General features: G+C 49.6%; 3 protein-coding genes, 1 long non-coding RNA gene, 1 other non-coding gene and 1 pseudogene across 8 annotated transcripts; 3 read left to right on the top strand and 3 right to left on the bottom strand.

Moving 5' to 3' along the window:
• Positions 1-14,072: 14,072 nt before the first annotated feature.
• Positions 14,073-17,146, bottom strand: LOC147646334 (uncharacterized; annotated as a pseudogene).
• LOC147646335 (U2 spliceosomal RNA) lies at positions 16,681-16,871 on the top strand. The gene has a single exon (XR_015281910.1). It is a non-coding gene; the product is annotated as a U2 spliceosomal RNA (small nuclear RNA).
• A 1,485-nt stretch (positions 17,147-18,631) lies between the features above and the next one.
• Positions 18,632-32,757, top strand: LOC147646333 (uncharacterized). 2 transcript variants are annotated; one of them, XM_086873605.1, is made up of 4 exons: positions 18,632-18,729; positions 27,221-27,346; positions 30,621-30,699; positions 30,886-32,757. In XM_086873605.1, the coding sequence occupies exons 3-4, from the start codon at positions 30,648-30,650 to the stop codon at positions 31,890-31,892; spliced, it is 1,059 nt and encodes a 352-aa protein (XP_086729731.1). In that variant the 5' UTR covers positions 18,632-18,729; positions 27,221-27,346; positions 30,621-30,647; the 3' UTR covers positions 31,893-32,757. The 2 variants fall into 2 exon arrangements, with proteins under 2 accessions (XP_086729731.1, XP_086729732.1); XM_086873606.1 differs by lacking the exon at positions 18,632-18,729 and adding an exon at positions 19,022-25,694.
• Positions 32,758-42,336: 9,579 nt separating this feature from the next.
• LOC147646332 (uncharacterized) lies at positions 42,337-50,950 on the bottom strand. Its single transcript, XR_015281906.1, has 2 exons — positions 50,490-50,950; positions 42,337-48,399 (listed from the first exon to the last, which is right to left on the bottom strand). It is a non-coding gene; the product is annotated as an uncharacterized LOC147646332 (long non-coding RNA).
• Positions 50,951-51,089: 139 nt separating this feature from the next.
• On the top strand, positions 51,090-55,756 carry LOC111945738 (uncharacterized). The gene is made up of 4 exons (XM_086873604.1): positions 51,090-51,187; positions 51,985-52,092; positions 52,722-52,896; positions 53,411-55,756. Exons 2-4 carry the CDS (start codon positions 51,996-51,998, stop codon positions 53,652-53,654), a joined length of 516 nt encoding a protein of 171 aa, XP_086729730.1. The 5' UTR covers positions 51,090-51,187; positions 51,985-51,995; the 3' UTR covers positions 53,655-55,756.
• A 4,267-nt stretch (positions 55,757-60,023) lies between these two features.
• LOC147646331 (uncharacterized) lies at positions 60,024-63,159 on the bottom strand. Of its 3 annotated transcripts, none has more exons than XM_086873601.1 (3): positions 63,078-63,159; positions 62,241-62,319; positions 60,024-62,054 (listed from the first exon to the last, which is right to left on the bottom strand). In XM_086873601.1, exons 2-3 carry the CDS (start codon positions 62,290-62,292, stop codon positions 60,880-60,882), a joined length of 1,227 nt encoding a protein of 408 aa, XP_086729727.1. In that variant the 5' UTR covers positions 62,293-62,319; positions 63,078-63,159; the 3' UTR covers positions 60,024-60,879. The 3 variants fall into 3 exon arrangements, with proteins under 3 accessions (XP_086729727.1, XP_086729729.1, XP_086729728.1); XM_086873603.1 differs by having other exon boundaries at positions 62,986-63,131; XM_086873602.1 differs by lacking the exon at positions 63,078-63,159 and adding an exon at positions 62,769-62,926.
• Positions 63,160-101,749: the final 38,590 nt, after the last annotated feature.

Genomic DNA, 101,749 nt, shown 5'->3' with positions numbered 1-101,749 from the left:
TGGGGCAGGCTGGAGTGTGTGGAGCTTTCTGCAGCCACCGTTAGGGGTGTGTGTCTCCCTTTTCCCAGCAATTTCCCTCTGTCTTCCCATTACCGACGTTTCTCCTCTCCACCTCTTCCAGCTCCATGCCATGTTGACAGGAGCTCAGAAAGAGCAGGAAAACAGAAACAAGCTCCACAGTGAATTCCTGGAAGAAAATCCATCGATGGCCAGGAGGCTGCTGTGGCTCCTTCCTGAAAATCGGGGCTGTTGGGAGTAGGGCACAGGGTGTCCCAGGACTTAGAGCTGGACACTGAACCCTCCTGGATCTCCTTGGCACCTGTCCCAGGCAGGGATGGTCCTGGATATCCTCCTGGATCTGCCCCAGGAAGGTCCCTGCTCCCTGGGGCGGGATGGGACAAGTAGAGGACAAGGAATCAAGGTCAGGAGAAGAGTACAGAGATGCTTCATTCCACTTCAGCAAGAAATCTGGTGCACTGAAAGCTCAGCTGGAGATGAAGGTGGCCAAAAATGTGAGGCACAATAAAAATTGACTTGCTAAATACATGAATAAAAAAAAGTTAAAAAACAGAAATTACATCATCCCCTTCCAGGATGTGGATGGTCACCTGACAAACATGGACACAGACACAGTGCAGGTTTTCTAATGCATTTATTGCCTCTGTCTTCAACACTCACCCCTCCCTTCCCAGAGGAAAACACGCATTGTACCAAGGGACACTGCAAAGTCCTTGAAGAGGGCAAGCCCTGCTCAGCAGAAACCAAACCACTCCTGACCGAACCACAGCACTCCCATCTTGAATCCAAACGCAGCATGTGCCAGCTATTGGGAAGAAAGGAACCCTATGGCAGTCAAAACCAGAGCAGTGGGACAAGAATGAGTGCTCTTTGGAATATCCTGATTGATTTACAACAGAGGCTCTGCAGAAGTTGGTGAGCTGCTAAGAAAAAACTCTTGCAGTCCTCGCCAGCCATTTCAGGAGAGCTCCCCAGAGACAGAAGAACTTCTCATCCCTTTGTCTCTGGGGGATCTTCTCTGGCACAGGGTAGTGGTTGTTTGAAGTTGGTGCCACTGCAGCGTCCTGGGAGCTGGGGCTTGACACAGGTGGCAGCAGCACTCTTCCTGATGTGCTGCAACTTGCTACAGGGAAGGATTCATTGCAAGGGGCTGAGCTCCAGTTCTTATTTCCAGGCCTTTCCAGGCCATGTTCATGTTCAGGGATGAACCGGGGCTGTGATCCCTGAATTGGGTGGGGCTGTGATGTCACAAAGGAGCTGAGCGCTGGGGTGATGCAGGACCGTGATGTCACACAGCTGTCCTGGCCACAGCACTGTGACATCACCGCGCCAGCCCTATATAAATCGGGCCAGCCCCCGCAGCTGCCAGTGCAGTCGCCATGGGACGTGTCGTAGCCATGTGTGGCGGTGGCATCCTGATGCCTGCCCTTGTCCTGCTGCTCGCTGTGGCTGGTGGGCCACTGGCCACTGGCAACCACGGAGGTGGCAGACGAGGAAGCGCCCCAGGGTTAGGCCCAGAGGCCCATGGAGGAACCGAGCAGCCCCTGCAGCTCCCAGGTTCTCCAGGCTTCTGGCGACCCCTCGCCAGCGGCCAGGTGCTCCCGCAAGCCCTCTGGAGAGCTCCTGCAGCTGCAGTCCCTGCATGGCAGTGGCCCTAGAGCTGGCAGGAAGCGATGATTCGGCGCTGGGCACACAATGGGACATCTGTGCCGCTCTTCTTTAGGATGTGGCTGGCATTGTGGAAAGAACTGGAGAAGCTGATGAGGTGAGACCACGTGCCCTGCTGTGGCTCGCCCAGCTTCTCCAGAAGCCGCCATCCCTTCAGGAGGCTGCTCCCAGCAAGATTGGCCATCCTTGGGAGAGCCTCAAGCTATGCAAGGATGGCACAGCAGAAAAGACCTGCCATCCATGCAAGAAGCTCAGGCTGTCAGAGAATGTCCATGGTGCCAGGAGCCTCCGCTATCTCTGACAGCCTCCATCCCTCGAAGAGGCCCAGCCAGACCTGTCAGCCTGCAGAAGGTGCAGAACCCAGGGACAGGTGTCCCAGCTTCCTTGGACCCTTGGACTTCAACAACATGGGTGCATCCCTGAGCACTGACATGGCCAGGGAAAGCCCCCAGGTCCAAGTGGGAGCCCAGCCTGATTCAGGGGAGCCATCTCAGGAGCAGGTGGAGGAGCAGCAAGTGTCCTGGAGCCAGCAGCTGCCGGACCACAGCTCCCAGGACACGGTGCTGGACGTGCCAGCTGGCAACAGCCTGTGCCTGGTGGAGGAGACAATTCTTGAGGGGCCAGGGAGTTTCCTCCATCTCTAGGAAGCTGCTCCCATACAGCCACCAAATACCAACAAGGCTTCTGTACCAGCAGGTGAGAACTGAGGAGCTGTCTGAGACTCCCATGGGGCTCTGGAGGGACATTCCCAGGCCAGGCCAGGGCCTCTGAGAGCAACCTAGAAGCAGGTCAAAGCAAGGTGGCTGGCGCTGGCTGTGGCCGCTGCACTGGTGGACACTCGGGGGGTTCCTGGCAGCATCAGGCCCTGTGATGGAGGCACTGTCTTCTCCTCACAGCCCGACGGCACCTGTGTTCCAAAGGAGATCGTTCTGATGGAGAAGGTGGGCTTTGGCTGCCGCAGAATCATCCAGTTCCTTGACTGGTTCCAGCTGCCTGACAGCTTCGTGCTGGTGATGGAGCATCCGGAGCAATCTCAGGATCTCTTGCACATCTTGCTGGAGCAAGAGTTCCTGAGTGAGGAGGCGGCGCGCTGGCTTTTCTGGCAGGTGCTGGAGGATGTGTGGCACTGCACCGCCTGCAGCGTCCTGCATCGGGACATCAAGCCAGAGAACCTCCTCGTCAACCCAGAGACTGGGTTCAATCAGCTTCAGCTGAAGCTGATTGACTTCGGTTGCGGCACCTTCCTCCAGGAGTGGGCCTTCACACAGTGTGCCGGTGAGCCCAGAGCGCGGGCCCTGCTCCCAGTGCCGGGCACTGCACGGCCCCATTCCCTCCTGGGCCGCGGGGTGCGGCATTCAGCCGGCTGCCGGCTGCCCTGTGGCACAGGGCAGGTGCTGTGCCCCAGGAGCTGGATGCCAGCGCTGCCGACAGCAAGGGGCTGCAAAAGCCAGGCATGGCTCCTTGGCTTGGCAGGCCCACAAGGCCTTGGGCTGCTCCGCTGGTGTTCTCAGCCTTGCAGAATGGTTCCTTGGCTTTGACCCATTGTCAGGGGGAGGCAGGCAGGCCTTGGGGGGAAGTTGTGGCCACGGCTGCAGCCCCTGCCTCTGGCAGGAGGCTGGCGCCAGGTTCTGGAAGCCAGCAGCCTGCGCCTGAGCAGCGCCATCCGTCTCCCCTAGGAACACGCACGTACTGCCCGCCCAAGTGGATCGGCCTGCGCTGCTACCACGGCGATGGGGCGACCATCTGGTCCCTGGGCGTGCTGCTGTCTGAGATGGTGTGCGGGTTCCTGCCCTTTGAGAACGAGCGTGACACCGTGTTGGGGCAGCTCTACTTCCCACAGGAGGTCTCTCCAGGTGGGTATTTGGCCTTAAGAAGGAAGGCTTTGGCAGGTGGCACCGCGCAGCCCAGCCCGGCCCTCCCGCAGCTGCGCGGGACGTCCATGTGCCCTCAAGGGCCGGCTGCAGCAGGTGGCCCATGGCAGGCTGGGTGTGGCACGCTTGGCTGAAGGAGGGGACGCTTGTCCTGCCGTGCTGCTCTCCTGCCCAGGGCAGCTCCGAGCACACGCAGCATGGCCTGGCTTCTGCAGGCACCGGGAGTAGCTGGGCAGGAGCCTTCTGCAAGTGAGCGCTGCTTTCTGCCTTCTCTCCCCAGAGTGCCAACATCTGATCCGCTGGTGTTTGTCCAAGCACCCCATGGATCGGCCAGTGCTGGAGCAGATCTTCTACCACCCTTGGATGTTGAGCGGGCATTTATGATGCCTTGCTGCAGCCTCTGCAGCACCCAGTTCCCGTGTCCCATGCAGGACTGAGGGCCCAGGAAATAAAACAACCCAAAACCCACTGTAGGCTGGCGAGTCTGGTCCTTGTTAGCAACTTCAGCTAAGGGAACCTCTTGGCAAATGGGGTAATCAGAGCGTTCCCTTCAGACTTTGTCAAGCTTTTGGTGCCTTTCCTCCAGATTGTCCCTGGCAAAGGGCAAAGAGCGGCCGGGGGCTGCCGGGATGGTGACAACACTGGCACCCCCTAAATCAGAGAGGGACAAAGAGCCCGCACAGGCTTCCCAGAAGCAGAAAGGGGGCAGCAAATATCCCCTGTCCCCATAAGTTGGAGGGGCACAGACACAAAAGGCCCCACAAAAAGAGCATGAGGAACCAAGAGGACTGCTGGCCCCCCAAGGGATAGGAGGATGGAGAAACTCCCCATCTGTCTTTGTTTTGGAAGACAGGTGTCTGCTAGGGAGGACAGGGGCCTCCCCTGGAATGAAAATGTAGACCCCCTCCCTCTGAACTACTATAATTTTGAAATCAAGGGACTTTCAGGCAGAGATCTGGGGATAGGAATAACAGTTCTTTATTAGTATTTATAACCAGGCAAACAAACAACAATAACCACAGCATTAGCAACAAAACAGAACCAGGGACCCCGTGACAGCTTTCTTGGCTGAGATGGGAAGGGATGGAGGAGAGGCATTGTTTCACAAACCCCCTCGGGCGGGCAGTCCCGGTGCTCCTGCAGGGCTCTGAGGAACACTCAGCTGGAACAGCAGGGATGAGCTGAGATCCTGGGCCAGTGGCTGAGGTGGATCAGCAGCTCCGCGGCGGTGCCTGGCACTGCCACACGTCCTGGCAGGACAGGGGGTGGAAGGCCACCAACAAAGAGGGAAGAAGGAGAAAAAGCAGCATCTCCGTGTGGGTGATGGTGAAATTCTCTTGTGCCCACCGCAGCATCTCTGCACCCAACGTGTCCTTCTCCGAAGCTGAAGAAAGCCCCCCAAACTGTCCCCGCTCTCCTCTTTTCCTGCCCCCCTTCCCTCCCTGGGCCCGGCCAAACTCTTTGTCTTTTGTCAATCACCCACCAAGTACCCACAGTTAGGCTGTCCCCACAACTAATGGGTAAAAATTCCACAGGCAATCCAGAATTAAAAAAAAAAAAAGACACCTAACCCCCAACACCTGCCCCTGGCAATGACCTGAGATGGGATTGAATATAACAAAAGGGCCATGGCCAGACCCTCACGTTCTTTGATCCCACATCATGTCATTGCCATAGGCAGGAAAAGGTACAGGTGTCTCCCCAGCATGGATCACAGGGAACATGGATCACCAGGTCTCTGCCAAACTTGAATTTTCCAAGGGGGGATAAATCTGGAGCAGTGCACAAAGCTCTTCCTGTACTTTGGGGCATTTGCAGAGCTTCCCTTACTGGTGCTGCCGTTGGTGTTGGGTCAAGCTAGATCTCCAGGTGAAGCTCTTCCCACACAGGGGACACTCGTAGGGTGTCTCCCCAGTGTGGATGCGTTTGTGAGTGTTGAGGCTGGAGCAGTGCACAAAGCTCTTCCCACATTCCACACACTCGTAGGGCCTCTCCCCAGTGTGGATGCGCCGGTGCCTGATGAGGTTGGAGTTGTCCTTGAAGCCCTTCCTGCAATCAGGGCAGCGGAAGGGCCTCTCATCCGTGTGAATCCGCTGGTGCCTGAGTAGAGTGGAGCTCCTCTGAAACCTCTTCCCACACTCGGGACACCCGTAGGGCCTCTCCCCAGTGTGGATCATCTGGTGGATGGTCAGATGGGACCTCCGGCTGAAGGTCATCCCACATTCCCCACACTCGTAGGGCTGTTCCCCAGTGTGGATCCTCTGGTGGCAGATCAGGCTGGAGCTCTAGCTGAAGCTCTTCCCACATTCCCCACACTTGTAGGGCCTCTCCCCAGTGTGGATGCGCCGGTGGGTGATGAGGGTGGAGTTCTGCTTGAAGCCCTCCCCACAGTCAGGGCAGCAGAAGGGCCTCTCATCCGTGTGAATCCGCTGGTGCCTGAGTAGAGTGGAGCTCCTCTGAAACCTCTTCCCACACTCGGGACACTCGTAGGGCCTCTCCCCAGTGTGGATGCGCTGGTGAATGATGAGGTGGGAGCTCCAGCTGAAGCCCTTCCCACATTCACCACACTCGTAGGGCCATTCCCCACTGTGGATCATCTGGTGGCAGATCAGGCGGTTGCTCTGGTTGAAGCTCTTCCCACACTCCAAGCACTTGTAGGGCTTCTCCCCATCCTGAAGCTGCTCATGGACCGCCAGCTCAGAGCCCTGACTGGATCTCCGGCCGCCTTCCCGGCACAGGGTGGGTCTTTCCTCCTCAGAGCACCCTAGGCAGCGTTTGGAGCCCCTCCTCCTGCGGGATCTCCAAAGCTTTTCCTCCCCATTGGATTCCTGTGCCGTGGAGCTGCTCAAAACGGCCTATTCCACAAGGTTCTGCCGTGGGGATTTGTCCTCCCTGGTCTCCATCCTCAGCTTCTTGTCTGGGGGAGGAAGGACAAGGAGAGGATGGGATTTGCCTCCGTGCCAGAGGGAAGGGGAAGGAGATCCCCCCAGTGCGTCCCTGACAGGACGGCGTCGGCAGTGGGGTTGTCCTGCAGCCGGGAGCCAGGCTGGGCTGGGAGATGGAGCAGGAGAGAGGGGTAAAGGGGCACTGACTTCCTCCTCACCTGCCTGGGTGTCCTGGGGCATCTTCCTCTTCCTCGTAGCCTCCTTCTCCATCCAGCCAAGGTTTGGGAATGGGAAATCCTGGTTTGGGGAAATACAAGGGATGAGGACATTGAGTTTGCAGGTCCCTCTGTCCAAGCTCATCTCTAGAAGTCACCGGACATCTGGGGTCCATAAAACCTCCAAAAACCACCAAGAGTCAGCCCTGAAAATGCCTCCCAGGAGTTCCCCATCTCTAGTCTCTCCTGTCTTCAAGGAGAGAAGGTTCAAGGGTTCCCCCCTGTCCCAGCTTCTGGGAGTCAAGCTTGTACTGGGGACAACCTGTCTGCTCAGTCCCTACCATCCCCAGGCTGCTGGGAGTGCCAGGAATCCGAAAAGTTCCCCCTGTTTCCATTTCCCCACTTAGGGATGGTGAGACCCCCCAGTGTCCCTCCAAGTAGGATTTTCCGCTCAGCTTTGGAGTTCCACATTCTCCAAACATCACCCCCTGCAAAATAAACCCAACCCAGGGACCCCCGAGGATATCCGGGCAAAGCTCCCACTCCCCCATCACCTGTGGGATGGTGGGTGGTGATCCCACAGGAGAGGGCTATGAATTCAAGGAGTGCTCGACCTTGTGGTTCCTTCTCCTTTCCCTGATCCTCCTTTGTCCCTCCTCTTCCTCCCTCTCCTCCCCTTCCATCCTTCCTCCTCCTCTTCCTCCCTAACCCCACCTCCTTCTCCTACTACCATCCCTTCTCTCTCTCCTTCTTCCTCCCTCCTCCTCCTCCCCCAGGAGCAGTGACACCCTTGGTGCCCCATTCCCAAACCCCTCACAGCCCACGGCAGGAGCAGGGATGGAGCCGGGACAGGTCGGGATGGGCAGCACGGGGCTCTCCGCTGCTCCCACCCGCTGGGGACGGGGGGAACCCGGCCCGGGGAAAAGGAGAGGGAAACTGGGAAAATTGGGGGCTGCAGATCCAACCTGGGGCTGGCTGGGGACCCTGGCTGGGGACTGCCAGCCCTTGGGGCTCCTCTGGGGAGATGCGGGAGGGGGGAACACAGAGAGGGCTGGGGGATCCCAGGAGTGGCAGCATTGACAGGGACTGGTTTGTACTTGGATCATCCTGGCAGTGCCTGAGACTGCACTGGCTGTGTACTGATATCATACTGGGATCATACTGGCAGTCAGTAGGAGCCTGCAGGGGGCAATTGAGACCAGGTTGTGAGGAACTGGGAATATGCCCTGCGCTCCCCAGAACCCCGGGATTGCCCCCCATATGTCCCATAAGTGACCCCCAGACCCTTCAGGATCCCAGAGTGCCCCCTCAGTGCCCGTCCGGGACCCCCGAAAGCGTCCCTGGATCCCTGAATGCTCCCAATCCCACAGATGCCCCTTCCAGCCACTCCTGGGAATTCATCTCCCATCATCCCACAACACAGTTCCGTGCCCAAACCTCCCACCGTGCCCCGCGCCCTAAAGAGCACCGGATAGAGCTCCCCAGGTTCCCCCCAAGTGCTCCCGAGCCGTATACATTTACCCCAAGCACCTGCAGCCACGACTCGGACACAAAAATATTCTCCAAGGGCTTCCCCACACCGCCGAACGCGTTTTCCGATACACTTCCGGGACTACAGCTCCCATCATGCCCCGCGGCGCCCTTAGAGCGCAATTCCAGCCGGGACTGCATCTCCCGTCATGCCCCGCGCCTCACCGGAATCCAGTGGCGCTGTGCATACAGCTCCCGTGATGCTCCGCGGTTCCATTAAATCGTATTATACCGGTGCCTACAACTCCCATCATCCCCCGCGGCCTGTAGATTCCCCGTTACAGCCCCCCAAGTGCCCGCCCGGACCCCGAAGGGCCCCCAGATTCCCCTCCCTGACCTCCAAGTGCCCCCCTGGACCCCCAGGTGTTCCCCCTGACCCCGAACTGTCCCACAGAATCCCCAAGTCCCCCTCCAAGTGCCCACCTGGCTCTCCCAAGTGTCCTCCAGACCCCCAGGTTGTCTCTAAATTCCCTCCCCAGACCCAAAACTGCCCCAAATGTTCCTCAGAAAAATCTCCATGGACCCCAAACTTGCTCCTTTTACCCTGTCTGAGAATAATTTAAAAATTATGACCAAAGGACTAAAAATAGGTGTAATTAGCATAAAGAGGGAGCAATAGTGGTCAATTAATTAAAGAAGGGGATTGTGGTACTTAGTACCAAAGACCAATAATGTTTTCAGTTGCGCAAAATGTATCAATTCGTTCATATAAGTATAAAAATTACGTTATAAAAATACAGAATAATATTATAAAAATAAAATTTTAGTTTTTATTAATTAATTAGATTTTAATGATAAAGAAAAGTTGATAAAGGTTCTCAATGCTTTGGGATGTCAGTCCCAGGTGGGCGATGTCAGACATGCTGAGGCTCGGGGTGAGGAGCAGGTTGTCCAAGCAGGGGCAGCCTGCATGGGGCTCATTCTTCTCTGTGACCAGACCTCCTAAGGAGACATTCAGCATCAAGATCACTTGGGGAATGCTTCTGTCACCTCTTCTCTCAACTAGAAAATAAAAAAATACACCCTTGATTTAAAAAAAAAAAACAAAAAAAAAAAAAACAAAGTGGTGGATTTTCAAATCTTCCTCCTCAACAGAACTCCAAATTGACCCCAAGCAGCTGCACAAGCCTTGGACTTGAAGACAGTGGAAGGAAGAGAAAGAGTTCCCGAGGCTTTCTGTATTTTAATGAAGCCCCGGGTGCATTTGGGGCTGAGTCCAGGACCCTCAGGCACTGAGAGAAGGTTGAAGAAGCTGCTCAAGGAGTCAGAAGCAAAACTCCAAGTCCCTTGGAGCATCCCTGGGCCCCACTGACTGCCGGCTCCTGGCACACTCAGCCATGGCATGGTCCAGGCTCACGCTGGGACACCTCCTGCACCAAAATTCTACCCTGGCAGGGACTTTTCTTTCTCCTCCCCTCCAGGCTGAACCTGCCAAGCCGCACTTTGGGGAGGTTTCCTTCTCTTGCCACTGCCAAGGAAAGCTGTGTCTCCTGCTGTTCACAAACAGAGAAGGGCTGCTGGGGGATGTGGTGGTTGGAGGCTGCCTGGGGTACAGTGGCCATGAAATCATCGAGTTTTGAAATATTCTGTGAAAGAAGGAGGGGCATCAACAAAACTCCTACACTGGACTTACGAAGAACAGACTTCAGCTGATTAAGGATACAGATTTGGGGAGTACCAAATCAGGTACTGAGTTTTTTAAGGGAAACAGCCTTTTAAATCAAAACATTCTGGGAAGGATGGACACACTTCAAGAAAAAAGTCTTGAAGGAGCAGGAACAGCCGGTCCCTCTGTGACAAAGAAAGAGCCAGTGAGGAAAATGACTGGCCTGGGTGTGCAGGGAGCTTTTGGAGGAACTCAAGGAAAAGATGAGGGTACATCACCTTTGAACAGAGGGGCAGGCAACTCAGGAAATGTTTAAGGATGTCATTAGGTCATGCAGAAAGAAAAGTAGAGGTGAAAGTTCAATTAGAACTTAACCTGGCTGCTTCTGTGAAGGATAATAAATATGTGTTTATAAATACATTAATGGCAAAAGGAAGGCTATGGACAACCTCCTTATTGGGGGGGATATGGTTACCAAAGATGAGGAAAAGGCTGAGGTACTTAACCCCTTCTTTGCCTCAATTTTCAACATTAAGACAGGTTTTCCTCAGGACAAGTGTTCTCCTGAGCTGGTAGATGGGGACAGGGAGCAGAAGAGCCCCCTGTAATCCAGGAGGAAGCAGTCAGAGACCTGCTGAGCCACTCAGATGCTCACAGGTGGATGGGATCGGATGGGATCCATGCTAGGGGGATGAGGGAGCTGGTGGATGAGCTCCCCAAGCTGCTCTCCATCATTTCTCCTCATCAGTCCTGCCTCACTGGGGAGGTCCCAGAGGACTGGAGGTGCCAGTGTGAGCCCGTCCCCCAGAAGGGCTGGCAGGAGGCTCTGGGGAACTGCAGGCCTGTCAGCCTGAGCTCGGTGCCTGGTGAGGTTTTGGAACAGATCCCCTTGAGTGCCATCACACGGCACCTCCAGGATGGCCCAGGGCTCAGACCCAGCCAGCGTGGCTTTAGGAGGGACAGGTCCTGCCTGACCACCCTGATCTCCTTTTATAACCAGCTGACCCGCCTGGTGGGTGCGGGAAAGGCTCTGGATGTGTCGAGCTGGACTTCAGCAAGGCCTTGGACACGGAGAGCCACAGCATTCCCTGGAAAAGCTGCAGCCCACGGCTTGGACAGGAGCACTCTTTGCTGGCTGCAGAACTGGCTGGAGGCCGGGCCCAGAGAGTGGTGGGGATGGTGCTGCATCCAGCTGGTGTCCGGTCCCTGGTGGTGTCCCCAGGGATCTGTGCTGGGCCCAGGCCTGGTTAATATCTTCACTGAGGGTCTGGCTGAGGGGGTCGAGTCCAGCACTCACAAATGGCAGATGACACCAAGCTGTCTGCGAGTGGGGATCTGCTGGAGGGCAGGACAAGGAGACACAGCCTTAAGCTGCACCAGGGCAGGTTTAGGCTGGACAATAGGAAGGAGTTCTTCCCAGAAAGGCTGATTGGGAATTGGAATGGGCTGGCCAGAGGGGAAGTGGAGGGGTCACTGTCCCTCTCCAGTGGCACTTAGTGGCATGGTCTGGGTGACAGGGTGGTATGAAGGCATTGCTAGGACTTGATGATCTCAAAGGTCTTTTCCAACCAATTGGATTCTGCCATTCCATGATGATTGGGATATTCTGGGGAAGCAAGGGGCCCTTGTGACACCGAGGGGCCTCACAGAACTGAGAGGACCACAGTGACCTTGTGCAGCCCCACAGAACCAGGGGTCCATTGTGGTGCTGTGGGGCCAAATGGAACCAAGGGACCTTTGTGATACCAGGGTCTCATGGAACCAAGGGCCCATTGTGACACTGCAGGACCTGGTGTGACCAGGGCTCCATGGTGACTCTGCACAACCAAGGAGAACATTGTGGCACTCTGCACCACACAGCAGCCTCATGCAGCCAAGGGGCCACGGTGACACTACTGGGCCTCAAGGAATCCAGAAGCACACTGTGACACTGTGTGGCCTGGCTCTGAGCCTGAAACCAGTGGCTGGGACAGAACTTGCTGCTGAATGGCTTCACATTGCCAAAGCTAGTGTCAAATATCAAGGAACAGCCTGAGGTTATGGAAGTCCCATCACTCACATTTCATTCCCTCATTTCAAGCTGAAAGTGGAGCTCCACTTGTGACTCTGCTTTTAAATAATGAATGTAAAAATTCAACAAAATTCCCTTAGAAAGACCCCACAAAGGTTCACATTGTGAGAGCTCACTCGAGGTAGTCCCAACTCCTGCCCTGGTTCAGTCCCTGTCAAGCCCACTGTGCTTTCCAGCTGCTTTGCTCCAGCTCCCCCAAAATCACCATGAATTCCACTGAACTGAAACAAATCCAAGTCCTCTTGGACTGTGACAAGGGCAGGGAGAGGTCACTCAGGGATCACCATCACAGGCACAACAGCCCAACATGGGAAAATGAATTGAACTTAGGACTGAGCAAATCAGAACAGGTGAATGAGAATTAAAATCAATCTTGAGAAACACCTCCTTCTGCTCCTGAACTTTTCTGGCTGGGCCGCTGCTCGCGGGGCAGAGAGACGGGCCCAGCCCTGTCCCTTAAACCTCCCTGGGAATCACCCCAGAGCCCTCAGCCTTCCTTGTGTCCATGCCCGGGGCCTCTTGTCTGTCCCTCCCAGGGGCTCCCGTGGCTCTCCCAGTCGTCCCAGTCTCTCTGAGTCCATCCCAGTTATTCCTAGTGCCCCCGCCTGTCCATCTCGACCCCTGCGTGGATTTGACACCCATCAGCCAATCAGAGCGCGGGTCACGGATGACTCATCAGTTGCCAGGCAGATCCACAGAGCCGAGTGCCCGCGCTGGACTCGGCCTCCCAGCGCCGCGCGCTTCATTCCCAGTCCCTCCCAGTGCCACCACAGTCCTGTCCAGAGGCCCCAGAGTCCCTCCCAATGCCACCACAGCCCCTCCCAGTGCCACCACAGCCCCTCACACTCCTTCTTAGCCCATTCCCATTCCACTTCCAGTCTACTCCCAGTTCATTCTCACTTCACTCCCAGACCTCCACCCTCTTATCCAGTGGCCCCGTATCCACTCCCATCTCTTTCAGCGCCACCCCAGTCCCTGCCAGTCCATTCCCACTCCCTGCCAGTCCATTCCCAGTCCCTCTCAATACCAAACCACTCTTCTCCTCTCTCTCCCAGTGCCCCCCCAGCTGACCCCAGTGTGTCCCCGTTCTTTCCCAGTGCCCCCAGCGTTCCCATCTCGCTGGAGCCCTTTAATTCCCAGCCCGGCCCCGGCCGCCTGCTCTGCTCCGGGATGGATTTCTACCCTGCCCACATCCAGCTGAGCTGGTCCCAGGGCCAGCAGCAGCTCTCGGGCCACGTAGTGGCCACGGCTGTGACCCCAGCGGGGACTGGAGCCAGCAGCTCCTCGTGCTGCTGGGAAACCCGCCCCGGCAATGCGGGCTCAGCTCCAGCTGCCAGGTGGAGCACGTCAGCCTGGAGCACCCCCTGAGCCGGCACTGGGGCACGGCCCGGCCCCCACAGCGCCGGGGGAAGCGGGGGAGGCACCGGGGGGGCTGGGAGGGGGATTGGGGTGTGCTGGGATTAACTGGGAGTGAGTTTGAGAGAGACTGATTTAAACTGGGAGAGGGAGTCAGGTGCCTAGGATGGCTGAGAAGGGGTTTGAAGGATGTTGAGGGTGGGATGGGGTTCCGGGGATCCTGGTGGAAACCTGGAGGGATTTTGGGGGTGCTGGATGTAACTGTGAAGGATCTGAGTGAGTCAGGAGGGGCTGGAAAAGCAAGGGCTTGGATGAGGTTCTTTGTGCTTGGAAGAGTCTGGGAGGGGTCTTGGTGAGTCCTGGTGGGACTGGGAAGGGACTGGGAGGGGGTTTGGGGGTCCTGGGGCAGTGAGGGGCAACTGGGAGGGGGCTGTGGGATCCTGAGAGGAAGAGGAGGGATTTTTGGTGGATCCTGAGGAGGCTGGGAAAGGATTGGGAGGAGGTTACAGGGATCCTGGGTGGGTTGGGGCAACTGGGAGGGTGCTTGAAGTGTCTCTGAGGGGTTTGGGGGGTTCCTGACCCCTGCAGACCCCCCTAGAGCCCTCTAAACACGCCAAAGCCGCTTCCCGAGCCCCATTGTGTTGTGGAAGACCCCAGTGGTGAACTCGGTGAAGCCCTGGGCCACCAGCTCCTCCGTGCTCCGCGCTGACACCTCCTTTAATTTGGGAGGGCATCGGGGGGCTCCCCAAGGGGTCTGGGGAGGGGGCTTGAAGGCACCAGGAGGCAACCAGACGATGGTGGGAACAGCCCAGGGGGGCTCGGGAGCAATTTCTGGGTGGATTGGGGGGGGGCTCAGGGGGGTTTGGGGCGGGGGGGGGGTTTCTCAAGGTGTTTTGGAGGCTGGGGCTTTTGGGGGAGGTCTCGGGGTAGTTTGGGAGGGGGGTCTCTAGGGACTTTAGGGAGTCTCTGGGTGTTTTGGGAACTCTCTGGGAGTTTTGGGGCTCTCAGAGTGTTTTTGGGTCCCTGGGGGTATTTTTGGGGTCCCTGGGGTGTTTCTGGAGGTATCTGGGAGTATTTTTGGGGGTCTCTGGGAGTATTTTGGGGATCTCCGGGGCTGTTTTTGGGAGGTCTCTGGGGGTGTTTCTTCGGGGTCCCTGGGGGTCCGCACCGCTGCAGGTCTTGCCTGTCCCCCAGCAGTGCCTTCAGGTGCAGTAGAAGCAGTTCCCGTCCAGCCGCCTCTTGCAGATGTAGGAATATTTCTGCAGCGGATCCTGGGGGTGGCAGGGTCCGTGGGGACACCGGGGGGGGCACGGGGACAGCCCCAGGACAACCCCAGTACAGGCCCAAGACAGCCCCAGGACAGCCCAGCTACAACCAGCCCTGGCCTGGTGTCCCAGTGCCTCCCAGTCCAATACTGGTGCTGTTCCCAGCACCTCCCAGTATCCCTGGGCTGTGTCCATCCCCGTCCCAGGTTCCAAAGCAGCTCCCAGTCCCACCCTGGTGCTGTTCCCAGTATGTCCCAGTGCCACCACCAGTTCCACAGTGTGTGTCCCAGCTCCTCTCAGGCCCACCCCAGTGTCCCAGAGCAGCTCCGAATCTGACCCCAGTGCTGTTCCCAGTATGTCCCAGTGCTTCCCAGTATCTCCCAGTGTGTCTCAGTGCCTCGCCTCGCCCCAGTGTCCCAGTGCAGCTCCCAGTCCCCTACTGCTATCCCAGTGTCCCCCCAGTATGTTCTGGTGCCCCCCAGTGCCACCTTGATCTTCTCTTGGTACACGTGGTCATCCTCGGCGTACTCCCTGTAGAGCTCGGACAGCTCCAGGCACTCCGACACCAGCGGGTTCTGCACCGCGACCTGGGGTGGAGGGGGAAACCAGGGGGGGTCACGGCCTCGGGGGGCTCCGGAACCCCCGCGGGGCGCGGCCGGAGGGGCTCCAGGGGAGGATTTGGGGCGGGGGTTTCCCCACCTCCTGCTGGATCCAGTCCTGCTGCGCCATGGTCACTCGTCGTAGGCCAGGCAGTTCACGTCTGGGGGGACACCGGGGGTCACCGGGGGCGTCCCAAGCGGCTCCCCGGCCCACCGGGGTCCCCCCGAGAGGGTCCTGAGGGGGGAGGGCGGGGAAGGCGCGGAGGGATCGGGGCGGTTTTGGGGGATTCTGGCGGTGGGTCCGGGGAACTGGGGTCGGTCCAGGCGCTGCCGGGATGATCGAGGCCCTCCCGGGAGGAGCGAGGCCGCGGCGCGTGGGAGAACCGGGGGACCGCATCCCGAGGGTGGCGGGATGGAGACGTGTGAGGGGGCTCCGTCGGTACCGTCCAGCCGAGCGGCTCCGGCTGCGGAGGCTCCTCCGCCGCCATCCCCGCGCCGCTGCCGGGGGCGGGACCTGCCCCGCCCACAATGGGCGTGGTTACCGATACCGCCCCCGCCCTCCCCTCATGGCGGCACCTCCCTCAGGGAGCGATGGCGGCCCCGGTGAGGGCGGCGGGCACGGTCCGGGAGCTCCGCGATCCCCGGCGGGGTCCCTGCCAGGGCCGGTGCCTCTATCAGCCCTCCCGGCCCCGCGCCTTTCTGTTCTTTGAAGCGAAAATGAAGGGAAATGGTGTTTTCCCGTTAATCGGAGAAGTAATGAAAAAGGCGCGATTGAAGCTCTGAGAATCGCCCGTGAAGGGGGTTCCTCCTCCATTTAAACAGGCACTTATGGAAGGAAGGTTTCTGCCTGTGTTCAAACTCTTTCTCCTCTCACTGCCCGCTCTTTCTGCCGGCGTCACAAGGATATATCAGGGAGGCACTTGGGAAGAACCGGGATGGAACTGAGGGTACCGGGAACATGAAATTGGGTAGAAAAGGATCGCACCCACTCCGCTGCTGCTTCAGCACAAGGCTTTGCTCCCTCAGCGCCTCCTTCAGCAGCGCCGCGTGCCCAGGAGCCTCCAGGTGCCTCCGGGTACCTCCGGGAGCCTCCAGGTACCTGCAGGAGCCTCCGGGTACCTCCAGGAGTCTCCAGGTGCTCCCCCAGCTCCCACCCAGCCCCTCCTCTCCTCCAGGAGACACCCGCGCAGGTGTGCCGAGGTAACACCTCCCAAAGCGACCCCCGGCAGGACCCGCCGCCTCCTCATCCTCGCTGGTCTCACCAGGGGTAGCCAAGACTCCCAAAATTCCGAATTTTCCCCAATTCTCCCAGGCTTCCGCTGTCCCGTTTGAAACTTCCCGCGCTGCCGGGGTGAGGGGCGGGGTTATGCAGATTTATCGAGAAAAAGTGTGCGAAAGGCACGCTGGGAGAATGTTTTCTGGGGGGTTTCGGGGTTCAGTGGGGCCGGATCGGGCGGGACGCGAGAGGGAAATGCGGGAGGAGGCGCGGAAAGAGGCCGGGAACGGCCCGGAGCAGCTGCGGGGGCGGCGCGGGGGTGGCCGTGAGGTGGTAAAAGGCAGATCCGGGTGGGATCGGTGCGGGGCGGGAACTCCCGCATCGCTTCTCGGCCTTTTGGCTAAGATCAAGTGTAGTATCTGTTCTTATCAGTTTAATATCTGATAGGTCCTCGATGAGAGGACTTCATGTTAAACAGATTTTTGGGTTCGGGAGTTGGACCCGGAGCTTGCTTCCTCCACTCCGCGCATCGTCCCGGTATTGCAGAGCCTCCGGGAGCGGTGCACCCCGCTCGGGGTCACCTAATGGGTTAAAAATAGAGTGAGCTTTTCTTTCGAGTCGAGACCGCCCGGTTTCAATCGCGACATCCCCGCGCTGCGACTCAGCCCCGGACCCTTCTCTATCGCGATATCACCACGCTGCGGCTCAGCCCCGGACCCTTCTCTATCGCGATATCCCCGCTACCGCCAGCGCGGCCCCCCACCGCACCCGCCGCGCTCACAAAGGGCTCCGAGCGATCGCCCGTGGCCATCGAGTGCCGTTCATCGAGCGCGGCTCTATCGCCATTCTATCGCGGCTCTATCGCGCTCACAGCCCTGCCATCGGCACTCAGCCTCGCTCCTGCATTCTCCTGCCAAACAAGAACTTTGCTCTCTAACTTAACTTCTCTTCTTAACCTCTTAGGCTCTCTTACCCCCTCTTGCCCCTCTTTCTCTACCCATTTAATTACCTTCTGCCCTTATGCTCTCAGCCTCCCCTTTCCGCTTTCTCTCTCCCTCTTTGAGCACGTTTATGCTGTGGCTGGCAGCGTAAATGGATCTCTTCCACCCTCTACCTAAATAATAAACTGCTTATCCCAAGCTCAGCCTGGCTTGGAGAAGTATCTCACCGCAAACCCGTTTTTACTCCTACACCTGGGGCCGCATTTCTGGGCACACCTGAGCCCCTGCACATCTGGATACCCATTTTGGGGTGCACCTGAGCTGCTGGCTATCCGTGTCCCTACTGTTTGGGCTGTATTAGGTTTGCACAGCCTGCTTTTGATAGCTCGGCTTTCTACAGGGCTGGGTTCTGAGAGAAGGTTCTGGAAGTTTCCTCTGTGTTCAGCAGATCCAATCCCTGGATGGATCCAAAGATGGAGGTATCAGATGCAGAGGGCCACGAGGATGCAGAGATCCACCCGTAGCCCCTGGAGAAGCCCATGCCGGAGCAGGGCAATGCCTGAGATGAGGCTGTGGCCCCGGGGGACACCTGCGGACAGAGGGGCCCTCACTGGAGCCGCCTGTCCTGGAAGGACTGACCCCATGGCAGAGTGACCCACACTGCAGCACTGTGAGGGGCTGTTCCCCATGGGATGGACTCAGCTTGGAGAAGTTCCTGGAGAAGTCTCCGGTGGGAGAGAGCCCAGGGTGCAGCAGGGGAACGACTCCTGTCCTTGAGCAGCGGGAAAAGCCCCGGGGGATGGAGTGACCATGGCCCCATTCCCTGTGTCCCTGCACTGCCGGGGGAGGAGGCGCAGTTGGGAGGAGGAAGGGGTGGGGGGAAGCTGGTTTTAAGGGTCTTCCTTTACTTCTCATGATCCTGCTCTGAGTTTGTGGAGTTTTCTGCCAGAAATCTCTCTCCTCCCCCACTCATCCACAGGGGTTTGGAGCAGTTTACCTTTTTAGGGGGAAATCCGAGCGATGCACTTATGCTCCTAATTAGAGGTGGGAGAAGTGAGGCTCCAGGGCTTCCCGCTGAGCCGGAGCCACCGAACACCCAGGGCAGGGAAAGGCGGACCGGGAGCTGCGGAGAACTTTGTTTGTGTTGGGAGCTCAATGGCGGCTCGGGCCGGGCCCGTTCCAGGGCTGTTCCTCATCTCCGCCCTTCCCCTCACACAGCCCGGGGGCCTGAGAGCGCGGGGCGGGACTGTGCCGTGTGCAGAGAGCCCGCCGCTGGCTGCGATTGGCTGCTGCTGCCGTCACTCGTGGTTCTGGCGCGCGCTGATTGGGCAGAGCGGGGACAAGCCCGGCCCCGCTGGCGCCCCCAGGGCGGCCGCGGGGCAGGAGAGCCGCCATTGCCGGAGCGTCTGTGCGGGCCCGGGAGCGGCGGCAGCGGCCGGAGCCCGGTGAGGCGGCGGCGGAGCTCGGAGGCGGCCCCAGCCATCGCAGGTGGGAGCCGCGCTCGGTTCTGCGGGGGCTCGGGGCTCGCTGCGGGCCCGGGAGGGGGCGGCAGGGGGCTGTGGCGGGTTATTTGTGCCGTGGCCGGCCCGTGTTGGCCCTGGCGTGAGGGCGCTGCGGGAGCGGCTGCCCGCGGTCTCCTTCCCGCTGGGGCCTCGGCAGGAGCCGGTGCCGGAGCAGCGCTGGCTCGTCCCGGTTCGTGTCGGTAGTCCGGAGGTGGCTGCGCTGTGCCCGGGGCTGGGCGGGAAAATTCCCGGCGCCAGAGGTTTGTGTGGCCAAAGGAGCCCGAGGAGCGGTGTGAGAGTGACTTTATTGCTGCCCAAAGGGAGAGGCCATGGGGCATTTGCCATGTGCTCTCTCCAGTTGCTGGAGGACGCGGCCTCGTTTTTGTCCTGGTTTTCCCGGCCGCGTGTCCCTGTCCCTTTCCCCACTGGCGGAGGTGCTTGGAAGGTTCAGACTTCCCGATCTGCCTCCTGCATGTCCCGGTTAATATGTACCCACCACTTTTGTGTAACATCCGATATTGATGGCTCTGTTAAGTCTTTGTTCTTCCGGAAGTTCAGGAATTTAGCGGGACTTTGTCTGAGGAGCAGTCCTTGTCAATTAGTAACATTTTCTGAAACTGATGCTTTCTCACATTGCTTCCTTCTGTGCAAGTCACGGCCCTATCTGCAAGCAAATTCACTCACAGACTCCGTTTTTTCTTCCTGGATGTTCTTTGATTTTGGGATTGCTCTCAGTGCCCTCATTCGCTGTCCTTTTGTAGCTGTTTGTGGCTCAGGAGGCCTGGCTGCTCCCTGCATCCCCTTGCTCAGCTGCTGAATGAGCTGCACTCAGCAAGGTGTCCTGCATGGTGAAAAGATGAGAGTTGCTGTAGCACATAAGAGGAGAAACTGCATTCGTTTAACTCATGGTCTGCCAGGGAACCACAAAAAAGTTGCCCATTCCCATCCTTTCCATGTTTGGACCGGTACATGAGCTCTATTCTTATATCCTTTGTTATCTGTTTCTCCACTTTTCCTTTGTGATCTATTTGCCAACAGCAGTTTGAGTCATTTAATTTTCCACAAACTCTGCCTCCTTTTCCTGCTAAAAAATAATGTGACTCCATCCCATGGTGAAATGTTGTGTTCCTCATCTGGGCGGATTGGTTGGGAAGAAAGTCAGAAGCTTGAGCTGTCTGGTTGGGTATTATTTTGAGGACATCCTGTAATCTAATTATGCCATGGAAATGATAAATAGTTTTTCTGGCTCCTGATATGAATTTGTTACGGTTCCCAGGGTCTGGTCCATGGTGTTGCAGGATTTGTTCTGGTGGCCGTTCATCTTTTCCCCATTTTCTGGGTGCTCCTTCCAGCCAGGGCTGCATCAATTTTTGGCTTTTCTCTAATTAAATCAGCACATACTTGGATTCCCAACTGATTTCCCTTAACTTGGGGTACCAAAAAAAACCCCAGTGCTCTAATTCACCCTAGGTAACATAGAAAGTGAGAGCACAAGTTAAGGTGGGGACTGGGATGATTTCCGCCCATTTTTATAGTGAAATTTTCACAACAATCTCCATTTGCTGTTTTCCTTTTCAGCTTAACCAATTTCTGCTGCAGTCAGATATCCTCACCATGGGCTCTGCCTTTAGCTGTGCAAATTCCATCTGTGCCCCCAGGCAGAGCTTGGGCTAAGGGGCAGAGGAATTCAGGCCAATTCCTCCCCCAGGCAGGAAGACCCTGGTACATTGTCCAGGCTTTGCCCCAGAGGTGTTAATTTGCATTTCTAAAGCTCCTCTCCTGGCTGCCTGGAATGAAGCTTCTCTTCCTGGGGAGCCATGGGATGACTCACATGGAGGGCTCCCTCCCCCATCTGCTGGTTTGTTGGTTTTTTTTAACAATTTTCTATTAACTGTTAACCTTTTAAAGGGTCTCCTTTCAAACTCTTCTACTTTTCAAAATGCAGCTTAAAGGTGAACATGGAAAAACCCATGCCATAATGTTGCCATCACTACGAGCCACACACAAACATAAAAACAAAAATTAGAAAGAAATCAAGTATTTTCTTTTTCTTCTCTTCTGACTAAAGACTGACTCTCACACCCCTGGCCCAAACAGAACTGCCAACAGAAAAGTAGAGTTATTATGAAAAATTCTTTTAATCGTGTAATCCTTTCACTGAAACTCTGAAAAGCAAAAACTCTCCAACAATGTCTTTAGAAAAATAAGGCATTACTTGATTCTGAACAGAATCATTTCAACCACACCATAGTCTGCATGTGCAGAGAAAATCATTCCATGATATGTGAGTTTTACTAGATGTTTCCTAAACTTTATCCAGTCTGAACCCATAGAAATCCATTGGTTTAATGTTCATTGTTTCCAAGTTGTGGAGTTCTCAGTGTTTGGTTTCCTGTTGCATCCAGATTTCTGTGCCTCTGATGTGAATGAGGTCTGCACTCCTGGATTTCCTGCTCAGCCTTTTCCAGACCAGGTGTCTCCAGCTGTGCCAGGGCAGAGTCTGGGGTAGATGTTGGTTGATGTTTGCTGCTGGGCCTTGATGTTTTGTTGATGGTCGTTGTCTTTGTGGGAATCTTTTGGGCTATTCCCAGTCTATTGAGATGTTAAGCTCATCTCTGCTGAGTGGTGGAACATCCCTTAAAAAAACCCTTTAAAATTCCTTTCCCCAAGGAAAATGCAAACCAAGCCTGACTGGAGAAATCAGATAAAAAATAATTTTACACTTGGTATATTTTCCTAGAATCTAATCCCAGCCAGCCCAGAGTTTGAGTGTAATTGAGATCCAGAGTGGAATTCTCACGGTGCCTTCCCCAGCAGCTGTGGCGAGGGCAGGCACAGAAAGCCCTGAAGCTCCAGCAGTGCCAGCCAGGATTGTCCCGCAGGGGCTGGAGATGCCAAAGGAGGGTGCCCAGGCCGAGGATTTCAGCAGAGGATCTGTGTGCAGGCCCAGGGGCTTCCCCTGCTGGGGAGCCCTGGCTGCTGCTGCCTTGCCTTCAGTGCAGGCTCAGGGGCGGCCTCCCATCCTCCTGCTGCAGCCGGGAAATCCAAATCTCCGGGGCTTCAGAGCCCTTGAGCCGAGGCTGAGGGGTCCCCCCGTGTTCAGCTGTGCTGGGGCTGTTTCTGTGCTCAGGGACACTTGGAATGGGCCGTGTCACTTGGCCACCAGAGCTGCTTCTTTCCACTGCTTCGGCAGGACCTGATGTCCTGGTTGGGTGTGTCGTAGTAGAGATGGACAATGACGCCTGTTTCTTCTTCCACCACAGCCAAAGCTTTACTGCACACAGCTTATATTTACATGGTTATCAGAAGGCACCGTGCTTAATTCCAGTTGGTTAGGAACTCAGTTCACTGGTTGGTAATGGTGAGTGTACACGTCAGTCCAAACTTTTCTCTCTAACAATGTTTACATACTTTTTCTACTGATTCCCATGGGACAGATCCCTTGTTACTACAGGTGCACTTGTTTTTCTCCCCAAGAATAGTTTGTTATGTTAACAAACTTTTCATCCTCAAGATGTTTTTGCCTGGGAACTTACCAGGCTAGCTGCTAGCTACACTAAGCCCATGTATCAAGTCCTAAACCATGATTTTACAAGTTCTTTCTTTTGTAAGGTTTTACCTTTATGTGACAGGGTGTTGTGGACAGCAAAGTCCAAAGGTGGGTGTGTCTCAAATCTCTCCCAGCCCGGGTCTGGATCTCTCTCAATTCAATGCAGGCATGGGTTTCTTCCCAGCCCCCTCTCCAGGCTGTTCAAACAGGAGGCTGGGTTAAACCCTTCCCCTGTCCTCAATTCTAAATCCTCCTGTGCCACTGAACAAGTTTCATACTGCAGTCACCGAGCTCTGCTCATCCATTTAGGGGCTCTGTTGGGGTACGTGGGAGAAGGTGAGGAGGGGTCCCCGGGGGTCGTGTCCCCCCCCAGGAGCGCCTGTGACTCCCCCATGTCCCCCCCATGCCGGGCTCACCCCCTTTTGTCTCTGCCAGAGCTCCTGACCCAGCTCCTGCTGTGCCCTGGGAGGGGCTCTGGGGAGCCCCTCTGGGACCCCCTTGGATCCCCATTCCTGGGCCCTGGGACCCCCCCGCATCTCCTTCCCCAGCTCCGGGACCCCCTGCACCCCCTTCTCCTGCACCAACAGCGCCCTGCACCCCCTTTCCCGGGGATCCTCCCCTGCCAGCCCCTGGATCCCCCGGTTCCGTCAGCCCGGGGACCCCCGGAGCCCCATTCCCGGCCATCCCGGGGCACCGCACCCCCAGGCCTCCCTTTCCAGAGAAAGCCGAGCTGGGCACGGGGCTCTCCAGCCGCTCTGGGATTTCTGATCACCCAAAGGAGAGGGAGAGAGCAGCAGAGAGAGAGAGAGAAGGAGATTGGGAATCGGGGCTCGGGCTCCCAGCGCCCGCTCCTGCTCCGCCGGGGCTGGGGAGCCGCAGCCGCAGGAAAAATGGGATCCGCGGATCCCGGGGTTTCCCTCGCTTTGGGCCGAAGCCGGCGGGTTCCAGGCAGAGTTTGAGCGCAGGGCCCGGGAGTTCAGCCCAGTTTGTCCCGGGGGTCCCGCAGTGCGCGGCCGAGGAGGGTCCCGGGGGATCCCGGGAGGGGATCCAGGGGAATTCCCTGGAATTGCCCCGTCCCCTCCCCCCGCGCTCCCTCGGGCACTTTCGCTTCCGCCTTGCCCGCCCTGCGCCGCCGGGATCTGCCCGGCGACCGGTGACGTCACTGCAGCATCGGGCTGCCACTGGCGGGCAGCAAAGAGCGGCGCCAATGGCGGGGCCAGCGGGGAGCTGCAGATGCTGCAGCAGCGGCACAGCCAGAGCGGGGCTGAGCGGGGGGAGCCGGGGCTGGGGGATCTGTGGGGCTGCGATGGCAACTGTGGCACCGCCATGGGGATCCCTGAGATCCAGGCTGAGGGATTAATGAATTCCCTGGCTCACAGCTGCAGGGAATGTCTCCGGAAATATGTCAGATATGGGCGGGAGGCGCTGGAGTGTAAAGGTGGGGAGGGCAGAATTCCCAGGGAATATGGGAATGGGAATGCGGGATTTGGGAGGGCAAAATTTGGGAACGTGTGAATTCCCACGGAAATTCCATGGATGGATCTCCGACATCGCATTCCCATGAGATCTCCATGAATGGATCCTGTCCCACTCCCATGGGAATTCTGTAGATGGATCTCACTGCCATGTCATTCCCATGGAATTCCATGGGGAGATCTTCCCATTTCACTGCCATGAGAGCCCCAATCCAGTTCCCCTCCAAACCCATCCTGGGGGTTGCCCTGTTCCTTGCCCTCCCCACCTCCCCTAAGACTCCTGAGGGTCCCCCCATGACACAACCAGCCCCCCCAACTCTTCCTGGGTCCCCCCTCATCCCCCTATAATGGGAATTCCTGGAGTCCCCCCGTGTCCCCTCCCCCAGGACTTTGGGGGTCCCACCCAACCTGTCCGTGCACCCCCAGATTTCTTCCACAGCCCCCCTGTGATGGTGGAGGGTGGGGGCCGAGTGCTGGTGCCCCCCTGCCTGCAGCAGATCCAGCGGTGAGGGCAGTTCGGAGGGTCCCTCAGCATTTGGGGTCCCTGGGATTTGGGGTGACCCCCTGGCCCCCCAGGATCTCCCTGAACACGCTGACGCTGCCCGTGCGCGGTGAGAAGGTTCAAACCCAGCACGGGGTCCCCAGCACTGCCACCTGCATTGCCCAGGTACCCCCAAACCTGCCGAGAACCCCCAAACCCCCCGGGACACCCCAGCCTCCCCTGATCCCAAACACATCCCTGGATGCTCCAAAAACTCCCCAAAACCGCAAAACGCGATACAGACGTTGAGAAGGTTCATACCTGGCATGGGCTCCCCATCTCCATCACCAGCAGGTTCCCCAAAACAGCCTTGGGACCCCCAATTCCACCCCTGGTATTGCCCAAATTCCCCCATCTGGACCCCTGTAAACCCCCTTGAGAACTCCCAAAAAACCACCATGGCCCCAAAAACACCCAGAACTTCTGAAAATCCCCAGGAACCCCTCACAAAGGTTTATACCCAGCATGGAGACCCCATCGCCTTCATTGGCATCACCGAGGTACCCCAAACCCCTCCCGGGACCCCCAACCCCTCCCGGGCTCCACTGCCGGGACCAACGGGAGTGGTGTTGCCCTTTTAAGAGGAGTTAGAGTGGGACCCGACAATACCGGGGACCCTTAAAGCGGCCATGGTAGAGAGAACCCCCAAAATCCACCCTGGGGGACAAAACATCCCCTACAGGGGCTTGGGGTGGGGACACCCCTAAAAATGTCACTTAAAGCCGTCATGATCCCCCTTCAAAAGGGACTTGTGGGGCTGCGGCCGCACAAACACCCTAAAATGGGGAGAAAAAAACATCCCTGTAGTGGTGGGATCCCCCCCAAAAAAACCTGAAAAAGAGAAAAACTCCTCTTCAGAGGGGCCTGAAGACCCTGGAAGGCTCTCGAAGAGGGACAAGATCCCCTCCTCTGCTGGGGCCTCCCCGAGCCGGGAACACTCCCGTTCCTGCACTCGGGGGAGCCCCGAACGACGGCGGCTCCTGGGCTGAGCCCCCCTCAGCCGGGGCTGCGGGGGGAACTGGGGGGGCTGGGACGGGGCTTGGGGGTCCTGGGGTGAACTGGGGGACCCTCAGTGCTCCCACCTCCCCCTGTTCCCCTGTCCCGCCCCGTTCCCATTGTTCCCCCAAACCTCCGCTGCCCCCAGCTCGGTTTGCGGGGGACCCAGCCCTTTCCCATCGTGTCCCGGCCCGGCCCCGCTCACCCGAGGGCTCCGAACCACGCACAGGGACAGGGGAGGGACAGAGGAGGAGGAAGAGGAGGGACAGAGGAGGAGGAAGAGGAGCAGCAGGAGGAGGAAGAGCTGGAGCAGGCAGAGGAGGCTCCACCTGCGCTCCCTGCTCTCTGCATCTGCAGCTCCTTCGGGACCATCGCCCCCCATCCCGCAGGTGCTCGGGGAGGGGGAGCTCGCCCCAAATACCCCGGGGCTCCCTGGGTTTGGGGTTTTTGGGGGGGATGTTTGGGGATGGCAGGGCTCCAGAGCCGAGCCGCAGATGCCCCTCGGGGGCACCCCGGGGGTCCCCGGGAGGTGTTTCTGGGGGTTCCCTGTGGCGGCAGAGCCCCGGCAAAGGGGCCGGGGGGATGCGGGTCCCCCCGCGGTGCGGGTTGGGCTTCCCGGCCCGGGCCCCCCGAGCTTTGCCGGTGCCAGATGGGGACCGGGCGGGAGCGGGGGGACCCCGGTTTTAGGGAACCGCGGGAGAGCCGCGGCTTCCCTGAGCGGGACCTCAGAGAGAGGAGAACCCCAGAGCCGCAAACCGGGGACCCCGAGATGGGGGGGACCTCTGGGATTGCCGGGACCCCGGCGGGGGGTGCTGGGGCTGGAGTGGCGGCATGGCCGGGAAAGGGGTTCGGGGCTCCCGGTGCCGGCAGTGGCTGCTCCCAGCATGAGCCCAGTTGCTCCCCCCATGTGGCTCCAGTTTCCTCGGCACCAGGATGAGCCAAATCACTCCCAATCATTCTCTATTACAGTACAATTTATCTCCATTTTCCCCAAATATTATCTCCATTTTTCCCCCCATTTTTGCTCCATTTTCTAGCAATTTTATCCAATTTTCCCACATTTTTATCCATTTTATCCTAAATTTTCCTTATTTTTATCCCAATTTTTCCCCATTTTTGCTCCATTTTTCCTTATTTTTATCTTATTTTCATATCATTTTTCCCCATTTTTTCTATTTTTTTCCTGCATTTTCCCCTTATTTTATCTTATTTCTCCTCAAATTTTCCCCAATTTTTTCTGATTTTTTTCTAATTTTTCCTCCATTTTTACTCAAATTTCCCGTCATGTTTTCCTATTTTTTCCAAATTTTTTCCCATTTTTAATCTGTATTTATCCATTTCCCCATTTTACCCTGTTTTTGATCCATTTTACATTTTTTTCCCCATGTTCTCTCCTATTATCCCCGTTTTCTTCCATTTTTCTCCCATTTTTGCTTTATTTTTACCATTTTTATTCCCATTTCCCTCCATTTTTCTCCTAGTTTCCCACAATTTTTTCTCTGTTTTTATCCCAGTTTTATCTCATTTTTCCACAATTTTATCCTTATTTTCGTGTATTTTTTTCTCCCATTTTTCCCCATTTCCATCCCATTTTACCCTATTTTTATCCCATTTTTCCTCAATTTTTTTTGCCATTTTCACTTTGTTTTCCTCCATATTTTCGCAGTTTTTCCTCCCATTTTTCTCTCTTTTCCCCCATTTTTTTCTAGTTTTCCCCAACTTTTTTGCCATTTTTCCTCCATTTCCATCCTATTTTTCCCTATTTCCCCTTAATCTTCCTCATTTAATTATCCCAAAAATTAATATTTTGGTGGGGGAAAAAAATAGAAATTTTGGTAGGAAAAAAAGGTGCTTTGGGGGCAAAACTCCATGAATTTGTATCACAGCTTTCCCGTGATTTTTCCATGATTTCCAGCCAGCAGGAGGCGTGGGATTCAGCCGAACATTCTGGAAGCTGGAAGAAGACCAGGCTATCAACCTTCCCAAAAATCTGGACCAGCTCATCTGCAATTCCACCTTTCCCCACTCCCTGGATTCCCAGGTCTGGAAATTCTTCTACAACCTCCCACGTAGGCAATTCCCAAAATTCCATGGAAAAATGGGATAGGGGGAATTAATTCTGGTTTTTTCCTGATTTTTCCCAATTTTTTTCTCTCTTTTTTTTTTTTTTTTATTTTTTCCTGATATTTCCCTCATTTTTCCCTGAATTTTTCCCAGTTTTTTCCTCATTTTTTTCCTGATTTTTCCATTTTTCCTGATTTTTTCCTCTTCTTTTCCCAAAATTTTCTGTCTTTTTCCCAACTTTTTCTCCAATTTTTCCATAATTTTTCGTTTTTTCCCATTTTTTTCCTGATTTTTTTCTCTCTGATTTGTCCCAATATTTCTCCTTTTTTTCCTAATTTTTCCTGATTTTTCCTGTTTGTTTCCTTGATATTTCCTGGTTTTTTCTCAATTTTTTCCCATTTTTCCAAGGTTTTATTTCTCACTTTCCTTTCCTCATTTTTTCCTTGATTTTTTTCCTTGATTTTTCCCATTTTTTTCCCAGTCTTCTTCCTCTTTCTTTTCCTGATTTTTTCCCTGTTTTTTCCCAATTTTTCCTAAATTTTTTTCTTGATTTTCCCCCATTTTTTCCTGATTTTCCCTCTTCTTTTCGCAATTTATTCCTGGTTGTTCCCCATTTTTTTTCACAATTTGTCCCTGATTTTTCCCTGTATTTCCTAATTTTTTTACTGATTTTTCCTGATTTTTTCCATGTTTCTTCCCTCTCTTTTCTTGACTTTACCCAATTTTTTTCAATATTTTTCCTGATTTTCCCCTTTTTTTCATGATTTTTTTTATTTTCCTGATTTTTTTTCTGATTTTTTCCCATTTTTTTCTCAAACTTCTCCTTGATTTTTGTGGTTTTTCCTTTTTTTCCCATTTTTTTCCAGATTTTTCCATTATCCTTTCCCTGATTTTTCTGGTTTTCCTCAATTCTTTGCTGATTTTTTTTTCATTATTTTTTTTCTGATTTTTCCAGATATTTATATCCTTTTCCGGTTCACTTCCCTGATTTTCATGTGATTTTCCTTTTTTTCCACATTTTTTCTCTGATTTTTTCCGAATTATTTTCCAGATTTTTTTGCAAGTTTTTCTCTCAAATATTTTTGGGTTTTCCTTCATTTTTCCAATATTTTTCCCAATTTTTTCGTGATTTTTCCTGATTTTTCCCAGGGTCTTTTTGGCCTTCTTTTCCTGATATTTTCCCTGATTTCTCACAATTTTTCACAATTTTTTTCATGTATTTCCCATTTTTTCCTGATTCTTTTCTTTTCCTTTCCCAATTTGTTTCTAGCTTTTTCCCAATTTCTTCTCAAATTTTCCTAGGTTTTACCTGATTTTTCCTGGGATTTTTCCTATTCCTTTCCAGATTTTATTCCTCTTTCTTTTATGGATTTTCCCCAATTTTTCCAAGTTCTTTCCCAGTTTTTTTTTCTGATTTCCCTAATATTCTTTCCAATTTTCCCTGGTTTTTCATGATTTTTCCTTCTTTTCCTATTTTTTCCTTATTTTTCCCCCATTTTTTCTGATTTTTCCCAGATTTTTTTCCACTGTCTTTTCCTGATTTTTTCCCCAATTTTTTCCCATTTTTTCCTTGAGTGTTCTCTTTTTTCCCCAAAATTTTCCCTGGTTTTCCCCAAATTTTTTCAAATTTTCCCATTTTTCCCAAATTTTTCCCAATTTTTTCCTGATTTTTCCCTGATGTTTTTTTATTTCACCCTGGTATTTTTCTGGTTTTTCCCTGATTTTTCCCTTCCATTTTCCTTGAATTTATCCTTGTTTTTTTTCCAATTTTTCCCGAATTTTCCAGCTTCTTGCACACTCACAGTCTGATCCCAGTAACTCCCAGTCTGATCCCAGTCACTCCCAGTATGAGGCCAGTGGCCCCCAGTTGCTCCCTGTCAGTTCCAGTATGACCCCAGTAGCCTCCAGTGTGATCCCTGGGACTCCCTGTCTCTCCCAGTATATCCCTGTCAGCCCCAGCACGCTCCCAGTCATTCCCAGCTCCTCCCAGTTGCTCTCAGCATGATTCCAGTTGTTCCCAGCCACTCCCAGTCAATCCCAGTATGACTCCAGTCACCCTCTGTGGGATCCCAGTCTCAGCCAGCATGGACCCAGCTGCTCCCACTCTGATCCCAGTATGATCCCAGAATAGTTGCAATTGTTCCCAGTTCCTACCAGTATGATCCCAGTTGTCCCTGGAATAGTCCCAGTCCATCTCAGCACAGTCCCACTCACTCCCAGTTTCTTCCACTGTGGTTCCAGCTGTTCCCAGTATGGTCACAGTCACTCCCAGTATATCCCAGCTGCCCTCAGCATGCTTGTGCTCATTCCCAGTCATTCCCAGTTACCCCAGTAAGGTTCCAGTTACCCCAGTACAAACCAGTCCCTGCCAGTGCTGCCACTCCTGGGATCCCCCAGCCCTCTCTGTGTTCCCCCCTCCCACATCTCCCCAGAGGAGCCCCAGTTGCTGGCAGTCCCCAGCCAGGGTCCCCAGCCAGCCCCAGGTTGGATCTGCAGCCCCCAATTTTCCCAGTTTCCCTCTCCTTTTCCCTGGGCCGGGTTCCCCCCGTCCCCAGCGGGTGGGAGCAGCGGAGAGCCCCGTGCTGCCCATCCCGATCTGTCCCGGCTCCATCCCCGCTCCTCCCGTGGGCTGTGAGGGGTTCGGGGCACCGAGGGTGTCACTGCTCCTGGGGGAGGAGGACTAGGAAGAGGAGGAACAAAGCAAGATCAGGGAAGGGAGAAGTAACCACAAGGTCGAGCACTCCCTGAATTCATAGCCCCCCACCTGTGGGGTCATTATCCACCATCCCACAGGTGACCGGGGAGGGGGAGCTCAGCCCAGATATCCTCGGGGGTCCCTGGGTTGGGTTTTTTGGGGGAGATGTTTGGAGAATGAAGAACTCCAAAGCTGAGCAGCAAATTCCCCTTGGGGGAACCATGGGGAGTCCCAGCATCCCTTATTGAGGAGATGGAACTGGGGGGAACTTTTCAGATTCCTGGCACTCCCAGTAGCCTGAGGAGGGCAGGGACTGAGCAGACAGAGGACCCCCAGTACAAGTGTGACCCCCAGCAGCTGGGACAGGGGGAACCCCTGAACACCAAAGGGGAGAGACCAGAGTTGGGGAACTCCTGGGAGGCATTTTCAGGGCTGAAACTTGGTGTTTGGGGAATTTATATGGGCACCAGTTGCCCAGTGACTTCTAAAGGTGGACTTGGAGAGAGGAAACCCCCTAATTCAGTGTGCTCATGTGTTGTGTTTTTCCCCAAACCAGGATCTCCCATTCCCAAACCTTGGCCAGATGGAGAAGGCGGCTGTGAGGAAGAGGAAGATGCCCCAGGACACCCAGGCAGGTGAGGAGGAAGTCAGTGCCCCTTTCCCCCTCTCTCCTGCTCCATCTTCCAGCCCAGCATGGCCCCCGGCTGCAGGACAACCCCGCTGCCGATGCCGTCCTGCCGGGGATGCACTGGGGGGATCTCCTTCCCCTTCCCTCTGGCACGGAGGCAAATCCCATCCTCTCCTTGTCCTTCCTCCCCCAGACCAGGAGCTGAGGATGGAGACCAGGGAGGACAAATCCCCACGGCAGAACCTTGTGGAAGGGGCCATTTTGAGCGGTACCACAGCACAGGAATCCAATGGGGAGGAAAAGCTCCAGAGATCCCGCAGGAGGAGGGGCTCCAAACCCATCCCAGGGTGCTCTGAGGAGGAAAGACCCACCCTGTGCCGGGAAGGTGGCCGGAGATCCAGCCGAGGCTCTGAGCTGGTGGTCCATGAGCAGCTTCAGGATGGGGAGAAGCGCTACAAGTGCTTGGAGTGTGGGAAGAGCTTCAGCCGGAGCAACAGCCTGATCCGCCACCAGATGATCCACACTGGGGAATGGGCCTATGAGTGTGAGGAATGTGGGAAGGGCTTCAGCTGGAGCTCCCACCTCATCATCCACCAGCGCATCCACACTGGGGAGAGGCCCTATGAGTGTTCCGAGTGTGGGAAGAGGTTTCAGAGGAGCTCCCATCTCCTCAGGCACCAGCGGATTCACACGGATGAGAGGCCCTTTCACTGCCCTGACTGTGGGGAGGGCTTCAAGCAAAACTCCACCCTTGTCAGGCACCAGCGCATCCACACTGGGGAGAGGCCCTACGAGTGTGGGGAATGTGGGAAGAGCTTCAGTCAGAGCTCCAGCCTGACCATCCACCAGAGGACCCACACTGGGGAACATCCCTATGAGTGTGAGGAATGTGGGATGACCTACAGCCGGAGGTCCAAACTGACCATCCACCAGATGATCCACACTGGGGAGAGGCCCTATGAGTGTCTCCAGTGTGGCAAGAGGTTTCAGACCAGCTCCAGCCTCCTCAAGCACCAGCGGATTCACACAGATGAGAGGCCCTTCCGCTGCCCTGAGTGCAGGAAGGGCTTCAAGGACAACTCCAACCTCATCAGGCACCGGCGCATCCACACTGGGGAGAGGCCCTACGAGTGTCCCCAGTGTGGGAAGAGCTTCACCCAGAGCTCTCACTTGACCCAACACCAACGGAGGCACCGGTAAGGGAAGCCCTGCGAGTGCCCCAAGTGCAGGAAGGTGTCCATGTGCTGCTCCAGCTCCATCCCCCATCAGAGGATCCACGTTGGGCAGGACCTGATGACCCATGTACCCAGTGGTCTGTGTTGGGAAGACACTGAGCTGGTGGTCATTTTGATTTGGCCCTAATTTCCTTTTGATTCATCTTCATCCCTTTAAAACAGACAAAATTGGCTAAAAGTCTACAGATTCATCAAAGGCATCTAAAATCTCTCTTTTACTAGTGCTTGAAGGGAATCTGGTATTCAGGGAGGTAATGGGGAGGGTTTGGGGGGTATTTGGTATATTTGTCTCCATTTCTTGGCATTCAAGGAGATGAGCGAGTTCTATCTGTCACCTCAAAACCACTCAGTGCCATTGAAATCTACTCAATCCCACCCAGAATTCCTGGATTCCACAGCCCCTCAGGGTGTGATGTCTTAAGTTTTAGCTTTCATATTTTTCATATTCTGCACTCTCTTCATTTGTAGTTTTGAACTTCCTATTAAGTGTTAGTGAGCTCTCTTCACAGAGTAGGTAGACAAAACAATTCCTTTTCTAGCTTGATACCAAGGACAATTGTTACAAGTTCCATGCCCAAAAGCATGAACAAGGGTGGACTGAAGAGAGAAAACAAGAAGGATGGGACTTCATCATCTGAAGCTGTAATTGGACAATGAATCCAAATATGCAGATGGACCTAAACTTCTGAAAATGTGAGACCTCATGATCACTTGTCCATTTTTGTGACCATTTTTGGTCTTTCATGGGTGTAGCCCTGGCCAGGTTCTTGTACTGCCCAAGGCAGTATCCTTTAAGGCCTTTTAATAAACTTTATTCTTAACTCTGTCCAGCCCCTGTTCTAGGTCAGCCTTCCTCGAGGCATCATGTGGATTGGGTTGGAAGGGGACTGGGTGAAGTGGGATGCAAATCAGGAGGGGTGAGATGGGCACTGGGTGGGGCAGGATAGGTGGGATGGAGTTTGGGAGGTGTGAAATGAGGGAAATTGGGCTTGGGAAGGGGGTCTTGATGTCCAGCAGGAGTGGGATGGGTTGGGGTTTGGATTGGGGAGGTGGGTTGGGGTCTGCAATGAGACCCCAAATTTTGGGGATGATGAAGGGAGGGGGAGCCCATTATTGAGTGAGGTTTTGGATATTCCACGTTCCTGAAGAGATTTTGGGGTATCTCACATTTCTGAGGTGCTTTTGGGGCACTTCCCAACTTTTGGGGTGTTCCTGAGAGCAGCTCCATGGAGCCCCATTGCCAGGGCTGGTTGCCATGGGCACAATCTCAAAGCTGGAGCCAGAGTGCGTTGCCTCGGTGCTGGAGAGCAGAGAAATGATGAATGGCCCCAGACATCACCAGGGCGTGTTTGGGGGCAGAGCAAGTTCTGCCTGTATGGGGTGGTCACTGCCCCATCCCAGCCACTGCAGCCTCTGCTCCAGCCCCAAAGTGGCTGCCAAGCCCCTGGCACCCCGAAAACCCCAGCTGGGAGAGGGAGCAGAGCAGGTGAGGCTGTGACACGGGTGTGACACTGACATGTGCCACGGCCCTGGAGCTCACAGCAGCTGAGATGGCGCTGGATCCAAGGCTGGCTGTGGATGTCTGTCCCTCTCTCGCTTCTACTGACTTCAGTTTTCAAAATCTGGATAGCTTGAAGTTGGATGGGTTGGACGAGTTGGCTCAGTCAGTGCTTAATGAAGTGATTTCCTCTAATTGCATGCAGCTTTATGATTTCCCGAGTACCTCACTCTCTAAAGTTTGCAACTAAAAGTTTGTTCCCCATCCTCCTGAGAAGTTTGTTGTTTTCTCCCATGCACTGCCCGAGAGGATCGAGGTACCTCAGGTCCCTTTCCAGCAGGGCCTGAGTGAGCTTGGGGCACAGCATAGGGAACTGCAATGCTGAGCCAGGCCTGGCTGGGTTGGAGGAAGCAGAAAGGCCAAGCCCTGAGCCCAGGCCTGGCCCAGCAGGGCCTGTCCCTCACGGGTGGCTCGGGGCTCTTTGTGGGGCAGTGGGATGTGAGGGGCAGCAAGGACAAATGCCATAAACCTGCCAGCCCTGCCAGCCTCCTCGGGGAGGGCCGAGGGAGGAGCAAAGACCTTCCTGGCGCTGTGCCCTGGGCCAGGAGGGATTGTGCCAGTGGAGTTGACCCTAAATTTCTTCTCCCAGGCAGCTTTAGGACATGGAGCATAAAGAAGCCAGAGCCAACTCTCAGCTTTCCCCAGTCCTCCAGTAGAATCCTGTGTGGGGAGCAGCCTGGGAGCAGGGTTTGTGTGTCAGGGGAGGGGAATTCAGGGCCCTTTTCTCCCCCATGGCCTGAGGGTCTGCATTTTCAATGGCCCTGCAGCTGCCAAAGGGGCCTTTTTCACCCAGCTGAGAACAGTTCTGCTGATAGCCTGTCCTAAACCTGTTTTTCCTGCAAATGTGCCTATGAAGCCTCATTTTTTGTAGCCCCAGGTTTTGTGTGCATGCAGGTGTCTCAACTGAAGGGTGGAACAGCTCTGCCAGGTAGGAGTTCTCTTTCTCGTGGTGGTTTTTTTGTTGGTTTATTTTTTAAATTATCTCCCCCTGTGAGCTCTGGGCAGAGCTGTGTAACTGTATGTGACACTTGTCTGTGGCACTGTGGGGTGCCCAAGGGCACCTTCCCCGAGCTGTGTGCAGAGGAATCCACAGCAGCCCAGGCCGGGGGTGCTCAGTGGCCGCTCAGTTCCGCTGACTGGACGCGGCTCTGGCCGCTTCCCTTGGAGCGTCTCCAGGGAGGGAACGCTGGGGCTGCTGGCCCGGCTGTGCTGTCACTGCCAGGGGAACGCTGGGGCTGCTGGCCCGGCTGTGCTGTCACTGCCAGGGGAACGCTGGGGCTGCTGGCCCGGCTGTGCTGTCACTGCCAGGGGAACGCTGGGGCTGCTGGCCCGGCTGTGCTGTCACTGCCAGGGGAACGCTGGGGCTGCTGGCCCGGCTGTGCTGTCACTGCCAGGGGAACGCTGGGGCTGCTGGCCCGGCTGTGGTGTCACTGCCACGGGAACGCTGGGGCTGCCCCGCTCCTGCCCCACCCCATCAGCTCTGCCAGCGCCTCCAGGGGACACAAAGGCTGAGCCAAAGGGTGAGAGTTGCACAAGGGGCTGAGCTGGGATCTGGGACCCATTGGGATCATGGAGTGCAGCCCCCGGCCCTGCACAGACACCCCAACAATCGCAGCCTGTGCATCCCTGGCAGCGCTGGCCAAAGGCTCCTGGAGCTGCGGCAGCCTCGGGGCCGTGCCCATTCCCTGGGGAGCCTGGGCACTGCCCCAGCCCCCTGGGGGGGAAGAAGCTTTTGCTCATCTCCAGCCCAGCCCTGCCCTGGCCCAGCTCCAGCCGTTCCCTCGGCTCCTGTCCCTGCTCATCTGGGCAGAGATCAGAGCTTGCCCAGAGAAGCTGTGGCTGTCCCTGGATCCCTGGAAGTGTCCAAGGCCAGGTTGGACAGGGCTTGGAGCAGCCTGGGATAGTGGAAGGTGTCCCTGCCATGGCAGGGGGTGGAATGAGATGAACTTTAAGGTCTCTTCCAAGCCAAGGCATTCTGTGATTCTGTGATTTTGGGGGAGATGCTGAAGCTCTGGCTCAGCTTTATCTCAGCAAATGTCTGGAGCCAGCAGCAGCCATGTGTGGAATCATCTCCTCCTCCCTCTCACTGTGGTAGTAACTCACCCAAGGACAGTGTTATAAATGAAATTGAAATTTGGACGATAGGGCTATTGTGTTAACAGCAGTTTAATAACAAGAAAAAAAATGATACAATTTAGTGAATTGAATACAAGAATCCAATTTAATAAAAGAATACAATTTAGTGGATTTAATAGCAATTTGATATAGAAGGAATACAATTTAGTAAAGGGTATAATTTAGTGACTACATTCATATTCAATAAATTCACTATTCATATGTATGAATATATATATGAATATAGCTTACCAGTAAATATGATTAAAGCATAAGCAAAACTGACCGGGGTACAGAGAGGGCTTCTCAACCCCCTTACATATGAAATAAAGCAATTCAAACTAAACTTATATACTGTATACTTATACATATTCATTCATGTTTCCAGTAAGTCTCATCTTATTTCTGATTCTTTAATTTTACATCACTATTCTTCATGGTGCATGCTTCACTTGTTGCTAGGGGGTCTTCAGTCTTCTTTTGGCGGTCTTTTGACAAAGGCTTACACTCATCCTCATTGTCCTCTGGATAGCCTTACAGGCTGTGCATGGTCCTAAGCCTTGTGTTATGTAAGTAAGCATTGTGCTCCACTAATTAGTCTTATATTTTATAATTTTTAGGCCTTATGCCTAAAGTCATTCCAACTTTATCCATCTCAAGGTTGATTTTGTCTTAGGACATTTCTTATCTCAAAACTACATCCTCTATCTTAATTTTAACATGTAACATCTGTAGAGGGGGTACATCTGCCTTGTAACACCAATTCCCTTGATTGCTCCTAATAATAACTTTCCAAATAGTTACAATTTAGTTAGCACGAATAATTTCCATTTATTACAGGAGGGTGTGAAAACAGGAGCGTTGTTTGGTGTGGCCTCCTCTCTGCCTTTCACACCTTTCAGTTCTTTAACCCAGCCAAGAGCTTTCTCCAGGATTTAATGAAGCAGCTGTTCCTGCTCCCAGCTCTGGCTCTTCCCAGTCTCTGACCCTGCCTGGTTTTGTCCCTCTTGCTGTGCCCTCTGTTCCCCCAGGGGGCTGCCCCAGACTGAGGGATCAGATGCAGGCACTGCTGCTGCTCCCTCAGGACCAGCCCCAGTTTGGTTGTTGCTGTCAGTGCCAGCAGAAGCCGTGGCTGGAGCAGCGGGTGCTGACAGTGCCCCAAGGCCCGGGGCTGGAGGGGTCCCTGGGCTGGGGCTGGGAGGGAGCTGCCCCTTGTTCTCCCTCTGCCTCCCGCAGAGCTGGGCCGGGCACAAGTGGGGCAGCAGAGCCAACAGGGAGCCTGCGAGTCTCTTGCAGCCGTGCCTGCTCAGAGTTTGGCCTTGGAGCTTCAGGTGGGCAAAGGCAGCTGCTCTGCTCCCTCTGCGTGTGCCCGTGTTCAGCACTGCTGCTCCATCAGTCTGTGCCCAGCAACGGGGAAAAGCCTCAGCCCTGCAGGGCCAGGAGCTGCCGGGCTCTGCCTGAGCAGCTCAGCCAGCGGGAAGGGAGCTGCTCCACACGGGAACCAGAAGCAAAGGACATGCCTTTTCTAGGACATGTTTTCTGTAAAAAAAACCAACAAAAACATCAAAAGCAAACAAAAAAAACCCCCCCAAAAATATGAAAGATAAAAATTACCCCCAAATGTGTAGTGAAAAATCTTCTATAACACTGGAGTAAGAAAGAGGTAACTGATCTTTTGAAAAAGAGAACTCAGCTTTGATTTTAGTTCCTTAGTTTGTTCACGTGCTAGTGAAAAGGATCCATTAGCTGCCTTCCTTGAGAGATTTTATGGATGTTTTCCAATATTAAGGTATTTTACACTGCAGTTAAAGGAATAGGAAATTGAAATACATGTTCTTCATGACTGTGTCTTGAGTGTAAAAATTTGCAGTTTGAAACTTGGACCTAAATGATGAGTTCGGCGGGAGAAATGCAGCACTCAATATGAATGATCAGCAAGTCTCATTTATTGGTAACTCTAAAACCACTTATATAGCATCAATAATTAGGCTCATACATAGTGCAAAAGCAAGCTCATTCTTGGATATTTTTATTTAAGGTCAACTCCACCTAATTCCACATTCCTGTGATCGCTCATCTATGCTGAATTCACATTCTTCTGATCACAGCGTCCTGTTCTCAGTTAACAGATATCACTAAGGCCTTCCTGACCTTGCAACATCTCACACCAACTGTACTCTATTGTCTCATTCTTTCCCAGCTAACTGCTGCATGGGAACATGACCTTTGCTCTCTAGCCATTCCTCTGTAATTCCCCTGTTTTCTTTTTGTACTAAGAAAACTGTAGAAGTAGCCCTTTTCATCATGTTTTGTAAGCATTGCAGTATGCAAGGAATAAACAGTAGCACAATCACAATGATCAATATAACAATTGCCATTTGTGCCAAATATTTTAACCATCCTGTGAGACCTAGGGATTGAAACCATTCCTCTAATGGATTTGTTTCCATGGTTAATATTTTCATATTGTTCTGTAGTTGTCAGAGATGAGCATGAATAGACACTGAATGGTCAGAAAGATTCATGCAACACATCCCATCAAAGTCTTCACAGCCGTGGCCCTGTGCTAATAGCAAAAAATCAATAGCAGCTGTATTCTGCAATACAGCATGCCTAACACTCTTCCTATCCAAAAGCAAATCAGACAAAACCTTTGATGTAATATTAAACTGTTTTCCTGTCTAACATGCCAGTCGTTGTAACTGTGTTAAGGCTTGAGCACTAGATACTCCAGGTGTAAAAACAGCTGACACAATCACTGTAGGACGTTCCCAAAGTTCAACCTGATCCTTGCATTCTGGCCCCAATTGGAACACACTTCTCTTTGTTCGTAACCTGGTTCTATTGGCTCCTAATAGTTGCTGTATAGTGGGTGCAAACAATGTCAATTTCCCAAAATAAAAAGGCCCTCCATAAATGTTTGCTGGCAGTCCTTGCCATGCACGATCTCCACAGATTAGAAAAATACCAGGTGGTAATTGTAGAGGTGAACTGCTAGAATTTACCTTGTGAGACCAGTTGCCACAGTATGCATCATTATTTTGCAAATACAGCAAATTTTGTGGAGAAACATTTGTACCATTTGGCCCATGAGACCTTTTTGCATGATTGTTCCTAGCCCAATTGACAAAAGTTAAACAATAATTGCTAGGGGCTGAGCCTAACAGTCTTAACTCTTGTGGTTCTGACCCGGTAAGATTTAAACCTGTAGCAATGTACCAAATTTGAGCACCAATGGGATTTGCTGGGATTAAACCTGTGTCACAGATATTGATCCTGAATTTACCTGATGGAATTTCACATAATGTTTTGTTTGCTTCCTTGGGTGTTTTCCAATTCTTTGTCCAGTTTTTAGACATTGTGGCATTGAGAGAATCATCTAAAGGTGCGCCCACTAAACAAGTTCGAAAAGGATCTGAAGGGGTGGCCATTGAAAGGCAAAAATTATCCTGTCTAGTTTGATTAGCCCACGTTACCCACGTATTTTGTTTCTCTTCCATGTCAATCAAAAACCCTTCATTTCCCTTTATCATGGTAAACCACCATAACAACCTGATCATTGGTAGTCCTTTAAGAACCTTACAAAGATTGTGGCAGTTCAGCCAGCATCTTGGCTGGATCCCATGGGAGATCTTGCTTCTCTTTTCTTTTACCCCTCTGCCTCGCGCGTCGATTCAGTTGCTTCAAACCACGGGCTGTTCCATCTTCTCAGCAGCAGGGATAACTTTCAGGGAAAGACCCTTTCTCTCAAGACTGCCGTTTTAAGAATTGCTCCCAATTTTTATTTTTTACCCCTGGAATATCACACCTGACCTGTGTAAGTGTTTTATGACAGCGTATTGTGGTTATTTCAATAATATACGGCAAAGGGGTATTAGGATGATAACAATAATTTTCTGGATTAATCCCAAAAGCAAAAATCTCTCACCATCTATCAGATCCTTTTTCAAATTGTCCTGTTTGCACACCTTCCTGTAATGCAACCTCAGTGAAATTTCTTTCAAAGTTGTAACACTCTGTACAAATTCCTCTTGGGGATCGACCCCACTTAGAATGTGTCCAGCACTTTTATTTACACACTTTACAAATGTAACATACAAAAGGAAAACATTCACACTCTGGTACTGTATACAAGATTTGCATGTGAGAGTTCATCAGATCCCGTCTCTATGTTGCTGGCAGAGAGCGAGAAGTATCTGCAGAATTTTCTGGATCAGCTGAAGGTAAATCCCTGGGATCAGCAGGTTTAGTCCATCGGCTCGGCACCCAGACAGGCCCTGTGGGGGTAGACACACAAAGATAACCACGTCCCCAATACAGTACCTTGCTGGGACCTCCCCACAGTCCTGTTTTTGGATCCTTATAGCGAACCCATATTGGACTTTGAGTTTTCTCTGCTTCAGGTGCACTATGACGTATTGCTGCAGGCAAATCACTGTTTCCGAAAATACACAGAAAATTTTAAACAAACAATGCAATAATCATTCTTGTGGATCTTTGATCTCTCTAAATTTGTTCAGATATTGCTTTAAAGTACCATTAGCTCGTTCTACTATTGCCTGACTTGTGGGGGAATGAGGAATCCCTGTTATGTGTCTGATTCCCCATGATTGCATCACCTGCTTAATTCTACTACTACAATAAGCAGGCCCATTGTCTGTTTTGATAGAACGTGGAACTCCCATGACTGCAAAACAACTTACTAAATGTCGCTCAACATTCCGTGCTTTCTCACCAGATTGAGCTGTGGCCCAGATGTAATGACTGTAAGTATCAATGGTGACATGTACATACTTAACTCTCCCAAATTCTGCAACATGAGTAATATCCATTTGCCACAACTCATTAGCCTGTAATCCTCTAGGGTTTACCCCAAGACCTAATCCACTACCTTGATTATGAAAACTACAAATAGGACATGCTTTGACAATAGCCTGAGCCTCCTCCAAAGGTATCTGAAACTCCCGATGGAGACCTTTTGCATTTTGATGAAAGATGGCATGAGCTTCTCTAGCTAATGTCTGTGGTGGGACAGGACTATTTTGTGTCGAAGAAACCAATTGATCTGCCCTAGCATTTCTTTCTCCTAAACCCACATCCCATTTCTGGCTATGAATATGGATAATAGCAAAGGCAGCAGTCCTCAACTTTACTGCTCTTTGAAGCTGCAAAAACAGTTCATATAAATGAGGGTTTCTTACTTCCTTAATGTCTGCATTTTCAATACGTTCACTCACTCCTGCAACATATAAAGAATCAGTTACCACATTAACAGGACCCTTAAACTGCACCAAAACCCAAACAACAGCGACTAATTCCAGAGTTTGTAATGTGTCCTCCTTTTGAGCTGGAATAATATGATGATTCCATTGTCCTTGTGAATTTTGCCATGTAGCAGCAGCTGTGCGAGATTTCTTTCCAGCATCAGTGAACACCGTTGATGCCCCTGGTAACGGCACAAATGATCGTTTGGGCTTTTCAATCCAATTCTGCTGGCCTATCCATCGTAGTGGTATTCGAGGCACCTCCTCAGTACTGACCACACTGCTGTTGTCAAGCAATGCTTCTTGCAGTATGGAGCTGTGAATTAAATACCAATCTAAAGTGTCTTTTTTTTTTTTTTATTGGTATCTGAATTACAGCTGGATCTGCATCCATAATTTGTCACAATCGCTTCTACCTTTGTTTTATTAAATTTGCTAAAATTTCAATTTTTTGAATTAAGGTATGTCTCTGTTGTAGTGGTGGCAACAACCACTCTAATACCCATATCTCCCCTGTTTTCTTTTGTTGTTACATTCAGGCACCGATGAGATGTTGATGTCCAAACCATACAGAAAGGTTAATGTCCAAGTCTGGATCTCGCCTACGAACAACACCTGTCTGGACACAGTCCATTATTTTATTGAGAGCTTCTTGTTGTTCACTGGTGACCTGTATAGGTGCTGTAGGATCAGTACCTTTCAACAAAGGTCATAAGGGTTGTAAAAGTTCATTAGGAATACCCACACCAGGTTTAAGCCATTGCAAATCCCCCAGCAATCACTGAGCATCATGAACAGTATGAAGTGACATGTTCAATGACAGTTTCTTAGGGGCAACATACTGCTCAGTTAAAGTCCCCCCGAGATATTTCCATGGGGATGACTGCTGTATTTTCTCAGGTGCAACAACCAGTCCATTCTGAAGTAGTTGTGTTTCAATGTCCTTAACTTGTTTATCTGCAAAAGGTTGTGACTGAGCAAAAAGAACGTCATCCATATAGTGATAAATAATGGCTGTAGGCCATCGAACACGTAGTGGCTGCAAAGCATTATCAACATAAAGCTGGCACAAGGTAGGAGAATTACACATACCCTGTGGTAAAACTGTCCATTCAAATCTCTTGTCTGGTTCTGCTCGATTTAATGAGGGCAAGGTAAAAGCAAATCTGCAAGTATCCTGTTCATGCAGTGAGATAGTCAAAAACAGTCCTCTAAATCAATTATTAACAAGGGCCAATCTCTTGGCAACATTGCAGGATTGGGCAAAACAGATTGCAGTGCCCCCATTGGCTCCATTTGTTCATTTACTGCACGTAAGTCGTGCAGCAATCGATATTTTCCAGATTTCTTTTTAATAACAAAAATAGGGGCATTCCAAGGACTTGTTGACAACTTTAAATGTCCTTGTTGATATTGTATTGGAGATGCAAAAACACTCGCTCGCGGTGAGAGACTTCTCCAGGGTCAAGCTGTTCAAGTATAAGCGATTTATTATAAGAGTAAAAGGAGGGGAGACCCGTGTCCGCCACCAGCCTTGGCGTCCACGTGGTCCGGGGGAGGGGAGACAGAACAGGTAGAGCAGGGAAGGTGAGGTTGGATGGGGGAGGGAGGGAGTAAGAGAGCAACAGAGGGAAAGAGCAGGGAAGGCGAGAGGGGTAGGAGCAGGGAGAGGGGGCTGAGAGTTAAGAGGGGGGAGAGGGGAGAGGGGTAAAGGGAGGAGGGAAGAGAGAAGAGTAAAGAGGCAAGAGGTAAGAGTAAAGAGTAAAGAGAAAGAGAGCGAAGTTCTTGTTACAATCCAATATATCTTTTTCTATCGTGAATATTCTAATTACCAGAAACCAATCACCATGAGACACAGCCACTAAAGAATTTACATACAACCTATGGGCTTCCCTATATTAACATACAGTGTTGCATTTTATACTCTACAGAGCTTTACAAGTTCTATCCTCGTTTCTTTACCTCTGGACTTTCCTATCAACAGGACATTGGTTTGTCAGCAGGGATTCTCCTTCTACTGGCTAGGCTATTTTCCTTTGGTCATATAGTAACTCAGTATCTTATGATTCAAAGCAGGCTTTCATTTCTATCTCAATTCTAGGCCTCATACCTTCAGAATCTTTTGTTAAACAAACACATTCAGGTTTCCCTGCTTCATCCTCCCCAACATCTCCTCTGTCTCGATGAACTAATAAAATGCTAGAAACTGTCTTATTCGTTAATTTTTGCACACACTGAAGTATACAGGGTACTGCTGCTAAAACTACAATTATTACTATTAAAATAACTAAGCCTATTTTACAGAGTTGCTTTAGCCAGGGTACAAAGCTTAAACCATCAAACAAATTGTCTAGCCATGATGGGTCATCCGTTGTTGATTTGGTTTGCTAGATCTCTTAAATTCTGCAGCTGTTTATGGATAGAAACAGAATGATCAGACAAATTCATACAGCATAGCCCTTCAAAATCTTCACAGCCGTGTCCATGTGCTAATAAAAGATAATCAATGGCGGCTCTATTTTGTAAAGAGGCATGTCTAACTGCTCCTTCATCTGTCAGTAGTTCACTGATCATGGCAGAGGTGGCATTTACTTCTTTGCTGAGCCAGCATCCCAGCTCATTTAGCTGTCTTAAGGCTACTGAGGAAGTTAACTGAGGTAGGAAAATACTTGTAGCAACTGAACGGCCAGAGCTCCAGGGGTGAAAATCACTATCACAATTACTATCATAGTGATGTCCCCAGGAGGATCTTATTCTCCTGTTTTTCTTTTTGATTACCTCTTTGACACTGGGAGCAATTATTGTAAGTTGTCCCATGGCACAAGGGCCACCAGTTATTTTTGAGGGTATACCTTGCCAGGCCCTGTCTCCACAGATGAGCCAAATTCCTTTGGGGAATCGAATAGGAAGTTTGTTAAAACGGTCTGCATGAGGTTCTTCATATGTAAGAAGCTTAGTTTGCTGGCACCATGAGGTCATATTGTTATAAACGGGGTGGTACGGGGTGACATTTAAATTAGGGCTGCTCCTTCCTAGGAGATGGAACAGGTAACAGGTGTTCATAGTTAATGAACCCAGGATTTCTAATTCTTGAAGATCAGATTGATCCACTTTAGAATTATCAATATAATCTTGGTGTCTTGCACTGGGAGTTGGAGAAATGTGGTGATCATCATATGGCCAATACTTTTCAAGAGTAACATTGTCAAAACCCTTTGGGAGAGGTACTCCAACTAGACAGGTTGAAAAGGGTTTGTCAGGGCTTGTGTCTGATAGGCAGATGGTGTCAGAGCCTGCAGACTTGGCTAAGGCAACCCAGACATTTGTCTTAGGTTGATTTACAGGTAAAGCTTCACTACAAAAACTATAGCAAAAGGTTAAAAACAATATGCATTTACACAAATACTGAAGTTTCATTTTCTGAAACAGTCTTAAGCAGGTCATCTTCGCCTGGTGATTCTGCGCAGTTCAGGTCTGGGGGCTTGCTTCTTTGCTTTTGTTTGCAGAGTTGTCAGCTGATGCGAGGGTGTCTGTGGGTTTTGATGTGTGGTATGGCTTCACGTTTTTTGCAGGGATCCACTTGAGTCCTCCACCTGTAGAAACACACGCAAACCCTTTCCCCCATGTTACAAGGTTATACGGTCCTTCTATCTGTCCTGACTCCAAATTTTTAATTAAAACTGGGGGGTGATCTTTCAGTTTTGCCTTTTTGTTGTTTAAGAAATGTCTGTAAATGGGGGGGTCTGGCTCTTCTGCAGAGCTATTCAAGAAATTGTAAACATACAAGGCCTTACTCAGCCTCCTTTGAGGTGTAGCCTGGGCTTCTCCCCCTTTCTGATGATCTAAAATACGTTTTAGAGTTTGATGTGTTCTTTCTATCATTCCTTGACTCGTGGGGGAGTAGGGAATGCCAAAGGTGTGACGAACACCCCAGTCATTTAGAAATGCAGCTAATTTTTGTGAAACATATGAAGGACCATTATCTGTCTTAATTTCTCTGGGGACACCTAAATAGGAAAACGCTTGTGAGAAATGTTGGCAAACATCTTTTGTTGTTTCCCCTGTATGTACAGAAGCAAAAATTGCATTTGAAAATGTATCAATGGAGACATGAAGATTTTTAAGTTTTCCAAAAGAGGGGTATTTAGTAACATCAGTTTGCCGTTTTTGCAAGCTTTCCAACCCTCGTGGGTTGGTGGCTCCTGTAGAGGGGATTGGTTGAACAAGCTGACAGGCAGGGCAGGCCCGTACAATACTCTTTGCTTGTTCGAGGGTAATGCAAAAGTCTCGTTTGAGTGCTTGCGCATTTTGGTGGAAAAATGCATGACTCAATTTGGCCTGTTCAACAGTGTTAGGCAGTGTAGTTGCAGGAAGCACTAAAGCAGAGCTTTCAATGCTTGCTGCAACTTCTTCTTCAGATGCTGCTGATGCCAGTGCATCAGCTCGTGCATTTCCCTCTGCAATAGATCCTGGGAGACCAGAGTGGGCTCTAAGGTGGGAAACAAAATAAGGATTACTCCTGTGTGACATAATTTGGTAGAGGCAGGTGAGACAAAGACACAGTTTGTCGTTATTCACATCTTTTAAAACAGATCTCTCAATCCTCTGAATAATATTGGCGACGTATGCTGAATCAGTGATTAGGTTGAAGGGTTCTGGGAAGAGCTGAAATGCTCTTACAACTGCTGCCAATTCAACAATTTGGGGAGAGCCTTCAACTTTTTGAACATCTTGTTTCCAGGTTTTAGTTTCTTTACTCTGCCATGTTATGACTGAGTTGTGTGTTTGTCCTGACCCATCAGTGAAGAGAGTAATGGCATCTAAGGGTTCTTCACTGAGCAGGGGTTTTTCTCTGTAGCATAATTTAGCTTTGATTAGTTTGTGCGCTGGATAGTGGATAGAACAAACACCTGGAAAATCTAGTAAGGCATAGAGCAGGTCTTCAGATTTTTGCATTGCCCAATCAAAATAAGTTTTTATCAGGGGTAAGTAAATGGTTGTGAACTCACAACCAGATATTGAAAGAAGTCTTGCTCTGCCTTTGATGATAATTTGGGATATCATTTCTAAAGATGTGAATATTGTCTTTGGCGACCTGTAGGGAAGAAAAACCCATTCAATTATTAGCAAAGGATCTTTTTGAGATGGGTCCCACTGAAAAATGAGACCATGCAATCTCAGTTTTTCTCCCAACACTGCAAGGAAAAAGGGTTTATCTGGAACATAGCGGTGCGCTTGTCTGTTTTGCAAAGCATCTGTAATTTTTTCTAGAGCTTTGTAGGCCTCAGGGGTGAGAAATCTAGGGGATTTGATGTCACTGTCTCCCCTTAGCAAGTCAAAGAGTGGGGCTAGTTCATCAGCTGTGATTCCCAACACAGGCCTGACCCAATTAATTTCTCCCAAGAGCTGCTGTAAATCCTGTAAGGTACGAATGTTAGTCCGCAGTTGTATCTTTTGTGGTGTGATGGATTGTTCTGTTAGCTTCCATCCCAAGTACTTCCAAGGAGCAGCTTCTTGTATTTTTGATTCAGAGATTACCAGTCCAGCTTTTTTTATTTCTGTGACTACTCTGTTGCGGGTTCCTTCCATCTGTTTTTGTGTTGGCGCTGCGACGAGGAGATCATCCATGTAATGAAGGATAACTGATTGTGGGAATTGCTTACGAACCGGAGACAACACATGGGCTACAAAATATTGACAGATAGTAGGTGAATTTCGCATGCCTTGAGGTAGAACAAGCCAATGATACCTCTGGAGGGGTTCTTGTAGGTTTGTACTTGGCACTGAGAAAGCAAAGCGGGGTGCATCATCTGGATGCAGGGGGATGTTGAAGAAGCAGTCTTTTAGGTCAATAATAACAAGTGGCCACTCTCTTGGGATCATGGAGAGGTTAGGCAGTCCAGGTTGGAGTGGTCCCATGCTTTCAATTACTGCATTGATTTTCCTAAGATCTTGTAGCAATCGCCAGGTGTCAGAGGCTTTCTTGTGGATAACAAACACAGGTGAATTCCAGGGACTGTTAGTGGGTTTAATGTGACCTTTTTGTAATTGTTCAGTTACCAGTCTTTTGAGGGCACTCAGCTTATTATCCGGCAAGGGCCACTGGTCGACCCAGACAGGGGTGTCAGTTTTCCAGGTCAGTTTTAAAGTACTGAGTGCTTCAGTGGCCCCTACAAAAAACCCACTTCAATTTTTGCTCCCCACTGTGAAAGTAAATCTCTTCCCCATACTGTGATGGGTTTTTGCACCACATAGGGACGGATCAATCCTTTTTTTCTTTCTGGTCCTGTAATGCTGATTACAGACTCACTTTGTAAACACGGAGTGGCACCTCCAATGTCTGTGATAGTACCTGAGGGATTTATCAGCTTCCAATCTGCTGACCAGTGATCATTAGAGATTATAGAGACATCTGCACCCGTATCAATCATCCCTCTGATATTAACCTGAACCCCACAACTAGACAATTGGCAAGTTATCATTGGCCGGTCACAGCTTATGTGTTGAATCCAACATACCTCAGGATTTTCAGGAGCAGCTGGGAAACAGCGTGGTGGTATCTGATCTATAGTCTCCAGGGGCAGTGCTATAGCAATAGCTATAGGGGTGTTAGGCCGGATGTGTAGTGGGGGGTCATAGGCTTTGGCTAACACCAGTAGTTCTTCTTTGCAGTTGACTGACATTACACAAGGCAGAACAACCAGTCCCAGGATGCTATTCCTTTCTTTGCCTACCACTAAAAAGTCTTGTCTTTTTTGTGAAGTTCCAGTGGTGCTTGTTGATATATAGTCATAGCCGTTCTCTTTCAAAAAGGTTGTTGGTTTGGAGGCTGCCAGAGTGCACCAAGACCCTGGGGGTAGCAGGTCTGTGTCATTGCTTGGGATTCTGCTGGCGACGAAGCGAAGTGCATCGTTGCTGGGGTATGGACAAATTTTCCCTTGGGTGCTTGGGATGCCACTACTTGTTTCGTCACGCGATGGCATTGCGCGTTCGCTTTCGGGTTTTTTGGAATATGATTTTTAGCATTGTTGTGTTTGGCATACCACTGCGAATTAGGATGTTTGTCCCTGTCATAGGTAGGGTACTGATTTGGTGCTTCTGCAGTCCCTTTAGCTGCTGGGCAGTACCTCATAATGTGCCCAGGTTTTTTGCAAAAATAGCAAGGTCCTGTGGTTACTGCAGTTTGCATAACAGTCATGTTGTTGCTCTGTTGCTGGGAGTTTAGGTGTATAGCAGTTAAGATTTCAGTGAGTTTTTGGTCTCGTGTATCTGCTTGTGCTGTTTGAGCTTTAAGAGCTCTTTCAATTTTTTCTCCTAAAGTCTTTCCGAGTTCATTTGCTTGGATCGTTGCCATTTGCTGTGGACTTCCGATTTTGTTACAGGCATTAATCATTTCAGGCACTGTGGGTCTTTCTTTTCCTAGGGCTTTGATGACCCTCTTGCATTCTGCATTAGCATTGTTCTCGATAATGTCACGTACCATTATCGGGCGGGCTATCTCATCACTGCATTGCCTCTCTGCTGCTTGGAGTACTCTGTCAACAAAAGTGGTAAATGGTTCAGACAGCTCTTGGTTAATCAGGTTATATGCTTTTTCAAAAGTTCCTGCAGGTTGAACTTGCAAAAAAGCTCTGCGAGCCATCTTTTTAATGTCATCTAATACTATTCTGGGTAAATTTATTTGATCTTCGTTTCTATCATCAGGGTGATCACCAGTTAATTTAGACATAGTGAGGGCACGAAGATCTGCATCAGTACTTTGCCTGTAAGTTGCTAACACTTCTGTGAGCATTTTTCTCCATTTGAATTCCCACAGCATATATTGTGAGTCTGTTAGAGTTACACTAGCAAGATTTTTACAGTCATTTGGTGTGTGTATCCTTCTAGAGTACTTTTCAACAGTTGTTTAAAATACGGGGAACAAATGCCACTGTCTCTCACTGCTTTTCTTAGTTCTTTTATATCCTGAGATGGGATGGGGGCCCATGTTTTGGGACCTCCGGGCTGTTGGCTCACTAAAACAGGCATAGCCAAAGGATTAAGACTTTCTTCTCTGCAGATCTGGCGCTTTACTTCATGCCAGTCTGTCAGGTGAGGATTGTTGAAGCTGTTTTGGGTGCTTTGCAGAGGCGGCAGCTGCGACGAAGGGGAGCTGAGCAGGAGTGGGCGGGCCGTCAGGTTAGGCGAGGGGACCTCTGTGTATGGATTCAGCTGCGATGGTGGCTGTTGTTGTTCCATGGTGTCGGGTAGAACTGCTGGTGCGGCAGATGCAGACGGGATCCGTGTGGCAGAGTCGGGTGGAAGCGATGGAGCAGGCTGCAGCGCGAGGAGGGGTTGTGGGAACGGGACAGTGGCCGAGCTGGGCGGTGGCGTAGGCGGCGCGGGTGTCAGCAGCTGTAGAGCCGGGGCTCCGCGTCCGTCCTTGCTTTCCCCCCCCGCGGCTTGTGGGGCTGGCACGGGGCGGTGGCACGGAGGACACGGGGGCGTGGCCGGGACCAACGGCGATAGAAGCGGTGACTGCGCATGCGTGGATGATGTCAGCGCCGCAGAGCAGCATGGGGGAGTGGTGTACGGCAGCGCGAGTTCCGAATCGGGCCGCGCCGCACCGCTCGGGACGGTGTTGCTGGACGGCGGCGGCGGCGGGACTGGCGACTGCACAGCTGCCGGGAAAGCGGAGCCCGCGGGGCACCAAGGCGGCGCGGGCGGCACGGAGGGGGTGTAGGGGAACTGAGCTGCGGGAACCGCGATGCCGAGGGTGGGCGGGGTGGCGGAGCCGGGGACCACGGTGTCGGCGGGGGAAGGCGGGACCGCGAGGACCGCGCCGCCGGGGGTCGGTGGGGCCGCAGCGGCGGCGGGGCCCATAGCCGCGGGGACGGTGGAACGGGGCGGGACCGCAACATCGGGGGAAACTTGGACGGCAGGAGGGGGGCAAAAGTGGGGGGGCGGTGGGACGGGGAAGGCGGGGGGAGGGGTGGGAATGGAGCGTGCCGGGACTGGGGTAGGGGGAACGGGGGCCGCGTGCTCGGGGGGCGGGGGCACACCGGTCCGAGCGGGCAGGAAGGGAGGGGGGCCGGCGGGGAGAGAGGGTACAGGGGCCCCATGGTCGGGGGGAGGGGGCACACCGGTCCGAGCGGGCAGGAAGGGAGGGGGGCCGGCGGGGAGAGAGGGTACAGGGGCCCCATGGTCGGGGGGAGGGGGCACACCGGTCCGAGCGGGCAGGAAGGGAGGGGGGCCGGCGGGGACCGAGGGTGCGGGGGCCGCGTGGTCGGGGGGACGAGTAGGAGAGACGGAGGTCACGGGGTACGGGGGGCTGGTCGCCCCTTGTGTATTCGCAGCACACATTTCTACCAGTGCTCTGCAGGCTGGGAGGAGTTTAGCGGCTGCCATATCTCGGCGGGAAATGTTATTAAAAAGCTTATTACCAACTGTGTCCCAGAAATCTCTGGTAAAAAAATCTGAGTGTTTTGCGTTTGGGAAATTAACTAGAGTCCAGGTTAGGAGGGTTTTTAGTTCTCTTTGAGGCAAATTACTTTGGCTGGCTTTCAGTAAGAATTTTAGTTGCTTATACAGCTTTTTGTCTGGGGTTGAATAGCTTTGACCCATGATAGACTGGTTTGTGACTCACCTCTTATTTAAATGATGTTGTCTCGTCTCTCAGAGCTCGGGCGATGGGTGCTGGCCAGGCACCTCCCGTCCGTTCTCGGGTGTCACTTAGTAATACTCGCACATAACCACGCTGCACAGCCGTCTAAAAACTACGGTTTGGACACTGCAGCGGAAAAACTTTTAGAGAGATCGGGGTGCAGATGCTGTGGCAGCGTTTGCCCCTCGCTCGACCACGTAGAGGCTTTCCTCGCCCAGCCCAGGTGAGACGTCGCCTTGCAACGCCCCCCTGAGCTCCACGGGGGCTCCACAGAAACCAGGGGTTCAGACGCTGCTTGGCAACCTTCACCCCGAAAAACCCACGCAGGGGGGATGTCCCGTGTAGCACAGAAGAGATGTGGCTTCGCCACACTTCTCAGTGCCACAGGGCCCTGCGGAAACCAGGGGTGCAGAGGTCGCCTGGCAACCTGCACCCCGAATAAACCACGCGGTGAATACCTCTAAAGCTCCAGAGCTGACGCTGCTAAGCAACAGCCGGCCTGTGCCCGAGGGTGCTGCGGAACAGGGGAAAGACAGTTACAGTGTTACAGTGATCAGCCGCATCAACTGCACTGTAGACGGCCTTAAAGGGTGAAAAACCAGTCTTTTTAGTTACCAATGATGGAGAAGTGTCTCACCGATGGAGAAGGCGTGGGACGGGTCTCAGACAATGGGCGCCAGGTATTGGAGATGCAAAAACGCTCGCGGTGAGAGACTTCTCCAGGGTCAAGCTGTTCAAGTATAAGCGATTTATTATAAGAGTAAAAGGAGGGGAGACCCGTGTCCGCCACCAGCCTTGGCGTCCACGTGGTCCGGGGGAGGGGAGACAGAACAGGTAGAGCAGGGAAGGTGAGGTTGGATGGGGGAGGGAGGGAGTAAGAGAGCAACAGAGGGAAAGAGCAGGGAAGGCGAGAGGGGTAGGAGCAGGGAGAGGGGGCTGAGAGTTAAGAGGGGGGAGAGGGGTAAAGGGAGGAAGGAAGAGAGAAGATTAAAGAGGCAAGAGGTAAGAGTAAAGAGAGCGAAGTTCTTGTTACAATCCAATATATCTTTTTCTATCGTGAATATTCTAATTACCAGAAACCAATCACCATGAGACACAGCCACTAAAGAATTTACATACAACCTATGGGCTTCCCTCTATTAACATACAGTGTTGCATTTTATACTCTACAGAGCTTTATAAGTTCTTTCCTTGCTTCTTTACTTTTGGACTCTTCTTATCAGCAGAAGGACATTGTTTTATCAACAGGGATTCTCCTCTAGCTGGCTAGGCTATTGTTCTTTGGTTAACCAGTACTCAGTATCCTATAACTCAAAGCAGGCTTTCATTTCTACTTTGATTCTAGCCTTCATATTTTCACAATCTAGTGCCAAACAATCACATTCATAAGGTTTCCCTGTTTCACCTTCCCCAACAACCACCTCCCCTAATGATGAACAGTTCTGTCTTATCCAGTTGTCCCTTTTCCTTTCTCAAGTACTGGAGGAAATGTCTGTGCAGACGATGACATATGCTAGGGGAAGCAATGTCTCTGTGCCAGCTCCTGATGCAGGAAAGGAGGAAATGCCAGGCCCAGACACAGGAGGTAATTGCTGTGCTGGGCTCTCCCTCGGCCGGGCTGTGTGCCAGCAACTCTTCCCCTAGGGCTGGCCCTTGCATGGCTGAGCAGCAGCCAAAGCTGGAGGTGCCACGGCTTCCAGGCCTCTGGAGCTCATTCCCAGCCCCTGGGAAATGGGACTCATTCACCAACATCCATCCCACTGCAGCTGCTCCTGGAGCTGGCCCTAAGCATCCAGAGGCCCCAAGGCACAGGAGCAGCCCCGAGTGGGAGCCCTGCCACAATCCCAGGGCCACAGCCAGCCCTGGCTCCCAACTGGGCAGGGGCTGCACTGGCCCCTGACAGGGCCTGGCTCTGTCCCCTTGGGCTGGAGGAGCTGTCATGGAGCAGGGAGGGTCAGGGTTGGCAGTGGCTGCTCAGGGATGGGTTTGGCCCATGTCCCTGGAAGGAGCCACTGCCCAAGCAGCTGCGCTGTCCCCGGGCTCTGCTCCCGGCCTTCTGGGCTTTGTTGGGTGGCACAGCCTGTGCCAAGGGCCAACAAGGTGCCTGCAGGCCCCAGCTCTGGGGGAAACAGAGAATGTCCTGGCCATATCCAGCGTGCTGCCAGCTCAGCAGTGGAGCACAGCACAGGCTCACGCTGCCCATTGCTTTCACAGAAGCACTTGGCAAGTCAAATATAAATGCTGAGAATCCACCGAGCACCCCAAGAGTGTTCTGCCCGCAGGATGTGCGCAAGTCCTGCATGATAGGCACTGTAGTGACACTGTTCACAGTGCCCCTTTCCATGGTTCTCTGCTATGTTGGATTCCGGTGGTGGAAGGACAAGAAACGGTAAGTTGTTGTTCATCCCCACCCTCCAGCTTCTTGAAAGGCTGCTCATAGTCGGGAAGCATTCCCAGTGAGCCTGCTGTGCACTTGTGTCTAGTCCTTGGTTGCCCAAATAACTCTCCCAAGAGTTCTGCTGCTGCCCAGGCCTTTAATTGGCCTCTTAATTGCTGGGCCTTGTCCTGGGGAGCCCGCTGGGGCTGCAGCCAGTGCTGGCTCCCACTGAGGCTGCCTGGCCAAGAGCAGCCCCAGGAGCAGCGGGCAGAGGCAAAGCAAGGTGGGCAGGAGAAAGAGCGGGGACGAGATTGCCCTTGAAAGGCAGAGGCGCTCTGGGGCCCGCTCCTGGCCAGGGACCCTGCCCAGAGCCATCCCCTGCTCGCCGGGGCCTTGAGGGGCAGCTGTCCAGCTGGGCCAAGCTGTGCCAGCAGCTCCAGCCTTGGCCGCTCTGGGCCCTGCTGTGCAGGAGGGTCCCTGCGTGCCAGCGGCAGCTGGGGGCCTCAGCCACCTCTTCTCTCCACAGTCGCCCTGCTGCAGCTGCAGCTTCCCGGCCAAGAAGGCACGACTCTCCCTTGCCCCCAGGGAGCCCAAAGACTGTCCGGTTTGACAGCTCTCAGACGTGGCCTCAGAAGGAGGAATCGTTCCAGAAAGCAGAACACCAGCACTCCGTGCCTCCTCCACGGCCCCCCAGCCTGGCTGTGAAGCAGAAGCCCCCTGAGATCCCCCCACCTCCTCCCCTCCCAAGCCAGCCACCCTGGTCCAGCTAGGACTGAAAGTGGGCCAGCCACAGCAGGGCTTGGGCCACCAACAGCTTGGGCCATCTGCTCTTGGCTACAAATAACACGTTACCTGTGGGTAACAGCCAGAGGCAGTTTTCCTACTGTTTTACTTTCAACAGGGAAGGGCTGAAGATTCTTCCCATGCCCTGTCTCATCCTTCACTCTTTTGATTCTCATATAGCTAGGTGCTTGCTGAATCTTTTCAAATAACTTTATTAACACTTCATGTTTTACCCCACCTAGCAAGGGGGAAAAAAAAAAAAAATCTTCAGTTTAGACTTCATTTTTACTGTGGTTGAGCCTCTCTGATTTTGAGCAATTGATTTTCCATGGTACTTCTTCCCTTTTCCTTCCTATCTACCCAAAGTTCATCTGGACATGAAAATCAACAGAATTACTGAGATTCACCTCAAAACCCAGAAGAGAATCTAGCACAAAATATTCTCTCTGTGTACTGCACAACAAGAAATATTCAGAGGAAAATACTGTGGGAGCTGAGGCTCATGGAACTCCCAGAATCCTGAGCCTGCAGAGGAGGCAAACAGCCCTGGCAGTGGCTGAGGGGAATTCTCCTCAGACTCCTCAGAAAGTGTGTCACTTCAGGAGGGGAAAGCTTTTAAACTTTGCCTTACCTTCCTCCTGTGCTAAAATGTAAGGCTCCTCCTGAGAAAATACTGAGCTACAAACAATTCTCTATTCCTCAACAAAGATACTCAGGTGCTCGACTTAAAGAGTAAAACTAAATGTGGTCAGAAATTTCCCATCAAAGCCCATTTGCAGAGAAACCCCACCATATGTGAGCAAATATTTATTAGCACCGGTTCACTCTAAAGATTGCTCCTTTTTCATCCCAGAGAGAATATCAGAACCATTTGCTCTTGGCAGGACTCCTTGGATGGCCCCCAGACCTGGCTCCTCACCAGGCCTTGCCTGAGCTGTTCATGCAGCCGGGTAGCACCACCTGACTTTGCCACCCTGTTCAGACCTTGGGCATGGCTGGTGCCACGGTCCCCTCTGGTGCCACAGTCCCCTCTGGTGCCGTGGTCCGCTCCTGGATTGTGGCATGTCCCTGCTTCTGGAGGAGTCCTGCTCATGCTGCTGCCGGCGTTCAACAAGGCCAGTGCTACTCCCCAGCCAAAGAGGGACTAAAGTCACTGCTTTTGGCAGCTCATTGGAACGAATACATCACTTCATCTCTATCACAGATAAAAACCCACATACTCCTAAAACCCACATACCAGCATTATAAAGTCACCTCATCTACAGAGGTGAGGAGGCCTGAGCAAACAGAAGGTCGGCTTTCAAGCACATTGCGTTTTTAATTCAGTGGAAGCACTCAGCTGTTCACAAGCCTTATTTGTCAAACTGGACTGTGCGATGCTATTCTCTTGTTTGTGTTAAAGAGGAGCCAGGGAGAAATTAGCTAAGAAACCAGAAACATTTGAGGCTCAGGCCTGGTGCACAAATGGAGCAGGGTGGCACCTGCCCGCTCTGCCCGCATCCCTTTTCCTGCCGGACAAAGGCAGACGCAGCTCTGCTGGGGCACCATGGAAAGGGTTCTGATCTGTGCTCCCTTCTAGATTGAGGTCAGAACATGGATTATCTGGAAGCCCTGGCACATGGCAGTTTGAGATCCATGGAGAATGCTGGAGGCAAGTTCTCAATGTCCCTTTCCACACAGAACAATCAGTGTCAATGTGGCAAGAGCTCACTCACATCCATTGCCTCCTGAAGATGCCACCTCCTGTAATGGTTAACAGTTCTTATTGTTGTGGTGTGTTTTGTTTGAATGGTTTCTCCCATTATTCCCCTAAGTCATTGGTTTGCTCCTAGTTTGTAGCCTCCTATCCACCTATCAATCCTGCCTCAAGCCCACCCCTTGTTTTCTCATGTTCCCCATCTGTCATTACACCCATTTGTCAGTCTTCCCTTAGGCCAGCCTCCTACCTGAACCACCCCTTTGGAAATCCCCTGATCTCCAATGCCCCATTGGCCCATGTGACCCACTCTGCTCCCCTTGTTTCCCCTATTGTATTGTTGAATGGAACCTTCCACTCCTCCCATAGCTTCTTCCTATTGGTTAAAATTTTGTACCCTCCCTCTGGCCTCCCCCATATAAAAACCCCCACACAATTGTGTTTTTGGTCTTCAGTCCCTGGACACTCCAGTGGAGTAAAAGCCTTTGGGACCCATACTGGAGGTCTCCTCCTCATCCTTGTCTCCACCATGTGCCTACCAATATCCTTGTGCCGTGGAGCATTTGCTCTAAGCCGCACCTTGGGTCACCCTGCTGCCGAGTGTCACGATCCCCTAACACAAGTGGGAGTTGTGAGAGGTTCGTTTGAGCTCAGAGTGCAAAAAGGACACCAGGGGATTTCAGTTTAAATCACAACAGCAATGATGCATCTTTATTTTAGTGCCAGCAACATGGGTTATGTGATAGATGAGAGGGGGAGGGAGAGAGAGAGGGAGAGAGGGAGAGAGAGAGAGAGAGAGGGAGAGAGAGAGGGGTAAAGAGCCAATGTAAAGAGAGAAAAGAGGTGGTTATGGTTACCAACAGACGAGATGGGGTCTCCGGTGTCTTCTTCCATGGGGAGATCTCTCTTGAAGAAAATAACTTAGAAAAGTAATTTTTACAGTCTTTCAAAGCAAGGGGCAGCTGGCCAAGAGGTGGAGAAATTCCCAGGCTATTGTGATGAGACCCCTTGCTCTGGGAAGCAGGTGTAAGGTACAGAACAGGCCGCTCCTTACAAGTCCCTGCTCAGCAGCAGGAATGAAGGCAGTGTACCTTGACAGCACAACAAGCACACCTGCAAACCATCACCTGGCAAGCTTCCACCTCAACCAGGCCAGAACCCCTGCACAAAGTCCCTTGGGGTCTTCAGGGTCTCAGTCTCTGTTCTTGCAGTGGTTGTGAGGCAGCTGAGGGAAACTTCAGACTGTCTCTTACACCCTAGTAACCCCAAATGACACCAATGACCCCAAATTACCACAAATAACCCCAAATTACTCTAAAGGACCACTCTGACCCCACACCTGACCCCAAATGATCCTTCTGGCCCCACACCTGACCCCACAGGACACAGACATTTACCCCCTGCTGAGCTCAGTCCTATACAACCCCAAATCCTTCAAAAATCCCCAAAATTTGACCCTGGGAACTCCTGGATGAGCAGGGTCAGTTCCTGCGCAATGAGGCCTTTGTGCCCTTCTCGGCCAGTGGGCACCCCAAAAATCCCATAAATCCTTGGGGTGGGGTCCTAAATCCTTCTGGAATCCCAAAAATCCCCAAATTCCTTTGGGGTGTGGCCCTACATTCTTCTGGAATCCCAAAATTCCTCGGGATGGGTACTCCAGACCCATTTGGGACCCCCACCCCTGAAACCCCCAGACCCTTTTGGACCCCAATCCCAAAGCTCCCAGACCCATTAGGGACCCCCCCAGACCCTTTTTGCAGTAGCCCAGACTCTCTTGGGACCCCAGACCCTTTTGGGATCCCATAGCCCCCAAAGTCCCCAGACCCTTTGGAATTCCCTTGGCCCTTTTTGAATCCCCAATCCCTGAAACCCCCAGCCCCTTTTGGAACTCCCAGCCCCCTTTGGGACCCCAGACCCTCTAGAGACCCCCATTCCTTTGGGACCCCCTGACCCTCTAGAGACTCCCAGACCCTTTTGGGACCCCCGACCCTTTGTGGTGGGGCGGTGCTGACGCCCCCTCCCCACAGGGCAGTGGCTGTGCCTGGGGGAGGCGCTGGTGCAGGCAGAGCTGTTCCTGTTCCTGACCTCGCTGCTGCAGCGCCTGCGGCCGCGACCCCTGGCACCCCCCGAGGAGCCGCCCACGGCACCCCTGGAGAGCAGCTTCACCAACATCAGGCCCCACTTCCAGCTCCACCTGCTGCCCCAATGAGACCTCCCCAAATTCCAGACTGCTCCCCAAATTCAGGAACTGCCCCAGGATCTGGACCCTTCCCCATGGATGGAAAATCTCCCCCCAGATCCTCCCCAAATTCCACTCCCAACATCCCCCCCACTTCCAGCTCAGGATGGTGCCCCGATGAGACTTCTCCCCAAATCCCACCCCCAAGATGCCTCCCCATCGCTGGAAAATCCCCCCAAATTCACCTCAAATACCGCCCTAAAATCGGGAATCCCCCCTGAGACCCCTCCCCAAATTCAGGTCTCCCCAAAATGCCCCTCCTCACTGGGATCAGGACCCCTCCCCATCAATAGAAATCCCCCCAAACCAGAAAAATTCTCCCCAAATCCCCTTCCCAAAATCACAAGACCCCTGAATTTCCCCCCAAAACCACCAAATTCCTCCCCCAAAATCCCAGCATTCCCCACAAATCCCCCAAAAAACGGAAAAACCCCCATACCCCCTCAAAACTCCCAAATCCTCCCAAGACTAAACCCCCCCCAAAACTCCAAATTTCCCCAAAAATCCCAAATTTCCCGCCAAACTCCCCAAATTTCTTAAAATCCCCAAAATTCTCCCCACCCCCCAAATTTTCCCCCCAAAACCACCAAATCTCCCAAAATCCCAAATTCCCCCTCAAGATTCTCAAATTACACCTCAAATCACCAAAATTTTCTCCCCCAAGAATCCTAAATACCTCCCCAAAAATATGGGGGGGTGCCCCTAAGCAACCAAATCCCTTCTCCCCAAAATTTCCCCTGGACCCCAAATTCCCCCCAAAACCCCCAAATTTTCTCCCCCAAACCCATTTTTTTTCCCCAAAATCCCAAATCCTCCCTTAAAAGACCCAAAATTCTCCCCAAAATCCCAAATTTCCCCCAAACCCCCAAATTTCCCCCAAATTCCCAAATTCCACCCCAAAACTCTGGAGATCCCGCCCAAAAAACCAGTGACCCCTCTCGAGAAGCCCCCTAAAATTGCAACTCCCTCCCCAAAAATCATCAAAAAAGCTGAGAACATGAATTTTTTATTTCACATTTTTCACACTTTGGGTGGGGGGAAAACCCCAGAATTCCTGGGATTTTTCCCGTTTTTTGGGGAGGGGGTTGTCCCCAACTTTTCCAACGCCCCTCAGGCGACCCCTCCCCAAAATTCCTGCCCCTCAGCCCCCCAAATTAAGTGCACATAAATAAAAAGAGGGAAAAAAAATAGGGAGGAAAAAAGGTAAAAAAAAAAAAAAGAACCGCCCCCCCCCCCCCCGCCAACCCAAATATGGGGGAAGGGGGATGGAGGAAAAATTGAGGGAGGGGGTGATTCCCCCCCAAAAAAAATTGAGGGACCCCTCAAAAAATTGGGGTAACCTCCTCCAAAAAAACCTCACATTCCAAAACCATCAAAAATAGCAAAAAAAGGCAAAAAAATTTGAAAGATTTTGGGGAGAACCCCCCAAAAATGTGTCAAAAATGAGGGACCTCCCCCTTGAATCCAAGAAATTTTTGGGAAAATTTTTTTCCCAAAAGTAATGGGTTTTTGTGGGTGGCAGGGGAGGAAAGATCCCCTCCAAATTCCCGGGGGTTTTCCTGAGATCTAGTGGAGGCACTTGGTCCTAGAGGGAGACAAAAAGGTCATTTTAGGGAAATTAAGGGAATTTTGAGGGATTTGGGTGAATTTTAGGGAATTTGGGGATTTTTGGGGGGGTCTGGGGGCAGGTCTCAATTTTGTGGGGTCTTGTGTTCCGGGGCCGCAGGATCATGACCAGGGAGGCCACATTTACCAGGAACAGGCATAGGACACCAACGAGATGGGATTCTGCTCAGGAAACCATTTATTCAGCTCAGGAACAAACTCAGATCCAGAGACAGCCCCAAACAGAGGCAGGGAAATGGGGTTTGAGAACCAGAGTGGAGTTCAAGGTCAGGGACCACTGGGAACACAGCAAGGGAGAAACCCCAGGGGCCCAAACCCAATCAGAAATCCCTGGGCTGCCACCCTACAAAGGGTCCAGGGTGGTTTCTTCCTGGGCTCACAGGGCCCATCCTCCGAGGTGGAGGGATGGAATTCCCTCTTGCCCACACCTCTCACTTTAACAGTGTTCATTTGAAACTCAATCCTTGCCTCCCTGGGCAGGGGCACCTCACACAAAAACTCACTCAGTAATGGCCTCCTGCTCCATTCATCATCCCCAAACTTTGGCTGTCTCATTCCAGACCCCACCCCACCTCCCCAATCCCAACCTCAACCCATCCCACCCCTGCTGGACACCAACACCCCCTTCCCAAGCCCGATTTACCCCATTTCACACCTCCCAATCCCCATCCCACCCATCCTGCCCCACCCAATGCCCATCTCACCCCTCCTGATTTGCATCCCACTTCACCCAGTCCCCTTCCAACCCCATTCCACCTGATGCCTTCAGAAGGCTGACCTAGAACAGAGGCTGGACAGAGTTAAGAATAAAGTTTATTAAAAGGCCTTAAAGGATACACCTTGGGCAGTGCAAGAACCTGGCCAGGGCTACACCCAAGAAAGACCAAAAATGGTCACAAAAATGATCATGAGGTCTCACATTTTCAGAATTTTAAGTCCATCTGCATATTGGGGCTCATCTTCCAGTTACAGCTTCAGATGATGAATTCCCATCCTTCTTGTTTTCTCTCTTCAGTCCACCCTTGTTCATGCTTTTGGGCCTGGAACTTGTAACGACTGTCCTTGGTATCAAGCTAGAAAAGGAATTGTTTTGTCTACCTACTCTGTGAAGAGAGCTCACTAACACTTAATAGGAAGTTCAAAACTACAAATGAAGAGAGTGCAGAATATGAAAAATATGAAAGCTAAAACTTAAGACATCACACCCTGTGGGACAGTGGAATCCAGTAATTTTGGGTGGGATTGAGTAGATTTCAATGGCACTGAGTGGTTTTGAGGTGACAGATAGAACTCGCTCATCTCCTTGAGTGCCAAGACACGGAGACAAATATACCAAATACCCCCCAAACCCTCCCCATTACCTCCCTGAATACCAGATTCCCTTCAAGCACTAGTAAAAAGTGAGGCTTTAGATGCCTTTGATGAATTTCTTGACTTTTTACCCAAATTTTGTCTATTTTAAAGGGATGAAGATGAATTAAAAGAATATCAGGGCCAAATCAAAATGACCACCAGCCCAGTGTCTTCCCAACACAGATCACTGGGAACGTGGGTCATCAGGGCTCTGCCCAACATGGGTCCTCTGATGGGGGATGGAGCTGGGGCAGCGCACAAAGCTCCTCCTGCACTTGGGGCACTCACAGGGCTTCCCTTAGTGGTGCCTCTGTTGGTGTTGGGTCAAGTTAGAGCTCTGGATGAAACTCTTCTCACACTCAGGACACTCATAGGGCCTCTCCCCAGTGTGGATGCGCCGGTGGACGGCGAGGTTGTAGTTTCGCTTAAAGCCCTTCCTGCAGTCGGGGCAGCGGAAGGGCCTCTCATCCGTGTGAATCCGCTGGTGCTGGAGGAGATGAGAGCTGATCCGAAATGTCTTCCCACATTCGCAACACTCATAGGGCCTTTCCCCAGTGTGGATCATCTGGTGGATGGTCAGTTGGGACCTCCGGATGAAGCTCTTCCCACATTCCCCACATTCATAGGGACTTTCCCTGGTGTGGGTCCTCTGGTGGCTGATCAGGCTGGAGCTCTGGCTGAAGCTCTTACCACATTTCCCACACTCGTAGGGCCTCTCCCCAGTGTGGATGCGCTGGTGCCTGATGAGGTTGGACTTTTGATTGAAGCCCTCCCCACAGTCAGGGCAGCGGAAGGGCCTCTCCTCTGTGTGAATCCGCTGGTGCACAAGGAGATGGGAGCTGGTCTGAAACCTCTTCCCACACTCAGGACACTCATAGGGCCTCTCCCCAGTGTGGATGCGCTGGTGGATGGTCAGGTGGGACCTCTGGCTGAAGGTCATCCCACATTCCCCACACTCGAAGGGCCTCTCCCCAGTGTGGATGCGCTGGTGCCTGATGAGGCGGGAGTTGTACTTGAAGCCCTCCCCACAGTCAGGGCAGCGGAAGGGCCTCTCATCTGTGTGAACCCACTGGTGCTGGAGGAGACTGGAGCTGATCCGAAACCTCCTCCCACACTCAGGACACTCGTAGGGCCTCTCCCCAGTGTGGATCATCTGGTGGCAGATCAGTTTGGTGCTCCGGCTGAAGCTCTTCCCACACTCCAAGCACTTGTAGCGCTTCTCCCCATCCTGAAGCTGCTCATGGACCACCAGCTCAGAGCCCCGGCTGGATCTCCGGCCACCTTCCCGGCACAGGGTGGGTCTTTCCTCCTCAGAGCACCCTGGGATGGGTTTGGAGCCCCTCCTCCTGCGGGATCTCCGGAGCTTTTCCTCCCCATTGGATTCCTGTGCTGTGGTACCACTCAAAATGGCCCCTTCCACAAGGTTCTGCCGTGGGGATTTGTCCTCCCTGGTCTCCATCCTCAGCTCCTGGTCTGGGGGAGAAAGGACAAGGAGAGGATGGGATTTGCCTCCGTGCTAGAGGGAAGGGGAAGGAGATCCCCCCAGTGCATCCCCGGCAGGACGGCGTCGGCAGCGGGGTTGTCCTGCAGCCGGGGGCCAGGCTGGGCTGGGAGATGGAGCAGGAGAGAGGGGGAAAGGGGCACTGACTTCCTTCTCACCTGCCTGGGTGTCCTGGGGCATCTTCCTCTTCCTCACAGCCTCCTTCTCCATCCAGCCAAGGTTTGGGAATGAGAAATCCTTGTTTGGGGAAAAATACAATTCATGAGCATATTGGGTTAGGGGGTTCCTCCTGCCCAAGTCCCTCTCTAGAAGTCACCGGCCATCTGGAGTCCATAAAAACCTCCCAAACACCAAGATTCAGCCCTGAAAATGCCTCCCAGGAGTTCCCTATCTCTGGTCTCTCCCCTTTGCTGTTCAGTGGTTTCCCCCTGTCCCAGCTCCTGGGGGTACTGAGGGCTCCCCACCTACTCAGTCCCTGCCCTCCTCAGGCTGCTGGGAGTGCCAGGAATCTGAAAAGTTTTCCCTGTTTCCATCTCCCCACTTAGGGATGCTGGGACCCCCCAATTTACCCCCAAGGGGCATTTTCTGCTCAGCGTTGGAGTTCTTCATTCTCCAAACATTCCACCAAAAAACCCAACCCAGGGATCCCCCAGGATATCTGGGCAAAGCTCCCCCTCCCCGGTCACCTGTGGGATGGGGGATAATGATCCCGTGGATGGGGGGGGCTATGAATTCAGGGAGCGCTGGACCTCGTGGCCCCTTCTCCTTTCCCTGATCCTCCTTTGTCCCTCCTCTACCTCTTGCTCCCCCTCTTCCTCCCTCCTCCACCTCTTCCCTAACCCCACCTCCCGCTCAATCCCCCGCGCTATTTGAGCCACTCAGAACACAGTTCCGCGCCCAAACCTCCTGCCGTGCCTCGCGCCGTAAAGAGCCCGGTTACAGCTCCCCAGGTTCCCCCCAAGTGCTCCTGAGCCGTATACATTCGCCCCGAGCACCTGCAGCTCGGACGCAAAAGTCTTCTCCAAGTCCTTCCCCACACCGCCAAACGCGCCTTCCGAGCCACTTCCGGGACTACAGCTCCCATCATGCTCCGCGGCGCCCATAGAGCGCTATTCCAGCCGGGACTTCATCTCCCGTCATGCCCCGCGCCTCACCGGAATCCAGTGGAGCTGCGCCTACAACTCCCGTGATGCTCCGCGGCCCCGTTAAACTGTATTATACCGGCGCCTACAACTCCCATCATCCCCCGCGACCCAGAGATTTCCCTGTTACAGCCCCCTAAGTGCCCGCCCGGACCCCCAAAGTGCCCCCAGATTCCCCTCCCTGACCTCCAAGTGCCCCCCTGGACGCCCAGGTGCTCCCCCGGACCCCGAATTGTCCCACAGAATCCCTAAGTGCCCCTCCAAGTGCCCACCCGGCTCCCCCAAATTTGGGGTTCCTCCAGACCCCCAAATTCTCACTAAATTCCCTCCCCAGACTCAAAACTGCCCCAAATGTTCCTCAGAAAAGTCTCCATGGACCCCAAAGTGGCCCCTTTTACACTGTCTGAGAAAATTATTAAAAAGATGATCAAAGGACTAAAAATTGGAGCAATTGGCATAAAGTAAAAGAAATAGTGGTCAATTAATTAATGAAGGGAATTGTGGTACTTAGAACCAAAGACCAATAATGTTTTTTGTCCCTGAAAATGTATCAATTCTTTTATATAAATATAAAAATTAGGTTACAAAAATACAGAATAATATTATAAAAATAAAATTTTAGTTTTTATTAATTAATTAGATTTTAATGATAAAGAAAAATTATAAAGAGAATTTTCAATGTTTTGGGATGTCAGTCCCAGGTGGGTGATGTCAGACATGCTGAGGCTCGGGGTGAGGAGCAGGTTGTCCAAACAGGGGCAGCTCACAAGGGGCTCATTCTTCTCCCTGACCAGACTTCCTAAGGAGACATTCAGCATCAGGATTGTAAAGAGCAAATCGTGACCTCCTGATCAGTACACAAAGATGTTTACAGTTTGAGCAGTAGAATGTTGTCACCATAAGGTGCCTTCTTTGTTAATATACCTCATGTTGTGTCATGTTTGGTAAATACCAATGTTGTTGTAACTGTCTTTGTTAAAATACTGTTATAAATGAAATTAGAATTTTGACAGCTAGGTCCCTTGGGTTAATGGCAGTTTAATTAAAAATGAATACAATTTACTAAACTGAATAGTAATGTGGTATGAAAGATTACAGTTTAGTAAAATAATACAGTTTAATAAAAAATTAAAATTTATATATATAATCTGCTAGTCATTAAGTATGATTAAAGCATAAGCAAAACCGACCAGGGTACAGAGGCTTCCCAGCCTCCCTCACGTTCAAAACAAAGCACTTCAAGCTAAACTTATATACTGTATGCTTATACATATTCATTAATGTTTCCTGTAAGTTCCCTCCTATTTCCAATTTTTCTGACTTTACATCACTTTTATTCACAGTGCATGCCTCACTTGTTGTTAGGAGGTGTTCAGTCTTCTTTTGGTGGTCTTTTGGCAAAGGCTTCTCCTCTTCCTCATTGTCCTTTGGATAACCTTACAAGTTTGCGTGTGCGTACTAAGCCTTGTGTTATGTTAGTCTACTAATTAGCCTTATGTTTACTAATCTTTAGGCCCAATGCCTAAATTTGTTCTAATTTTGGCCATTTTGGTCTTGAGACGCCATTTATCTTCTAAACTACATCGTGTACCTTAATTTTGACATGTAACATCTGCAAAGGGGTACATCTGCTTTGTAACACTGATTCTTGAGTGTTTCTAATAACAACTTTAATAACAGTTACAATTTAGTTAGCACGAACCAATTCCATTTCTTACAACTGCAAATACACCTTATATCCCTTTTTATTGGTTTCCATGCTAACGGCCTTCCTTTCTTCCTTGCTATGGATAAACTCGTATTTTCTCAATTTCTTCTTTTGCTAACTCAATTGTTTGGCCTGCAGACCAGTTGCTAAGCCCAACCACAATTACCTCTTAGTCTTCAGAGGGAATCTTTGAGCACAGTGAGAATCTCCTGCTGTGCAGGAGGGTCCCTGTGTGCCAGCTGCAGCTGGGACCTCAGCCATCTCCTCTCTCAACAGGTTCCCCTCTGCAGCTTCACAGGAAAGGCCAACACCTCCCTCAGGGACACCTGCACCACACATTTCACATCTCCATGCCCATGCCCAATGTCCCTGTCACAGCTGCATTACCAGCTTGCTGCTGTGCAGATGCTGCCACCACCCACAGCAAGGCCCTGTGTCCCTGAAGGGACCCGCCCTGCTCTGTGGCCTGGACTGAAGGTGGGTCCCTCCTGCCAGGGCAGGGCCCAGCACAGCTCTTCTGTTCCAATAAAGAGATGGAGCTCTCACCCCAGTGTCCGGCTGGTACCACCAGCAAAGCCCACACAGCACCAGTCCTGGCTGAGCTCCATGTCCAGGTGCAGGCAGGGCTGACCAGAGTGTGGGTGGCAGGAGCCAGGCAGGGGCTGCTGTGACCAGCAGCGGGGCACTGAGGGGCTGGGGGAGTCCGTGTTGAGCGTCCCTGGGATGAGGGCACATTTCCTTCAGTGGCATCACCTGGGCCTGGACCTCCTCCAGTGCCATGCCCATGAAAAGAGGAAACCATCAAGAGCATCTCCTGGGACAGCATCTGTCCATCAATGTCAGCAGGCAAAAACAAGGTTTTGTTTAGCAATGACCCTTTGATCAACTCAAAGATTTACATTAAGGCAAGACCAGTAGTAGAGATGGGAGTACTTCCCTCTGGGACAGGGATCCTGTCACTTCACAGTCTCCATCCCCCACCGGGAACCGCAGAACTCCAGCTAGCCCCGCTCCCCCTGTGGCCTTGTCTGGCCTGGTGGGGAGGAGGCTGAACCAGAGCCCTGTTACCTCTTCAAAAGCCAGAAACCAAAGAGAAAGAGAAATTCCCGGGCTTAAGTTTTAAAGGGTGATGTTCACAGGTTGATGTTACTTTTCAGTGGTCAAAACTACTGTCAGTTCTCGGAAATGACCGGTTATAGGCAAGGAGAATAAATTCCCATCAGCCTCCAGCAACCTTAACTTCTTTAGTTGTTTGTCTTTTTCACTTAAATGTCAATCTATCACACACTGCAGCAGTGACAGCCCCAGTGTTCCACTCTCTGTGACACACCAGCAGTGAAAGCCTTGTTACTCTGGGGTTAAATGTTTCTGAAAATGTTTCTTAAAACCATGAAGAAGTAGGCCGGAAGAATGTCTGGTATTGGGGATGGTCTAGCAAGCTGAAATGTTTACAGTAACGGGAACTGGTACTTGGGGGTCTCCAAGATACCCACCCAGAGATAAGATTCGTACATGTTCGTACAAGGATGAGCTAACTCTCATGAAGCAATATTGATAAAGCTAATCAAGCAATATTAATGAGGCAATATTGATAAGGTTGTTACAGTGATTACTGCTACAGCTGAAATTGTAGAAATATGTGCACTTTGGACAAAGACGATGGAGGTAGATTTGGGTTGCTGATACCCCTAGTTCCCGTGTGCTTCAATAAAGCACCTGCATATATTCAATCTGTGATTATGTGTGTTCCTGAACGCTGACATCAGCGTCTCCCTGCACCCAGGGCAGCTCCCACCAGAGACCCTGCCCTGATTTAATTCCCAATCTAGGAGCTACAACAAGCATGGGTGAAGTTCTGGGGGCTGGCAGGGAAATGTCACTGTAAGATCTTGCTGCACTTGGCTCTCGGCCTCTTCTCAAGAGCTTTTCCTTTAAGGGCAGGAACATCTTTTCCTTGCTGGCAACTGCAATTCCAGACTCTTGGAGTGTGTGCCATGCAGGACCACACACACTAGGATCCATGGGCTGGGATTGCACAGACTGGGATTGCAGAGACCAGGGCTGTATGGATCAGCACCAGAGATTGGGATCACATGGACCGGGACCACATGGACCGGGATGGCTGCACTGGAACGATGCGAACCGAGGCGGTCCCACCTTGCCCAGGGCTCCCTCCCAGTTCCCTCCCAGTTCTTTCCCAGTCCCTCCCAGCCTTTCCCAGTCTTTCCCAGGGGCACGACCAAAACTGCCCGGAGTGAACACGGTGGTCCCGGAGCAATCCCAGAGCTGATTCCGGTCCCAGTGTCAATCTCTGTCCCGGAGCTATGGTGGTCCCAGAGCACTCCCAGTCCCACTCTTTGTCTCCATCTCACTCTCAGTCCCGGTCTCGGTCTCGGTCCCGGAGCGGTGCCAGTCTCAGTGCCGGTGCCAGTGCTGGTTTCAGTCCTGGTCTCAGTCTTGGCTTCGGAGCAGTTCCTGTCCCAGTGTCAGTGCTGCTCCAGGAGTGATCCCAGTGCTGATCCCAGTGCTGGTCCTGGAGTGATCCCGGTGCTGATCCCAGTGCTGGTCCTGGAGTGATCCCAGCGCTGATCCCAGTGCTGGTCCTGGAGCGGTCCTGGTACTGATCCCAGTGCTGCTCCAGGAGTGATCCCGGTGCTGATCCCAGTGCTGCTCCAGGAGTGATCCCAGTGCTGATCCCGGTTCTGGTCTCAGTCTCGGTCTCAGAGCGCTCCTGGTGTTGATCCCAGTCCCTGTGCTGGCCTCGCTCTCAGTCTCGGAGCAGTCCCGGGGCACTCCCGGAGCCGATTCCGGTCCCGGTGTCGATCTCAATGGCGCAGCAGTGCCGGTCCCGGTCTCAGTCCCGGTCCCGGAGCGGTGCCGCTCTCGGTGCCGGTGCCGGATTCAGTCCCAGTCTCAGGCCCGCTCTAGGCCTCAGTCTCGGTCTCGGTCTCCATCTGGGTCTCGCTCCCAGTCCCGGTGCCGCTCGAACCGAGCCCTTTTCGGGTGATTTCAGGTCCCTTTTGGGCGTTTCAGGCCACTTTGGCTGATGTTGGGGCCGTTTGGGTGATTTGAGGCAAAACCAGCGACTTTCAGGGTGGACCTTGCACCCATATGGGAGATCCCAGGGTGATTTTAGGCCATTTGGAGTGGGTTTGACACCGCTTTGGGCATTTTTATGCCCTGGTGGTTGCACTTTGGACCCCTTGGGATGATTTTAACCCCATGTTGTGGTTTTAAACCAGTAACTAAAAAATTACTTATTTCTTGTTGTGAGATATGGATTAGAACAAGAGCAAAACAGGCTTAAAACTTAAAGGGAATAAAGACAGTTTATTAACAAACTACAAGAATAAGAATACCAGAATAAACTTTCAGAAAACTCCTTTATCTTCTACATCTTAACTATTTCTCTGTACACATGACAACATAGAGACAAATAACTTTAGGACTTTGGTGGTTAAAAACAGTCTTAATTTTTGCTACAGTTTTTTATTAGTCTTTGTAGAGAAACAGAAGTCTTTCTCTGTTAGCTTACGGAGTTTCTCACTAGAAAACTATTTTTCATCATAGTTTTCTATTTCTCTAGTGCCAGCTGCTCGGAAATCTGTCATTAGATCTTCTCCTCCCATTTCACATCTCTGAGGTGTGTATGGGTCACATTTAGTAAGAATGGAATCTTATTTTTAAGGATAAGTTATTCAAAGGCAGAAGTCTTCTTTATTTGTCTCTGTGAGCCTTCCTGGAAAACAGTTTTCTCTTTGCCCCCAAAGCTTCAAAATCTTCACTCAACTCAATTCCAGCAACTCACAGTATCACAAGCACTCTCTCTCTCTTCTGCTCAAAAGTTACACTTCGAATATCTCATTCTTCTTAATACTCTTATCGTGAATTAAAGGAGTCTTTTTATACTATTATTGTCCATCTTCATAGCTTTAACAGAAAGATATTTCAGTTATAAAGCATTTCCTTATTCTCTCTTTCTTATACAAACTTAACTCTTTTCTTCACTGTTTTTGGTGGTTCTATGATGTCTCTTTTATGTTGATTGTTTCTCTCTCTGTTTTTCTGAGAAAAGGAGTAATCTGTATGTTTATCCAGGTAGTAAAAGAATTAAAAGCTTTAAGAAAACTGCAAGAGTTCATGGTGTTAAGTTTCAGTCTAGCAGCAAAAACTGAAAACCAAGCTCGGCTCACCAGCGCTGCTTCTCTTCCCCCTCCCTCCCCCCTCCACCGCGGCCTGGTCGGCCTGGAGAGGTGGGAGGAGACCGAGACAGAATTTTGTTACTTCTTCAAACGCCAGAAACTAAAGAGGGCAAGAGAATTCTGTCTGTACTTCGTAAGGGGGTGTTTACAAGTTGAATTCACTTTTTAATGGTCAGATTTGCTGTCAATTCTTGGAAATGACCGATAATTGGTCAGGAGGAAAAACTCCCATCAGCCACCAGCAGCTTCAACTTCTCTTCTTTCTAAGCTGTCTTAAAGGTAAAGCTACTCCATGACACCACATTTGGCTGATGTTAGGCCAAACCATGCGGATTTAGCGCGCAGTTTAGGTCCCTTGGGATGATTTTGCTTTTCTCCTTTGTTTATTGAAATTTCAGCAGTTTTAACACTTTTTTCCCAGCTTTTTTATCAAAATCTTCATAAAAATTGCCCCAAATGTTCTCAAAATCCTACAAAATTCCAGAAAAACTCCACAAAATTCCACAAAAATCACACAAAACCTCCTGAAATTTCCACAAAATTCCAGAAAAATACCACCAAATTCACCAGACTCAAAATCCTGAAAATTCCAGAATTATCTCACAAAATTATAGAAATATCCCACAAAAATCACTAAAGCATTTAAATATCCCACTAAATTCTCTAAAAAATTCACAAAATTCCACAAAACCCCCAGAAATTACAGAAAAATCTGATGCAATTACACAAAATTCCACTAAATTCCAAAAATATCCCAAAAATCTACTCTAATTTGAAAAAACTCCAGAAATATTCCAGAAAAAAATCCAGTGAAACACCACAAAATTCTTCACGTTTTCTCAACATACACAAAATTCAAGAAAAATCCCAGGAAATTGCAGAAAAATACCAAAAAATTCCCTGAAACTTCTCAAACCCCAACCAAATTCCAGAAACATTTGATAAAATCTCCACAAATTCCCACAAAATTTAAGAAAAAACCCACAAAATCCCCTAAATTTTTTCAAAACCCAACCAAATTCCTGCAACATCTCACAAAATCTCCACCAATTTCCACAAAATCCAGGAAAAATCCCTCACAATCCTCCAACTCTCCTCCAAATCCCACAAAAATCCCACAAAATTCCGGAAACATCCCACAAAATCTCCTCAATATCAAAGAAAATTCTAGAGAAATTCCACAAAATTGCAGAAAAATGCCACAAAATTCCCTAAATCTTCTGGAAACAATACAAAATTCCAGAGACGTCCCACAAACTCTCCACCAATTTCCATATTATCTAAGAAAAATCCCTCAAAATTCTTCAAGTCTCCTCGAAATCCCACAAAATTCTGGAAAAGCCCCTCACAATTCCCTCAATCTTCTCAAATTTCTACCAAATTCCTGCAACATCTCACAAAATCTCCAACAATTTCCACAAGATCTAGGAAAAATCCCTCAAAATTCACTGAATTTCCTCAATATCCCACAAAATTCCATAACCATCTCACGAAAATCTCAACAAATTTCCACAGAATTCAAGAAAACTCCCACAAAATTCTTGAAAGCCCCTCAAAATTCCAGAAAAATCCCACACAATTCCCTAAATCTTCTCAAAACATTACAAAATTCCACAGACATCTCAAAAAATCTCAACAAATTTCCACAAAATCTACGAAAATTCCCTCAGAATTCTTCAGGTCTCCACCAAATCCCAAACTATTCTGGAAAAGCCCCACACAATTCCCTAAATTTTCTCAAAACCCAACCAAATTCCTGCAACATCTCACAAAATCTCCACCAATTTCCACAAAATCTAGGAAAAATCCCTCAAAATTCCTCAAGTCTCCTCCAAATCCCACAAAAATCCCACAAAATTCCAGAAACATCCCACAAAATCTCCTCAATATCACAGAAAATTCTAGAGAAAGTCCACAAAATTGCAGAAAAATGCCACAAAATTCCCTAAATCTTCTCCAAACATTACAAAATTCCAGAGACGTCTCACAGAATCTCCACCAATTTCCTCAAAATCTAGGAAAAATCCCTCAAAATTCTTCAAGTCTCCTCCAAATCCCACAAAATTCTGGAAAAGCCCCACACAATTCCCTAAATCTTCTCAAAACCCAACCAAATTCCTGCAACATCCCACAAAATCTACACGAATGTCCACAGAAATGCCAAAAAAATCCCCAAATTTCTTCAACATCCCACAAATTTCCAGAACCATCTCACAAAATCTCAACAAATTCCCACAAAATTCAAGAAAACTCTCACAAAATTCTTCAAGTCTCCTCAAAATCCCACAAACATCCCACAAAATCCCACAAAATCTCCTCAATATCCCACAAAATTCTACAGAAATTCCACAAAATTCCACGAAAATCCCACAAAATTCCATCCATTTTCTCAAAACCCAACCAGATTCCTGCAACATCTCACAAAATATCCACCAATTTCCAAAAAATCTAGGGAAAATCCCATAAATTCTTCAACTCCCCACCAAATCCCACAAAAATCCCACAAAATTCCAGAAACATCCCACAAAATCTCCTCAATATCAAAGAAAATTATGGAAAAGCCCCACAGAATTACAGAAAAATGCCACAAACTTCCCTAAATCTTCTCAAAACATTACAAAATTCCAGAGACGTCCCACAAACTCTCCACCAATTTCCATATTATCTAAGAAAAATCCCTCAAAATTCTTCAAGTCTCCTCGAAATCCCACAAAATTCTGGAAAAGCCCCTCACAATTCCCTCAATTTTCTCAAATTTCTACCAAATTCCTGCAACATCTCACAAAATCTCCACAAATGTCCAAAAATTCAAGAAAAATCCCTCAAAAATCACTAAATTTCCTCAATATCCCACAAAATTCCAGAACCATCTCAAAAAATCTCCACACATTTCCACAAAATCTAAGAAAATTCCCTCAAAATTCTTCAGGTCTCCACCAATTTCCACAAAATTCAAGAAAACTGCCACAAAATTCTTGAAAAGCTCCTCAAAATTCTAAAAAAATCCCACAAAATTCCCTAAACCTTCTCTAAACATTACAAAATTCCACAGACATCTCACAAAATGTCCACAAATTTCCACAAAATCTAAGAAAATTCCCACAAAATTCTTCAAGTCTCCTCCAAATCCCACAAAATTCAAGAGAAATCCTCAAAATTCCAGGAAAACATGACAAAATTCCTTCAATCTTCTCAAAACCCTACCAAACTCCAGCCACATCCCACAAAATGTCAACAACTGTCCACAAAATTCAAGAAAAATACCACAAAATTCTTCAAGTCTCCTCAAAATCCCACAAGCATCCCACAAAATCCCACAAATTTGAAGAAAAATCTCACAAAATTCCACAAATTTGCTCAAAACCCAACCATATTCCTGCAATATCCCACAAAATCTCCACAACTGTCCAGAAAATCTAAAAAAATTCCCACAAAATTCTTCAAGTCTCCTCAAAATCCCATAAACATCCCACAAAATCCCACAAAATCTCCTCAATATCCCACAAAATTCTAGAGAAATTCCCCAAAATTCCAGCAACATCCCACAAAATTCCCACAATCTTCTCAAAACTTAACCAAATTCCAGCAACATCTCACAAAATCTCCACCAATTTCCACAAAATTTAGGAAAAATCCCGCAAAATTCTTCAAGTCTCCTCCAAATCCCACAAAAATCCCACAAAATTCCAGAAACATCCCAAAAAATCTCCTCAATATCACAGAATATTCTAGAGAAATTCCAGAAAATTGCAGAAAAATGCCACAAAATTCCCTAAATCTTCTCCAAACATTACAAAATTCCAGAGACGTCTCACAAAACCTCCACCAATTTTCACATTATCAAAGAAAAATCCCACAAAATTCTGGAAAAGCCCCACACAATTCCCTAAATCTTCTGAAAACCTTACCAAATTCCTGTAACATCCCACAAAATGTCCACGAATGTCCACAAAATTTAAGAAGAATCCCACAAAATTTATGATAAGCACCACAAATTTCCAGAGAAATCCCACAAAATTCCCTAAATCTTCTCAAAACCCAACCAAATTCCTGAAACATCCCACAAAATCTCCATCAATTCACAGAAAATCTAAGAAAATTCTCTCAAAATTCTTCAAGTTACCTCAAAATCCCAGAAAATCTCACAAAAATCCCTACCTTTTTTCAAATCCTTACCAAATTCCAGCAACATCCTACAAAATGTCCTCAAATATAAAAAAAATTCATGAAAAATCCCACAAAATTCCCTAAATTTCCTCAAAACCTTAACAAATTCCAGAAACATCCCACAAAATCTACACAAAGGTCCACAAAATTCCAGAAAAATCACACGAAATTCCCTAAATCTCCTCTATTTCCCACAAAATTCCATTAAAATCCCACAAAATTTCCTAAATTGTCTCAAAACTCAAAACATTTAGCAAATGCCCCAATTTCTCATCTCCTATTGAATATTTCGGTTTTGGAGGCAAATTAAATTGAGATACATTAACTTTTAAAGATATCAATGCCATTGTTCTTTGCACTTCTCAAGCAATCTGTCGAGCTGTCCAGTCTGCTTTTTGATTTTCTTCACAAATTTTGGAGTTTCCTGATTGGTGTCCTTTGCAGTGCACAATTGCTACTTGTTCAGGTTTTGTATTGCTTTTATCAATTGCAGGACTGCATCTTGATGTTTAATGTGTGTACCTTGAGCAGACAGCAGTCTTCTTTCTTTCCACAGCACTCTGTGGACATGCACTACTCCAAAGCACACTCTGAGCCAGTCCAGATGTTTCCCCTTTTCCCTTTACTCAATTCTAGTGCTCTGCTTAAGGCAACCAGTTCTGACCTCTGGGCAGATGCATTTGCTGATAATGCTTTTGCCTCCACCATTGCACTGACTGTTGTTACCGCATATCCAGCGTATCTGGTCCCGTTCTCCACCAAGCTGCTTCCATCTGTGAATAGCTCTCACTCTGGGTGCTCCAGTGGGATGTCTTTCAGGTCTTCTCTTGCCAAATAGGTGTCCTCTATTACTTCTACACAGTCATGCTCTAATGGGCCTTCTTCAGTTGTGGTACCCAGGAACAGAGCTGCATTCAAGAGGTCAGTTGTCTTTAGTGTGACATCATCCTGCTCAGTCAGGATTACCTGGAATTTCATCATCCTGCTTGGAGATAGCCAATGGCCCCTCTTTTGTTCTAAAACAGTGCTCACCATGTGTGGCACAGAGACATCTATGTGTCTACCCATGGTGAGTTTCCTGGCTTCTTGTGGCAGCATCACGCTGGCTGCAACTGCCCGCAGGCATGAAGGCCATCCAGCACTCCCCTTGTCAAGCTGTTTGGAAAAGCAGCCGACCGGCCTTTCCCAGCTTCCCAAACCTTGGCTCAGCACTCCCAGTGCTAGGTGTAGTCTTTCATGCACAAACAGCTGGAAATCTTTGGACAAATCTGGCAATCCGAACGCCGGAGCTGTTGTCAATGCCTCCTTCAGTTTGAGGAAGGCCTCCTTCTGTGCTCTGCCCCAGGTAAACGGCTGCGTCTTCTGGGCCTCATCCAGGGCTTTTGCAATCAGTCCATAGTCCATGATCCACAGGCAGCACCACCCTGTCATCCCAAGGAAGACTCGCAGCTCATGCACGTTCTGGGGTTCTGGAATAGCACAAATAGCTTGAATACAATTAGTACCCAGCTTACATTGCCCTGGTGAGATTTCACATCCCAGGGAAATCACACTCTGCCAGGCAATTTGTGCCTTTTCTTTAGACTCCTTATATCCTCCCATTCCCAGTTGATTTCAAATTTCAATTGGTACCTTTATGCAGGTTGTTTTCTCTTCTGTAGCTATCAGTATATCCTCAACATACTGTAACAGCAGGTATTGTTTTCTCAGTACTTGCCTGTTCTCAGCCCAAATCTCCAGCTCCTTCCCCAGCTGGCTCCCAAATAGGGTTGGACTGTTCTTGTATCCTTGTGGGAGTCGTGTCCAAGTGAGCTGAGTTTTCCTTCCATTTTCTGGATTTTCCCACTAAAAGGCAAACAGTTTCCTACTTTGTTTCTCAAGGGGTATGCAGAAAAAGGCATCTTTTAAATCAAGTACAGTAAACCATTTCTATTTCATTTTTATAGATGTTAACAATGTGCAAGGATTAGCTACCACTGGGTAAATATCTTTAGTTATTCCATATATTGCTCTCAAATCCTGCACTAGTCTTTATTGGTCAACACAGAAATTTGGGCTCCAGTGTTAACTGCAAAAGTAAAAAGTGGATGTATAGGACCCACTATTATTGAGAAACCACTCAGACTATTCAGCCTAGTCTTCACAGAAGTATGGGGAACATCGTTTATTTCTATCTTTAGCACACTTTTATAGGGTTTTACAGGGTCCCCGGGCTAAGCAAGTTACTCTTGGTTAATCCACACAGGTTTACATTTTTTCTCTTATACACAAGGATATTGTTTTGCTTCATTCTCTCTGCTTCAGGAAAGTTTCAAGGACATGAGCCTTTAATATCACGACTTATACCAAAGGCTGGTTTGTGCAGACAGGCCTTTACTAAAATATCATGCCCACCTTCTGTTCAAATATTCTCTACACACTATTGCTGTAATCAGTATGTCTCCAGTTTTGTTATTTCCAGTTTTGAGCATTTGAAATAAAAGCAATCTCTGCCTCTCTGCTCACCCATGAGAGGCAGAGTTCCCAGTTTCCCTGATTCTGAGGCTCTTTGGGCTCCACTCCCAGAAGCTGAGAAGGAGACGGCTTTGGCTCACAGCCCAGAGCCTGTGGAGCTGTGCTGGGTTATCCAATGGGGCATTCCATACAATGAACTTGGGACAGTGCCAATTAGAAACAACTTCACTCAACTTTGAAGTGAGAAGCCATCTATTACCTTGCTGGGGACCCCCTTCTTTATCTCCAGTGACCACCAATACTGGCAGTGAGAGATTTCTTTTCTCTTGTCTGGGTTTTCCTTAAGAGAACCAATGCATCTAACACCTTTGCTTTCTCTGATTTTTCTTCTGCCATTTTTACAGGTCCATCATTTCTACTGGAATGAATTAGCTCTTTTGGAGGGTAAATTTGATTCAGGAGAGGGGTTTCCCCCTCTTCTGTTTCTTTTAGCGAGTCAGCATTTTTGAATTTTCATCATGGAGGGCTGCTCGCAACAGATGGATCTTACTCTTTTCTTCATTGAATTGTTTTTGCAAAATTTCAACTAGGTTTTAGAAGGAGTCTATTCTAGTTCTTTCCTCACTTCCTTGCTTAAAGCCAGTTTTTAGAGCTGCTGTAAAACAAGCTCCCAAAACTGAGCAGAGTAGAGTTTTATTTTTGCCCAGTTTAAATTTTCTTTCACCTTGTAAAGAACATACTCTTATCAATCACATTTTCCAAATTAAACCAGTAACTAAGCACCCACTTTTCCCCTCTTGGAGAAGGTCTGGCATTGTGTTTTGCTAACAGAGCATAAAATGCAGCTTTAACTTCTGCACTGCTCTTTTCAGTCATTTTTACAAAGGGAAAACCACTACAGGGAGGTATAAACTTCAATTATACACACACACACGCACACACACACACACACACTGCTTTTTGCTTCCCTGTGTGGGTAAAAAGACCAAATCTGCTTGGGAGGCACTCTTTCAGTTTAAAATTCTGATTGTCTCTTTGCTACACCAAGCACTCAAAATTTACACACACAACAACAACAAAAACATTCCCACCCTTTTGCACTAAGAGATCTTTTGTGAAATTCTGCAGACAGAGCCCTCAAGTGAGTGTGGGGTGCTTTTCACCTCGGCGTGTGCAGTTTGCGGGAAATTCGAGTTGCCCCCCTTGCTTTCTAGACACCGCTCACTCTCTTGGGAGTGTCGGGCTGGGTGCGGCTGGAGCAAAACATCTTTCCCCTAATACAGACTGCACAACAAACCTGCAGCCCCTTCTGTCTGTCAGAAATCCTGTCCGTGACTCCAGTTTAAATGTCACGATTCGCTAACGCCAGTGGGAGTCGCGAGAAGTTTCTTTGATCTCAGAGGACAAAAAGAACACAAAAAGATTTCAGTTGAAATCACAACAGCAATAATGTACATTTATTTTAGTGACAACAAGTGTTATGTGATAGAGGAGGGGGAGAGAGAGAGAGAGAGAGAGAGAGAGATAAAGAAAACAAAGTAAAGAAAGAGAGCAGAGGAGGTTATCACTACCAACAGATGAGATGGGGACGCTGGAGTGTTTTTCCATGGGGACATCTCGCCAAAATCAATTTAGCCTTATGTAATTCTTCCCCAAAGTGACCTTGTTTCCAATGTGCTAAGAAGCACCCCAAAGGAGAAGTACTTGCTATGAGAGCATTGCTGCCCAAAACCCCTTTAAGCTTCTCCATGTCACAACTACAATACACCACAAATGCCGAACCTGCAACGCTTTCGCAGTCGTCTGACGGACGGCGCCCAGGCAATCCCAACAGGAATTCCTTTAGCCCAACCAAGCGCAGCTTTTGCTGCGTCTTATTGGCAGGCACCCAAACCAAAGTGAAAGCACCTTACCTCTTCTCCTGGGGACGCTGTGAGCAGCGCAGACGGTCGCGGCCGATGGGCTCCCCGAGAATCCCTCGGTGCCGGCTGGAGCAGGATCGGGTCGCGAGCTCGCTCAGCAGCACTCACAAGGTCCCATCTGGGTCACCAAAATGTTAGAGTTCAGGAACACACATCATCACACAATGATTATATGCAGGTGCTTTATTGAAGAGCTCTGGGTGTCAGGGGTACACAGACCCAAATCTGACCCGATTTGTTTTTGAGTTGAACATGTTTTATACTCTATCGTTATACAACTTAGATATTAATTATTAAACTTACATTGTTCTATTGTATGCATTGTTTTTACCCAAGCATGGATTTCTCGTGATCCCACCTCAGCCCCCTAACATTGTTCCTCATGTTCTTTAAACAATAATTATATCTAATCACATCTAACAATTCTATCATTTATCATATATTGATTACACAGGTGCAGTTTCACATGATCTTTAGCGAGCACAAGGCCTAACATTTCCAGGGCCTACTTTTCCCAGGGCTTGTCAAGCCTAACTTTCTTTCTGAGTTCCCGAATTTCCTAAGATTTTAAAGCATCTTACGATCACCTCCAGACACAAAGAGTCTTGCCTGAACAGTCAGAGAGCTACATCTATTTTTAATTTTAATTTTTATCAATTTTTCCAGAGCCTGCTGGCTGTGTTCAATGTTTTCTCCCTATTTCCTCCCTAGTGCACATTCTCCAGAAACTCTGCTTTTACATCCTTTTGCATTGATTAAAGTTACCTGCAATGACGAGTCAATCCAAACCCTGGGAAAACTTGAACATAAATGTGTACCTAGGCAAAATATTTACCTCCCACATCTGAAGCCATGAGCTGCCAAGTACTGTCCCCACTGTCATACCCTGTCCCCTGGAGCTCTGCTGATGCCATTTCAAAAGGGTTGCCAATGAAAACAAGTTTGAATACTTTCGTAGTTTCCACATTGGCATTCAAATCCTTGACTAGAAAAATCACAAGTCAAGATTTCTAGGATTCTTCCATACCAAAGCTGTCATTCTCACCCTGGATTTTAGAGTGTCTGAACAGTCAGACAAGGTTTTAGTTTTAGACTCTACAAAGTCCCTGCTGTTCGGCGATCCCATTCCATCAGCATATAGTCCTGATGATTCCTTTAGGCAGGAGCAGCAAAGGCAAGAATGAGCCAAACAAGCTGTTCCTGTGTTCTCATGTCCTGCACAGCAGTAACTGGGAATTCAAGAATGGATTCAGGAGGCAATGGGTGCACAGGGAGCCACCAAGACTTTGGGATGCTGAAATGGACCAGCCTGGTGCCTGTGCCCGGGCTGCACCGCGCTGGGCTCCAACTGGACAATCTAACAATGGTTGAATGGACACACCATGGGCCACTGGAGACTCCTACTCCTAGTTCTGTGAGCTACACTATTCACCTGTCATTCACCAGATGATTTTTTCATCTCTGCTTGAAATCTAGGAGAGGAAAAGGTTAACATGGAAAAGTGTTCTCCCAATTCTAGTGACACCTGTGCCTGCACACCACCTGTGCCCATTGCAGGGTGCTTGGAGACTGGATGATGTTGATGATACTTTGCAACACCAAGTGCTCAGGGATTCTGGGATTGCCCAAGTGGAGAGCAAAACTGAGCCGTGTAAGTCCCTGCTTTTTTTCAGTGCATCCTGCTTCTTCCTTTGTTCCAAGCAAGTCCAGGATTTGGTTTCATGTGTCTTTAAGGTGCCTGGACAGAACAGAAGGAGGGCAGCTGCAGCAAAGGGCTCCTGCCCCATCAGACTCTCTCTCTCTCTCTCTCTCTCTTTCTCAGGATGGTGCCAATGCCTCTGCCTTGGGACACCTGAGTGTGGAAGGCGAGCTCGCCCTCAAGCACGGCCATCCAAGTCAGTCACAGGCACAGGCTGCAGCTGAAGCTGGCAAGTGTTGCTGTGAGGCTGCAAGTGAAGAGAAAGCCATTGTGGCCAACTCTGCTGAAGCCTTTTGCCAAAGCAAAGGCAATTGTGCCCACAGCCTCCCCCTGTTTAGGACCCGGCTGCTGCGGACGCCTCAGTGCGCAGGTGCCGACGTTGGGGCTGCTGCTGTTCCTGGGCACACTCTGCTGCTGTTTCTGTGGGCTCCAGAGCCGCTTGGGCAGCAGCCACTGGGCAGCCCTGCCGGAGGAGACATCGCCACCCTCCCCATGGTGACAGCAGCTCTGTGGGCCCTGAGCTCTGTGTCAGGGGGGCCTCGGTCACAGCAGCGTGGCCTGGGCAGCCGCGAGGGCCCGGGCTGGCCACCAGCCCTGCCTCTGCCCACTGCCCCTTCCTGGAGGCACCCAGTGGCCATGGCCTGGCAGCACCCCCTGCCCTCCATGTCCCCAGCTAGTTCAGCCTGGGCACCTTGGGCTGTCCCCACCCTCCCGCTGGGGTGGTGTCCCAGCCTCCAGGCCTTCTGCTGCAGGCCTGGGGGACATTTTGGGGAAGCACCAGAGCAGCTGGGTGTCAGGGACCAGGCGGCTGCATGGGGGCTGCTTATGGCCTCTGACACCCAATTCCTCAGGGCTTCCCACCACCCCGGCTCCTCCAGGGCCTTCTGTCCCCTTGGAACCTCCTGCCACCCACTCCCTCACACATCCCCCTCGTGCCTTCCCACTGCCTTGTCCCGTCTGGGCCTCCGCAGCCCCTCATCCCTTCACGGCCTCCCAGCACCCCGTGCCCTCAGGGGCTCCCCCAGCCTGGCCCGGCAGCAGCGCCGCAGCCCCACAGGAGCTCCAGCAGCTCCTCAGCCATCACGGCAGCAACACACGGGCAGCAGGACACAGATGGCGCTTCCTGCCTGCCACAGGGCTTGTGGCTTCAGCATAACCACCAAAGGCCAAGGGGCTTCTGGCCATTTCCCCTGCACCACTGCATGCCCCGGAAGGTTGCTGAACACAAGAACCCTTTTCCCTCTCTTCCCCTATGCCCCACACACCCTGGGCAGCAAAAGAAAGGTCTTGGGACTCTTGTGGTTTATAACATATCCTATATTATTTACAGACTAAATGGAAACGAAACAAAGAAAAGAACAATCTCGATGAAACAAAAAATAACAGATGGCCCATGTGGCCCCAGAAGACAGAGCCTCTCAGCCCTAACATTATCTATATTATTTACATACTAAAAAGAAGAGAAAAAAGGAAAAGAACAACCCTTATGAAATAAAAAATCCTGTCTTGCCCGTGTCGGCCCTGAAGACAAAACGTCTCAGGTCAGCTTTGAGTACACCTCCAGCAGCGCAGCCAGCCCAGGCCCGACAGACGAGGCCGTGTCCTCCATGCCCTGAGGATTTGGTCTTGCATCCTCTGCAGGATGGAATATCGGGCACTCTGGATGGCCCGGAGGACATACAGCGTCTCAAGTGCCAGGTCTGACACGGCACCGCTTCTGTCCTCCGTCAGGCGTTCGAGGGCTGCAAGAGAGACGAACAGAGCCACGGTCACACCCCAGAGCTGCAGGGGCCCAGCGAGAGCCCCCTGCCAGGGCCATGCCAGCCGGCTCTTGCCTTGGCCAGGAGGGAGCAGGGACCAAGGGGATCAGCCCGAAGCTGCTGGCCACAAATGCCCCACGTGGCCCTGAAATCTCACTGTGCTCTGCCCACGCCGCCCCTCATCGGGACAGGGAGCAGAGCCCTCCACAGCCTGGCCAGGGCTTGCAGCTGCCCCCGACAGCCACCGCTGTCAGCCCGCTGTCCTGGCTCACCTCTGCACAAGACCTGGAGCTCTGCGTGCTGCCCCCTCAGCTGCTCCCCGGCCATCCCTGAGAACACAGAGCCTGTCAGGGTCCCAGCAGCACAGCTCCCTGCCGGCGGCGCTGCCAGCCCTGTGGCCACACGGCCTCCTGCCCCGGCAGGGCTCAGCCCGGGCCCTTGCCGCATCCTGACTCAGCCCAAGGGCACGGCTGCCAGAGGCCGGCAGCAGCAGCCCCGAGGACAGCCGGGGCTCCAGGCCGCCGCGCCCGGGTGCCGCTGCCGGGGCAGCAGCCGGGGCCGGGGCCGAGCTGCGGCGGGGCGGGGAGGGAGCCCGGGCTCGGGAGTCACTGATGACCCTGATGGCCGCCGCTCGCAGGGTCTCCTGTGGGTCCTGCAGGTACTGCAGGGCCCGGCGCAGGTGCTCGGCCAAGGGGATCCTGTTGTCTGCCAGCTGGAGAGAGCGGCAGGAGGGAAGGGTTGACGCGGGCTCTGCCCCTCGGCCCAGCGCTGCTGCCTGCGGCCAGCCCCGGCCTCCCGTGCCCGGCCAGCCCTGAGGCCCGGCCAGCAGCCGCTGGCGCCGGGCTCTGGAGGGGGCAGAGGGCCGGCTGCTGTCCGAGGAGCCGCGGTGCTGGCCCGGCCTGCAGCCCCGCTGGGCCGGGGCTCCATCGGCACCCGGCTCGGGGCCACAGGGGGCTGGAGAAGAAGCCGTGCGGCCCCCGGGTGCAGCAGTGGGCAGGGGCACAGCTGCCAGCCCCACACACTGAGCACCGGGGCCAGGGGGCTTCTCTAGTCTGAGGCTGGCACTTGCAGGCTGTCCTTACCACGAGGCTGGCAAACTTCCACAGTTTCTCCTTCCTCACAGCTTTTTCCAGGTCTGGCCTCTTCAGGAAGTCAGCCGCGCGAAGGAGCGTTGTCCGAGAGGCCTGGGGAGCAGCAGAGCCGCAAATGGCCCCACAAGGCAGGGCACAGGAGTGTCCCAGTGCCAAGGGCTGGAGGAGGCTGCAGCCTGCAAGCCTGCGTCAGGGCAGGAGGCAGCTGAGCCCCCTGCCAAGGCGCAGCAGCAGCCCAGGAGTCCTCACCTCTGCCATATGCCGATTCTCATCTTGGCAGTGGAAAAAGAGTGGGAGCAGGCTCTGGTACACTCGTTCCTTCAGGGGCTTTCTTCCTTCTTCTTCTGCCGAAGACATCACTCTTCGAAGGAGAGACATGGAGAGCAGCTGCACCTGGCTATGGGGCTGTATGAAAGGAAGGAAGGAAAAATGACCTCTTCATTGGCTTCTTGTGGCCCACATTGGCGCAGGCCTGCAAATGCACAGGGCACAAAGTGTCCGGGCAGCAGGCAGTGGCCGTGGCTGGGGCACAGAACCTTACATTGTCCAGGAGTTTCAGGAGCGGCTCAGCCAGCTGCAGGGCCCGGCGCCAGGATATTGGGGTGTCTTCATCCATGAAAATATGGCTCAGGAGAGCAATGCTCATCCTGGCCACGTCACTGTCAAAGTGACACCGCGGCCCAGCAGCGAGTCGATCCTGTAGTGCTGCTGCAGGGCCTGCTGCGCCTTCCCTGGGGAAGAGACGCTGCCGTCAGCGCTCGGCCCGGGGCCAGGAACGGCCCCCGAGCGCTCCCAGACCTCCCCGGGCTGGGCATTTGCAGGCGTTTCCTCATTGGAACGCGACAGTGGCGGAGCTCAGGCCCGGGAAGCCACAGCGGAGGCTGCGACAGCGGCCGCGCCGTCTGTGTCCTCCGCGGGCCCCGGGAGGAGCCGGGGCCGGGGCCCGAACCAGAACCGGAACCGGAGCCTGCATCGGGGCTGGGGCCCAGGGCAGGGCAGGTGGAGCCAAAGGGTGGCAATGCCACCCCAGCCCCAGGCACTGATGCCCACCCAGCACAGCCAGAGACCCAGGCAAAGAGGAGACCTCCACGGGACGGGTGGGGACGGGGACGGGGACAGGGACAGGGACAGGGACGGGGACGGGGCAGCCCCACCTGCGGCCGGGGGTGGGCCGGGGGCATGGCCCAGCCGGGCACGGGGAGAGGGAGGCTTGGAGAAGAGGGGGCACCGGGAAAGGGAGACCTGGAGAGGATGCGGGACTGCGGGAGAGGGAGAGGAGAGACAGAAAATTGCTAAATTCTCTTCTTGCCGCTGCTGCCGCTGCTGCCGCTGCTGCTGCTGCTGCCGCTGCTGCCGCTGCAACTGAAGCACCGGGGCCGTTTGTCCCCGTGTCCGTTTGTCCGTTGCCCGCTCGGCCCCGCGCCGAGCCCCGCGCTCCCCGGGCAGCCCCTGAGCCTGGCCAAACACGGGAACTTTGCCCTGGTGAGCCAAGAGCCAGAGTCTGGACTCCTGCACAGGGACACAGCAATGGCCTTGGCTGCTGCTGTGCCTTGTCCCTGCTGAGCGTCAAACACTGACTGAGCACATTCCCTGAATGCAGAATTTGTACCTGAGCCAAGCACTGCACTTGTGTCTCCAGTATTGCTTTCCAAGGAAAACAGGGCAAGGCAAACTGGCTATAGCTGATGGTATTTTACAGTGTCTAAAACTTGCCAAGTCTCAAATCTTAGAGGTGAGATCCACTTGGAATGAATGGGATGGAGAAACAGTGCAGGATGGAAAAGGGGAACATAAAAATAAATAGAGAAATATAGAGAAAAACACAGTGGCTGTTTGTTTTGATTTTATTTTCATTTCTTTAAAAAGCTGTTTCAGTTTTCCCAGAATTTTCTCCACAGTCCCATCTGTTCTTTCCAAAAACCTGTCCTGGAGAACAAGGCGCAGCTCTTGTCACAAGATGTGCCCCCAGCTGCAGCATCTCTTGGCTCCCCACACTGTGTGTGCAGCACAACTCTTGCAGCAAAGCAGGACAAATGGTTGAAGAACCTGACAACTTGTTCTTTCTTTTCCTTGTGCACTGGGGAGTTGTGCCATTGCTAAGGTTTTCATCGTTACTCTTCTAGCCAAAGAAAACATGATGAGGTACCAGGAATTGTGAGGGAATACAAGCCTGGCTGAATGTGGAGAAAGAATCTCCAGAGCCTGCAGCCAGCAGTGGAGAGCTCATCATTCCAACAGCCCCATGGACATGTTGAAAGTGATCTGGAACATGAAAATGGGCTGACAGAGAGAGTTTGTTTCTGTGTTCAGTTTAGATGATTCTACATCTCTTGCAGTGGTAGAAATCAAGAGCACAAGCAGTGGATGATAAGCACCAGAACATGATAAGCTGGACCTCTCAGTGGATGACAGAAAGACTGTGAAAAGGAGAAATGCAGGGAATGACTTGGTGAACTTTGTGTGTAAGAAGCGTCATTTTTCCTAATAATTCCCAATTCATTCCCTTTGCTTTTATCCTTTTAACAAGACCAATTGCATCTCCGATTCCCCAGGAAATGGGAACCCTGAGCTTGTGGAACTGCCTGAAAGGTGCCCTGTTCCTTTTTCTTCTGCTGCTCAGAAGAAACAATGAAGTGAATTGGGAAGTTCTGGTTTTTCTTTCTCCTGGTGGATTTTTTTCATTTTATTTGCCACTGCAGAGGCAATTTCTGTGATGGCCTCTGTCAGTTGATTCTATTTCAGCAGCAGCAGCAGCAACAGGGCTGTGTTTGAGCACTGCAAATGTGACCTGTGTGGCTTTAATTCCCCTCGAATTAGTGCTCAGGGACTTGGGAGCATTTTAATGTCTGCTACTCATGATGCCTGAAACAAAAATCCTGAGTTCCCCATCACAAAAGCACAGTGGGTAGCAGTGATTGGAAGAGGCAATTGCAGCTGTACTGCTAAAATTCAGGTGGCAAGCAGAAGAGGGGCAAGAGCAGCCGGGATCTAAAACTGCCAAGACAAATGTAGGTTAAATAATTTTGTGGGACTTTTCTCAAATTTTGTGGGATTTTTCTGAAATTTTGTGGGATATTGAGAAGATTTAGGGAATTATGGGGGATTTTTTCATAATTTTGTGGGATATTAAAGAGACTTGAATTTTGAGGGATTTTTTAAGAATTGTTTTGGATTTTGAGGAGACAGGAAGAATTTTGAGGGATTTTTCTTAGTTTTTGTGAACATTTGTGGAGATTTTGTGGGATGTTTCTGGAATTTGGTAGGGTTTTCAGAACATTTAGGGAATAGTGTGGGATTTTTCTTCAATTTTGTGGGATATTCTGGAATTTTGTGGAAATTGGAGGAGATTTCTTGGGATGTTTCTGTAATTTTCTGGGATTTTGAGGAGACATGAAGAATTTTGAGGTATTTTCTTAGATTTTGTGGAAATTGGAAGACATTTTGTGGGATGTTGCAGGAATTTTGTGGTATTTTTATCGGATTTTGGGAGAGTTTGAAAAGATTTGAAGAATGTTGAGGGATTTTTTTCTGGAATAGTCTAAGGCTTTTCAAGAATTTTGTGGGATTTTGAGGAGATTTAGGGAATTTTGTGGGAATTTTCTGAAATTTTGTGGATTTTTGTGTAGATTTTCTGGGATGTCCCTGGAATTTGGAAAGATTTTGAGAAGATTTAGGTAATTTTTTAGAATTCTTTGGGAATTTTGTGGGATGTTTCAAGAATTTTATGAGATTTTTCTGGAATTTTATGGAAAATTGTGGAGATTTTGTGAGATGTTTCAGGAATTTTGTGGGTTAATGAGGATATTTAGGGAATTTTAGGGCATTTTTCTTGAATTTTGTGGGCATTTGAGGACATTTAGTTGGATGTTTCTGGAATTTGGTAGGGTTTTGAGAAGATGTAGGGAATTTTGTGGGATGTTTCTGGAATTCGGTAGGGTTTTGAGGAAAAGGCATTTTGAAGGCATTGAAGAAAACAAAGAGAAACACCTAAGGAAGTTCAAACTGCTGGCGGCTGATGGGAGTTTGTCTCCTCGCCAACAGCTGGCCATTTCTAAGAATTGACAGCAGTTTCAAGCACTGCAAAGTGAGATCAAGCTGTGAACAGCAGCTTAAGCCCTAAGGCTGGGAATTTCTTTGTCTCTTGGTTTGCTGGCTGTGAAAGGTAACTGAGCTCCAGCTGGCTTCCCGTCCCCGGCCCAGCCCATGCGGCCCGGGCAGGGGCTGGGCTGGGCCTGCCGCGGCTCCCGGCCGGGAGATGGGGCCTGCGGGGCTTGCCCCGGGCTCTGGCCGGGCCAGGCCGCTCCCTGGCTCGGCTGCACTTTTTGCTGCGACTGAATTCACCACAGACTGCCCAGGAAAGAAAGAAAAAGCTCTTGAGCTGCGGCGGGCTGAGACAGTGACCACACTCTCCAGAGCAGCCATGAAGAATCTTCCAGCGCACACAGCTCCAGCCGCTGCTCCGGCAGAGATCACAGAACCATCTACAAAGCCTGGGCAAGATTTTAACCTTTTCATTACCCAGATGAGACTTGCAGATTAATCCTTTTACCCAGAGAGAGAAAAAGAGAGGAATCAACATGTAAAGAGACTTTATAAACTATCACAGACAGTAAAGGAAAGAATTAAGCTTCAGAAGAGGTGGAGAATAAGGAGATGCTTTAATTAAGCTGAAATATTTTTCTGTTAAAGCTATGGAGATGGACAATAATGTTCTGAAAAAACTCCTTTAATTCATGACAGAGTATATTGGGAGGAATGGAGTGTTCAAAGTGTGGATTTTGAGCAAAAGGTGGAGTAATTTTGATACATTGAGGTGCTGGAACAGAGCGGGGAGAAGTAATAGTTGAAGATTTGAGGCCTTGAGAGGCAAAGAGAAAACTTCTGTTTCCAGAGAAGCTCACAGAGACAGATGAAGAGAACTTTTGCCTTTGAATAACTCATCCTTAAAAATGACATCCCTCGACTCATTGACCCATACACACCTCAGAGTGATGTGAAATGGGAGGAGTGAACTGCTGACAGATTTCAGGGCAGCTGGCATCAGAGAAATAGAAAACTATAACAGAAATAATTTTCTCATGAGAAACTCCATAGATTAGCAAAAGACTTCTGTTTTTCTACATGAAAAGACTCTAGCAAGAATTAGGACTGTTTTAAACACCAAAGTTCCAAGGTTTTTTGTCTCTATATTGTCATGTTAACAAGGGAATGGTTAGGTAGTGGGGGTTAAAAGGGTTGTTCTGGAAGTTTATTCTGGTGTTCTTATCCTTGTAGTTTTGTTAATAAATTTTCTTTATTTCTTTTAAGTTTTAAGCCTGTTTTGCTCTTGTTCTAATCCATATCTCACAGCAAGAAATAAGTAAGTTTTCTAGTAATTTTTCAGTTACTGCTTTAAAACCATGACATAACTTTGGTGCTCTACCTGGGAAAATGAAATTAGCAAATCTAAACCACTATACTTACTCCTGTGTGCCCGTGAGTAACCTTCCACGTGGATGGAGGAGATTGTGGACAGGACAATTGACTGCTGGATTGCCATTTGGCTTCACTGCCACTCAGTTGAACATGGTCCTTATCTAAGAAGGACTTCCAAGAAATGGGTAGGAGTTTTGGCTGTGAGAGGAGCAGAAAGCACATTTTCTACAGCAAATTGCCAGCTGATGCAGTTTCCCTGCCAAAATAGTGATTGCCATTCATCTTCCTGGGAAGAAGGTGAAGACCCATTCAGAGATGCCAGGTTCAGCTGGCCTGTGGCTTTGTGTACCTCATTTCACATGTCCAATTTCAAGGGCCACTAAAAGAGGCTCATGTTTGCCTTGCTACCCAGAAGTGCTGTAGGTATTTCCAGGAGAAAAAGAAAAAAATCGCTGTCCTGTGGTGTGGTAGAAATGCCAGCACAATTGTGACTCTGTGAGCAAAGAGAGCCAGTGCTTTTTGGGGCTGCAGCAGCTGAGAGTATGGCAGAGCGGTTTTGATATTCTCTTTAGAGTCCTGAAAGCATTGTTCCCAAAACAATCCACAACTTTGCAAATGTGCCCGAAGCAAATGCAAAGAGAACTGGGGTGTGAAAAACAAAGAATGTTTATTGGTAGAAGAAAAGGAACAAGAATGAACTACACAACATATTTACATTGTCAGAATATTGGTAACAACGACAACAACAAACTATAGAACCTATTTACCTAAGAACATATCTAACAAAACTACATGAAACGTATTTACAGAACACTTAAACAAACCCTAAAACGTCTATCAGAACACAACAACTGTAAAACGTATATACAGCAGGGTCTGTGTCCGGGATGTGCCTCAGTCCTGGAAGAAAAACAAGTAGCACGGTCAGCGCAGTCAGGCATGGAGGGGTGTTCCATGTGCTGCCAGGCTGGGACACTGGCACAGTGGGACTCTGCTGCCAGAAGTGAGGCTGGCTGGGGCTGGGGGCTGTGGCCCAGGCACTGGAACAGGGCTTGTGTGGCCCAAAGCAAGCCCAGGCCAGGCCAGGGATGGCCAGCAGAATCCAGTGCATGGGCTAGCGTGTCCCTGAGCAGGGAGTGCCCAGCCCAGCCCCAGGCTGGCAGCAGGGGACCCACTCTGCTTGTGGGGAGCACCTGCCTGTTCTGCTGCTGGCATCGGTCTTCACCCAACACCATGTCCTCCTCCTTGTCTTTTGCATCAATCTCCATCTCCTCAATATTGTCTTTCATGTCCACCTCCATTTCTTCCTCTCTCTCATCCACATCCACTTCCATCTCTTCCTCTCCTGTCTTCTCTCCATCCACTTCCATTTTCTCTTCGGTATCCATCTGTGTATCCACCTCCATCTCCTCCTCTGTGTCTGTGACAGCCTGCAGAGGTAGCAAAATCTCCCAGTGGGGTCCCTTTCCCACACTATCCCACAGAGCTCCAGCCCAGCCAGGCAGCTGCGGGGTGTCCACCTCCGTGGAATAGTACCATACCTTCTTTGGAGCAAATGCAGACATCCTGCAGGGATGGAGAGCAAAATGCACTCAACGGGGAGCTTTTGGGACTGCTGGGGGTATGAGGGAGCGGGTGACAACAAGGTGACAGGGGTAGGCCTGGAGCAGGGTGAAGAGCGTGCTGACACAAGGAGCCAAGGGTTGTGTTGTGGCCGTTGCTGGATGCTGGAAGTTCTAGCTGGAGCGTGCACTGTGACATCAGTGCCAGGAGCCCAGGCCCAGGCTGAAGTGGACAAGGGAGATGCTAGAATGATGGAATCCCTGGGTGCTTGGGCTTGGAAGGGACCCTAAAGACCATCTTGTTCCAAGCTGAGCAATCTTCCCCCAGAACAGGTTCCTCAGAGCCCTGCTCCCAGCTGGCCTTGGATGTTGCCAAGGATGGAGCATCCCCAGCCTCTGTGCCCAGCCTGGGCCAGTGGCCCAGCAGCCTGAGTGGAAAAGAGCAGCTGCATTAGATCCAACTTCAATCTCACTCCTGCAGTTGAAAGCCTTCTCCTCTCTGTGCCCATCTTTCCTAGAGCTGCAGGGAGGCCTCCCCAGCCCCTTCTCTTTCCAGGCTGAGCATCCCCAGCCCCACATGGACAGCACTCAGATCCGTGGGGGTCGAGGCTAAAGGGTGGCAAACGGCATCAGGAAGTGAGAGATGGAAGCTTTTGGAGATGGAAGGTTTGCCTCTAAATGGAGAAAAGAAATGAAAGTGGAGGGGAAAATGGTGGGACTCTGGCTCTGTTCTTACTGGGGAATATTTTCTCTTCCTCTTTTCTGTCGTGCTGATCGATGTATTGTTGTTTGAAAGGAGGTTTGGCAAAATCTCCATTGTCTTCTCCATTAATAAAAAAATCCCACAAAATTCCAGCAAAATCTGACAAAATTCCCACAAAAATCCCACAAAATGGCAGAAAAATCCCACAAAATTCCCTAAACTTTGTTAAAATCTTACAAATTGCAGAAAAATTCCACAAAATTGCAGAAAAAATCCACAAAATTCCAGAAAAATTCCATAAAAATTAATGAAAAATCTTATAATTCTTTAATTTTTCTTTAAATCCCACAACATTCTAGAAAAATGGACAAAATTCAGCAAAAAACCCCAACAAAATTCCCTGAATCTCCTCAAATTCCCACAACTAAACTCCAAACTCCATCCAACAAAAATCCCTCAAAATTCTTGAAATCTCCTGAAAATCCCACTAAATTTCAGAAAATGCCACAAAATTCCTGAAAACTTTCAAAAAATTCCACAAATAATCTACAAAATTCAGCAAAAAGTAACTAAATTCTCTAAATTACCTCAAATTCCCACAAAATTGCAGAAAAGCTCCACAAAATTCCCTAAATCTACTCAAAATCCCACCAAATTCCAGAACTATACCACAAAATCTCCTCCAGTTTTCAAAGACAGCCAGAAATAACCCTCAAAATTCCAGAAAAAATCCACAAAATTTCAGAAAAATCCCATGGTTTCCCAAATAATTTCAAAATTCCTCAAAATTCCCTAAATTTTCTCAAAATTGCTTAAAATTCAAAAAAACTCTACAAAATTCCACAAGAACTCCACAAAAATATTAAATTTTCTCAAAATTCCACAAAATTCCAGAAAAATTCCAGAAAAATCCCAGAAAAGTCCACAAAAATCCAGGAAAATCTCACAGAATTCCTTAAGTCTCTTCAAATTCCGACAAAATTCCACAAAAATTGTTCAAAATTCCACAAAGAAATCCACAAAATTGCAGTAAAATCTGACAGAATTACACAAAAATCCCACAGAATTCAAGAAAAATTTTACAAAATTACAGTAAAATCTGATAAAATGACACAAAAATCCCAAGAATTCCACAAAATCCCACGTAATTCTACAAAAATGCCACAGAATTCTTCAAATTTTCATAAAATCTACAAAAATCCAGAAAAAATCCAACAAAATACTTTACATTTTCTCAAAATCCCACAAAATTCCAGAAAAAATCCACAAAATCCCACAAAAATCCCCAAAAATTCCAGAAAAAATCCCATAAGATTCCACAAAAATCTTACAAAATTCTCTAAACCTCTTCAAAATCACACAAAATTATTTAAATCTTCCCAAAATCTTGCAAAATTCTTGATGGATGCCACAAAATTCCACAAAAATTCTAAAAAATGCCATAAATTTCCTCAAAATTCCAGAAAATTCCCAAATAATCCCACAAAATTATTTAGATCTCCTCAAAATCCCTCAGAATTCCAGAAAAATTCTACAAAATTACCTAAATCTCATCAAAATCCTACAAAATTCCACAAAAAATCCACAAAATTCCACACAAATCCCACAAAATTTCCTACATTTTCCCAAAATCCCACGTCTGATGGGTTGACGTTTCAAAAAACAAACACCTAAGGAAGTTGAAGCTGCTGGAGGCTGAGAGGAGTTTTTCCCCTGGCCCATAAGAGGCCATTGCTGAGAAGTGCCAGCAGTCTTGACTCTGTCAAAAATCTCTACAAAATCCCACAAAATTCCACAAAAATCCCACAAAATCATTGAAATATCCTCAAAATTTCCACAAAAATCTAGAAAATTTCCACAAAAATCTAGAAAAATTTCAAAAATTCCATACATTTCCTCAAAATCCCATAAGATTCCATAAAAATCTTACAAAATTCCCTAAACCTCTTCAAAATCCCACAAAATTATTTAAATCTCCCCAAAATCCTGCAAAAATCCAGATGAATCGCACAAAATTCCACAAAAATTCTAAAAAATGCAATACATCTCCTCAAAATTCCAGAAAATTCCAGAATAATCCCACAAAATTATTTAAATCTCCTCAAAATCCCTCAAAATTCCAGAAAAATTCTACAAAATTACCTAAATCTCATCAAAATCCCCAAAAATTCCAGAAAAAATCCACAAAATTCCACCAAAATTCCCACAAAATTTCCTACATTTTCCCAAAATGCCACGTCTGATGAGTTGACGTTTCAGAAAACAAAGAGAAGCACCTAAGGAAGTTGAAGCTGCTGGAGGCTGAGAGGAGTTTTTCTCCTGGCCCATAAGAGGCCATTGCTGAGAAGTGCCAGCAGTTTTGACTCTGTCAAAAATCTCCAAAAATCCCACAAAATTCCACAAAAATCCCACAAAATCATTTAAATCTCCTCAAAATTTCCACAAAAATCTAGAAAATTTCCACAAAATTCTAGAAAAATTCCCAAAATTCCATACATTTCCTCAAAATCCCATAAGATTCCACAAAAATCTTACAAAATTCCCTAAACCTCTTCAAAATCCCACAAAATTATTTAAATCTCCCCAAAATCCTGCAAAATTCCCTATGGATCCCACAAAATTCCACAAAACTTCTACAAAATTCCATACATCTCCTCAAAATTCCAGAAAATTCCAGAATAATCCCACAAAATTATTTAAATCTCCTCAAAATCCTCTAGAATTCCAGAAAAATTCTACAAAATTACCTAAATCTCATCAAAATCCCCAAAAATTCCAGAGTAATTCCAGAAACCTCCACAAAAATCCCACAGAATATCCTACATTTTCCCAAAATGCCACGTCTGATGGGTTGACGTTTCAGAAAACAAAGAGAAGCACCTAAGGAAGTTGAAGCTGCTGGAGGCTGAGAGGAGTTTTTCTCCTGGCCCATAAGAGGCCATTGCTGAGAAGTGCCAGCAGTTTTGCCCATTGCAAAGTGCCATCAAGCTGGGAACAGCACTTGAAGCCCTAAGGCCGGCAATTTCTCTTGGCTCTCTTTGCTTTGCGCCTTTTGAAGAGGTAGCAGGGCTCGGCTTCAGCCTCCTTCCCCCCAGGCCAGCCAAGGCCACGGGAGGGGAGCGGGGCTGGCCGCAGCTCTGCGCTTCCCGGGGAGGATGGAGACTGGCAAGTGCCAGGAGCCCCTTCTCAGAGGCTTGGCTGGGCCTTGCACAGCGGGGCTGCCGGGCCAGGCCGCTCCCTGCCTGGCCTGCACTTTGTGCCGCTGCTCAGTTTCACCACAGGCTGCCACTAAAGGCAGGGAAAGATAGCAGCTTGCAGCTTTGTGCTCAGATAATGGCCACACTCCCCACAGCAGCCATGGGGAAAAATCATCTGTGTTCCTGAATGCCAACAATTTCATCCGATTTTACTGGAATTTTGTGGGATTCTCTGGAATTTTGTGGGATTTTGAGGAGACTTGAAGAATTTTATGAGATTTTTCTTAGATTTTGTGGAAATTTGTGGACATTTTGCGGGATATTTCTGGAATTTTGTGGAATTTTGAGAAGATTTAGGGAATTATGTGGGATTTTTCTGGAATTTTTTGGGTATTTTCAGGAATTTTGTGGGATTTAGAGGAGAATTGAAGAATTTTGAGGAATTTTGAGGAAATTTTTGGGTATTTTCAGGAATTTTGTGGGATTTAGAGGAGAATTGAAGAATTTTGAGGGATTTTTCTGGAAATTTTTGGGTATTTTCAGGAATTTTGTGGGATTTAGAGGAGAATTGAAGAATTTTGATGGATTTTTCTGAAAATTTTGTAGGAATTGGTGGAGATTTTGTGAGATGTTTCGAAAATTTGATAAGTATTTGAGAAGATTTAGGGAATTTTGAGGGATTTTTCAAGAAATCTGTGAGATTTTGAGGGATTTTCAGAATTTTGTGGGTGTTTCTGGAATTTTGTGGGATTTTCAGAAGATCTAGTGAATTTTGTTAGATTAGTCTGGATTTTTTTGATATTTTGAGAAAATTTTAAGAATTCAGTTGGATGTTTCTGAAATTTTTTGGCATTTTTTGTGGGATTTTGAGGATAGTGGAATTTTGTGGGGTTTTTAAAGAATTTTGTGAAATTTTATCTAGACTTGAGGAATTTTAAAGGATTTTTCTTAGATTTTGTGGAAATTTGTGGACAATTTGCAGGATGTTTCTGGAATTTGGTGGGATTTTGAGAAGATTTAGGGAATTTTGTGATGCTTTTACTTGAATTTTGTGGGATTTTGAAAGACTTGAAGAATATTGATTGATTTTTTCTTAGATTTTCTGGAAATTTCTAGTGATTTTGTGGGATGTTTCTGGAATTTGGTCAGGTTTTGAGAACATTTAGGGAATTTTCTGGGATTTTTTCTTTAATTTTGTAGGGCTTTTCAAGAATTTTGTGGGATTTGGAGGAGACTTGAAGAATTTAGTGAGATTTTTCTTAGATTTTGTGGAAATTTGTGGAGATTTTGTGGGCTGTGTCAAGAATTTTGTGGGATTATTCTGGAATTTTGTGGGATTTCGAGAAAATTTAAAGAATTTTCTGGGATGCTTCTGGAATTTGTTGGGTTTTTTTTGGAATTTTGGGAAATTTTCTGGAATTTTGTAAGATTTTGAGGAAATTTGAAAAATTTTGAGGGATGTTTCTTAGATTTTGGGGGAATTGGTGGAGATTTTGTGAGATGTTTCTGGACTTTTTGAGATTTTAAGGAAATTTTAAGAATTCTGTGGTATGTTTCTGGAATTTTGTGGGATTTGTGAAGAGACTTGAAGAATTTTGTGAGACTTTTCTTAGATTTAGTGAGAATTTCTGGGGATTTTGTGGGATTTTTCTGGAATTTTGTGAGATTGTGAGGAAATTTGAAAAAAATTTTGAGGGATTTTTCTTAGATTTTGAGGAATTTTTTGTGGATTTTGTGGGATGTTTATGGAATTTGGTAGAATTTTGAGGGAATTGGTGGAGATTTTGTGAGATATTTCTGGAATTTTTGGTATTTTAAGAAAATTTTAAGAATTCTGTGGTATGTTTCTGGAATTTTGTGGGATTTTTTTGGAATTTTGTGAAATTTTCTGGAATTTTGTAGGATTTTGAGGAAATTTGAAGAATTTGGAGGGATTTTTCTTAGATTTTGAGGGAATTGGTGGAGATTTTGTGAGATTTATGGAGAGTCAGTTTGATGTTTTAGGAATTTTGTGGGATATTGAGTAGATTTTGTGGGATATTTTCAGAATTTTGTGGGATTTTTGTGGGATTTGTGGCATTTTGAGGAGACTTGAAGAATTTTGAGTGATTTTTCTTAGATTTTGCGGAAATCTGTGGGATTTTTCTGGAATTTTGTGGGGCTTTTCAAGAATTTTGTGGAATTTTGAGGAGACTTGAAAAATTTTGAAGGACTTTTCTTAGATTTTCTGGGAGTTGGTTTAGATTTTTTGGGATGTCTCTGGAATTTGGTAGGGTTTTGAGAAGATTTAGGGCATTTTGTGGGAATTTGAGGAGATTTTGTTGTATATTTCAGGAATTTTGTGAAATAATGAGAAGATTTAGTGAATTCTGTGGGATTTTTCTTGAATTTGGTGGTCATTTGAGGACATTTTGTGCGATATTTCTGGAGTTTCGTAAGGTTTTGAGAAGATTTAGTAAATTTTGTGGGATTTTCCTGGAATTTTGTGGGGCTTTTAAGAATTTTGTGGGGTTTTGAGGAGACTTGAAGCATTCTGAGGGATTTTTATAGAATTTTGTGGAAATGTGTGGAGATTTTCTGGGATGTTTCTGGAATTTGGTAGAATTTTGAGAAGATTTAGGGAATATTGTGGGATGTTTCTGGAATTTTGTGGGATATTGAGAAAATTTTAAAAATTTTGTGGGATGTTTTTTGAATTTTTGTGGAGATTTGTGTAGATTTTGTGGGATGTTTCTGGAATTTGGTAGTGTTGTGAGAAGATTTAGGGAATTTTGTGGGATTTTTCTGGAATTTAGTGGGGATTTTAAGGAAATTTGTGGGATTTAGAGGGGACTAGAAGAATTTTGAGGGATTTCTCTGAAATTTTGTAGGAATTGGTGGAGATTTTGTGAGATGTTTCTAAAATTTGATAGGTATTTAGAAAATTTAGGGAATTTTGTGGGATTTACCGGGAATTTTGTGGGGCTTTTCAAGAATTTTGTGGGATTTAGAGGAAATGAAGAATTTTGAGAGATTTTTCTGGAATTTTGTGTACATTTGTGGAGATTTTGTGGGATGTTTCAGGAATTTTGTGGGGAAATGAGGAGATTTATGGAATTTTGTGGGATTTTTCTTGAATTTTGTGTACATTTGTGGAGATTTTGTGAGATGTTTCAGGAATTTGGAAGGGTTTTGAGAAGATTTAGGGAATTTTGAGGGATTTTTCTGGATTTTTGTGTGGCTTTTCAAGAATTTTGAGGGATTTTTCTTAGATTTTGTGAAAATTGGTGGAATTTTTGTGAGATGTTTCTAGAATTTTGAGGGATATTGAAAAGATTTTTCCGAAATTGTGTGGACATTTGTGGACGTTTGTGGACATTTTGTGGGATGTTGCTGGAATTCAGCAGGGTTTTGAGAAGATTTAGGGAACTTTGTGGGATATTTTTTGTACTTTTGCGGGTCTTTTTGAGAATTTTGAGGGTTATTGTGGAAATTTGTGGACATTTTGTGAGAAATTGCAGGAATTTGGTAGGGTTTTGAGAAGATTTCCGGAATTTTGTGCTATTTTTTTAGAATGTTGTGGAATTTTCAGGAGTTTTGTGGGATTTTGAGGAGATTTGAAGAATTTGAGGGATTCTTCTTAGTTTTTGTGGAAATTGGTGGAGATTTTCTGGGATGTTTGTAGAATTTTGTGGATTTTTGTGGAATTTTGTGGGATTTTGATGAGACATTGACATGGTTTTAAAGCTGAAATTAAATAACTACTAGAAAACGTAGTTACTTTTTGCTGTGAGATAGGGATTAGAACAAGAGAAAACAGGCTTAAAACTTCAAAGGAATAAAGAAAGTTTATTAACAAATCTACAAGAATAAGAACACCAGAATAAACCTCCAGAAAACCCCTTTATCCCCCACTACCCAACCATTCTCTTGTTCACATGATAACATAGAGACAAAAAACCTTGGACCTTTGGTGTTTAAAACAGTCCAAATTCTTTCTAGAGTCTTTTCATCAGTCTTTGTAGAGAAACAGAAGTCTTGTTCTGCTGATCTATGGAGTTTCTCACAAGAAAACTATTTCTGTTATAGTTTTCTATTTCTCTGATGCCAGCTGCCTAGAAATCCTGTCAGCAGTTCACTCCTCCCATTTCACATCACTCTGAGGTGTGTATGGGTCAATGAGTCGAGGGATGTCATTTTAAGGATGAGTTATTCAAAGGCAAAAGTTCTCTTCATCTGTCTCTGTGAGCCTCCCTGGAAACAGAAGTTTGCTCTTTGCCTCTCAAGGCCGCAAATCTTCAACTATTTCTTCTCCCCCCTCTGTTCTAGCACTTCACAGTATCACAATTACTCCACCTTTTGCTCAAAATCCACCCTTTGAACACTCCATTCCTCCCAATATACTCTGTCATGAATTAAAGGAGTTTTTTCAGATCACTATTGTCCATCTCCATAGCTTTAACTGAAAAATACTTCAGCTTAATTAATTAAAGCATCTCCTTATTCTCCACCTCTTCTGAAGCTTAATTCTTTTCTTTACTGTCTCTGATAGTTTATAAAGTCTCTTTACATGTTGATTCCTCTCTTTTTCTCTCTCTGGGTAAAAGGATTAATCTGCAAGTCTCATCTGGGTAATGAAAAGGTTAAAATCTTGCCCAGGCTTTGTAGATGGTTGTGTGATCTCTGCCGGAGCAGCGGCTGGAGCTGTGTGCGCTGGAAGATTCTTCATGGCTGCTCTGGAGAGTGTGGTCACTGTCTCAGCCCGCCGCAGCTCAAGAGCTTTTTCTTTCTTTCCTGGGCAGTCTGTGGTGAATTCAGTCGCAGCAAAAAGTGCAGCCGAGCCAGGGAGCGGCCTGGCCCGGCCAGAGCCCGGGGCAAGCCCCGCAGGCCCCATCTCCCGGCCGGGAGCCGCGGCAGGCCCAGCCCAGCCCCTGCCCGGGCCGCATGGGCTGGGCCGGGGACGGGAAGCCAGCTGGAGCTCAGTTACCTTTCACAGCCAGCAAACCAAGAGACAAAGAAATTCCCAGCCTTAGGGCTTAAGCTGCTGTTCACAGCTTGATCTCACTTTGCAGTGCTTAAAACTGCTGTCAATTCTTAGAAATGGCCAGCTGTTGGCGAGGAGACAAACTCCCATCAGCCGCCAGCAGTTTGAACTTCCTTAGGTGTTTCTCTTTGTTTTCTTCAATGCCTTCAAAATGCCTTTTCCTCAAAACCCTACCAAATTCCAGAAACATCCCACAAAATTCCCTACATCTTCTCAAAACCCTACCAAATTCCAGAAACATCCAACTAAATGTCCTCAAATGCCCACAAAATTCAAGAAAAATGCCCTAAAATTCCCTAAATATCCTCTTTATCCCACAAAATTCCTGAAACATCTCACAAAATCTCCACAATTTTCCATAAAATTCCAGAAAAATCTCATAAAATTCTTGAAACATCCCACAAAATTCCCAAAGAATCCCAAAAAATTACCTAAATCTTCTCAAAATCTTTCCAAATTCCAGGGACATCCCAGAAAATCTACACAAAAATCCACAAAATTTCAGAAAATTCCCACAAAATTCCCTAAATCTCCTCAAAATCCCACAAAATTCTTGAAAAGCCTTAGACTATTCCAGAAAAAAATCCCTCAAAATTCTTCAAATCTCCTCAAACTCTCCCAAAATCCGATAAAAATACCACAAAATTCCTGCAACATCCCACAAAATGTCTTCCAATTTCCACAAAATCTAAGAAAATACCTCAAAATTCTTCATGTCTCCTCAAAATCCCAGAAAATTACAGAAACATCCCAAGAAATCTCCTCCAATTTCCACAAAATTCCAGAATATCCCACAAAATTGAAGAAAAAATCCCACACTATTCCCTAAATGTTCTGAAAACCCTACCAAATTCCAGAAACATCCCACAAAATCTAAGAAAAATCCCTCAAAATTCTTCCTGTCTCCACAAAATCCAAAACAATTCTTAAAAAATCCCTCAAAATTCAAGTCTCTTTAATATCCCACAAAATTATGAAAAAATCCCCCATAATTCCCTAAATCTTCTCAATACCCCACCAAATTCCAGAAACATCCCACAAAATCTCCTCAAATTTCCACTAAATTCCACAAAAATCTCACAAAATTCAAGAAAAATACCTCAGAATTCCTACAAAATATATTTAGAAAGAAAGATCCCACAAAATTATTTAAATCTGCTCAAAATCCCACAAAATTTCAGAAAAATCCCACAAAATTTGAGTAAAGTCCCACAAAATTATTTAACCTACATTTGCCTTGGCAGTTTTAGATCCTGGCTGCTCTTGCCCCTCTTCTGCTTGCCACCTGAATTTTAGCAGTACAGCTGCAATTGCCTCTTCCAATCACTGCTACCCACTGTGCTTTTGTGATGGGGAACTCAGGATTTTTGTTTCAGGCATCATGAGTAGCAGACATTAAAATGCTCCCAAGTCCCTGAGCACTAATTCGAGGGGAATTAAAGCCACACAGGTCACATTTGCAGTGCTCAAACACAGCCCTGTTGCTGCTGCTGCTGCTGAAATAGAATCAACTGACAGAGGCCATCACAGAAATTGCCTCTGCAGTGGCAAATAAAATGAAAAAATCCACCAGGAGAAAGAAAAACCAGAACTTCCCAATTCACTTCATTGTTTCTTCTGAGCAGCAGAAGAAAAAGGAACAGGGCACCTTTCAGGCAGTTCCACAAGCTCGGGGTTCTCATTTCCTGGGGAATTGGAGATGCAATTGGCCTTGTTAAAAGGATAAAAGCAAAGGGAATGAATTGGGAATTATTAGGAAAAAATGACCCTTCTTACACACAAAGTTCACCAAGTCATTCCCTGCATTTCTCCTTTTCACAGTCTTTCTGTCATCCACTGAGAGGTCCAGCTTATCATGTTCTGGTGCTTATCATCCACTGATTGTGCTCTTGATTTCTACCACTGCAAGAGATGTAGAATCATCTAAACTGAACACAGAAACAAACTCTCTCTGTCAGCCCATTTTCATGTTCCAGATCACTTTCAACATGTCCATGGGGCTGTTGGAATGATGAGCTCTCCACTGCTGGCTGCAGGCTCTGGAGATTCTTTCTCCACATTCAGCCAGGCTTGTATTCCCTAACAATTCCTGGTACCTCATCATGTTTTCTTTGGCTAGAAGAGTAACGATGAAAACCTTAGCAATGGCACAACTCCCCAGTGCACAAGGAAAAGAAAGAACAAGTTGTCAGGTTCTTCAACCATTTGTCCTGCTTTGCTGCAAGAGTTGTGCTGCACGCACAGTGTGGGGAGCCAAGAGAAGCTGCAGCTGGGGGCACATCTTGTGACAGGAGCTGCACCTCGTTCTTCAGGACAGGTTTTTGGAAAGAACAGATGGGACTGTGGAGAAAATTCTGGGAAAATTGAAACAGCTTTTTAAAGAAATGAAAATAAAATCAAAAGAAACAACCAATATGTTTTTCTCTATTTTTCTCTATTTATTTTTATGTTCCCCTTTTCCATCTTGCACTGTTTCTCCATCCCATTCATTCCAAATGGATCTCACCTCTAAGATTTGAGACTTGGCAAGTTTTAGACACTGTAAAATACCATGAGCTATACCCAGTTTGCCTTGCCCTGTTTTCCTTGGAAAGCAATGCTGGAGACACAAGTGCAGTGCTTGGCTCAGGTACAAATTCTGCATTCAGGGAATGTGCTCAGACAGTGTTTGACGCTCAGCAGGGACAAGGCACAGCAGCAGCCAAGGCCATTGCTGTGTCCCTGTGCAGGAGTCCAGACTCTGGCTCTTGGCTCACCAGGGCAAAGTTCCCGTGTTTGGCCAGGCTCAGGGGCTGCCCGGGGAGCGCGGGGCTCGGCGCGGGGCCGAGCAGGCAACGGACAAACGGACACCGGGACAAACGGCCCCGGTGCTTCAGTTGCAGCGGCAGCAGCGGCAGCAGCGGCAGCAGCGGCAGCAGCGGCAGCAGCGGCAGCAGCGGCAGCAGCGGCAGCAGCGGCAGCAGCGGCAGCAGCGGCAGCAGCGGCAGCAGCGGCAGCAGCGGCAGCAGCGGCAGCCACGGCAAGAAGAGAATTTAGCAATTTTCTGTCTCTCCTCTCCCTCTCCCGCAGTCCCGCATCCTCTCCTGGTCTCCCTTTCCCGGTGCCCCCTCCTCTCCAAGCCTCCCTCTCCCTGTGCCCGGCTGGGCCATGCCCCCAGCCCGCCCCTGGCCCCAGGTGGGGCTGTCCCGTCCCCGTCCCCGTCCCCATCCCTGCCCATCCCGCGGAGGTCTCTTCTTTGCCTGGCTCTGACTGTGCTGGGCGGGCATCAGTGCCTGGGGCTGGGGTGGCATTGCCACCCTTTGGCTCCGCCTGCCCTGCCCTCGGCCCCATCCCCGATGCAGGCTCCGGTTCCGGTTCTGGTTCGGGCCCCAGCCCCGGCTCCTCCCAGGGCCCGCGGAGGACACAGGCGGCGCGGCCGCTGTCGCCGCCTCCGCTGCGGCTTCCCCGGTTCGAGCTCCGCCGCTCAGCGGTGTAGCCGCCGGTCCCGAGCCGCCGCTGTCGCGTTCCAATGAGGGAACGCCTGCGGATGCCCGGCCCGGGGAGGTCGGGGAGCGCTCGGGGGCCATTCCTGGCCCCGAGCCGAGCGCTGACGGCAGCGTCTCTTCCCCAGGGAAGGCGCAGC

Source organism: Cyanistes caeruleus, unplaced genomic scaffold (assembly GCF_971803275.1).
Source record: "Cyanistes caeruleus unplaced genomic scaffold, bCyaCae1.hap1.1 HAP1_SCAFFOLD_101, whole genome shotgun sequence".
NCBI classification, from domain to species: domain Eukaryota; kingdom Metazoa; phylum Chordata; class Aves; order Passeriformes; family Paridae; genus Cyanistes; species Cyanistes caeruleus.
Note: the sequence above shows the minus strand (reverse complement) of the source record. Positions and strands in the feature narration are given on the sequence as shown.

Bases quoted from the DNA above. Each gene is read 5' to 3' on its own strand.
- LOC111945738 (XM_086873604.1), top strand. From the start codon at position 51,996: ATGTCTGTGCAGACGATGACATATGCTAGGGGAAGCAATGTCTCTGTG. The intron at 52,093-52,721 runs GTAATTGCTGTG...TTGCTTTCACAG, and splicing joins GCCAGGCCCAGACACAGGAG to AAGCACTTGGCAAGTCAAAT. The intron at 52,897-53,410 runs GTAAGTTGTTGT...TTCTCTCCACAG, and splicing joins TGGTGGAAGGACAAGAAACG to TCGCCCTGCTGCAGCTGCAG.
- LOC147646331 (XM_086873601.1), bottom strand. From the start codon at position 62,292: ATGGAGAAGGAGGCTGTGAGGAAGAGGAAGATGCCCCAGGACACCCAG. The intron at 62,055-62,240 runs GTGAGAAGGAAG...TTTCTCCCCCAG, and splicing joins GCCCCAGGACACCCAGGCAG to ACCAGGAGCTGAGGATGGAG.
- LOC147646333 (XM_086873605.1), top strand. From the start codon at position 30,648: ATGGAGAAGGCGGCTGTGAGGAAGAGGAAGATGCCCCAGGACACCCAG. The intron at 30,700-30,885 runs GTGAGGAGGAAG...TTCCTCCCCCAG, and splicing joins GCCCCAGGACACCCAGGCAG to ACCAGGAGCTGAGGATGGAG.